Below are 144,179 nucleotides of genomic sequence, written 5' to 3'. Positions count from 1 at the left end.
GTGGATATCTTCTGGCAACTCCCCAAGAAAGCCTGATTAAATATGAGGCAGAGCCTATTCCCTTCCGTTAGTGCCAGTATTTCATTCATGAGCACAGAAGGGGTCCTGTCTCCCAAGCCATTCAAGTGAAGTAAACAGCCTCTTGCTCACTGCAGTGAACTGGAATTCATTGTCTATTTATTGTTCAAATAGCTGGCTCCTCCCCTGGCTCCACCCTCACCTACCCTAATATCAATCCTGATAAATCACACAAATGCTGGAGAAATTCAGCAGGTCAAACAGTGCCTTTATGTAGCAAAAGAGAAGATACATCACCAACGTTCCAGGCCTGAGCCCTTCATCAACGTGTGGGGGAACATGAGAGATGTCCGAACAAAAGAGGGGAGGGGGGCTGGTGAGAGTGTGAGATGATAGGTGGAGAGTGGGGGGTACACCACAAGAGGGGGGAGTAGTCTAGACTAGATGGATAGAGAAAGGAAGTAGGAACTGGAATGACTAGTTAAGTAGGGGGGGGAGGGGGAAAAGGGACGCTGATTAGTGGAATGCAGTGAACTCAATGTTCATGCCCTGGGGTTGGAGGGTGCCCAGATGAAAAATGAGGTGTTGTTCCTCCAATCTGCTGGTGGTCAGGGTGGGGTAGTGTGAAAGGCCATGGACAGACATGTGAGCTTGGAAGTGTGACTCAGAATTGAAATGGTTGGCTACAGGGAGGTCACTTTTGTTGAGGACGGAGAGGAGGTGCTGGGCAAAGCGATCTCCTAATCTGTGATCAGTTTCTCCGATGTGGAGAAGACCACAGAGGGTGCACCGGATGCAGAAAATGAGTTCTTTGGAGGTTCAGGTGAAGTGTTGCTTCACCTGAAAGGTCTGGGACCTCGGACCGTGGTGAGGGAGGAAGTGTGGGTGCAGGTATTACGCCTCCTACGACCACAGTGGAAGGTGCCGGGGGGAGGGGTGATGGGTAGGGAGGGAAGAGTGTACAAGGGAGTCACAGAGGGAGCAGTCCCTATGGAAGGCTGAGAGGGGAGAAGGAAAAATGTGTCTGGTGGTGGGGTCCTGTAGTAAGTGCTAGAAATTCTGGTGGATAATGTGTTGGATGTGGAGGCTGGTGGGGTGGTAGCTAAGGACAAGGGGGATTCTGTGTTTATAGTTTCCAGGGGCAGGGGGCTAGGACAGATGAGTGGGGAATGGAAGAGATGCAAGTGAAGGCTGTTAATAGTGGTAGAGGGGAAGCCAATATAAATCTTGGTTTTCCCACCTTACCTCAGATTCACTCGAGGACTATTGTGTCTACCGGCCATTGATTGTAAGCTATTAAAAGCGTGTTTGTACTCCACACTTGACTCCGAGTGCATTTAGTCGCATTACAATTTTAATAGCTTAGCTTTGAAATGGGATGGAAGCCCTATTGAAACCGGGCATGCTCCAGGTTGACCCTCTGTCCCCTGAGGCCCCGGAGGAATTCGTCTATTGACTGGAGTGCCTCCAGCCCTACCTGACGGCCACACAAGATATCTTCAACTTGGATAGATTACAGAGATCAGCACTTCTCTTCCGAGTCAACCCCAAAGGTACGCTGTCATTAGAAACTGTGCGACCTACGAGTTGGCCATAGAAAGCTTGAAGGCCGCTACACGAGATCCCAGAATGATGTGCCGCAAGGCATCGACTCTCTCAATCTCATCAGCGTTCAGGTGAGTCGGCTGGTCGACTATGTTCTTGAACTGTGGGCCCTGACCAGAAAATGGCACTACGAAGTGGCCACAGCCCGGGTGAGAGAGGAGGAACAAATCTGGGACACCATCATGGCAGAAGTGAAGTTGAGGTACGTGAGGCAGCGACTGCTGGAGTTGGGTAAGAAAGACGACAAGCATCCTGGAGCTGGTGAAAGCTCTCGAACAGGCCCAACTGGAAGCTGATGACCTCACAAGCGAAAGCGGCACCTTTTCAGAGGTCCATGTTAATGGGGCCATGCGTGACCAAAGATGCTACCTCTGTATTCAGGCACAGCATCCCCGTACCCAATACCCCGCGAAGGACTCTGTGTGCGCAGGATGCAGTAAGCGAGGGCACGGGGTAAAGGTCTGCCAGGCTAAAGGGAACCCAAAGAGTATGACCGTGTGTGCAACCCCCGAATCATCATTCGACCATGCCAGAGTCCTGCAGGACCGGCCTCCACCTCTGTGCTGTTCAATGCCAGTGTCTTTGTGCGCCTCGTGGACCCACCACAGAAAGTGAAGCATCAAGGGAAGCCACAGTAATTGCTGGGCCTCGATGTCAGTACCACCTAGTCTGTTGTCAGATCAAAATGGAGAGTGGCCATCTTGCCGCACCTTGTGGTCGACACCATCTTGTCTGCCCGCGGACCAAGAGGAGAGAGTCAACCTCAGCATGGAGAGTGACGGGGTTTCCAGAGCACTGGCATTGGTCGTCCTGGATCAGGCAATACCTCACGAATTGAATAACTCAACAATGAAGATGAAGATAAACGGACATTTGACTGATTGCTTAGTAGACAATGGTTCCACTGAGAGCTTTATAAACTCTGCAATGGCTCTGTTGTACAACTTAAGAATGTACCTGATGGACTATCATATTTTCCTAGCTTCGCACTCGCACTCTGCGACGATCCAGGGGTATTGTATAGTACATCTAACTGTAAAAGGGGGGAATTTTGTAATTTCCAATGGTATGTACTGAAGGATTTGTGTGCTCCTGTGTTGCTGAGCCTGGACTTCCTGAGTCACCTTAAAAGTGTGATCATGGAGTACTCTGGCCCTCTCCCTCCAATCACGGTGCAGAATGGAAGGTCCCAGAATCCGGACATCATATGCAGTCTCTCTCCCCCCTACTGTTTCCGAACCTGACTCCCAATTACAAACCAAGAGCTACAAAGAACAGGTGATACAGTGCTGGAGATCAGGAATTTATCAGAGCCAAGACACAGCTGCTGCTCTCACAAAACATCATTGAACCTAGCAACAGCCCACGGAGAGCCCAAGTGGTAGTCACAAAAGGGGAAGAAAGTCCAGGCTCGTGATTGACTATAGCCAAACAATTAATCGTTTCACACTCCTGGATGTGTACCCCACCCTGGATTTCGGACATGGTAAACGAAATTGCGCAGTACCGGATCTATTCGACCACCGACCTGAAAGTTGCATACCATCAGTTACCGATCCATTTCAAGGGCAGCCCTACACAGTATTTGAGGCAGACGGATGGCTCTATCAGTTTCAGAGGGTCTCTTTGGTATCACCAATAGGATCTCAGTCTTTCAGAGAACAGATGGACAAAATGGTCGACGAGTACAGGTTGAAACCCACCTTCCCTTATCTCGACAACGTCACCATTTGTGGACACTCTCTGGAAGACCATGACACCAACTTCCAGAGGTTTCTCCACCCAGCCAAGGCACTGAACTTCACGTACAACTCCAGTAAGTGCGTGTTCCAGATGAAATGTCTGGTGATCCTGGGCTATGTGGTGGAGAATGGCGTCATTGGCCCTGACCCCCGATCAAATGCGCCCCTTGTTAGACCTCCCAATCTCGAGGACCATAAAAGCCTTAAGAAGATAACTGGGCTTCTTCTCCTACTACACGCAGTGGGTCCCTCACTACGCAGATAAGGTCCGCCCCCTCTAAAAGTCCACCTTTTTCCATTGTCGGCCGAGGCCAAGGCAGCTTTCAACTACATTTGGAGCTACATCATAAAGGCCACTATGCATGCAGTGGATGAGAATGCACCCTTCCAGATGGAAAGCGATGCCTCTAACATAGCTCTGGCCGCTACCCTTAACCAGGCGGGCAGGCCAGTTGCCTTTTTCTCCTGCACTCTACGTGGCCATGAGCTTCAAAACCCATCTGTGGTGAAAGAAGTTCAAGCCATTGTAGAGGCCATTAAGCACTGGAGGCATTATCTGGCCGGCAGAAAATTTACACTGCTCACTGACCAGCGATCAGTGGCATTTATGTTTAATAATGCAAAAAGGGGCAGAATAAAGAATGATAAGATCACCAGGTGGAGGATCGAACTCTCCACCTATAATTACAACATAGCATACAGGGCAGGTACTCTCAATGAACCTCCAGATGCCCTGACAAGAGGAAGCTGTGCCTCTGCACACACCAGCCAGTTGCGGTCACTGCACGATGAGCTTTGCCACCCAGGCATCATCCGTATGGCTCATTTTGTCAAGGCACACAACCTGCCCTACTCCACTGAGGACATCACGGAAATGACCAGGTCCCACCAGGTCTCCACAGAGTGCAAGCCACACTTCTACCACTCTGACAAAGCGCACCTAATAAAGGCATCCCGCCCCGTTCGTACGACTCAGTGTCGATTTCAAGGCTCCCCTCCCATCCACCAATGGAAACATGTACTTTCTCAATGTTATTGACAAGTATCCACATTTTCTGTTCGCCATCCCCTGCCCAGACATGACCACCACCACGGTCATCAGGGCCTTGCATTCTATTTTCACCCTGTTCAGGTATCCCAGCTATATCCATAGCAATCTGGGCTTACCATTTATGATTGAAGCTACGCCAAAGGGCCTCAAGCAGGACAACTAACAATAATCCCCGGGGAAACGGACAAGTTGAAAAAGAGAACATGACTGTATGGAAGTCCGCAAAATTGGTTCTCTGGTCCAAAGGCCTTCCATACTCACGCTGGCAAGAAGTCCTACCCACGGTGCTCCACTCCATAAGATCGCTCCTCTGCATGGTGACCAATGCAACTCCTCACTACCTTATGTTTACATTCCAGAGGAAATCCATATCTGGGACTACTCTCCCAGCTTGGCTGGTGGCACTGGAGTCAGTCCTGCTGAGAAAGCATGTGTGGAAGAGCAAGACAGACTCCCTGATCGAGAGGGTGCACCTGCTGCATGCCAACCCAACTGTTATGTCCTCGGTTGTACCATCAGAGGTCTTAATAAACACTAAGAAAAGCATGCAAGTTTAAAAGAACAAATCTTTACTCACATCAGGTTACTGGTCATGTATTGATACACTACACACTGAGCATGCTCACCACTCAAGTAAGATGTGGCTCTTACAGCCAGTGTTCATGCTCCAGCATAAAATAGTCCCAAATTTCCTCTGTATATAACTTCCCTCCTTCTTAAAAAAAATTATTAAAAATTAAAAGATTTATTAAGATTTTAAATTTATTAAAAATAAACTGTTACTGCTTCTTTACCTGCACTTGCCATTAAGAATTAATTATTCTAATTACACAATTGCAGTCCCATATTCTTTTCAGCGGAATCGCACTGGTGGTAGGATGTTGCTTCTCCACCTCATAGACCTTGTTGCGTCTGTTTGGTTCGGTGGTGTTAGTACTCTCGTGGGTGGTGGTGTTGTTTGCTTCCGTTTTCCTGTTGCTTGTTGTTCAGTCATTATGGTGTTGATGGTTGGGGTTTCTACTCACATTCCTTCACAAGTTGTGGGAATTTTAGAAGCTGCTGGTGCTTCTGGCACTTTCTGTGTCAGGTCTGGGGTTGGACAGATGTGGGTCCTGTTTCGTCTCAGCTGCCTGCCAGATTCTGTTTCTATGATGTATGACCTTGGCGTCTCAGCTTCTCTAACAATCTTTGCTGGACTCCAAGTTTTTATCACTGGCTCTTGAACATGCACATGCTGCCCTTTGAAGAGTTCTGGTAGTGTTTGTGCATGTTTACTATAATGTTGACGACTTTCCTCTTGTATTTTAGTCAATTTTCTTCTTGTTTCCTCTTGGTCGTCTGGTAGATGGATTTTGCTTGGCAGGGTTGTCTTGTACTTCCTGCCATTCAGAAGCTCTAATGGGGATTTCATGTCGGCCCTCAAAGGCATGGCTTGCAGTGCAGAAGGGCGAGATAGGGATCTTCCTTTGTCTCTTGACACTTTGTGAGAGTGTGTTTAATTGTCTGTACTTGCCTCTCAATGAATCCGTGGCCTTTGGAGTAATGTGGTGATGAAGTAGTGATGGTGAACCTATATTCTGCAGCTATTTCTCTGAATTCACACAATGTGAATTGGGTTCCATTGTCATATATCACTTGTTTGGGTATCCCCTGTTCTACAAATGCACATGTGCTGCAGCAGTGATGGTTGGTGCTTTCAGGTCCTTCATTTTCCTGATGAAGGGGAATTTGGAGTAGAAGCAGACACAATCAGATACCATTCTTGGTTTTCTGTGAACAGGTCTGCTCCCATTGTGTGCCATGGCCTGGCAGGTATTTACACAGGTATCATCTCTTCCTTTTGTTGTGTATTTCTGGCATGCCGGACATGTAGCCACCATGTTTTCAAAGTCCTTATACAGGCCTACCCAGTAAACTGCTGACTTTGCTCTAAGTTTGCATTTCTCCATTCCCATGTAGCCTTGGTGTATTTTCTGGAGAATTTCTTTTTTCATTGTCTCTGGTATTATCAGCCAAGACTCTGCCAGCAGAACACTATTCTCCAAGGATATGTTGTCCCTGATAGACCAATAGGCTGTACCTGTTTTATCCTTTATGGCCATCCCTGTATCACGTGTTGGGAAAGCAGCTGCAGCTCCTCATCCTTTGCGGTTTCTTCTTTAATCACGTTTAGTTTGTAATTGGTGACCCTAACCAATGTACCTTGATCTCCATGTCTTTCATTTCATATTTTTCATTTGGGGTAAGACATGACAAAGCATCAGCAAGCACCATTTCCTTCCCTGGCCTATCCTTCAAGGTAAAGTTGTAACATTGGAGCCGGAGGAGTAGCCTCTGTGGTCTGGCTGGTGCCTTGCTTAGGTTCTTTTTCTGGATGTGTTCCAGTGGGCGGTGATCAAACTGTCTCCCATAGAGGAATTGTTGAAATTTTTCACATCCATATATGACTGCCAACAGCTCCCTTTCAATATTGGCCTATTGGGTCTCTGCTGTTGTCAGGGCTTTTGAGGCAAAGGATATTGGTTTTCCTTCCTGCACCAATGCTGCCCCAAGGCCTCTGTCCAAAATGGTTGGACTTTGTCACAAACCCAAACTGCATGTACAAATGTTCCAATATGTAGTCTACATCTAAAATCTAAATCCGAATTACTAAATCCATATCTTTTCAATTTCTCGGGAGTTAAATACAACTAATGTAAAAAGTTAGAATGAACTAAACTACATCTTACATTAAGTAATTTAGACATACTGTCTTGACACTTAACTTCCCAATACTCCTGAGGTAAATCTTCTTCCTATTTAATTCTATATTTACTTAAATTTGGTTTATTCATACTATCTTGTTACAAAGCATACATATCAGAAATAAAACCCTTTTTTAATGCTTGCAAAATCAAAAACTCAAACTTTGTTAATTCAGGTTGCTTCATTTCTCTTCCAAAATTATCTATTACCAAATCTTGGTCTTGATAGTACACAAATAAAGAATTAAATGGTATTCCAAATTTTTCCATAAGTCAGTTAAAACAAAGAACCTGTCCTACTTCAAAACAATCCTCAATCACCTTTATACCTTCAAAGTCCCAAATCTTTAAATGCATATTATTCATTAAAAAAGGAATTACCCTATTTTGATATTATGGAGTTTGGGTCAATATCTTACCCCTCGGATCTATAATAGAATTCCTTTTAGTCCAAGTCCCTAATAAACGTTTTAAAACAGGCATATCATATCCCTGAACCAAACAGGAATTCCACTTAAATATGAATTGATGAACCTGAAACTCAGAAATACAGGCCAACTCAACTTTAGCCCAGCTAGGAGGTTGTGTAGTATCTACATCCTATTAACAGGTTACTGGTCATGTATTGATACAATGTCGCACTGAGCATGCTCACCACTCAAGTGTGATGTGGCTCTTACAGGCGCCAGACTGTAAGAGCTGCAACACATTAGAGAGGTGAGCATGCTCAATGAGACACATTGTAAGAGCCACATCACACTTGATTATTCTACGAACATGCTGCATATAACTGACCAATTTCTTGTTTAACAGCTTTCCATCACTGCACAATAATAGCATAACATGAATAAGCCAAAGTGTAAAGAACAACACAGGCCATTCATGTTGCTAGTAATGCCACAACTCTCCACTCTTCAGTAGTGAATGTCTATGTTGAAATAAGGATAGCATTCTTCTCCATAGGGCATTGAAAGGCTCTCAATGCCCACAACTTTTGTATTAGAAAATTATAATGTTGTTCATTCACAGAATGTTAAATATCAGTGTAAATTTGTCACAAAATAATTTGTCTTTTCTTGAAGTGGAAGAACTTCATCAGCAAAACCATTTAAAACTTCAGCCAATGGGCAAAAATGCAAAAGATAATCCACCACTGCAAACAGCAAGGGGCAGCACGGTTGACGTAGCAGTTAGCACAACGCCTTTAGAGTGCCAGTGATCGGGACTAGGGTTCAAATCCCAGCTATCTGTGAAGTGTTTGCACATTCTCCCAGTGTCTGCATGGGTTTTCCCTGGGGGCTCCAATTTCCTCCCACCATTTGAAACATACTGGGGGTTGTAGGTTAATTGGATGTAAATTTGGCAGCACAGACTCGTGGGCCAAAATAGCCTGTTACTGTGCTATATGTCTAAATTTTAAAAATGTAAACTTTTGGATGCAATTCCCAATGATAAATATGACAAAAATGAAGAGAGTAATTGGTAGCTTTTATGAAGATGGGAATCTTGTGACTCTCTATAGACCAGGAGTACTCCTATGAAGCAATGAAAGGGTTAAAAGAAGTAACTGAGCCTCATCTGAAATTTCATTTAAAACAGTAAGAGAATATTGATGTTCTTGTAATGCTTATGGTAACATTGTGAGTGCTGCAAAATTCTGGTCCCAATCTCAGCTAAAACTGTGTAAAAATTGCAAAAAAGATTCCTTTGTCCCATGTTCCTGAGACTCCAACAAATCAATATTTATTTTAGCCTACCACTGAGAACTTAGTAACTCCTATCAAAAGGAGATTTTTTTTTTGTCATCTGGGCTTGAATATTGGTAAATTTACCAGTCTTCTTCATTTTTGTCATGCCTCCAGCTTTATTCATCCTCTTGTATCAACTTTTTAAAGGACAATATCCTTTGGCAGTTGCTGTGGTTCATTTGGAGCAAGATGAGAACCTAAAGGCCATTTTGAAATCTTTCTCAGGATAACATGTGTTACCAGAAATCCTAACATTAAACCTGCCCTGTAAAGTTTATTGTGGAACTGTAAGGTTCCTACTTTATCTTAGATCAGTGGTTTTCAAACTTTTTCCTTCCACTCACATACCACTTTAAATAATCCCTATGCCATAAATGCTCTGTGATTAGTAAGGGATTACTTAAGGTGGTATGTGAGTGGGAAAGAAAAGTTGAGAACCACTGCTCTAGACCCAATTTTTATGGAAATATTTTGCTTGAGAAAAAAATGTCATTAGTCCATTTCCTTTGGAGTTATGAAACCATGCACATATCGAGTCAATTAGGTAAAGGTAAATAAATAAAGGTTATTGTCACATAATACTACATATAAAATGTAAAATTCTTTGACTTTTGTCTACTATAATGCAGACAGTCACCACTTTGTCCAGCACCCCTCACAGAAACCTACAGCATCTGCTGTTCCTAGGTGATCTCCCCTCTACATACTGATCAGTTCTGAGCCTGCTTAGCTTCTGAGATCAGAAAATCACATTATTAAAAAAAAGTGATTGTTAAACGTTTTCTTTCCGCTCACACACCACCTTAAGTAATCCCTTTCTAATCACAGAACACTTATGGCACAGGGATTGTGAATGGAAAGAAAATGTTTGACAACCACTGTCTTAGATTTTTTTAAATTTACTGTCTTGTGTTGTGCCTCTCTGACAATGCAATAAAACTCCAACATTTCTATATTTTCTTATATTTCTATGTTGAGCAAATGCATAATGTTTAGCACAACATAATGTACATAAAATACATTAACTGCAGAAAAGTTCTCCATCCATTAAAATCCACCTCTCTACAACCATTTTAAATGCAACTGCCAACTTAAGCTTTTTGTGTATTTATTTTATATTCATATTTTAGGCCAAGTAGTTCTTAAGAAATTTGAAAATGTTTGAAAATCTTCTATGAATTAATATTAGTGTTCATCTATCTAGCATATTAATTACTTAATTTAGACCCTCTTGCAGTTTGAATGAATTAAATAACTTTATATTATTTAATTTGTTTTAATTAATTTGAACTATAGAACATTACAGCACAAAAACAGGCCCTTCAGCCCTGCCAGTCTGTAGAAAACTTCTTTTTGCCTAGTCTCACTGACTTGCACCAGTCCATACCCCTCCCATCCATGCACCTGTCCAAATTCTTCCTAAATGTTAAAATTTAGCCCACATTCACCACTTCAGTTTGTAGCTCATTCTACACTTCCACTCCTCTCTTTGTGAAGAAGTTCCCCCATAATGTTCCCCTCAACTTTTCCCCTTTCACACTTAACCTATGTCCTCTGATTATTATCTCACTTACCTACAGTGGGAAAAGCCTGTCTACATTTACTCTGTCTATACCCTTATAATTTTAAATACCTCCATCAAATCTCTCCTCATTTTTCTATATTCCAGGAAATAAAATCCTAACCTGTTCAACCTTTCCCTGAAACTCAGTTCTTGAAGTCCAGGCAATATCTTAGCAAATCTTCTCTGCACTCTTTCTATCTTATTGATAACTTTCCTGTAGTAAGATGACCAAAACTGCAACAATACTCCAAATTTGGCCTCACCAATGTCCTATACAATTTTACCATAACATCCAAACTCCTATACTCAATACAGGTCTCCCCTGCTTTATGAAAGTAGAGCATTCCTATGAAACCTTTTGTAAAGGGAAGATCCATTCACTACTATTGAAGGCTGTTTTCATAAAAGTGAAAACCCACTCAAATTTCTTTTGGATAGTGAACATAAGTTTCTTCATAGAAGTGAATTTACATAAAGTGAGTATTCGTAAATATTTATGAAGAATATGCCAATATCCACCTGTGACGCCACTTTCATGGAATGATGTATCTGTATTCCCAGATCTACTGCACTCAACACCTCACACTTGTCTATATTAAATTCCATCTGCCATTTTCAGTATTTTTCCAGCTGGTCCAGTCCCTCTGCAAGCTTTGAAAGCCATCTTCGCTGTCCACAACACCTCTAATCTTTGTGTCGACTGCAAACTTGCTGATTTAATTTACTTAATTATCATCCCATTAATGAGATCTTTTGCCAAAAAAATGTTTTTTTTTCTTCCGTGACAAAATACAGATTAATCACTTTTCTGGATGGCATTCACTGGTTTATGGTCTGATGTTTAGAATTAGTTCCAAGAATAAAGACATGAATGAAAATGCAATTTGAAACACACTGTATGCACTTGAAAAAAAATGAAGATTTACACAAATAATTAAATTGAAGATAGAGCTGATAAATCTATAAATATTGGAGAAAATAAGTTTTTGTCAGAAGATTTTGAAAAAGATTTGTGATTCATTACAAGCATGATGATAAATAAAAAAATATATCTTGATACATAGCAATCACCAAAATTGATCCATTTTCTTTGTTATAACAAGAATGAAAAAGGGAAGAATACTGAAATGTTCAACAAATCGTACAAGGGACACCCAACATGAGTTTGTGAGGGGAAAGTCGTGTTTGACAAATCTTGTTGAATTGTTTGAAGAGGTGACCAGAAAGGTTGATGAAGGTAGAGGAGTTGACATGGTCTATTTGGATTTCAGTAAAGCTTTCGATAAAGTTCCACATGAAAGAATAGTGAGGAAGGTTCAGTCACTAGGATTAATATAGAGATGGGTTCAACAGTGGCTAGAAGATAGGCACCAGAGAGTCATGGTGGATAATTGTCTGTCAGGATGGAGGCCAGTGACGAGCGTTGTTATTTACATTAATGATTTGGATGATGGAGTGGTAAATTGGGTGAATAAATATGCAGATGATTCAAAAATAGGAGGAGTTGTGCATAATGAGGAGGGTTTTCATGGACTGCAGAAGGATTTGGACTGCTTGGAAGAGTGGGCTGAAAGGTGGCTGATGGAGTTTAATGTAAATAAGTATGAGGTACTTCATTTTGGAAGACTAACAAAAATAGAATGTATGCAGTGAAGGGGAGGGCATTGAGGAATGCAGAGGAACAGAGGAATCTTGGAATAATGGTTCATCGTTCCTTGAATTAGGGGATATGGGGAGAAGGCAGGTAGGTGGAGTTAGGTCATAAATTAGATCAGCCATGATCTTATTGAATGGCGGAGCAGGCTCGATGGGCCATTTTTGGCCTACTCCTGTTCCTACTTCCTATGTTCCTATGAAGGTGAATTCCCATGTAGTGGTGAAGAAGACTTTTGGTATGCTGGCCTATGATATTCTATCATAGCATAGAATATAGGAACTGGGAGGTGATGTTGAGACTGTTTAAGGTATTGGTGAGGCCTAGTTTGGAATATCGTGTGGAGTTCTGGTCTCCAAATTATAGGAAGGATATACATAATGTAGGGTGCAAAGAAGGTTTACTAAAATGCTGCCTGGATTGCAGTATCTAGAATACGGAGAAAGATTGAGTAGACTGGAAAGTTGAGAGGGGATTTGATAGAGATATTTAAAATTATGAAGGGAATAGATAGAGTAGATGTGAATAGGCTCTTTCCCCTGAGGGTAGGGGAGATTGGAACAAGGGATCATAAGTTAAAGGTTAAGGGGCAAAGCTTTGAAGTAATATAGGAGGATGCTTCTTCATTCAGAGAGTGGTGGCTAAGTGGAATGACCTTCTGGAAGAGGTGGTTGTAGCAGGGTCATTTAAGAAGAGGTTAGATGAGTACATGGATGTGAGGGTGTTGGAGGGTTATGGGCAGGGAGTAGGTAGGTGGACTATTTGGAGTTTCACGTAAATCGCTGCAGGCTAGAAGGCCCGATGTGGCCGGTTTCCGTACTGTAATGGTTATATGATGCAGACATCTTTCTCCAGCTCTAGCACTATTGTTTGGAAAAGTTCTCAACACACCATGTGTAAGGATCAAAATACACCAAAATATGAAGTACCTCTTGAATTAACTTCCTTTCAATTTGAAATTCAATAAATACCTATTTTTTTTTCAAAATATCATTCTGAGCAGAGCCAAATATATATTTTTAAAAATCACGCCTCAAGAATAATGAGTATCAACAGCCTACGGAAAATGTTACCAGGTTAATTTCTAATGCACTGAGTAATTTTAATACAGCATTTAGACCTGTTTGCACCCAAATCTCACTCACATTTCAATTGATACGAAATCAATGAGCTTAACAGTTCCCTGTCTTCTATATCTCAGTATTCATATATTTTGTTTTGCCACCTTTTAATCTATTCATCAAAATTTAAAATTCCTTTTTAACTTTCCATTTTGATCATTAATATAGTTGTCATTTCAATAACATCATAGTAATATTTCCCTACAATTAAATTTTATTTTGGCCTGCTAAGTTTCTAACATGTGAGTAAAATACATATCACTGATGTGCTAATGGAATTAACTCAAAAATATATAATAATCTAAGTCCCACCTAGTCTAACACTTAACTTGATTCCCTCAGAAATATAAGACATGATGGCATCCATCATCATGAAGTCCTTCAAAATGTTGGTCATGTTTCACATTAACTCCAGCCTCCAAGAGAGCCCAATCCACCACAACTCACCTACTACCACAGCAGGACCATGGCAGATGCTGTCTCCATGTACTCTGCCCTGGGATATCTTGATAACAAGGACAGCTATATCAGACTCCTGATTATTGACTGTAGCTTGACATTCAACAACATTATTCCTTCCAAACATATCCCCAAACTCTGAGACCTCAATCTCAGCACTCCACTCTGCAACTGGACCATCAACTATCCTGATCTGTGGACTGTAGGCAGTGAAGATTGTTGACAATACTTTCTCCATTAACAATGTCACCTCACCAAGCTATACCCTTGCCCCTTGCTATACTCCAGATATGCTCATGGCTGTGTGGCTAAATACTCCTCTAACTCCATTGATGTTTGCAGAAGAAATCAGTGTTGTAGGCTGTTACTCAAGCAATAACAAGACACAGTACAGGAAGGTAACATAGTGCTTGGATAACAACCACTATCTCAATGTCAGCAAAACAAAGGAGCTTCTCATTGACTTTAAGAAGTGGAGGAGCATGCAGTCCTGTATATATCAACAGTACTGAGCTGGAGATGGAGGAGACCTTGCTAGTAAATATCACCAATAGCATGTCCTAGTGCAACTATGTCGACACTGTGACAAAACGCACATCAGTGGCTCTAGTTTCTCAGAAGCTAAGGCGTTATCAATCTTTCCAGCTCCACCACAGCTTGGTACGGAAATTACTCTGCCCAAGATGGCAAGACACTTGAAAGATGTGAATACAGCTCAAACCATCAAGCACACCAACCTTCCCCTCATCTACTCCATCTATGCTTCCCGCTGTCTCAGGGATCTGCTAACATATTAAAGGACCTATCTCATCCTGGACAAACTCTTCCCTCCCCACTTCCAACAGGAAAGGGATACATGAGCTTGAAAACACGAACCTTCAGATTCAAGGACAATTTCTTCACTGATATTATCAGAATCTTAAATTGACCTATCAAAATAGCTGTGGACGAGTGTGTCCCCATCAAATTGTTCAGGCTTTTCCTCAACCAGAACAATGAAATCCAGAACCTGCTGAGAGCCAGATCACAGGCATTGAAGTCCAGAGATCTAGATCAGTACAGCAGGAGCAGGTATGACCTGCGAAAACTATCTCCCGGGCGAAGTGGAGATTCCAGATGAAAATGGAAACAACAAGGGACACTCAACAGCTGTGGTAGGGCCTAACTGCCATAATCTGCTACAAAAGCAAATCCGGTAAAGTAGCAGATGGCAAAGCTTCACTCACAGAGGAACTTAATGCCTTCTATGCCCAATTTGACAATAGTTACAGTGAAGAACCACCCCTTAGCACCCCCATATCCCCTAATAATCCCATCCTGTTCATTCCTGAGGATGATGTGCATGCTGCCTTCAGGAAAGTGAATCTGAGGAAAGCATCTGGCCCAGATGGAGTACGGGCCAAGTATTAAAAATCTGTGCTGACCAACTTACCAAAGTATTCATGAATATCTTCAATATCTCACTCTAGCAGAATATGGACCCATCAGTTTCAAACAGGCGTCAATCATACCAGTGCCCAAGTAGAGTGTAGTAACCTGCCTTAATGACCATCAATAGCACTTACATCAACAGTGATGAAGTGTTTTGAAAGGCTGGTGTTAAAGCACATCAGCTCCTGTCAGAGCAGTGGCATGGATATGTTGCAATTCGCCTACCATAGCAACAGGTCTTCAGTGGATGCCATCTCACTGGCTATACACAAAGCCCTGGAACATGTGGGCAGTAAAATGCATTCATTAGGATACTCTTTATCAACTACAGTTCACCATTTAACACCATCATTCCCTCAAAACTGATCAGCAAACTCAAGACCTGGGACTCAACACCCATCAGTATAATTGGATTCCTCACCTCCAGACCACAATCAGTGAGGAATGGTAAGAACATCTCCTCCACAATCTCCATCAGTACCAGGAGCCCCTTGCTCTACTCACTTTACACCTATGACTGTGTGGCTCGGTATGACAATAACACCACCTATAAATTCGCTGATGATACCACAGTAGTGGATTGTATAAAAAGATGATGAGTCAGCATAAAGGAGGGAGAGTGAAAACTTAGCTGAATGATGCACCAACAAAAACCTTGCACTCAATGTGCAAAACTAAGAAGCCGATTGTTAACTTCAGGAAGGGAAAGCCAGAGGTATACAATCCAGTGATCATTGGGGGCTCAAAGGTGGAGAGGGTGAGCAAATTTAAGTTCTTTGGCGTCCTATCTCAAAGGATTTTTCCTGGACTGAACACCCTAATAGTATCATGAAGAAACCATATCAGCACCTCTACTTCCTCTGGAGTTTGCAGAGGTTTGAAACCCTGGCAAATTTCTCCAGATATCTGGTGAAAATTGTGTTGGCTGGCTGTATCACAGTTTGGTATGGGGACACTGATACCCCTGAGCGTAAATCCTTGCAAAATGTAATGGACACAAGCCAGGACATCACAAACAAAACCCTCCTCACTCTCCTTTTCTTTTTAACTTTATTTTTTTGAGTTTAAAATATATACAAAGTCATCTAATATAACACAGCAGGTCATATCATATGCATATCACATATTAAACATATAATGTAAATCAAAAACCTCTCCAAAATTATTTATTTAACTTGTTTCTTTAAGACATCAAATTCTAGAAATACAATATTAACAGTTTATCCCTTTCTCATAATATATCCCAGTATGCTTCTGGATAGAAGATAGAGAAGACAAAATTAACAATCCCCTTATGTAAACAAAGGGTAAATTCTATTTTAATTAATGATATATGATAAACCACATTTAAACCCATGTTTAACTAATTAATCTAAAAAAAAGGTAAAAAGATAAAACTCTGACTAATCAAACCCCTCACTCTAAACAAAGTTAACTTGTAAAATTGCAAAGATATGGATTAAATAGCAACCTTTATACACCAGACATTCTCCAGAGCATCCAGACTTAAATCTTCCAATTGTAATAGCAATCCATGAATGGGCCCCACATCTTGTCAAATTGAAACTCTATCTTTAATGTTGTATCTAATTCTCTCTAAGCCTAAATAGGACATCACATCATGAATAGATGGAGACTCGCCTTCCTTTTCATTAAAATTGCTCGTTAAACTTTCTTTTCTTCTTTGGCTTGGCTTCGCGGACGAAGATTTATGAAGGGGTATGTCCACGTCTGCTGCAGGCTCGTTGGTGACTGACAAGTCCAATGCGGGACCGGCAGGCACGGTTGCAGCAGTTGCAAGGGAAAATTGGTGGTTTGGGGTTGGGTGTTGGGTTTTTCCTCCTTTGTCTTTTGTCAGTGAGATGGGCTCTACGGTCTTCTTCAAAGGAGATTGCTGCCCGCCGAACTGTGAGGTGCCAAGATGCACAGTTGGAGGCGATATCAGCCCACTGGCGGTGGTCAATGTGGCAGGCACCAAGAGATTTCTTTAAGCAGTCCTTGTACCTCTTCTTTGGTGCACCTCTGTCTCGGTGGCCAGTGGAGAGCTCGCCATAGAACACGATCTTGGGAAGGCGATGGTCCTCCATTCTGGAGACATGACCCACCCAGCGCAGTTGGGTCTTCAGCAGCATGGATTCGATGCTTGCGGACTCTGCCAGCTCGAGTACTTCGATGTTGGTGATGAAGTCATTCCAATGAATGTTGAGGATGGAGCAGAGATAGCGCTGATGGAAGCATTCTAGGAGCCGTAGGTGATGCCAGTAGAGGACCCATGATTCGGAGCCGAACAGGAGCATGGGTATGACAACGGCTCTGTACATACTGATCTTTGTGTGTTTCTTCAGGTGGTTGTTTTTCCAGACTCTTTTGTGTAGTCTTCCAAAGGCACTATTTGCCTTGGCGAGTCTGTTGTCTATCTCTTTGTCGATACTTGCATCAGATGAAATGGTGCAGCCGAGGTAGGTAAACTGGTTGACCGTTTTGAGTTCTGTGTGCCCGATGGAGATGTGGGGGGGCTGGTAGTCATGGTGGGGAGCTGGCTGATGGAGGACCTCAGTTTTCTTCAGGCTGACTTCCAGGCCAAACACTTTGGCAGTTTCCGCAAAACAGGACGTCATGCGCTGGAGAGCTGGCTCTGAATGGGCAACTAAAGCGCATCGTCTGCAAAGAGTAGTTCACGGACAAGTTGCTCTTGTGTCTTGGTGTGAGCTTGCAGGCGCCTCAGATTGAAGAGACTGCCATCCGTGCGGTACCGGATGTAAACAGCGTCTTCATTGTTGAGGTCTTTCATGGCTTGTTTCAGCATCATGCTGAAGAAGATAGTAAAGAGGGTTGGTGCGAGGATGCAGCCTTGCTTCACGCCGTTGTCAATGGAGAATGGTTCGGAGAGCTCATTGCTGTATCTGACCCGACCTTGTTGGTTTTCGTGCAGTTGGATAACCATGTTGAGGAACTTGGGGGGGCATCCGAGGCGCTCTAGTATTTGCCAAAGCCCTTTCCTGCTCATGGTGTCAAAAGCTTTGGTGAGATCAACAAAGGTGATGTAGAGTCCTTTGTTTTGTTCTCTGCACTTTTCTTGGAGCTGTCTGAGGGCAAAGACCATGTCAGTAGTTTCTTTTGAGTTGAAGTCAAGAGTATATCTTCTACTCAAGAAAAATCAAACAAAGCAATGAGAGGGCATGGTTCTAATCTGATCTTTAAAATCATTGATAAGGTCTGAAATATACCTTTCCAAAGTTTTTCTCAATGAGGGCATTCCCAAAACATATGAATCAATAAGGCTTCAAAAATTTTACACTAATTGCATAGTGGATCAACATCCACATAAAAATGAGATAATTTGTCTTTGGATATGTGTATGCCATGCACTAGCTTAAATTGTAACAAACAATGTTAACTCTCCCCATTATCAAGAATATCTACAGGGAACGCTGCCACCAGAGAGCAGCAGTAATCATCAAGGATCCACACCACCCAAAACACATTCTGTTCTCGTTGCTGCCATCAGGAAAGAGGTAAAGGTGCCACAAAACTTGCACCACGAGTTCAGGAACAGCTGCTACCACTCCACCATCAGACTCCTCAACAACAAACTCAATCAGGGACTCTTTTAAGGACTCTTTCTCGTGCATTTTATTGATTTTTAAAATTCTCTCTGTATTGCAGTTTGTTTACATTTGTTATCTGTTTACAGTTCTTTAGTTGTTTACATGTGTACACCATGTACAGTCTTTTTGCACTACCAGTAAATGGTAATTCTGCCTCGCCCACAGAAAAACAAAGAATCTCAGGGTTGTATGTGATGTAATTTATGTACTTTGACAATAAATCTGAAATCTGAAAACTGAAAAGAAGATACACTGTTTTATCTGTTCTTGCGGCCTGCACTTTGTAACACTATACCCTAATTCTTTGATTTACCCTGCATCTGCAGTTTTGTTTTATTTCTGCACTATCTGCTGTATTAAAGTATGGGTTCACTTGCCCTAATTTTGTTGGGTATAAGCCCGCCCTCTGCTGGACATCATGATGCCCACAACATGATGTCACCCTTCCATATATATAACATTGTGTGTCAGTAGCCAGGTTAGTCTAATAGAAATAAAGGATGAGAAAGCATCACGTCTCCGAGTGCATATACAAGTAGTGACGAGGAATGGAACGAGCCCTACACATACTCCATGCACTAACCGTGAGAAGGAAAGCAACCAAAGAAAGGTAGAAAACAACTACCTAACAACCCCAACAAATTTCTGCCAAAAGATCGAGGTGAAAGTGTGTCAAGATGACTGAGGGAAAGTTTTGGGAATTCAACAAAATAGAAGAAAGTTGGGATAACTACTACTGTGTAGCCCACAATATTGTGGAAGGTCCAATAAACCACAAACGTGCCCTCTTCCTCAGTAAAATGGATAGCAAAACATTCGACCTCCTTAAGACCTTGCTTGCCCCGGAGGATCCAGGGGCAAAGACATTCAATGAATTATGCACAGCTCTAAGGAACCATTTAAGCCTCAAACCACCAGTTACAGCAGAAAGGCAACAATTCTATGAAAGGAGACAAGGACCAGGAGAAACAGTAAGTGAATACCTGGCATCATCGAGCAAACTGGTGGAGCACTGTCATTTCAAGCAGTTTCTAAATCAGGCACTGCAAGACAGATTAGTGATGGGCCTGGCAAATCGCCAAGCAAGGCAAAAATTATTAGGAATGGATCAAGATGTTATGTTATAGATTGCATACAGAACTGCCTGCAGCTCTGAAATGGCAGATAAAAACTTGGATGTGGGTCAACCAGACGCACTGGTCGGGAGGTCTTCCCCCGCCAACTATGCTTTTGTTGTGGGAAATACAACCACTGACCAGAAAACTGTTTCTTCAAAAATTCTAAATGCAACCATTGCAAAACAGAAAGACATAAAAAAGCTAAATGTCTCCTTCTAAAGCGCAGGTGGCCTGCAAATAAACAGGCAGCTAAAGTCAAAACAATGGAGAGAGAGAGAGAGAGAGAGAGAGAGAGAGGATCTAGCAACGATGATAACAGCCCAACAGCTGACCTTCAAGCTCCTGAAATTTCAGCTCCTGAGATATTTCACATCCAAGGAATAAATGGAGGAAACACAGCAATCTTTATACAGCTAAAAATAAATGGACATCCCCTGAAGATGAAGTTAGACACAGGGGCAGAGGTATCTCCAATGCCGTTATATGTAAAGGAACGCTTGCCATCGGTAAAAACAACTGAAATAACTCTAAGGTCTGTTACAGGAGACAGAATCAAAGTGTTTGGAAAAAGTACGGTCCAAGTACAATACAAACAACAGCACAAAAACACTTTCTCTCTACATCGTAGATACCCAGGGACCAGCACTCTTTGGAAGAAACTGGCTACAACACATTCCCCTAGACTGGCAGGAAATTGGTTCAATACTAAATGTAAACCACACAGACACCTCTCAGCCAGAACTCATCCAAATCCTCAACAACCACGCAGTGGTTTTCCAACAAGACTTGGGGGAAATCAGTTCAAGCCAAACTGCAATTAAAAGACAATGCAGAACCAAAATTCTTCAAAGCCAGAATAGTCCCATTTGCTATGAAAGGAAAAATTGAGGCAGAATTAAACAGACTAAAGCATGAAGGCATATTAGAACCAATATGATACAGCAATTGGGAAGAACCCATCATACCCATACAAAAAGCAAACGGTGAAATTCGCATTGGTGGTGATTACAAAATCACCATCAATCCGTCATTTGAACCCCCAATGCCCAAGGCAAAAGAATTGTTCCAAGCACTAAATGGAGGGAAAAAATTCACAAAACTAGATTTGTCACAAGTTCATCAACAGATAGAATTGGACAAAAACAATCAAGAGAATATGTGAAAATCAATACACATCTGGGACTATTCATCTATACACACATGCCTTACGAATTTTTCAAGCAACAATGGACAAATTACTACATGGACTCTCATTTGGGGGATACCTAGATGATATCACCATCATGGGCCGAAACGACAGAGGAACCTTGAAAAGATTTTAACCAGACTACAACAGGCGATTACAAAAGGACAAATGTGGCTTCATGCGCCCCTCAGTAACGTACCTTGGGTTTACAATCGACAACGAGGGGGTGCAAATGAATCCAGCAGGAACAGAAGCCATTCGCAAGGCCCCAACCCAACCATCAAATCAGAATTACAGCTCTACCTAGGACTTGTTAATCACTACCGAAAGCATATCCCTAATAGGTCTACTCTATGTAGCCCGCTGAACCAATTACATGGTATTACATGATCAAACATGGTATTGGAACACAGAAACTAAAAACTAAAGGAAATACTAACATCAACAAATGAGGTGCTGATCCACTACGACCCTAGTAAAGAAGTTACTCTCGCTGTGGATGCTTCACCAGTAGAACTAAGAGCGGTACTATCCCAAATCACAGAACATTAACCACAAGTGAATGCAATTATGCCCAACTAGAAAAAAAAAGACAGGCAATAATTTTTTAGGTGTGTAAAAAAAAATTCCACCAATATCTTTACAGAAAAAAATTCACCCTGATCACAGAAAACAAGAGTCTTCGTTTAATCCTGGGGCCACACAAAGGTATACCAGTTTTAGCTGTGTCCAGATTTCAAAGATGGGCTATGCTACTAGCGCCGTACAACTACGGTATAAAACATAAACCAGGAACATTCAACAGCCATGCAGATGCCTTATCACACATACCACTACCCGAGACAGAACAATGAGAAGAAATTATGAAATGGACAGCAGAGGCAGCTGACATCAACCAAGAACAACTTCAACAACTGCCCGTCACAGCCCAGATGATGGCAAAAGAAACCCAAAAAGAGTCAACATTAAGCAAGACCCTTAATGGGTGGCCTGAATTTGAAGTCATCCCAGAAGATCTAAAACCTTACTACACACACCACCATGAACTCTCAGTCGAAAAAAGGACGTTTACTCAAATTATCAAGCTTTTCATTGTATCTCCATGCACATGACAACAAATTCAAACACAAGAGCAAAATCATTTATTTCTTAGCTGCCACCAGATGGGAGTCTGCGTTCTCCTTTAGAAGCAACCTCCAGAAAAAGTAAACTTGGAAGTACATTTTATGATTTATTGGACAGTATCATTTTGTGTTGGTATCCGATCTCTGTAATATGTTTCGTTTCTCGCTGTAACATATTTATCAGTTTTCCACGCCGCTGTCCTTTTAGTTATTTTTCCGCTTATTCTACCTCGAATGTAACCGTTTATTTGTCAATTGCACTCATTGGAAATACTGAATTTATTTTTTAAGCCCCAAAAGCTGCAACAGAAATTGAAATAAACATGGATGGGATGTTTTCACTCGGGGCACAAGTACAATAATTGTGAAGGAGAAACGAGAGAGCGAGAGTAGATCCAGGGGCACGAAGCTCTTCCCCGCGCTAACCTTGTGGTTTGTTCATTCGGATACACACACGCACGTCCCTCCGCTTTGTGAACCTGCACCCTGGCTGGGAAGAACGATGACCTGGGAGCTCGTGCCGCTTGTCAGAAAGTTTTAGCGCTGGAGGTGGCCCCAGCTCACGGGGTTTCTTTGTATTTTATTATTCACTGCTTGGATGAACCTCTCGGTCAAGCCAGCCAAAGGTTGTCGTAGTAAATCGCCCACACGCTGCGCTGGAGCAGTGTGCTGTTCTTGGCTGTCAGAGGCCAGGAGCGGTGCAAACAGAGGCCGTTTTAGAACTGCAAATGCGGGTTGGAGCTTTTTTTGAACAAGCTTCCGATAACTCGCCACTCAGATACACGGTCGGATAGTTTTCATTCTCGTATAATTCCAAGAAACCTATTTATGTCAAAAAGTTTTAAGATTATTTGATATGTAATAGGAACTTGGCTCAATGAAAAATGCCACACACAGTGCAAATTGATTTGGTGTTTATATTTCATAGCAACTGCAGATGAGGAAATCTATCGCTTATTTGAAAAAGCATTTGACATGCAATTGCTCTGCTCCATTCCATGCAACCCCTCAGCATGATGACTGGTCCCGCCTTTCCCTATAAAGCCAGCAAGCAGTTGTATCACCTGATCACCTGACGGCTCCGCAGTTGCAGCGACGCTCTCGGGTAACTGTTCTTAAAGGGTTTGTTATTCATTCTCCTGTTGTCATTTCGGGGATTGTGAACCTGAAGAGGGAGCAAACACCACTGCCACACCAGATCTTCCTCAAACCACTGCAAGTCACACACTCAACACTGCTCTTCCAGCCACTGATTTTTTTTTAAAAACTGCCAAACTCGAACAGAGAATTTTAAAGAGCTGTGAAGGTCCGCTGTTCTTTAAAGGTAATACACTAGAATCTTTTTTTGGCGCTGAAATAAATTAAAACGTTAATATTACACGTTGTAATTCCACGTGTATCGGCGTTTTAGTTTTATATTGATTCATTTTTATTTGAACTCTCTGGTAACTTTCTGAATGTTGCTTAAAATGTGGTCATGGATATCCAGGCTTTAAAATGCATGAGAATGAAGAAGATAACAAAAGATGAATAGGAAAATGAAGCGTTTACACTGAGGGAATTTTGAAATCAATTTATATTAATGGCCTTCACGAATACATGAAGGTGTCTAATATAAATAGAGCAATATTCACAATTTAGAAATGTGCCCAAGAATCTACAGTATAAACTATGAATGCCTTCTATCCTCCCTATTCTCTGTTGCTTGTCAAGACTTGTAAAAATGCTGCTAGATGAAAGTTGAACTCATTCCAAAATATGTTTGGGGGGAAAAAAAACTTTCTGTTTGTCACGTATATCTCTAATGACAAATAAAGACTCATTAAACTCACTACAGCACTTTTACTCTGTTAGTCATAATAATTTATTGTTGTTCCTTAGATACAAGATGTTGCAATGGTGTATGCTGGTCACATTTATTTTGCACAGTACATCCTCGCAAGAACCTGGTGAAACCATCACCTATATGGTAAGATTTCTCCAAGAACTTTGCTGATGGTGAAGGGCTATTACATTTAAAGCAACAATGATTATTCCTTGGCAAAGCATAAATGTGTAACATGATCAAACATAATTCATCTGCAAAGGTATATCTACAAAAATCTCCAGTTTTAACACATTTGATCATTGTTCCTTACTAAAAGCATTACTGGGTTAGTAAATTCTCTTAATCCCGAGGGTTTTGTTTTACTGCTGTTACCTACCATTGTTACTTACTAATGAATGCAAATATGATATTGAACTTTAAAACTCCACTTGTCCTATTTCCATAGCAATGTACAGATGGTTATCAATGGGATCCTGAAAAGCAACAGTGCAGAGGTGAGATAATATATTTGGGATTTATTATTTATTTCTACTTCAGCTTTGATCAACTTTCCTTGTCCATTTTCCTGTGTAATTTTTACATTGGATAGTGTAATGATCTCAAAATAATTGTGAAATAGAATCTTGGTCCTATATATGAGCATTGCAAATTATTTAAAAATCTGCTAATAAAATCAATAGTTGGATTTGCAGAAACTTAACATGGGTATTGGAAACAAAATCAATATTTTATTCAGTGCGAATATTTATGAAAGTAAATGATATTTGTGTTTACAAACAAAGGCTTGAATAATGCTCCTCCTTGCTAATGTGCAATTTGGTTACCACCTTGAAGCAAAAAGAAAACTTTTTTTTCTTTTCCAATATTATTATTTCTGTCCCAGATCTGAAGTTGAACCATGCTACTTCCTTGTTCCTTTCACTGTTTATTTCTTCATTCTTTAATCTACTTTGTTAGAGAGACTGTTAGTTATGTCATTTGTCTAGCACTTCGATATCAAAGGGGGTGCATAGAAAAAAAAATGAACCTGAGGAGTTGCTTTTTTTTCTGTTGACCCACCACTGCAGAATCTTGTTCCATACTGTCCAAGTGCTAAGTACAATAACAATTAAAAAAAAAAACAACACAGGTATTTGACTTTCTGCCATTCATTCCATCATTACAGAACCCACAGAGAAAAGCAGAACTCAGGTCAAGAATTTCAGCAATAACTGGGGCAGAGAGAGATGGTTTATTATGGAGATGGGGTCCTTGAAAGCTGGGTTGGCATTCATTGGGGATTCGGTTGTCTGCTAAAGATTTCAGGTTTGCATTGGGACAGGGAGATCACAACATAAGGAGGTGGAGCTGAAAAGATTGCCAGTGTAAAGGCTGTTTTGTTTTAAGTTAAAATCTAAGACTCTCTTGACATGTATCTGGTCAAGCAGGTTTCCTTTAACTTAGTCTGAAACAGGACTCTAATGTCTTGCAAATACCAGGTTCTGCATGAGTGGTCAGCTTGAGCTGCACTCAAACTATACGTGTGAAAGTCGCACAAATATTATCGCTCATAGCAGCGAGTCTAAGCTCTAGGGTACTAATTCCAATTTCCACGAAACTGTGGGCATACATTTTTAAAATTATACATTTCTCAGTCTAAGATGCCTCTTTCCAGTGTCAAGCTCTGAGAAGTGAGTGGAGAATTGTGCTGGAAATGGATTACACCTGTGATGACTTTCTGTGATTCTATACATCAAAATCCACCTTTTTATTAACTTTATAAAATGCATAATTTTGTGTTGCAATTTTTTTTTCAGATATTGATGAATGTGAGACAATTCCAGGTGCATGTAAAGGAGAAATGCAATGCATAAACCATTATGGAGGATACTTGTGTCTACCTAATTCAGCTATCATAATCAAGAATAATAGTGTTGAAAGTAGGAATGTACCCACAACCACTCTTGCTCCTACTCACGTCCCTGTTCCTACTCTACCTCCCATCCTGCAACGGCGATGTCCGCATGGTTTTGCCCTAAATGATCAACGCCAGTGTAAAGGTAAGACGATGGTGAAGCAATTTGACGACTATTAGATATTTATTGAATAAGAATAGTGACGTTTGTCACATTTTTGGCCCGAAATGTGAAGTTAATAAAACATCGAACACAAGTTTTATCAGGTAAACTTCTCAGTGTCTTTATTTTCCAGTTTCCTTTGTTCTCCTGCTTGTGCTCTTATCTCTCTCATACCACGTGACTTCCGGTACATCTCATACATATTCATTATCATGACATCCCTCCTTTAATCAGAAATAAACTTTACCTTCACTTACCAATATCCCTCGGAAACCTACAAACATCGTAACTAATGGTAATACTATAACTCAACTACATAAAATTTACTTCCTACCGCACTCATACATGGACTTTCTGATATAAGATTAAAATACTGTCCCAAAGTTCTTATTAAAACTATGGCACAAAGTCTTCGTATCGTTTGGGCAGTTTCCGGTTTCGTTTCGGCCTGCCTGCGATATTGTCGTCGCTTCTCGGTTGTTCACTCTCAGCGTCGGAAATACTGCTCGCCATGGCTTCGGGTGTTTCTGGCGCTCTAGTCACTTCATCAGGAGTGCTGGTAACTGCCTCTGGAACATCATCAGGTCTCTCAGTTTCAGCATCTCGTATTGGCCTTACAACTTCTTCGCTCGATGTATCTCTGGACTGGTACCTTTTTACACCTGATACATTTCTCTTATACAGGACTCCAGTCGGAGACTTGACTGTCACCATACTGCCACTTCTGGATACGACAGTATAGGGTTGATGGTAATAAGGTGTGTCTAGCTTACCACCAGTTTCATGCCTCACTAGAACATTATCTCCTGGCATGATGTCTGAGTACTTGGCTCCACGTTTCGAATCAGTGTACAGCTTTGCTGCACCTTTCTATTCAGCATCGTGGTCCCTCATCTCCTGGTCGTCTCGGATTTCCTTTATTTCTGGCATTTTTGTGCGGATTTTTCTCCCAAAAAATGCTTCTGCAGGACTTTTTCCAGTGGTTGCATGAGGCGTTGTTCGATAAACAGCCACATAAGATAGCAATGCTTCTCGCCAATTTTGTCCTTCAGCTTGTGCAATCCTCAATCGTTTTTCAATGGACTGATTTTGTCTCTCTACTTCTCCGTTGGCTTGCGGCCATTTCGGAGTTACTTTATGATGGTGGATACCTGTGGTCCTCATGTATTCCGCAAATGTCTCTGAAATGAATTGTGGGCCATTGTCAGAGTATAATGTAACAGGTAATCCATATCTTGCGAATATCTCTGCTAATGCTTGTATTGTTTTTTCAGTGGTTGTGGACTTCAACACCACGTACTCATAGTATCTGCTGTAGTAATCTATCACCACCATAATTGATTCACCCATCGGTAAAGGTCCAAGAAAATCAACAGCTACGTCGATCCATGGTCCTGTCGGGAGTTGCGTACTCCGGATCGGTTCTGGTGGATTACTCCTACTTGTGATTTGACATCCATGACAAGTTTTAACAAATTTCTCTGCGCCTTTATCACAACCTGGCCACCATACCTTGGTCCTGAGGTTTTGCTTGGTACCAACAATACCTAGGTGTCCTTCATGCGCTAAGGATACGATCTTCGGTCTCAATCTTTGCGGTATCACCAATCTGCAACCTCTTAATGCACACTGTCCGATGCAACAAAGTTCGTCTCTAATGGGAACGTAAGCCTTGTGAGTACACTTGTCCCATTGTCCACTCTGTATGCATTCTCTTACTTCCATGAGTTCTGGATCATGTTCGGATTCTCTCTCGACTTCCTTCGTAGTCACAGCTTTCGGTGTCGACTGAATAGCTACGAAGCGTACAAAGCTCTCTGTTTCTGTTCCCAATTCTGACTTGGATTGTGGACCACCATCCTTCACCAATCTGGACAGCGGATCTGCAATGTTTGCTCTCCCTGCAATGTGGATTACTTTATATTTGTAGGGTTGTAGTCTGAGTACCCATCTCTCTATTCTGGCACATGGTTTGCACCTGGGTGCATAGATCACCTCTAATGGCTTATGATCTGTGATGAGTTCAAATTCAATGCCGTATAAATATGCATGGAACCTCTCACAGGCCCATAAAAGTCCGAGTGCTTCTTTCTCTTTCTGAGAGTATCTTCTTTCCACATCTGATAACGATCTGCTGGCATAGGCAATGATTCTTGGTCCTCCATCATGCATCTGGACCAACACGGCTCCTAAACCAATGGGGCTGGCATCCGCTATGACTTTGGTTGATGCCACCGGATCGTAATACCCAAGAGTTTTTGCATCTGTCAGGCTTTGCTTCAGTGCTGTGAATGCTTTCTTCTGCTCAGATCCAAAATGAAATGTACACCTTTCCTGGTTAGTTTCCTTAGTGGTTCTGCCACTGTAGCGAAATTAGGAATGAACTTTGCACAAAAATTGACCAATCCCAGGAAACTCCTCACCTCTGTTGTGTTCTGAGGTGCACGTGCCTCTGCAATAGCTTTCACCTTGGCCTCTGCGGGGTTTAGTCCTTCCCGTGAAAGTCTGTGTCCCATGAAGTCCATTTCTGACACACCGAACTGGCACTTGTTTCCATTCACGGTAAGGCCTGCCTCCTGTAGTCTAGATAGTACACGCCTCAACCGTTTGTCATGCTCTTCCTTCGTTGGTGCATGGACTATGATGTCGTCAGAAATGTTGGCAACTCCAGGAATGCCTTGAATCACTCGATGGATTTCATACTGGTAGATCTCCAAAGCTGCATTAATTTCAAATGATAGTCTCTTGTAACGATACAATCCACAGTGAGTCACAAATGTTGTTACATCTCGGGAACCTGGATCCAGCTCTAATTGATGATAGCCCCATTTCAGATCAATTTTTGAGAATACCTTGCTGGTAGTTAGTTCTTGAAGTATTTCCTCCACTGTTGGTACAGGCTGTCATTCTCTAATTATAGCTTCATTGGCCATTCTCATGTCAACACATAGTCTTATGTCACCCTTTGGTTTGGGCACAATCACTACGGGACTGACCCATTGTGTCGAATGTTCCACCGGTTCAATAATGTCTTGTTCGATCAATTCTTTAATTTTGGCTTCGACTTTCCCACGAAGTCCAAACGGAGTTCGGCGCATTGGTTGTGCCTTGGGTTTGACCGTTTCATCTACCGCTAGCTTCAATTGTCGACCTTTCAGCTTTCCTACTCCTTGGAAGACTTCGGGGAATTCTTGCTTCATATCCTCGTATGACTGAATTGAATTGACACAAGCTCCAATATGAAGTATTGCCAGGTCTTGCGCTGTGCTTCTACTCAGCAATGGTTCTCCCCTCTCTTCTATGACCATAAACTCTGCTTCAGTGTACTTATCTCCAGGTTCAACAGTTGCAGTAAAACATCCAATGGTCTGCAATGGCTACAGATGATCTTTTTCCTTTTCAACTTCTCCCATAAATGTCGATCAATCACATTACTGTCACTGCCTGAGTCTACAATGACCTGCACTGTCACTCCACCAATGATCACTGGGACCTTCTCATGATGTATATCATTCAACGTAAATTGGTAACAACTCTGTCCCTCCTGGGTATCATCATCGTCACCGTCTATCTGGCGAATGGTGTCTTTTTTTCCAGGATACTTTCCTTTCCCCCAGACTTTGCCTTTGGAAGTTGTACTCTTCCTCTTCTGGTCTGCATTGGACTTACTTTTGCACTTCTTTGCAAAGTGGTCCTTACCTCCACACTTTCTACAAACTTTGCCTTTGGCCGGGCAATATGGGTCTTTTCCAAAGTGACCTCGGTTTCCACATCGATAACACTCCACGTCCTGTGTCGACGTATATCTTGGCTGGTTATGGCGATGTGAGAGCCTCTTAATTTGCTGGCTTGAGTTGTCTTTCAGGGTCATGGTATGAAATTGCCCTTCAACAGCCTCTAATGCAGCAGCAATGGCTAAAGCATCGGTGAGTTCCAACTCACTCCCTCTTTCCAGTAGACGTCTTCTGAGTTTATCTGATCTACAGTGCTGTACGACTTGATCCAATAATTGGTTGTCCATATCAGCTGGCATGTAATTCCATCCAACAGCTAGCTAGCGTAGTCTCGTCACGTACTGAGCAATTGTCTGGCCATCTTCTTGTCTCGTTCTCCGAAACAAATGGCGTTGAAATGTAGCATTCGGTGTCACTACATAGTGTGCATTTAATGCATCTACCGCTTTCCGGTACTCATCCTTCCAGTATTCAAAAGTGTCTTAAATGTTTCCCGAACTGTGGGTCCCGCAGTGAAAAGAAGTAACGCCCTCCTCTGCGCTTTTTGTTTAACCGTACCGGTATCTAGAAATAGGCCACGACTGTCGGCGTAGGATTCAAATTCTTCCAGCCATGCCTCCCACTTCACACTTACAGTGCTTGCATCACCCGTTGGGTCAAAATGAGCAATTCCACTATGTGTAAGAAAGTTACCGTCTGCCCCAGCCATGAGGAAATATTCCAGCCCCAAAAGTACTGAGTCAAAGAGAAAATTCTTATCAACTTGAAGTTCTCTGTAATCCTCTGTAATCTTCTTTAGTCTTTAATTTTCTTCAAGCTTCTTTCATCCTCGTCGCCAATGTCACATTTGTGGCCCGAAATGTGAAGTTAATAAAACATCGAACACTAGTTTTATCAGGTAAACTTGTCAGTGTCTTTATTTTCCTGTTTCCTTTGTTCTCCTCCTTGTGCTCTTATCTCTCTCTCATACCACGTGACTTCCGGTACATCTCATACATATTCATTATCATGACAACGTTGTACCCAATATATTTGAGTATTGGATTATTATTATTCCCATGTAATGAGTTCTGCTAAGAAATTTGTAATATAATTGTATTTAAATTGATTTCATATTTCCACAGAAATTGAACTGGCATGCTTTCACTTCACATTTTGGTTTAAACTAATTTGGGGAAACTTGTCACTGCTTCTAGCCAATTTCAGAATTCGTTAGCAATTGGTACTCTTCTGGAATCCAGCAGGATGCAAAAAATTAATAGGGAAGTCAGGCAATCTACTGTCCCTTTCCTTGTTTTGAGAATTTTTGAACCTTGCAGATGCTATAGCCTTTTATATTGTGGATTGCACTTCCATACATGACTGTGACGAGCACTATTTTGGTGGTTTCCAATGATCAGGTTTAATCATTCGTACTGCAAGTGCAACTCTGAGTCACCATTTATAGGATATAAATTAAGAATTTGATGGATGTGGGTTGCTTGCTTAAAAGGTCCATTCAGGCAAAGCCATTCACTAGGTGGGATTAATCCATTACCAAGCATCAGCAAAATACACTGTCAGTACCTATGCCAAGGTTTTACCACAATCCTTGAACATTAAAAGGAGGAACGTGGGCATTCACTGAAAGTTCACTTGACATGGAAATATACTCCCAGTCCTTTTTCTTTTAGGTTTAATTACTGAAGCATTCTATAAATTTAGGTTGCTGGAATAGCCTTAACACAAGTTATGCAATGATTCAGGAAGGTAGTATGCAGTTTCCACCTTCTCAAGACCTATCAAGGATGGATAATAAAAGCTGGCCTTGCTTACAGTATTTATTTTTTAAAAGTTCATTTTATTAAGGAGTGCATTTTTTTGTTATTCTATGACAGTAATATGACATGGGTTTGAACCTAATCTCCATGCATCTGATTTCTATCTTGAGCATTGAACAATCCATTTGTATTCTCGACCAATGTAACATTAATGGAGGCTTGCTTGCTGGTCTCATGCCCTCTTGGACAATGGACTGAGGAAATTCAGGGGGAAAAAAAATGGGGTTTGTTTTCCAAACCAAATAGACTAGACAAAGTCAAACATGAACTCTGCTCCAAATAATTAGATGAAGACTTCAAAGCAGCAGATCACAGGGGGGGAAAAATCAGCTGAGCCTTACTTGATGATAAGATTGAGATGTTGGGCAAGTCGACAGAAAAAGAGTGAAATTGACCAAAGGAAGCTGTTCACCAGGGTTGTACAAGGCTTTATACTGATCTTCTCCTATTTGGCATGGGGTATACTTGTATATTCAACCTCTTCTGGCCAAGCTTTCTTCAACTTTCTGAAGAGTTTTTCTGCCTATCAACAGTCTGATGTATTTGCAAGGGAATGTTGACAGTGTACCTTGGAGCAAGAGGTTTGTGTGGAAGCATTGAATTTAGCAATAAGAGCCTAACAATGTGCTGCAGAATTGTACCAAATGGCAAAATAAATCGCTCTATATCTAACCTCTGAGTTGCTGGTGATCCCTTTAAATAGTTTTGGCCTGGTGAGATCTATTTACCACCTGCCCAGCCATAAAGGATTAGGCATTGCAAAGGTTGATTGGGAGAAGCTATCTGCAGGTAAATAGATATCTGGCAAGGAGAAGGGCCAGCATATTCCAGTGGAGTGAAGAACAAAGTTGTCAGGATTAGGAAACTCTGGTTGACCAAGGATCAAGTGGCTCTCATCAAGAAAAAGGGAGGCATATATCAGGTATTGAGAGCTGTAATCAAGCAGGTCCCTTAGGGGATGTAAGGGTACAGGAGTACACTTAAGGAAATTAGAACAGAAAAGGGAACACTGGGTATTCCTGACAGACAAGGTAAAGGAGAATATCAAAATATTATTTCAGAGGAAAATGGAGGGAGGGAGAGGAGGTCACCTTCAGGATTAGTAAGGTCATCTGCATTTTGAGCTGCAGGAAAATGATGAGGTATACTCAACTATAATTACTGTGGAGAAGGTCATGGACACAAAAATGTTCAGGAAAGAACACTGTGTTCTCCTGAAACATATTGCCATTGTGGAAAAAGGAGGAGCTGGAGGATTTGAAGCACATGAAGTCCCTGGGTTCTAACTCAGTGTATCCAAGTTCTCTGTGGGAATCAAAGGAAGACCTTTCTTGGGCCCTGGGAAAGGGTACAAGTGGAAGATGCTACAAGTGGAAGATGGCTAATGTTTTGCCTTTAAATTTAAATTTAGACATTCAGCATGGTAACAGGCCATTTCGGTCCACAAGTCCTTGCTGCCCAATTTACACCCCATTAACCTCCACCCCCAGTATGTTTTTGAATGGTGGGAGGAAACTAGAGCGCCCAGAGAAAACCTTTGCAGACATGGAGAGGACGTACAAACTTCTTAAAGACAGCATGGGACTTGAACCCCATCCAGTTACTATTGCTGGCGTGGTAAAGGCAACGTGCCAACTGCTACTCCAACTATGCCACTTTATTTTAAAAGGACTGGCAGGACAAGCTAGGTAGCTACAGGCAGGTGAGCCTGTCATCAGCAAGGGAAATATGATATCCAGGGAGTACTGAGTGGTACTGGAGGGTTGATTGTCAGATTGGAGGCCTGTGACCAGCTGTGTGCCAGAGATGGGTATTTGATTTTCATTGTTTATTAAGTATATAAACTATTTAGATTACAACATCAGTGGCGTGATTAGTAAGTGTGCAGATGACACCACAATTGATCGTGTGGTGGACAGCAAAGAATATTGCCTAAGATTACAACAGGATCTTGATCAATTGGGGAAATGAGCTTATGGAATTTAACTCTGACCAGTGCAAAGTAATGTATTTTGATAAGTTAAACAAAGGTACAACATGCACTGTAAATGGTAGGAATGTGGAGACCGTTGTACGACCAAGGGATCAAGGAGAATAGATGCATTTTTTTTTCTGAAGTAATGACACAGTTAGACAAGGTGATGAAGGCGGCATTTGGCATGCTGTGTGGGGGTGGGAAGAAAGGTGCTCAGGACACTGCATACAAGAGTTGGGGCATCACTTCACACCTGTACAAAATGTTGGTTAGGCCACATTTGGAATATTGTGGGCAGTTCTGGTTATCCTGCTGTAGGAAAAATATCAAGCTGGAAAGAATACAAGAAAAAAAATTGCAAGGATAATACTAGGACTAGAGCATTTGAGTTACAACGAGAGCTTGGACATTTTTCTCCCTAGTGCATAGGAGGATGAGGGGTTACCTTGTAGAGATTTAGAAAACTATGATGAGCATAGATAAGGTTGTAGCGCATCAAATGACTCAAAGACTTGTTGACTCAAACCAAGGCTTTTATTAACAAAAGACGAGTGTATTGCATCGAGGAAGACTAGTCCAGACTGATCTGGGTCTGGTTAGGTGTAGCCCTTTATGACCTGCCAATAGGTGTGGCTATGGCTCTCAGCCAATCACTATCGCTATATGCAAATATATACAGTGGTGATAGGATCCCATACTATCACATTCACCCCTTCTGACCCTGGGATGTTTTTTAAAAAGGGGGAGGGGTATAGCATGCAGGGGTTACTGGCTGTCGCGGTTGGGTGGCCTGATTGTCTGATGTGATTGCCATGGTGCCTGGATCATGGTTGGAGTCCCTGAGTGTGGGTGCAGTTTCTGTATGCTGGTCCGGTCTACTGCCGTGAGGTGCTGCTGGTCCCGCTGTCCCAGCATGTTACCTAGGGGAGGATTGGAGGGAGGTTGGGGGTTGAACGTGACATGTCAGATCCGGCTTGGGCCAGGTCCCTTACTGAGACGGTGTCTTCCTGCCTATCTGGGTATTCGTAGTACGGGTTCGCATGTAACAGGATTACCCACTTGACTAGGGGGTCATTTTTCGAGTACCAGACATGACTTTTCAGCAGGTCAGGTCCAGAGACCATCAGCCAAGCCAGTGTGGCTGTTCCCGATTCCGACTTCATGTGGGGTAGAGTTGGTGGCCGTGCATAATCGAGACCTGATGGAGAATAGGGAGTTTGGGAGGATAGATGTCCTGCCAGCGATTGGTGGGGAGGCCTTTAGACCAGAGGGAAAACTTAATCGCTTTCCAGATAACAGCATTCTCTCTTTCAACCTGCCAGTTACTGGGTGGGTCGTAGCTAGAGGTCCTGCTCAAAGCAATACCGCGCTCCAGGGGGTACTGCCTCAGCTCCGCACACACAAACGAGGACCCCCAGTCACTGTGGATGTAACTGGGGTACCCAAAAATTGTGAAGATGTTCTGCAGTGTGTTTGACTGGAGATTGTCATGTCCGGGCAGGGGATAGCAAACGGGAAGCAGGAGCACTCGTTGACCACTGTAAGAATGTAGGTGTTACGGTTCGTCGATGGTAGGGGCCCCTTGAAGTCCACACTGAGATCTTCGAAGGGCTGGGTGGCTTTAATGATGTGGGTCTTATACTGGGCAGGCTCAGGGTTATGGAGCAGATCTCCTTGACTGTATAGGGCAGGTTGTGGGCCTTTATGAAGTGTGTAAACCTGGTGACACCCCGGGTGATAGAGCTCCTCATGGAGTCTCTTCAGCCTGTCCAGTTGTATGTTGGCGCATGTCCCACGGGAAAGGGCGTCAGGTGGGTCATTGAGTTTGCCAGGCTGGTACAGAATGTTGTAGTTGAAGGTAGAGAGTTCTATTCTCCACCTGGCAATTTTGTTGTTTTTGATCTTACCCCGCTGGTTGTTGCTAAACATAAATGAGTCCTCACGTTGGTCAGTCAGCAGTGTAAAGCATCTGCCAGTGAGGTAGTGTCTCCAATGACATATGGCATCTACAATGGCCTGGGGCTCCTTCTCGACGGAGGAGTGTCGGCTTTCTGGGCCCTGGAGGGCCCTAGAAAAGGTGACTGGCCTACCAGCCTGGTTTAAGGTGGCTGCCAGTGCAAAGTCGGAGGTATCGCTCTCTACCTGGAAGGGTATTGATTCGTCTACAGCATGCAGAGTGGCTGCAGCAATGTCTGACTTAATGCGGTCGAAGGCCGCTCTGTTGACAAGGGGAAGGAGGTGGACTTGATGAGTGGCTGTGCCTTGTCAGCGTACTGTGGGACCCATTGGGCCTAATGGGAAAAAACCCCAGGCAGCGTTTGAGTGTCTTCTGGGTTTGGGGCAGTGGAAGGTCCATGAGAGGACGCATGCGATCGGGATCTGGCTTTACCACCCCATTTTCCACCAACTTAGAAGTGCAAGGAGAGTGGTCCGGAAGACACACTTCTTGAATTTATAGGTTAGATTCAGCAGTTTGGAAGAATTTCTCAGGGTTGGCATTGTGGTCCTGCGAGTCGTGGCCACAGATGGTGACATTGTCCAGATACTGGAATATAGCTGTTAGGCTGTTCTGGTCTACCATCCGGTCCATCTCTCGCTGGAAGATTGCGACACCATTTGTGACACCAAAGGAAACCATGACGAATTGGTACAAACACCCATTCACTTCAAAGGCCGTGAAAGGTTGGTCCTCTGGGTGGATCTGGAGCTGGTGGTAGGCTGAACAAAGGTTGATGGTGGAAAACACATGGCATTGGGCGATCTGATTCATCACATTCGTGATTCGCAGAAGAGGTTATGTGTCCAAGAGCATGAAGTGGTTGACCGTTTAGCTGTAGTCAACCACCATCCGCAGCTTCTCCCTATTCTTCACAACTACCACCTGTGCCCTCCAGGGACTTGCGCTGGGCTCGATGATGCCCTCATCCAGCAGTCTGCACACCTCACTTTTAATGAATTTCCTATCCTTGAAGCTGTACTGCCGACTTTTAGTGGCAATTGGTTTCCAGCCAGGGGTGAGGTTGGCGAAGAGTGCTGGAGGAGCAACCTGGAAAGTGGAGAGACTATAGGTGGAGCATCAGAGCGTGGGGACTGGCATGGGCTGTCATTGGCAGGAGGCCTCCGGAGTGGAGTGGTGGCAGACAAAGAGTGGGGACTCCCATAATGCAGTGACACTGATTTAAAATGACATTGAAAATCCAACCCCAACAATACAGGAGCGCACAGATGAGATGGGACTAGCAACTTAAACTCTGTAAATTTGATACTTTGAACTTTCAATATCACCACACAATACCCTTGATGCCTGTTGAGTGGGCTCTTGAGGCCAGTGAAATCTTCAGGTGGACTGCCAGCACACATCGTTGGACCAGGTCTGGGTGAATGAAGCTCTCCATTGAACCTGAATCAAAAAGACAGTTAGCATATTGGCTGTTCATATTGATGGCTTCCATGGCCTTACCTGGGGGGTGCAGTTGGCTTTGGTTCAATGTCACAGATGCAGCAAACTATGAGGGGAGCAGAGGTGCTGCCTGTGTTGGTGACTGTGGAGGCTGGTGTGATGACTTCACTCGATACTGGGAGGGCCGTCAAATGGAGCCTTGTGCTGCTGGAGCAGGGGCAAAGTGTTGTGGTGCCTTTTCCTGTTACGCGCTACGCTTGAGTGGTGACGTCATTGGAGTGGGTGGGCCGTCGGGGTCTGTCGACACAGGGACCCTGTCAGAGTCAGTGACGAGCTGCAGAGGTGGTGGCACTCGTGTCGGTGGGCTGATGGGGTCTGCTGGCGCAGGGACCTGGTTGGAGTCAGCGGCGAGCTGTGGAGGTGGCGGCAGTCGTGGTGCAGGTGGTCCATCAGGGCCTGCAGCCACGAAGGTTCAGTTGGGTGGACGGCCAAGTTGAAGAGCAGCGGGTGCCGGCGGCAGCCTAAGTGCCGATGGTAGCTGCGTGCTGTCAGAGAGCAGCGTCACAGCGGTGAGGGTGGAGTGAGCGGGACCTTCTGCTCACGGTTCTTCTGTTGTGACGTCAAGCATTGCCGCATGATCAGTTCCTCGCTCTCATTGGATGAGATTTCCGAGGACGAATAGTTTGAATGAAGGCGGATGGGCCTCACACGAGACACTGTGCTTTGCGGTGGCCATTTTAGATGAGCAGACTTTAGCGAAGTGGCCGTTCTTTTGGCACTTATGGCATTGGGCCTTCCTCGCAGGGCATGGGAATCGGCTGTGTTTCTCCATCCCGCAGAAGTAACACTTTGGGGCCACGTCGGGTAGTGTGGCGGCAGCAGTGAGGCCATCGACAGGGTGTGGGAGGCCAGAATAAAAGCAGGCGTTTTACTCACATCGTAACGGTGGGCTCAGCCCTGTGTTTAGGTGTCCATGCTTAGGGCTGCAGCCTCCATCGTTTCAGCGTTTTTTTTTTTTGGTTTTTTTTTTTTACACACAGTCTCCCCCATGCTCCAATAGTCATTGCCTCACTTCATTGGGTCAGATTCCAGCCACATAAGCGTCCCGTATGAGGTCATCAGTGATCCTGGCCACAGTTTTGTCAGTGCATGCATGTGCTCTACCCAGTAACCTTGGTGCCTGGAGATAGGCTCTGTAAGACTCACCTGGCTGCTGTCTCCTGGTCACCAGCATGTGCCTGGCATACACTTTATTCACAGGCTGCTTGTAGAGTCCTTTCAGTACATTCATGGCAGCTGTGTAGGAAGTCACGTCCTGGATGTTTTTGTAGACCCTTGTGGACACCGTGGACATTAGAACTAACAGCTTAATGGTGTCTTCCTCCACAATGGGGTCTGAACGCTGCAGATATGCCTCGAAACATCTCACCTAGTGCCTGAAATCATTCTGGGCAGTAGCTGACTGTGGGTCAATGCTGAGGCATTCTGGTCGCAGCATTTGCTCCATCCGTTGAAACTTTGTTAATAAAATTGTAGCGTGTCGAATGACTAAAAGACTTGTTGACTCAGCCAAGGCTTATTAACAAAAGACTGGAGCGTAGGACATCGAGGTCGACCAGTCCAGACTAACCTGGGTCTGGTTAGGTGCAGCCCTTTATGACCTGCCAGTAGGTGTGGCTATGAATCTCAGCCAACCATTATTGCTTTATGCAAATATATACAGTGGTGATAGGATCCCATTCAAAAGACCATCGTCTTTTTCCAAGGATAGGGGAACCATAGATGTAAGGTGAGAAGGGAATGATTTCCAAAAGGGCCTGAAGGGTGATTTTTCTTTTTTTGTAGAAGGTCATGTGAATGTGAAATGGCTGCCAGAAGAAATTGTAGAGTTGGATACCATTATGACAGTTAAAGGGCATTTGGTCAAGCACACAGAAGGGGACATTTTGAGGGATTTGGGCCAACTACCCTCCTAAAGCATGAGACTAACTCAAATAGGCATCTTGTCCAGCATAGCTGTTTTAGTGCTGTATAATCCTTTGATCCATAATCAGCATTTGGTTCTGTATTTCTTCATTGGTGGTCGTTTCTAAAACTGGAAGCTGATAGTGAATATTTGTTTTTCTATATATTTATTTAAGCTTTGAAATCAGTTGTGTCAGTTGACATAAGATGTCAAGGTCAAAATCTACCTGAAAACGCATGGGGAACCTATTTGAACCACTGAGTTGAGGATAAAGCAAAAAATGCTGGAAGTACTCAGCAGGTCACCTCTTATTATTTGGAAGAGAAACTGAGTCAGCATTTCAGGTCCAAGACCATTTATAGGAAGCTTGTAAAGTTCTGAATTTAGATTTAATGTCAGAGTACATACATGATATCACATACAACCCTGAGATTCTTTTTCTTTGTCTTATCTAAGTTTAGAAAAAAATTAAATATTGTGGCGGAGTTGCGGGCAAGTCTGCGGCAGATCTAACTGTGAGACCTCCGGGTGCAGGGCAAGCCCACAGTCTGGCAGCTGATGTCATAAAGGTCCTGTGAGTCTCGCGCGTCATCTGGTTCCGAGGGATTTAAACACATGTGAGAGTTCCATTTAAAGTCACTTTCAACTCTGTGGTTCTTTTACTCGCTGCGTGCCTAATGCGGCTACAATATGCTATTAAAGATTCTAAAATTAACTTTCAAAAGATGTGGGGCCCATTTATGGACTATTACCATAATCTCAAGAGTTAGGGAAGCCAGAAGGCTGTGTTGTCGAGTTCCAGGTTGATGTCATTTGATTTCCACGCACTATTTCCTAACCTTTCTTGATGGTGGGGATTTTGAGCTATGTTGGGGGGGGGGGGGGGGTCTTTTCTCTCTTTTCCTTTTTTTACTTTAGGTTTTTTTTAAATTGGATAGTACAACAGATGATGGCTTTGCTCAACAGTGAATAATACAACTTTTCATGAAATATTCTTGCAGAAGGAAAAACAATTGTAAACCTTTTCCTTTATTTTTATTTAACAAAGACATTTATAATTCATTTAAAAAGAATTAACTTTATTTTTTTTATTTTTCTTTTTGGTTGAGTTTTTTCTTTGGTAATAATGTAATAAAATATATCAGTGTACATTGGTCCTTTGAATTATGTTCATATTTGAAATCTTTTTCCTGTATTTTTAAATATATTGCACATTGTATAATTGTATTGTTCAATTGTTTATATATTAAATACCCTTAAAAATATTTTAAGATATTTTAATATTTTTCCTTCAGGCAAGGCAGAATTGCCACTTTTTGATAATGCAAAAAGAATGTACACAGCATAAACAAATAAAGAACTGTAAACTGTGCAATACAGAGATAATTTTTAAAAATCAATGAAGTGCCCAAGTAAGAGTCCTTAAATGAGTCCCTGATTGAGTTTGTTGTTGAGGAGTCTAATGGTGGAGGGGTAGCAGCTGTTCCTGAACCTGGTGGGGCAAGTCTTGTGGCACCTGCACCTCTTTCCTGATGGCAGCAGTGAGAACAGAGCGTGGGCTGGGTGGTGTGGATCGTTGATGATCGCTGCTGCTCTCCAACAGCAGCATTTCCTATAGGTGTTCTTGATGGTGGGGAGGGTTTTGCCTGGGATGATATGGGCTGTGTCCACTCACATTTGCAGGGCTTCATACTGAGGGGTATTGTTGACCCCCAAACCAGACAGTCATGTAGCCTGTTAGCTCACTTTCCACCACACATCTGTAGAATTTTGTGAGGGTTTCTGGTGTCATTACCAAACCTCAGCAAACTCTTGAGAAAGTAGAGATGCTCACATGCTTCACTATGCCATTAGTGTTGGGTCCAGGATAGATTCTCTGAGATAGTGACTCCTAGGAACTTAAATTTGCTCACCCTCTCCACTTCTGATTACCCCCAATGATCACTGGATTGTATATCTCTGACTTTCCCTTCCTGAAGTCCACAATCAGCTCCTTAGTTTTGTTGTCATTGAGTGCAAGATTGTTATTGGTGCAACATTCAGCCAAGTCTTCAATCTCCTTTTTGTATGCTAACCAATTGCCTTTCTTTATACAACCCACTACTCTGATATTGTCGGCAAATTTGTAGTGATGTTGTTGTCATACTGAACCACACAGTTGTAGGAGTAAAATGAGTAGAGCAGGGGTCCAAGAATGCAGCTCTGTAGTGCTCCAGTACTGATGGAGATGGTGGAAGAGATGTTCTTATCAATCCTCACTGAATGTGGTCTGGAGGTGAGAAAATCTATGGTCCAATTACATAGTGGGGTGTTAACTCCCAGGTCTTCTAGTTTGTTGATCAATTTTGAGGGGATGATGGTGTAAAATGGTGAACTATAGTCAATAAAGAGCATCCTGATGAAAGAATCTTTACTGTCTGGGTATTTCATGTCACCACTCAGACTGGAGCTGATGTGCTTCAACACCAGCCTTTCAAAACACTTCACTGTTAATATGTGCAACTGGTCAATAGTCATTAAGACACTCTTCTTGGACACTGATATGATTGACACCCATTTGAATCAGGTGGTTACCACACCTTGCTGGAGTGAGATAGCGAAGATATCCATGAATACATTGGTAAGTTTGTCAGTACACATTTTTTTAATACTCTCCCAGGTACTCCGTTTGGGTCAGATGCTTTCATCAGATTCACTCTCCTGAAGGCAGCATCCATATCATCCTCAGATATGGACAGGACATGGGGGTGAGAAGGAGTGGTTCTTCACTATAACTAATGTCAAATCAGGGGTAGAGGGCATATAGTTCCTTTAGGAGTGAAGCTTTGTTGTCTGCTTCTTCACTGGATTTGTTTAAGCCCTGCCGCAGCTGTAGGGTGTCTCTTGTTGTTTCCACTTGCATCTGAAATCTCCACTTTGCCCAGGAGATGGCTTTTTGCAGGTCGTACCTGTTACTTCTGTATTGATCTGAATCCCTGGACTTCTATGCCTGTGATCTGGCTCTCAGCAGGTTCTGGATTTCATTGTTCACCCAGGCGTTTCTAGTTGGGGAAAAGCCTGAACAATTTGGTGGGGACCCACTCATCCACAGCTGTTTTGATAAATGCTGTGACAGCCCTGATATAACTGTTCAGATTCTCAGCTGAGTCCTTGGACACAGCCCAATCTGCTGGCTTGAAGAAGTCCTGAACCATTCTTCAGCCTCCTGTGATACCTAGCTGTCCTGATCTCTGGAGCCTCTCTTCATAGGTTCTGCCTATATGAAGGCAGGAGCACAGCAGATGATCTGATTTGCCAAAATACAGTCTTATGAAATAACGGTAGGCCTTCCTTATCTTGGTGCAGCAGTGATCGAGTATACTGGGACCACTGGTACAGCAGGTTACATGCTGATGGTAGTTGAGCAGGGTTTTCTTGACAGAGTCTTGGTTAAACTTGCCGTCTAAGAATTGTTGTGCATAGAGTTGGGCTGTCTCTTGTTTACTGACCACATTGTGCTGCTCCATAAGTGCCTATTTGTAATCCACATCGGTAGGGATATAAACTCTGAGAATCACTGATGAGAACTCTCAGGGTAGATAGAAGGGCCTGTATTTAATTGAGATATGCTCTAAGGCAGTAGAGCAGAAGGTTGACTTAACTCCAACGTCCGTGCACCACCCAGTATTAATAACAAAGCACAACCTCTCCCCTCTCCCTTTTCCAGAATCCCTGTTCCGATCCAGTCTATGAATGGTAAAGCTGTCTGGTCAGATAGTGGTGTCTGGTGTGCCTCTGTTAGACACGTCTTGGTGCAGCAAAAAACTGAGATTTGTCATGCCTATCTCTGATAAAGCAGCTTTGGCCTCATGTCATCAATTTTATTCTGCAGTGACAGGACATTTGCTATTAATATGGGATATGGATGGTAGGGGAGGTTTCAGTCTTGTTTGAAACCCAGCCCCAGCTCCACATTTCCGACCTCGACCTTAGTGGTGGCCTGTCCCTTTAAGCCTCTGCCTTCCAGCTGGCTTACTCCTGACTCAGCCATTATCAGGGAGATTTGTAGATCATTAACTGTGTTCAGCAGCTGGTCGATCATGAAAAAACTGCAAGCAGTTGATTGTAACGAAAGCAGCTGGGAAGGTGACTATTTTAAGAGTACAGTTATGTGCTGCATAATGTCCGTTTGGGCACGTCTGAGTCCATATATGTCAGTGGTTATAATACAGTCCAGAAATCCAGATTGGACAACGGGACATAGCAAACATAACCAGACGTAGCAAACTCAACAGCTTTCTGCACATAACACATATATTTCATGTCTCTTGTGTACAAAGTGATTGCACTGCTAGATGTATAATGATACAGTACATATACAACCTATAATACATGTCTTGATAGTCTTAGTAAACACCTGTATTTCTGTCTTGTGTATGTTCTGCACTTCCTATCATTATTTTAATGTGAACTTTCCCTATTTATCATAGAACAGTGTACGCTTCGACTCGTCGGCAGCAGCCTCCAATCTCCTGTATTCTGCGTCTGAGTGTTGTAGTGTTACCTCTGTTTAATTTTCTTTCAGAAAATATTGCAGGTCAATACAAATACACTACAGTATCTAATATAGTTTTGCTAAGTATATAATATGGTGTTTGCACAGCGTCCAAATCGCATAACGTCCAATTTCACAGAACATATCATGGACGTTAAGCGACACATGACTGTATTTAACAGGGGCTCTGCAGCCCAGAGAAAGTAGTGGTGGGTCACCAGCGCCATTTCTTCTCCCAAAGTCAAAGGCAATGTCTCTAATAGGGTAAAACTGAAGTGACTATGTAGATTTGGTATAAAAGTGTTTATCTATGAATGAGGACAGTTAGAGGGTGAGAATATGGACAGAATGCAGAGCAGAAGAACAAATCCATGATCGGGAACATCCTCCTCTTCCATAGAGGGGGGGAAAAAATACAAGTGAGCTATATGCAGACTAAAAAAAGTTATCTGAATTTGCAAAATTCCCCTCCCCCCACACCCTTTGCAGGTTTCAATTTTAATTTGTCTTTTTTTTTCTGTTGTAATGTAGGGTCCCTGACCTGAAATATTGACTCTGTCTCTCTTCATACAGATGTGCCTGACTTCTTGAGGATTTCCAACATAATTTTGTTAAAGCACTGGCTTAATTTTATTGAATCATTGTGTAAATGTAGTCCCATCTATAAATGTGCTTGTGGAAATGTTGCAATCCAAACCTGATTTCTTTAACTGGCTGAGATTGTTATTGTCAGTGCTTTGGACATTAACCCATTTGGCCTGTCTTAACTATCTTCTATTAAATGGAACTACATCAACACCATTTGATGCATCACAAAATAAAATTAGAATAGGGACTATACCCATTTTTAAAATCCACTATAGTAATTTTTTGTGCTTTAATTAATCTCCATCTCTATCTTTTAGCAACAATTGATGTGGGGAAATATAAATTTTGCTAGATTTGACAAGAATTTATAATATTCAACAATCCCAGCTATGAGTGCAGCTCGGTTACATTGGTCAGGGTGTGAGCATTCATAATGGCTTTTACCTTCTCTTGAACTGGGTGTAGCCTTTGGTATCTGTGCAGAGAGGAGCAGTGTACTTAATTCGCAATAAACTTCACTAATTTCTTTTTAAATGTGAGCATACTTTTTCCATTCTGCTGGACTTGTCACCCACACCCAGCAGGTTTCATCTCTGGCCGTTCCTGTGACTAGGATATTATCCAAGGAAACAGTGACCTTGGAAATGTTCAGTGCAACCCCTTCTGTGATTCGCTGAAAGAGAGCAAATGTAGAAATTCCAAAGGGAAGTTGCTTGTATGTAAACAAGCTCTGTGTGTTGGCTGTCAAGCACTTCCTACACTGGTCCTGTACACTATCTGTTGACATGTATGACTGATATTCAGACAAAACTGCAATTTTGGGAGATGATACTGATTTAGGAGTAAGATTGATTAGTCTGCTTGTAATCTCTCCAAACCTGAGTGCTACCAATTCAGAGTAATTTTGATTTCCTTATAAAGAGAGCATGGCTTGAACTGTAGTAGACTGCAGGATCAACATTAATATTTGTTTAGGTCCACTTCAGTGTACTCAAATATTCTTGTTTTTTTTTTTAAAAACCACATCTCCTGAAATGTTCCAGCTTCTTCCATTATGATGTGATGAATATTCTTCCACTCCATGGAAATTTCTTTCAGCAAGCATTTTCTCATCCGTTTTGGTATAGAGCCTACAACTCGCTTGTGATTAAAATTTCAACCCATCTGTGATATTTATCAGCAACTGCTATAACTTCCATGCTTTCAGCTGTATATGTTGTAAGATTTTACTCTACCTTTTTAACTTCAGGAATAATGATTTCTGGCCATCCACCATGTTCCTTTGGATCAGCTGTGTCATGCTGCTCCTGTATGAAGCTCAAGTGTCACGTCTCTCCGTCATACATGGCAACAATCAATTATTCTTCTTTTGTTGTCAGCCTGCTTTCTCATTAAACATTGTGAACACTTCCTTGGTATCACACCTTTCTTTACATGATGAGGATGATGGAAATGAGAATATTTGTGCCTTTCTTAATTTCATCTTGTCTGTATAACATGAACATTTCTACTGCTATATGTAAACCTTAATACTACTTGGCCTGCAGAATATTTTCAGCATTTTGTGGTTTTTATTTCAGATTTCCAGAATCCGCAATTTAAAAAAAATATATATTTTTTACAAACTCCTTTATTAATAGGGTACTACATCTTCAGTTGTTTTCTAGTGTTGTGCAGGAGCGCACTCCACAAATTCTGCAATATTCCTCCTATGTCTGGATTGGAGAGTTAAGTAATGCAATAAAATCTACTATGATGGCCACTTTTCTTTCATTATTATTTTAAAGCACATGATTTTGTTCTGGATATATTTTCCAAAGCAAAATCACCTTTGGTCCTACTTTGGGAATAATTATACTTTTAAAAACACTGGACAACAATTTGTTCCACCCAAGAGGTTTGCTTTCTGGAAAAAAAACTGGGGATAATGATAGACAAAAGTGTAACACCAAAGTCTGCAGACACTGTGGTTGAAGTAAAAACAATGCTGGAGAAACTCAGCAGATCAGAGTGTACTTTATCTAGCAAAGATACAATTTGAGCCCTTCAAAGCATAGCTTTAGTTTCTACAGCATTGTGTTTTTATTATGATAGACAACTTCACTGAACACGAAGATAATTTCAGATTTGCCGTATCACATAAGAAGTTGGAGAAACATTAACTTTTATTGAATTTAATATGTTTAATTGCATAATGATGCGGACTCATTAGTTCAACTAACCTAAAAATGTTTTGCTGCTTATTTTTGGTTTGTACTTAGCATCTGATGCTTCTCATGTCAGTGTCAAACAACAGTCAGTAGGCATTGATGGATTCCATTTGTCCTGATGTTCATTACTGACTGCACCAAGATTTTAAGAAGTCCAAGTGGGAATGCAGAAAATTAATTTTCAATGACATGTTGCATTTCATGGTTTTGTATGCCTGAAGCATGTTGTCAATCATCTGAATGTAGTTTAGTGCTCTGCAGTTGCCAAGAAAATTCTCAACATCTTGAAATGCCTTTCAAGCATGCGCAGGCCTCAGACAACTGATGCACTATCAATTACCACAAAAGACTGAGGTTGTGAAACTGACAGACTTTTATTGTCTATAAACTGGAGCACCAACTAACCTCATTAACTGATCATGGCAGGACTACTGAGGAGCATGCAAGGGTAATGGATAGGATCTGTCTCGGGAGGAATGTCTAGCCAGCAATAGCCAATCATAGTACAACAACAATATTTGCATAGTGCCTGCATTGAGTACATGACCAAGCATGCTTGGACTGACCAAAACTGCTTGTTTTGTGGGCAATATTCTAGTAGTCTTAAAATATGACAGGAAATCACAAATCAGGTTGTATTTTTTTTTTAAAAATGGTATGTGATAGGAAAATTTTTAAGGTGATTTTCATGATCAGCAGCCCAAAATTCATAAAATACAGCCAAAAGTGTTCAGAAAGCAAAATATTTGTTGTCCGGTGTAATTTGTTCTATCTTAACATTAAAAAAGTGCAAAAGATATTTTTTGTCCTTCAGACAGCTTATTCATTTTAGTTTTCAAATCTGTTGAGGGTACAGGTCTGCAAATAGACCCAATGCAGAAATGAACTAATTCACAAAACAGTGATGTCTTCAAATCACTGGATTGAAAGAGATCTATATGCATTCAGTTTATAATTACATATACATTTGTGTGCATGAATCAGAATTTATGATTGAGATGTGGGGCAGCAGTCATACCTTTTGAGGGTGGTGTATTTGACCCCTTGCTGTGAAGTAGAAGTCCAATACTCAACCAGTAAAGTTATGGAAGTTTCACTGAACAAAGTGAACTTACAATAATTTGTAGGGACCAAAGATGGAATAAACAAGTTTTGCAGTAGTAATTGTTCAATTGATGTCAATTTATTTAAATCAGGAAATTCACTTATTAACATCATGAGGCAACACATTTGTTCATTTGTCTTATTGCACTGAGATAAGTTGCATAGATTGAGTAATGCGAGTCTGATCATGACTTTGATATATTCACCATTCTTTGAAATGAGTATTATCTCTCGTATCAGATTTTAGTTCACTAACTGTTTATTTTATTTAACTTCAAAAGGGTTCAAGAAGTGAACTTGTACAGTTCATGAGGAAGTAGTGGCAATAAATGCTTAGATTGTTATATGATTTGAAACAGTACAATTTGAATTTCATGAAAGTGCAACACTGAGGAAGCTATCAATAGCAGACCAAAATTAATCAACTTTGTGGAAAAACCTGCAAGGACGTAAATCTGATGGATTAAGTGGCCTTTTTCTGAACTATGATTCCTTGTGAAAGGGCAAGTGGAAGAAAGTGTTGATCACTGGGGAAATCTTTGATTTAATGGGGAAAAAGTCATACGATCAACTGTCAACTGTGGTATAATTGAAGTGATTTGGGAAAAAAATTTGGATAATTTACAGCATTTTTTAGTGAGAGGCCATTTGATGTTAATTTTTTTTTTAATCCAGTTCCAGATGGACTTTTTTTTTTAAATCAAGACAATGACAAACATTTTACCAGAGTGATTCACAAACATCACTCTGGAAATATTTCACAAAGCAAATAAAATCCCCACTGGAATGGCCATGCCAAAAGTAGACTAGGTCAGGACATTTGAGGAATAAATAAATGGTGAGTTAATGCTAAATTTAGTAAGTGCTAATGTACAGATATTAAAATGATCATATAGGAAAAAGAGTGAGATGAGAAAATTCCCAAATAGAAACTTAAAAATCAAATGGTCTTCAATAAAAACAGATGATACAAAAATGTGAAGCAGGTTAGGATAGATCTCTGAACAGATAGTGTTAACTTCTCCTGTCCGTGACTTTTTAATCAAAAACAAATAAATTAAAGGTTGCATTAGAAAATGTTTTTCTTTGAATGATGACACAATGCATTACCCAGCAAATGTGCTGCAGAACTCCTCTTCTGATAACAGATGCATTGTATAGCATAGTAAAAGGAATTTGGTTTTGATAATTATCGTAATTGGAAATGGAAAATGAATGTGAGCCAACTGGTATCAATTTTGTTGTGACTAAGACTGAAATCACCATCAAACATGGAATCATTCTGGACAGTATTGTTTAGTTGTGCAAGGAAACACAGTACTAGAAATAATTGAGTATGAAATACAAGTAGCTAACACTAAACTTCAGGTATGATCCAGTCAATAGTCTGGCTCATATAGGGGAAAAATATGGAATTTACAGCTATTTAAATTGTAGAAAATGAAGTTGTAGCTTTTTAAAAATAAAAATTTAAAAAAACATATGCTTTTAATTTTCATTTTATCACAGTAATGTCAAAATAACAATGAGAGTACTATTATCAGATCCCTGGAAGTCTTGCTGGGACTATGTTAGGGATTTGTATTCATATGAGTAGAACTAAATTACTGACCGTGATCATGTAACACCAGCTCACTTTATTAATTTAATACTTCAAATCATTGGGTTGAACAACTAATCAAACATGAGAAAAAACACACAAATGCTGGAGAAACTCAGCAGGTCCAAACAGTGCCATTATGAAGCAAAGGTAAAGATTCATCACCAATGTTTCAGGCCTGAGCCCTTCATCAAGGTGTGGGGGGAACATGAGAGATGTCTGAACAAAAGGGGGAGGAGGGGTTTGGTGAGAGTGGGAGGTAATAGGTGGGGGGGGGGGGGGGAGGACTGCAGGGGGTAATAGTCTATGCTCGGTGGAGAGAGAAAGGAAGTAGGAACTGGAATGACTAATGAAGGGGGTGGGGGGTGGGTGAGGAGAGAAAAGGCAAGCAGATTAGTGGAATACAATTAACTCAATGTTCATGCCCTGCAGTTGGAGATTGCCCAGACGAAAAATGAGGTGGTGTTCCTCCAATCTGCAGGTGGTCAGGGTGGGGTAGTGTAAAAGGCCATGGACTGACATGTGAGCTTGAGTGTGACTCAGAATTGAAATGGTTGGCTATAGGGAGGTCACTTTTATTGCAGACGGAGAGGAAGTGCTGGGCAAAGCGATCTCCTAATCTGCGACCAGTCTCTCCAATGTAGAGAAGGCCACAGAGGGTGCACCGGATGCAGTAAATGAGTACTTTGGAGGTTCAGGTGAAGTGTAGCTTCATCTGAAAGGTCTGTTTGGGACCTCAGACCGTGGTGAGGGAGGAGGTGTGGGTGCAGTTATTACAACACCTACGACCACAGTGGAAGGTGCTGCGGGGCGAAGGATGGGGAGGGAAGAGTGCACAAGGGAATCACAAAGGAAGCAGTCCCTATGGAAGGCTGAGAGGGGAGGAGAAGGAAAAATGTGTCTGGGGTGGGGTCCTGAAGTAAGTGCTGGAAATTCCGACAGATAATGTGTTGGATGCAGAGGCTGGTTATGTAGTAGGTGAGGATGAGGGGGATTCTATGTTTATTATTTTGAGGGGTGGGGGGGCTAGGACAGATGAGCAGGGAATGGAGGAGATGCGGGTGAACGCCGAGTTAATAGTGGGGGAGGGGAAGCCACGTTGGTGGAAGAAGGCAGACATTTCAAAGGCTCTGGACGGAAGACCTCATCTTGGGAGCAGATGCGGCAGAGACAAAGAAATTGAGAGAAGGGGATGGGGTTCTTGCAGGAGACAGGGTGTGAGGGTGAGTAGTCCAGTAGTTGTGGGAGTTAGAGGGTTTGTAATGTCAGTGGAGAGTCTGGCTCCTGAGATGGAGACAAAGATCCAGAGAAGGGAAAGTGTCATCGGACATGGACGAGGTGAGTTTGAGGTCCAGGTAGAAATTGGCTGCAAAATTGATGAAATTGACAAGCTCATCATGGGTGCTTGAGGCAGCCCTGATGTAGTCGTCAATATACCGGAGGAAGAGTTGGCGGTGGGGGGGGGGGGGGGGGGGTGAGACTTTGTAGGTTTGTAGCATGTTTTGCTCCACAAAACCCACAAACACACAGGCATAGCTGGGACCCATGCAGGGGTCATTTACTGCATCTGGTGCACCATCTGTGGCCTTCTCTACATTGGACAACACCTCTCCATCCGCAACAAAAGTGACTTCCCTGTAGCCAACCATTTCAATTCTAAGTCACATTCCCAAGCTCACATATCTGTCCATGGCCCTTCACACTACCCCGCCCTGACCACCTGCAAACTGGAGGAAACGCACCTCATTTTCCGTCTGGGCACCTTCCAACCCTAGGGCATGAACATTGGGTTCACTACATTCCACTAATCATCTTGCTTTCCCCCCCACTTGATCCTCCCACTTAACTAGTCATTCCAGTTCCTACTTCCTTTCTCTCTCCAACTAGCTTAGACTTCTCTTCTTCCCCCCCCCCCCCACCACCTTCCTGCAGTTCCCCCCCCCCACTCCACCTATCATCTCCCATCCTCTCCAAACCATCCCCCCCACCTTTTGTTTGGACATCTCTCATGTTCCCCCACATCTTGATGAAGGGCTCAGGCCCGAAACATTGGTGATAAATCTTCGCGTTTGCTACATAAAGGCACTGTTTGATCTGCTGAGTTTCTCCAGCATTTGTGTGTTTTTTCACAACTACAGTGTCAACAGAATCCTGTGTTTTACCCCAAGTAATCAAGGATGGTAAGGTTTACACTACAATAAAATAAAGCAATACAAAAGGGTGTATTGATTCAAGGATATTCAAGGAGTGTGGGGGAAAAAACAGTCATAGCACAAAACATCCAAAACAGCAGAAATAATAAAAGGAAGTGTGGATTCATCACCCAATTATATTTATTCCTAAGTTATATGTTGTATTTTTATGTTACTGAAGTGATGCTCAACTACAGAGCTGATTCAATTAACTAATCGACTGCCTTCTGTTCCTATTAAAATGTATTCAAATGTGAAATAATTTCCAGATTTTAATTTGTTTTATATATTTTTTAAATTAACATTCATTTGATTAATAGATAATTTCATGCAGATGCGAGTGGTTTATTTTTCCAAACCAGCAGGTCGAGTTCTCTAGCTGAGTGTTTTTGAACATTTTTATGCAGGGCCATTGCGTGATGAAACTTGGACTCGAAGGGCCTTTTAATGTTGACATCATTGAAAAATCTGGAGTTATTTTATGTGGAGATTAATGAAAGTTCCCATGTGTGTTACACAGCCAGAACTTGTTTGTATGACCACATTTATCAGAGCCAAATTAGCCAGATAAACAAGGTCACTGGAGTATGAGTCACATGTACAGTAATAATTACATATTTCAGCAGAGCACGTGTTAAAGTAAGTTGAATTTTTATGGAATAAAAATAAAATGCTGGAGAAACTCACCAGGTCAAACAGCAAACATTATTCAGCAAAGAGACGAACCAATGTTTTGGGCTTGAGCCCTTCAAGGTACAAGTAAAATGTAGGCAGGTGCCTGAATAAAATGGCGGAGAGAAGGGCAGGGAAGGATCATAGGCCTATAGGCAAGAGGTAATCGGTGGGTAAGGGAGGGACTTTACACTGCAAAAATTACATGGTTTAAAATCTGAAATTCCGAACTTATGTTTTAGGTGTGGTATAGAGGTTGGAACATTTATACATTCAACCTGGCTATGCATGAAAGTAAGATCCTTTTAGTACGACTTGGCAGAAATTTTTACAAAAATTATAAAGTGGATTTTCTATTGGAACCAGAACAGTATTTATTGAGCAATCTTATGGTTATTGGCACAAAATTATCAAAATATCAAATACAGTTCATGAGGATTGCACGCCAGTAGATGTATTACTATTACATGGAAGTCCACTTTTTTTTCCTCTCTCTCCTCCCTCCTACTTGTTACTCATTGGATTATGGAAATGCAAAGTTGTGCCCCCCACCAAACTTGGAAAATATGAAAATCTTAGAAAGGAATATGATGCGTTTGTTAAAATATGGCAACCTTTTGCATCATATTGGCTTAAGGGTGTAATTAACTTCCCTGAAAAGGTTTAAATAATATAGTGAGGTTAATAGCATTGAACTCCTGAAGATCAAGATGTGAACTAATTAATGAAGACATGCTCAAACACCCCTTTTTTGGACAATTTTTTTTAATGTTAGCATTGTGGTGGTGGTGGGGGGGGGGTGGTGGGGGAGATTTAGGCAAACATATGAGACTAATTTTAAAATACTATTTGTATGTAATAATGTTCTACGAGTATTGGAAAAATTAAAAATATTCAAAAACAAAAGGAGGGAGGGCGAAACAGAAGATCGGGAGGGGTAGCTCTGTGAATAGAGAAGGAAGGGAGTGGAGACCGAAGGATAGGGAGAATGAGAAGTGGTCCAGCAGAAACCAGAGAAGTCAAAGTTAATACCATCTAGTTGGTAACTACCCAGATGGAATATTAGGTGTCGTTCCTTCAATTTACAGGTGGCCTTGGTTTCGCAGTGCCTGAGGCCTTGGACAGACATGTCAGTGTGTTTTAAGTAAATCACGAAAATCTGTAGACACCGTGGTTGAGGTAAAAACAATGCTGGAGAAGCTCAGCAGGTCAAAAAGTGTCCTTTATGTAGCAAAGGTCAAGATACACAATTGATGTTTTGGGCTTGAGCCCTTCATCAAGGAATGGGCAGGTATCTGAACAAAAAGGGAGGGGGGGTTGGAAAAAGGCAAGAGATGATAGGTGGGGGGAGGAGGGATGGGTAGATAAGGAGGAAGAGAGGGGAGAACTGGAAAGACCAGAAAGGGGGAGGGCAAAGAGAAGGTGGGTAAGTTTAGGAGAAAGCAGCAGAGAAGTCAATGTTCAGGACATCTGGCTGAGAATGCCCAGACAGAAAATAAGGTGATGTTCCTCCAATCTGTAGTTCTCAGGGAGGGACAGATATGTGAGCTTGGGAGCGTGACTCTGAATTGAAATGGTTGGCTACTGGGAGGCACTGTTGTTGCGGACAGAGAGGAGGTGCTGAGTAAAGCGATCTCCCAATCTGCGACCAGTCTCTCTGATGTAGAGAAGGCCACAAAGAGAGCACTGAATGCAGTAAACAAGTCCTGTGGATATACCAGTGAAGTGTTGCTTCACTTGAAAGGCATGTTCAGGGCCCTGGACCATGGTGAGGGAGGAGGTGTGAGCGCAAGTATTGCACTTCCTGCAGCCACAGTGGAAGGTTCCAGAGGTGGGGGTGGGGGGGAGTGCACAAGGGAATAATGGAGGGAGCAGTCCCTATAGAAGGCTGAAAGGGGAGGAGAAGGAAAAATGTGTCTGGTGGTGGGATCCTGTAGTAAGTGCTGGAAATTCTGGTGGATAATGTGTTGGATGCAGAGGGTGGTAGGAGATTATGAAAGGGATTCTGTTTGTTGCATCTGTGGGCACTAGGGGCCAGGGCAGATGAGTGGGAAATGGAGGAAATGTGGGTGAGGGCTTGGTTGATAGTTGTGGAGGGGAAGCCACATTTGTGGAAGAAGTCAAGATGTTTCATAAGATCTGGATTGGAAGACCAAATCTTGGGAACAGACGCACAGAGATGAAGAAATTGAGAGAAGGGGATGAAATCCTTGCAGGGGATAGGGCGTGAGGATGTGTAGTCAAGGTAGTTGTGAGAGTTGGAGGGTTTGTAGTCTATGTCGGTGGAATATGTTGAGATGGAGACAGAGATCCAGGTAAGGGAGAGTGTAATCTAAGATGGACTAAGTCAGTTTGAGGTCACGTGGAAGTTAGCTGTGAGGTGGATGAAGTTGACAAGCTCATCACCGGTTCATGAGGCAGCCTTGATGTAGTTTATATACTGTAGGAAGAGTTGAGGGGTCTTGCCTGTATAGGCTTGTAGCATGGATTGCTCCATAAAGCCCACAAACATGCAGGTGTAGCTGGGACCCATGCAGGTACCCATAGCAACTCCATTAATTTGGAGAAAGTGTAATGAGTTAAAAGAGAAGTTATTTGGAGTGAGGACAAGTTTGGTGTGTTTTATTCCATTTTACTGGAATCTTTATGGAGTTGGATAAGATTGAGGCACATTACCTTATAATTGTATATTTTCTATTTGGGACTCCAACAGAATTAAGTACTTAATTTTCTTCCATTTTTGAGAATTTTCATCAAGCATTTTTTTGTATCCTTCATGCATTCCACCTGATATTGGGAGCAACAGAATGTATTCTCTTGCACACTGAGCAAAATATTGAACAATACAGGAAGAAACCCTTTTGACCCACTGTCTGCACTGAACATGATGCCAAACTAAACTAAAAAATCTGCTGCTTGAACATGCTACATTTGATAAGTTTCTGCACAGAAGACTCGCGTACAAACTTAAAAAGCATGGTATTAGGAGGTATGGTATTAAGGTGGATAGAGAATTGGTTGATGGACAGGAAGCAAAGAGTAGGTATAAATGGGTTCTTTTCGGAATGGCAGCCAGTGACTAGTGGGGGTGGTAACTTCTTAAGGGGGGCCATTCTTTCTGGGTCGGGGCGGATTTTGCCCTTGTGGACAATGTAGCCCAAACTGGGTAGCTCTGTTACATTAAACACACATTTGCCCTCGTTAAATGTAAGGTTGAGTTCTTTAGCTGTTGCTAAAAATTTCTTTTAAGTTGTTGTCGTGCTCAGCCTGTTTTCTCACAGATAGTGACATTATCCAGATAGGGAAACATACCCTGTAACTCATACGTCCTAACAATCCATTTCCCTTAGAAACACACACACCATTAGTGACCCCAAAAGTTACCCTTTTAAACTGGTATAAACCCCCCCCCCCACCCCCATCAGCCTCAAAAGCCCTATAGGGCCGTTCCCTTTCTGAGTTTTAAGAGTGCTTTATGATGTTTTCTAGTTTGTAGCCCTGCTATTGAATTGGGAGAATTTATTTAAGTCCAAATGTATCTATGGACCCCATGAATCATTTGTCAACAAGAAAATAAAAAACAATTCTGAGTCCAGAGGCTGACTTTCATGTCGTACTTTGAAGGCTACCAAGCCACTCAGAAACAATTTCCTCCTTGTGAAACAAAAGAAAAATTATTGTAGGAGCTTATCCAATTTGCACCAAAATAATGGCAAATCTCTGGTGTGGATCGCTATTTTGATGTAGCGTTCCAGGAAATTGTGATGTGAGCTGCTTATGCCTTGCCGTAATTTGCTGGAACGTTTGCACTGCTCCACAGAGACCTTGATCAAAAAAGTTATCAGCTAATTTTCTGACGTTCTAGTCCTGTAAAGTCAATAGCAAGTTTAAGTTTGTTGAACTAAGGCAAAAAATTACGTCATTGCAGAATAGAACCATGGTGGTTAAATTCCATAATCACTCTTTGTTTATCATTCATGACTGAGTGTAGACAGCAGCTGGAAATAGATGATGACTGGGAAGCACATTCTGTTCAGAAGCCACTCCAAAAACAGAAAGTCTTCTTCATGCCAAATGATATACTTCTGCAATAGTATCAGTTCATTAATTTAATGCTGTCACACCTAGATATTCTGTGCTATCTCCTATGTCCTATTTACATGGGTTTTGTCAAAGAGTTTGTAGGAGGAGGTCTGTTCTTAAGCGTGTGATTAATCCATCCTAAAATGACTACATTGCTGGATGTCAGGCCAGTATTTGGGAGAAATAAGAATCTTCTTCTTTGGCAGAATCTCAGGATTGAGAATGCCTTGCCTCCACTATGATATGGGAGTTCTGTGATGTCTAATGAGGGCAACATACGAACTGTTGATTCTTCCACAAATGGGACATGTGGTAGCAGATTGGGTGTTTGTGTGCTGGTGAGTTCCTCTTGACTCTTCTGCAAAGTTTCTAAATGCACTGAATGCATAGCCTCATGGTTCACATTACTTTTTTTTCTTTCACCACTTTAATTGGTTGTGGGCCAGTGGTTCCCAGGAGTCGATGGGATATTTGTATTATCATCGTGGAAGCCTCAAACCTATCCTTGAATCTTTACTTGTATCTGCTTAATAATCTCCTCCCATGGCAAACCACAGAATAGAGTGTCTGCTTCTGGAGACTAGTGCAAAGCATGCAAAATTTTGTGACCTGCCTCCCATTGCTGACTGATCGTGATTAGGATCTTGAACCTGGCACTGATGGGCAGGGAAAAGTTTGCATACTCTTTTTTGGTTATCCTTCCAGTGGTTTTGAGGATACAAATATTAGCAAAACATTTCTCAGTGCCTTGAGATGTATGTTCTGGGAAGTTCTGGTCTCAAGTATTTGAGACAGGAGGAATTACTGCTGCAGCAAAAGTAAGAATAACCAAGTTTTTACTTTCAAAGTTTACGTAAAAACAAACCAAAGAATGAATAGCATTACATACTGTATTGAAATGCACATTTTCATCAATTAGCATATATAGGTTGAGGATAATTAGATACCTTTTGTTCAGCTTTGAGAGTGAAGGAAGAATTCAAATAATAGCTTTCTAACCACATAATGATGAATAACTATCTAGTTTCACTTTAATTTTATTGTACCTTTAACTCTGTCTCATCCAATACCCATGTACAGTTTTATCTCCTGCCAGGCAAGAATCTTGAAAAATGTCAACTCATCCAAAATCCTTCCTTCTCCAGCTACTTTTCTTTGTTTCTTGATCCTCCAATGCCTCTTATTTAAAATTCTCATCGTGTTAATGTCCCTTTAGTTTGCCTCTTCCTATCTCTGTGGTTTTTTTTTTCAAATCTTTGATTTACCTGTGTCTTCAGGTGCATGATCATTAACATTCTGCAATACAAATTCTATACCTATCCACCTTGCTATTTTCTTTCCCTCATTTAAAAATAATATACTTTTGGCCAAGCATTCAGGATAGTCTTTCTTAAGCTATACAGATAATTTTATCTAAATGTATCTCTGTGAAGCACTATTTTGAAGTAGCAATGTAAATGCAAGTTGTTAATGTTCACAAACCTACAGACCCCTGACATTCAAATAAGTCAGAGCATTAACTAAAAATTATTAACAGAAAAATAGTAGAATTGACTTCACTTTAAGAAGCAGATTAGCAAGGCATGTGTTTGGCCCTCGTTTGCATGTTAGATACCCCTGAGCCAAGCAATAGCTCATACAGAAGTTGCCAAAGAATATATAACACAGAAACTGGAAATATAAAATATCCACAAGGGGCCAGACTGGATGCATGCTAAATTCATCAATAACTAAAGCAGGAAATTAATGATGCTTTGTTTGATATATTTTGGAGGTCCTTAAGGGAAAGAGTGGTACCTGAGGACTAGAGGACAGCAAAGTAATTCATTTATTCAAAAAGAAAAATAATGTGGTAATTATAAACCATTTAACCTACTGTCTACATTTGAAAAAATGTGTAAGAGCATTTTGTGGCTGTGTATATTTAAAGTGCATGATGTGGGGAGCAACATGAAGCACTAGATAATAAAAGACAAAAATTGAACAGCTTTCATTTTCATAGCAACTCTTATAACCAGAGAGACTGATCTGTTTAACACAATTAGATACCCTTGAGGTGGGCCATAGTTGTATTATATATAAGAGGATAATAGCATCATTCAGGGGAATGTGGTTTACATAAAACCTACGAAGGGCAATTCACTGTGTACTAATCTGGCAGGGAGGGTAATATCACCAATATTAGAACAAATGAGTGCAACACCAAAATAAAAATAACTGAATTCCCAGTCATTGTCTTGTATACCCTTGACCTTGCTCAGAAGTGTGAAAGGCTGCAACAAGATCTTCTGTCAGAATATCATGAGTGTAATTAAGTAGATATGATTTATCTTAATCTTGAATAGACATTCAAATCATTCCTCACCTGGAACTAATAATTCTTATTGGTTTCATACCTAAATAGTTAGCAAATGAAGTGGCAGGTATTTTACAAAGTGGAATAGCTCTAAGATTTGTACTTTAAGCACATGTAGAGGAAAATGTCCAGAAAGACCTCATTATAGTTTGGTGATAAATAAACCATGAGTGGATCATGAGATAGAGGAACAGAAGTACGTCATTTGGCCCATTTAGTTACATTCACCATCCAACATGAGCTAATCCATTCTTCTGTCTTGTCCCCATAACCTTTGATGCCCTGACTATTCAGATACCTATCAATCTCTGCCTTAAATACCTGGCCTTCACAGCCACCCATGGTAATAAATTCCAGAGGTTCACTGCTCTCTGGTTAAATAAATTCTTCCACATCTCTGCTTTAAATATGCCCACTTGTCCTTGACTCCATAACCATGGGAAACAACTTGGCTATATCCACTCTGTCCAGGCCTTTCAACTTTCTAAACACTTCCATGAGGTCTCCCTTCATTCTTTAGAATTCTAATGAGTCAAACATTCCTCATGTGCTCATCCCTTCATTCCAGGAATCATTCTTGTGAATCTTCTCTGAACTTTCTCTGATCCCAGTTCATCCTTCCTTAAATACAGAGCCCAAAACTTTATCCCAATCTCTGAGTGAAGCCTTACCAGTACCTTATAAAGCCTCAACACGACATTCCTGTTCCTGTTCTTGTATCCTATTCCCTTATCACCTCCAACTGTATCATCAAGTTTGCAGATGACACAATAGTCGTCAGCCTTATCAACAACAGTGATGAGTCGCACTATAGAGAAGAGAGGAAAATCTCATGACATGGTGTGAGAGTACCAACTTCAGTCTCAATGATGACAAGATAAAGGAGATGATCATGGAGTTCAGGGGGTCCAGAAATGACCATCCTCCTCTACACATCAACTACTTGTAGTGGAGAGAATGGAGAGCATCAAGTTCCTGGGAGCTCACTTAACTAGTGACCTATCATGGACACACAACATCTCCTTCCTTGTCAGGAATGTGCATCAGCAACTGCCCTTCCTGAGAAGACTTAAGCGGGCAAGGCTACCAGATACTATGATGTCAATCTTCTAAAGGATTGTGGAGCACTATCGGTCAGAAGCAAACACACAAAACCAAAAGACTGTACAATAGGCTTTATTCGACATAAACTTCCACAGAGCCAACTGTGAGGGGAGCTGCTGTAAATTCCGAGAGTGTCTTCGAAGGGACGGCTCAGGCTTGTATCCAAGAGGGTGAATGACATCTGATCGGGTGGGGCTTGGTCTATTCAGGTCAGCTGATTGACAGCTGGCCAGGTGTTGTCCTCATGCTCTTCTGCAGGTACAGAGGTTGGCCCCTGCAGTAGGCCAGTGGTGTCTCTCTTTTCTCTCTTTCTCTCTCTTTGGCTTGGCTTCGCAGACAAAGATTTATGGAGGGGTAATGTCCACGTCAGCTGCAGGCTCGATTGTGGCTGACAAGTCCGATGTGGGACAGGCAGACACGGTTGCAGCAGTTGCAAGGGAAAATTGGTTGGTTGGGGTTGGGTGTTGGGTTTTTCCTCCTTTGACTTTTGTCAGTGAGGTGGGCTCTGCAGTCTTCTTCAAAGGAGGTTGCTGCCCGCCGAACTGAGGTTCCAAGATGCACGGTTTGAGGCGATATCAGCCCACTGGCGGTGGTCAATGTGGCAGGCACCAAGAGATTTCTTTAGACAGTCCTTGTACCTCTTCTTTGGTGCACCTCTGTCTCGGTGGCCAGTGGAGACCTCGCCATATAACACGATCTTGGGAAGGCGATGGTCCTCCATTCTGGAGACGTGACCTACCCAGCGCAGTTGGATCTTCAGCAGCGTGGATTCGATGCTGTCGGCCTCTGCCATCTCGAGTACTTCGATGTTGGAGATGAAGTCGGTCCAATGAATGTTGAGGATGGACCACCACAAGGATCTCTATCAGAGGTGTCCTGGCTGGCTGCATCATGATGTGGTACAGTTGCTGCAGAGAAATGGATTGGACATCAATTCACAGGACCATAAAAGACTCAATGGAGTCTCCCACCTCCACTCCCATCAACGTGATATACCGGGATCATTGTCTGAAAAAGGTGCACAAAATCATTGAGGGTCCCTTCCACCCCGCATGCAGCATCTTTCAGCTGCTCCCAACAGGAAAAAGATCCAGGAGTGTCAGATCCAGCACCACCAGAAATAAATAATTTCTTACCATGATCATTGAGAATGCTGAATGACTAAAGGAACTATTCAATTTAACCATTCAAGACTCTCATATTAATAAAACATTATTTATTTATTTGTATTTGTAAATCCTAGAGGTTAACAAAAGTGCATGGCCGTACACTTCCCAACATTGTATTGATTTGCCATATTTTTGTCAATTCTCGTAATCTATCTACACTTTCTATCTATCATTAGGCTAAACTGTGATTCTGGGTTTTGAAGGGTAGGACTAAACACTTTAATATCTATTATAATTGAACTAAGTAATCTTGGTAAACATCCTGTACTCATCAGCGATATAGTGCTCTCCATTTCCTCATCACTATCTTTCTTTCCACCTATCTTTGTATCATCTGCAAGCTTAGCCACAAAGGCATTCATTTTGCAATCCAAATCATTAACATTTGACGTGAAAAGAAGTGAACCCAACACCAACACCTGCTGAACACCATTGGTAACCAATAGCCAACCAGAATAAGATCTCTTTATTCCCACTCTCTGAGGTGTAGGGCTTTGAGACCTTGCCGATGGGGGATGGGGGTGAGGCCAAAGATAAATTAGAGGAACAATGCCTCATATTCCAGGTAATTATTCAGTAATTAGTCAAAAGAAAATTGATTCAACTTGAATGGGATTTTGAAACAAATGGTGGTGAATTGAGATTTGGCAGATTGCTTTTTGTATGTTTATAAACTTAAGATGATTCACATTAGAAGCAGTAACAACAGATGTCTGTGTAATGAAAAAATCCTCATTTTAAATAGGACATTAACACTGCAGGAGAGGACTTTGTCTGAAAATGATGACGCATGTAGTGAAGATGCTTGCCTTTATTGGTCAGAGCATTGACTCAAAGTATTGGGATGTGCTGTTACAACTATGCAAGACATTGGAGAGACCACATTTGGAATCCTAGCGAAAGGAAGGATGTCATTAAGCTGAAGAAGGTGCAAAGAATATGGATAAGGATGTAACCGTGATTGGGGATCTTGAGTATTGGAGGCAAATAGTTAACTTTATTGAGAATTATAATATGAGATGAAAAGATAAGGTGAATGGTCACAGTTTTTTTTCACAGGATTGCTAAGTCTAAAACTAGAGGTCATCAGTATAAGGTGAGAGGGGAAGGGTTAAAGAGGACTTGAGGGTGGAATGGGTTGACTACAATTGCAACTTTTAAAGGACATTTGAAAAGGGTTAGATTGATATGGACTAAATATAGACTTTAGGACTAGATAGGTAGGTAACTTGTCTGGAATGAATGAATTGGACAGAAGAGCCTGCTTCCATGTGGTATCATGCTATGATTCTGATTGAGGACCACTTTTTGAAGAAGTACTATGATAACAACTTCAAATTCTTAAAAATAGAATAAATCTGCATTAATCATTTTCATGTATAGAGTCTTGAATCTAGAAAAATGGCCCAAAATGGATAACAAGAGCACTGTTAATGTTACCAAAAAAAAACTATCATGGAGAAAAAAAGTGGGTTTTTAGGAATATCTAATGAGGAGGAGAGGGAATTAATAAGCTCAAGAGGTTAGTTGGGTAATGCCAGAGGCCAGAATATATAGCTGAAGCACATTTGCAAAAGTGAAGTGATTAACAAAAAGGTTCCAGGGTTCAAAAAGCATAGCAACCTTACAGGACTGGAGATCACAGACAGGGAAAACTGGACCTCATCGAAAACTCAACAGAAAATGGACAATTTATTGGGAAAGGAATGAAAAGAGTATGTGGTTCTCTGAAAATAAATGAGCTCAGAGAGAACAGAGAATACAGAAAATAAACCAAATTGGGTGGTTTAGCTTTGGGGGAAGCCACCATTATGTCAACTTTCTGTACGAGCTCTATCAATAGTGTCCTGGCTGGCTGCATCACAGTGTGGTACGGTTGGATCAGAAGTCAATCCATAGGACCATAAGAGTGGCAGAGAGGAGTCTCCCTCCCTTCTATTGATGTGATCTACTGAGATCATTGTCTGAAGAGGGCACATGAAATCATTGAGGATCCCTTCCACCCTGTGCACAGCATCTTTCAGTAGCTCCCATCAGGAAAGAGATAAAGGAGAACCAACAGGCTGAGGAACTGATTCTTCCCACGGGTGGGAAGAACGCTGAACAACCAAAGGAACTGCTCACACTAACTATCCAAGATTCTCATATTCATGAAACAATATTTAGTTGTTTATTTGTATGAATACTTGTCCTGCATATGTATTGTTTGTCTGTACACGTATTATGTCTGGTTGTGCGTCTGCATGTTTTGCACAGAGGACCAGAGAACACGGTTTTGTTGGGTTGTACTTGTACAGTGAGATGACAATAAACTTGGCTTGACTTGGAGATGGTTGAATGGGTGGTCTTTAAGTTACATGCACTTCGAAGCACTATATCTCTGATGAGTACAGGATGTTTACCAAGATTACTTAGTTCATGATCAATTATAATAGATATTAAAGTGTTTAGTCCTACCTTTCAAAATCCAGAATCACAGCTTAGCCTATAATGGTAATACATTATTTTGATCAAAGTTTTTTTTCTGTTAGATGCAGGATTAACAGCTCGTACCTAAATACCCATCAAGTCTGGAGATGTGAACTTGAATTTAATCTTCCAAGAGAAAAAAAAATAAGATGCAGTGTTGGTATAAATTGTTGGTTGTATAATTTTGTAAAAATATTATAATGTAGCAGATTTGAGTTGGATCAAAAAGAGACAATTCTTTGTAATTTATTATTCATGCATTGGCATGCCATTGATAAGAGTTTGATTCTATTCTTTTATCTCTTCTATACCAAAGAATCATCATGAGACAAAGAAACAGTTATTTAGTCTTCCAGGCACAAATTAATAGAACTCTAAATAGCTCATATTTTAAAAAACAAATACCTCACAAGTTCATACAGGACATCAGTCATAACACAAGAAGTTTCATTGTGACTTAATATCAAGATTCTAAATGAAAAGCCAATTGATAATGCAATGAAAATTTTTATCATTATACCTACCACAATAGATTGTACCTGTCAAATTTTGAAAGGCTATTTGATGACATACCAAATCTCCTCAGACATAAGAAAGCGTTTGTGTGCCTTCTTCATTCTTGCCTTGATATGCTATCTCTAGGAGAGGTCTTCTGAAATATGGACTCCATAAACAATGCAAACTATGATCATAACTAGTGGGTCCGTGGTGATTTCATTCTCAGTGATGCACTGACTTTTTCATCAATTCTGCAGCTTACCTTCAACAGGTGTTCCAGGCTTTGCAATGTTTATTTACAAACCTAATGAGAAATTATTCAATCTTTGTTGCTTCCACTCCAGGACTAATGTCATCACAATCTCAGTCACTAAACTGTGGGTGACAGGCAACTCTTTTGAATAGTAAGTGGGTTCCACAAACCCACCAACTCCCAGTTGCCTCAAAGTGACCTCTTCACACCCTGTCCCCTGTTAGGATTCTATTACTTCTACACAATTCCTCTGTCTCCATTGCATCTGCAGGATAAAATCTTCCATGCAAGATCATCCAAGATGTCCTCTTTCTTCAAAAGAAGTGGCTTCCCTTCCACTACCATCAATTCAGCCATCACCCGCACATCCTTCATTTCTCACGCATCTGCCCTGCCTCCAGATGGAATGACATTTCCCTTTCTCCTCATCTACCACAAGCCCATCCCACATGCCACATCCAATATATCATCCTCCATAATTTCCACCACCTATAACATGATCCTACTACCAGACACATCTCTCTTTCTCCTCCCTTTTCTGCCTTCTACAGGAACAGCTCCATCTGTGACTCCCTCGTGATTCCTGATTCCAACATGTCTATAACCACAGAAAATGTTACACTTGCGCCCTCACCTCCTCCCTCATCCCCATTTGGAGCCCAAAACAGACCTTCCAAGTGAAGTAACTCCTTACTTGTGAATCTACAGGGGCCAGTTACTGCATTGTGGTCTCCCCTACGTCAAAGAGACTGGATGCAGATTGGGATATTGTTTAAAACCTTCATTCTGACTGCTGCAATAGCAGGGATCTCCCAGTGACAACCAACTTCAACTCCTGGATCCATTCCAATGCTGACATCTGTCCATGGTCTCATTCACTGCCCAACTGAGGCCACCCAAAAATTGGAGGAACAACACCACTTATTCCATCTGGACACCCTCCAACCAGATGGCATTAATTGACTTATCTAGTTTCCATGACCCCCTCCAACCCCCGGCCCCACCACCCATTTCTTCCATTCCCTATCCCTTTGTCTTGTTTCCTTCAGCTCTGCATTCACAGAGCTACGCCCTTCCCCCCATTCAATTCTCAGATTTTCTCTCCTGCCTTCCTATCTTTGTCCACCTATGCCTGTTGGCCTATGCTCCTCCTTCTCCTACACTTTTATTCAGGTGCCTGTCTGCTTTTAGTTAACACTTGATGAAGGGCTCAGATCCAAAATGATTATATATATTTGCCTCCTATGAATGATGTGGGACCCACTGTTTCTCCAGCAATTTTATGCATTTAACATTTGCATTAACATGGGTTCAGCAACAAAGCTTAAAGTGGCTTATTTGTCATCTGAAGTATTTAACAGGACGGGCCTTATGCTTAGTATGTGCAAAAATTTCTTCACCAATCTCTCTCTCTACCTTCCAACTATAGTGGAAAACTTGGACAACTTTGTATAAGGAATAATTACCGTTTCAAAGAAAAAAAAATTAAGCATAGTACATCCTGTTGTCGGGCATGATGGTGAAGGCTGAAACATTGGTGGCATTTAAGAGACTCTTAGACGGACACATGGATGAAAGCAAAATAGAGAGTTATGGGGTAGGTAGAGTTTAGTGCTTTTTTTAAGAAAGGAATATATGAGTCTGCACAACATTGGGGCTGAAGGGCCTGTTCTGTACTGTATTGTTCTATCTCCAGTATTGTGTGTGTGTGTTAAATTTCAAAAGAAAGTTTAAGTCAATTATCAAACCTTTCTGCCTCTTGTAAAAGACAGATTTTGGTAATTGGTCTGTTCAGAAAACCAATTTTAGTCTTGATCTGAACCTGACGTACGTGCTCTATTGTCCTGGATGGTATCACAATCTTCCCAATCCACCAGGAATTTCAAGGCACTGAATGGTCTATGATATTCATTCCATTTTTCGGACTTGAAATTTCTTCAGCAAACAACTTCTTCTGCAAAAGTGAATTATCTCCATCTCAGCATCAGTCATCTCTTTAACTGTGAGATGTCCCTTTTCTTGAGTCTCAAGATCAGCTGTCTTCTTTTGTGGTAGATCTCCTTAATGGATGTTACCTGATTGAAATTGATCAGGAACATTGCTTGTTTGTTTATTCTTTCTATGATTCAGAAACCATCTTTTAAATCTGAGCATCCATGTTGTTGTCTTTTACAAATGATTCCAAGTTGAGAATTAATGGATTAAGCAAGGAACTGTATCCATTTGTTCAGACATTATCTGAACAGCATTTGCAGATTTACTCCTGATTTCAGGGTCTTCTGGTAAAATTTATTTTAATTTATCAGGATTGTGAGGCCACTCCTTTTGAGGCCGCAAAAGAAACTGAGGCTCGTTTTCCCTCATTTCTTTCTTCAAAAAAAACATTCAAACCTCGAAGCCGGATCAGCAGGATTGTTTAAACTGCATTAACATATCACCACTGTATTGGATGTGAGACTTTATCAGTTTCAGTGATTCTGTTAGCCACGAAAGTTCAAAAACTTGTAATTTTATTGTGAATATATCTGAGCACAGAAGTGCTATCAGTCCAAAATATGGAGTCTGTTAGTTTCATCTGCAACTCTCTTTTCAACGTTGTGTCCATTCTGCTCGCCAAGGTAGCAGCCGAAAACTCCTTTCATAGTGACTGGTTTCAATGGAGCCACTCTGGCCTTTCCCATTGCAAAACCACGATGTGCTTGATCCTTTATTATGCAGTAACAGGTAACTAACAATTCCATAAACGTCTTCACGTGCATCAGCAAAGTGATGCAATTCGGCAGATGTTACAGTTCAAAAATTTGTGGGCTTGAAGCATCTGTCAATCTTGAAGTCTTCTAGCTTACGAAGATCCTGATTCCAACACGTCCATTCCAGTACAATGGAATCTGGTATTTCATCATCCCAACCAATCCCCTTCCTACACAAATCTTGCAGGGTCTTCTTGGCAGTTAGGACAACTGGTGCCAATATTCCTAGAGGATCATGTATTGAACTGACTGTTGATAGAAATATCCCTTCTTGTGAGTGTTCAGTCTTTCAAAATTATTTTGAACTTAAAGATGTCACATTGAACACACCATTATACACCTAACACCCTCTCAACAGGAAGGTTGTCATGGACTAAGTCCAAATCCTTAATTTCTTTTGCCTTCTCTCTTTCAGGCATGGCTGTCAATACCTAGCGACTGTTACTTGTCCATTTTGTAAGTAGAAAGCCTCCTTTGTGGCAGATCACTCTTAACTCATGAGAAAGAGCTATTGCTTCTTTAACTGTTGCTGCAGAAGTGAGACAGTCATCCACATAAAAGTTATTCCTGATGGAATAGTTTTAGTGCTAAATTTTTCCATATTGTCCTCAGGACCCATCCTAAAGGCAAAATTTGCACAACTTGATGATGAAGTCACTCTAAATAGATGGTCTGTCATTCTGTATTCCATCATGTTCTGACTGTAGTCTCCATCAGGCCACTAAAGGAAATCCAATTTCCAACTTTCTATTGTCTTAAATTCTGTCTTTTATTGACTAAAATTTGTAGCAACTATTTTCCTTTATAATCACTTACAGAAATTAGAATGTCGTTGTTATCTATGACTCATTCAAGCAAATCTCTACTAAAGTTGAGTTAAGTTTTCCACAGTTTATTAAACATTATATTATTATAAGCCATTAAAACTTTGTTAGACAATTCTAAAACTATGATTAAATGGTCAATAAAAGTTGTCGGAACTCTTCTAATGTTTGCATTTTTGTAAAACAAAGAAAATCAAACTGAACATTTATTTCAAACATGCAGAGAAAACTTGCTCTAACCTTGAAGCAAAGACGATACTAGGAAATACCATGAAATATGTCAACATCTACTGGCTAGTTGCAGAATTTGCTTTCAACTTGCATTTTAACCCTTACAGATATTTCTAATCAACTAAAATCAATGTCATACTGCATAATTGCCCTTACCAAAAGTGATCTGCAGGGACATTTAATTCAAAATAAATAGGGAGACCTATAACCTGTTTGATTTTAAAATAAATTATGTGGAGGATCATGTTAAAATGGGCAGCATGGTTAGCATAGCAGTTGGTGCAATGCTGTTCCAGCGCCATTGACTCGGGTTTGTATCTGGGGCTGTCTGTTAGGAGTTTGTACATTCTCCACAAGACTGCATGAATTTCCTCCGGATACTCCAGTGTTCTCTCATCCTTCAAAATTTACAGGGGTGGTAGGTTAATTGGTTGGCATGGGCTTGCGGTGAGAAGGGCCTGTTACCATGCTGTATGTCTAAATATAAAAGTTAAAAATATAGAATTGTATTTTTTTCTTTCTAAACAAGTTGAAAAATATGTTGAGGTATTAGGAACTAATTATACTCATTTATAGCACATTAAATAATGGGAACAATTTTGCTTTTTCTTCCAAATTTGGAGTTGTGCCAATTCATTGTTGATTAATCCAATTGTCTGTATTATTTTCTACCAACTTCTGACAGATCAGATGTAAATGGGTTTACTTGATGTGCCTAAAAGCTACGCTGGAAGAATGTAATGGTCAGGGAATTGAATTAACAGCCCACAGCTTCTGAACTCAAATCTATCCTGTTACACCATTAACTTAAAAATAATATGATATAATAAACCTCTGATTTATTGGCTATCACCAGAAAGAGCAATCTTGAAAGCTTCAGTTCTTTCATAAAAACAATTGATTCAGGAGGGAACCTGCCAGCCCAAACAATGCGGCCCAAACATGACTCCTGTCCAAACTATTGGAACAATTTGGAACATTAGAGTTAGAAAGTAAGTACTACCCATGATTGAGGAATAATGAGAAAACAATGCCAGATGTTCTTGCAAAATTGAGTGTAGTTTACTTAAGAGGCAGGGAAATGTGTGGGTAAATTCACAGGATGAATTCTATCCCTCTTTTATGTTTTGTGAAGAAATAAAACAGTTAACTAACCAAATGAATGGATTGAAACAGGAGAATTGGTTAAGAAAAAATTTGATTCTGAATAGTTGACCATGTATTCAGTCAGAAATAACAAATTCTGTATTTTGAAATATTTGGTGTTAAATCTGTTCTTTTTTTGGAGAAGGCATTCCATGAATCATCATGTATTTTTCTAAAAGTGTTTACAACTGTATATGTAACCGTTTATCAGTTTCAAACCTTTCTATCATGTACACCAGTGGTTCCCAAACTCTTTTTGGGCTGCCACCCCCTTGGCTCCCACATCCACACCCACACCCAGATACCTCTTTCTTGGTATTAGGTCTACTGAAAATTTAAAACAACAACTAATCTAACACTATAAACAAATGTATGTATTTCACAAATAAACATCCCAGCCTGTCACCGTCCCAAACAGTCCTGTCCCGGGCAGTCACTGTGCCCAGCTGTCACCATCCCAGGCAATCATCCCTACCCCCTCCTCACCTAACAGATAGCACACGATGAGCATTGCGGGCTAAGTTTGCCGGAAACATTCGGACCATCCCCTTTTTCTTCATCGCCCCCTTGGATCTTTCCCCCATCCCCGGGGGGGGGGGGGGGGGGGGGCGGCACCACACACTTTGGAATTGACTGGTGTATACTAAAAAAATGTGGATCTAGATTTGAATTTTCAATTTCATAATATCCTTGCCACTATGTGAATCCACTTATCACAGAGAAGAATAATTGGAAACAATTGTCTTCATAATTGTAATTGCTCCTATTTCATTGTTAGTTGATCAAGAATGTGACCGAAGTAAAAGATGATGAATAAAAAAAACAATCTGCCATACAAATGTTTATATGTTCCTGAAGCTAAAGAAAGATTCCATAGCAGCTAACAATAATGGATCTCCACCACTATTATTGAAATTTCACATCACTTTACAAGAAGAGATCAGATTAATTAGAGCAAGCAGTAACTCTAGCCAGACATGATAAATTCCTAGGGATCTACACTGCATGCTTTCCCCATTGCCACCTTCAGCAACATCCTGCTTATTGTCATAAAATAAAAGCTAAATGAAAGACCACCAGTGGTGAAAGAAAACTCTCTCTGGCCTCTGAATACAAGAATGTGAATGTTGAAAAGATGTCAAAACAAGCAGATGAGTGGTGACAATGATGTCACAACTTTGAAAAGCATATTGCACACTATGGGCTTTTGATTTTTTAAGAGATAACAGCGGTTGAATTGGATTGTCTGTGTATAAAATTTACAGACTTGAATTCAGTTTCAATAAGTGTGAGAGAAGAAATGTAAGTCATATTGGATAAGAAATGTAATAGAAACAGAGACAGAAATGAAAACAAAAGCTTGAAGGGAATATTAATAATTATTATAACACTTAAGTGGCAGATAGATTTATTTGTCATTTCCTCAACTGATGCAAAAAACAGCTAAGAGCCAAAAAAATGAATTCTTAAAAGTAGTGAAGAAATGTTGCTGGCAGAAGATTGAAATCCAGAGCCAGGGCTGATGGAGAGAGATAAAAACTTGTAAAGTAAGACCAGAAAATCTCAGCTGTGAAATTGAAAAGGTGAGAGGGGATGCCAGAAATAGGAGACCCCACAAAGAGACTGATGGAAAAATTAAAAGTATAAGAGATCTTTATCTTATAACTGACAAATCTGGACCTGCATTAGTGCAGCAAAAAAAAATAATTTAACTGTTTGATCTTTTGGCTTTATTAGAACCATAGATTCATAGAACATTAAAGTGCAGAAACTGGCCCCTTCTGCCCCTCTACTCTATGATCACCCATGAGGGTGATCATACCTTTCCCGTTCCTCAGCTCCAACCATATAGCCTCAGTAGATGAGCCCTCTGGTCTGTCCTGCCTGACCACAGCTGTGATATTTTCCCTGACAAGCAATGCCACTCCTCCCCCTTTCATGCCATCTGATTTATTGTGTCTAAAGTAACAGAAGCCCAGTACAATGAGCTGCCAATCCTGCCCCTCCTGCAACCAAATTTTACTAATGGCCACCATGTCCACATGCCAATCCATACTCCAAGCTCGTCTACAATACTCCTTGCATTGAAATAGATCCACCTGAGAACTATCCACCACATATAACCCGTTTACTTCTAACAGTGCATGCAATTTTCACATCATCTTTTCCCTCCTCCACCCCTCTAACTGCTCTCATACTCTGGTTCCCATCCCCCTGCAAATCTAATTTAAACCCACCGGAGCAGCACTTGCAAACCTTCCCACAAGGATTTAGTCCCCCTCCAGTTCAAACACAAACCATCCCCTCAGAATAGGTCCCACCTTCCCTGGAAGAGAGCCCAATAATCTAGAAACTTGAAGCTCTCCCTCCTGCACCATGTCTTTAGCCACATGTTAAGCTGCTTTATCCTCCTATTTCTAACCTTACCAGTACTTGGCAATCCTGAGGTCACAACCCTGGAAGTCTTGTCCTTCAAACAACCGCCTAACTCTCTGAACTCTCTTTGCAGAACCTCCTTACTCTTCCTACCTACATCATTGGTCCCCATATTGACAACTACATCTGGCTGCTCACCCTCCCTCCTGAGAATGCTGTGAACTCAATCTGAGATATCTTGAACACTGGCACCAGGGAGGCAACATGCCATCCAAGATACTTGATCTCTTCCACAGAACTTCTCATCTGTCCCCCCTTCTATGGAATCCCCTATCACTACAGCTCACCTCTTCTCCTCCTTTCCCTTCTTAGCCCCAGGGTCAGACTCCATGCCAGGGACCTAATCACTGTGGCTTGTCCATGGTAGCCCTCGACCCCCCTCCCCAGTATCCCAAATCCAAAATGGTATTCTTACATATGAACCTTGCCTTTTTTCCCTGTGACAACATTGCCCTCTCACAAAATTTTCTTGCTTGAATTCATAACCTGTTCTTTTTCTGCTTTCTCTGCTATTTAATTCATCCCTCCATTAAACCTTTGGAATGGAGTAAAAATGCACCCTATTCCATAAGAAGGTTATGGATCAATCCACAGTCACACACAAATTTTGATATTTTATTGGTGTGTATTATTGACATTTATTTCAATGCTGCCCACTTAGCATCACCACCTGATGGAAATTTCTGTCCTAATATATTTTCAGGGAAAATAATCATGACCGTTTTTAAATATGATCATTTTATCATCCAAAGCATATCATATAATAATTGCAAGGTTGAAGAGAACTTAAACATAAATTCAGAATAGAAAGCTTTATATTTTAACTGAAGATCCCAAATGAGTAAAGCAACCACAAGTCCACAACGGTGTATGTCATTCTTAATATTTAATGAAAAAACTGCCATGCAGTTTGGGATTACTTGCATGTTTAGAATTTTATTTGTAGATTGTGCCAACCAAAACTAATGTTTCTGAGCTACCAGTACTATGATGACAGAGCACAGAGGAATTTGGCATTGGAAGTATGTCATAAAATAATAAGCTTGTTTGGGTAGAGTTCACTTAATCATAGCAACTGCATCAGGGTAAAAATGTCTTGCTTCCACTGTCTGTGGCAAAAATCGTATGTAATCATGATAGAATTAAGGTTGTAGGTGTAATGCACCTTTTCCACACTCACATATGCACACTTCAGCCAAAGTCACAACATTAAGGATGAATGGAAACCAAGTTTTATTTCTGCTGAGAAATTATTTTTGTTTAGTTTGTGCTGTTTTAAATATTAGGACCCCCCCCCCAACAAAAATCTCTATATACAAAAACCAATAATGCCCTTTCCAAATTGGTAAAACCAACTTACATTTTTAAATGTAACCACAAAATATTTCAAGTATTTATCTGCCAATAAATACCATAGTACCATAGTTGTATAATTATTAAGGTTGGACTGAAAGCCTACAAACTTTAACTGGTTGTAATTGCAAAAAGCTAGATGGGACACATGGAAGGAAATATTTACTCATAATAATTAAATAGATATTTTATGAATACATGAGACAGATAAAGCAGTGCCCCTGCTTTGTATAATGCATCATACTAATGTTTAAAATGAAGGATATGCCAATTTGGCAAATAAATGCATTTCAAATTGTGCATGAATGCCAACTAATTGTCATTGGTCTCAGCCTCAATGCTTCTTTGTCACTTTGTCTGTAATGTTTACTGCAATGCTGTAGCATAGTTCATGAAAGACCACTCATTTACAATGGATTAAACCAGTTGGGGATGCTATCTGACAGAAAATAAAAGATTCACTGACAGAGTGGCAAGGATAAGTGCTTGATGGAGAAGTCATGACATATGGAGACTCTGCCTTCTAGGGGTTGGTGCCTAAATAGTCTTCGTAATCCTAGAAAACAGACTACTGAGGAAACACATAATACCCCTTGAACGTGGGGAACAAGAACAACATAACATAACATAACAATTACAGCACGGAAACAGGCCATTAGACCCTTCTAGTCCGCACCGAACCAAACACCCCTTTCTAGTCCCACCTCCCTGCACAATGCCCATAACCCTCCATCTTCTTCTCATCCATATACCTGTCCAACCTTTTCTTAAATAATACAATTGACTCCGCCGCCACTATTTCTCCCGGAAGATCATTCCACACGGCTACCACTCTCTGAGTAAAGAAGTTCCCCCTCATGTTACCTCTAAACCTCTGCCCCTTAATTCTTAACTCATGTCCTCTTGTTTTAATCTTTCCTCCTCTTAACGGAAATAGTCTATCCACATCCATTCTGTCTATCCCTTTCATAATCTTAAATACTTCTATCAAATCCCCTCTCAACCTTCTACGCTCCAAAGAATAAAGACCCAATCTGTCCAATCTCTCCCCATGCTCCAGATGCTTAAACCCAGGCAACATTCTGGTAAACCTTCTCTGCACTCTCTCCACTCTGTTTATATCCTTCCTATAATTAGGCGACCAGAACTGCACACAGAACTCCAAATTAGGCCGCACCAACGTCTTATACAATCTCAACATTACCTCCCAACTCCTATATTCCATGCAATGATTGATAAAGGCCAGCATACTAAAAGCATTCTTCACCACCCTATTCACGTGAGTTTCTACCTTCAGGAAACGATGTACCGTTACTCCTAAATCTTTCTGCTCTTCTGTATTCCTCAATGCTCTCCCATTTACCACGTATGTCCTATTCCGATTCTTCTTACCAAAATGAAGCACCTCACACTTATCAGCATTAAATTCCATCTGCCATTTTTCAGCCCACTTTTCTAAGCAGCCCAAATCCCTCTGCAATCCTTGAAAACCTTCTTCATTATCCACTATTCCACCTTTCTTAGTATCGTCTGCATATTTACTAATCCAATTCACCACCCCATCATCTAGATCATTAATGTATATAACCAACAACAATGGGCCCAATACAGATCCTTGAGGCACACCACTGGTCACCGGCCTCCAACCTGACAGACAATTATCCACTACCACCCTTTGGCCTCTCCCTTTCAGCCAATGTTCAATCCATTTGACTATCTTAAAATTTATACCTAAAGACTGCACCTTCCTAACTAACCTTCCATGTGGTACCTTATCGAAGGCCTTACTGAAGTCCATATAGACAACATCCACTGCGCTACCCTCATCCACATTCCTAGTCACCTTTTCAAAAAATTCAATCAGATTGGTCAAACATGACCTTCCTCCCACAAATCCATGTTGAGTGCTCCTGATCAGACCCTGTCTATCCAGATGTTTATAAGTACTATCTCTAAGAATTTTCTCCATTAATTTACCTACCACGGACGTCAAACTTACAGGCCGATAGTTGCCAGGCTTCCTCCTTGAACCCTTTTTAAATAACGGAACCACATGCGCAATGCGCCAATCCTCCGGCACTATCCCCATATCTAATGACATTTGGAAAATTACCGCCAGAGCCTCTGCTATTTCCTCCTTCACTTCTCTCAATGTCCTGGGGAAGATCCCGTCTGGTCCCGGAGACTTATCCACCTTTATATTCTTCAAAAGCCTTAAAACTACACCTTTTGTAATCTCTATATTCCCCATATTTACCCAATTTGCTTTTTTTATCTCACATCTCCCAATATCCTTCTCCTTAGTGAATACCGAAGAAAAGAAACTGTTCAATATCTCCCCCATTTCTCTAGGCTCCACACACAGTTTTCCGCTCTGATTTTCTAAGGGACCAATTTTGTCTCTAGCTTTCCTCTTACCATTAACATATTTGTAGAACTCTTTTGGATTAGTTTTCACCCTGCTTGCCATAGTTTTCTCGTACCTTCTTTTAGCTTTCCTAATTCCTCTCTTAAGATTCCTCTTACATTCAATGTATCTTTCAAACATCTCCTTAACTCCATGCTTCTTATATCTAATGTACGCCTCCCTTTTTCTTCGAACCAAGTTTCCAATATTCCTTGAAACCATGGCTGGTTTTCATCTGCAGGGCCCAGATATTGGGTGGTTACTGCTTGCACTGAATGGAATCATGATGTTGCCCAGCAGATGCTGTATCATGAATTTGATGAGTTAAGCCAAATGCCACAATTTAACAAATTATTTAGAAAGTTGTGTTGTTTGTAGACATGCCTTCAACAGAGAAATAAAGTGGTATAACAATAGTACCATTTCCAAGAGTGTGTTCCATTAGATCATTCTCATTTTCTTCAGTGGTAGAATAATACTTATTTTCAGGCAGAACCTCCAGTTTGAGGATAACTTTCTTCTAGTCCATTTCTTTGGATCCTGAGGTGGAATTTGAGAATAACAGAGATTCACAGATTCTGCCACAGGCTGGGCAGATGAAACTAAATGTGATGGTGGGGAGGGGGGGAGGCTTTTTGGCATGTTGTGGACTCCTGCTATTTGGGATTTCCTCCACTCACTCCCATCCAAGAGACTCAGTGTCATCCCATCTGTCCCTTTCTCCATTGTAATGTATCATAAATCAGATATATATATAAAATACATGCACACATGAGGATGCTCTTTATTGACTACAGTTTGGCATTTAACACCATCATCCCCTCAAAACTGATCAGCAAACTCCAAAAGCTGGGACTCAACACCCCACTGTGTAATTGGACCATGGATTCCTCTCCTCCAGACCACAATCAGTGAGGATTGGTAAGAACATCTCCTCCACAATCTCCATCAGTACTGGAGCACCAAAGGGCTGCATTTTTAGGCCCCTGCTTAACTCACTTTACACCTATGACTATGTGGCTCAGTATGACAACAATACCATCTACAAATTCGCTGACAATACCTCAGTTGTATAGAAAGGGGTGATGAGTCAACATACAGGAGGGAGATTGAAAATTTGGCTGAATGATGCACCAACAACCACCTTGCACTCAATATCGCTAAAACCAAGCAGCTGATTGTTGACTTCAAGAAGTGAAAACCAGAGGTGTTCGATCCAGTGATCATTTGGGTGAAGAGGGTGAGCAAATTTTTCTTGGGAATCACTATCTCAAATGATCTTTCCTTGACCCAACACACTAATGACATCAGAGATAGCAGCAATCATCAAGGATCCACATCATTTCACACACGCTCTGTTCTCATTACTACCATCGGGCAAGAGGTACCACCAGGTTCAAGAACAGCTGCTACCCCTCCACCATCAGACTCCTCAACAACAAACTCAATTAGAGACTCATTTAAGGACTCTTGCACTTTAGTGTTTCTTTTTCTTTCTGTATTACACAGTTAGTTTGTTTATATTTATTTACATGTATCTGCTGTGTACAGTTTTTTTTGCATTACCAATATGCCAAAATGTTTGGCCTGGAAGTCAGCCTGAAGAAAACTGAGGTCCTCCATCAGCCAGCTCCCCACCATGACTACCAGCCCCCCCACATCTCCATCGGGCACACAAAACTCAAAACGGTCAACCAGTTTACCTATCTCGGCTGCACCATTTCATCAGATGCAAGGATCGACAATGAGATAGACAACAGACTCGCCAAGGCAAATAGCGCCTTTGGAAGACTACACAAAAGAGTCTGGAAAAACAACCAACTGAAAAACCTCACAAAGATAAGCGTATACAGAGCCGTTGTCATACCCACACTCCTGTTCGGCTCCGAATCATGGGTCCTCTACCGGCACCACCTACGGCTCCTAGAACGCTTCCACCAGCGTTGTCTCCGCTCCATCCTCAACATCCATTGGAGCGCTTACACCCCTAACGTCGAGGTACTCGAGATGGCAGAGGTCGACAGCATCGAGTCCACGCTGCTGAAGATCCAGCTGCGCTGGATGGGTCACGTCTCCAGAATGGAGGACCATCGCCTTCCCAAGATCGTGTTATATGGCGAGCTCTCCACTGGCCACCGTGACAGAGGTGCACCAAAGAAAAGGTACAAGGACTGCCTAAAGAAATCTCTTGGTGCCTGCCACATTGACCACCGCCAGTGGGCTGATATCGCCTCAAACCGTGCATCTTGGCACCTCACAGTTTGGCGGGCAGCAACCTCCTTTGAAGAAGACCGCAGAGCCCACCTCACTGACAAAAGGCAAAGGAGGAAAAACCCAACACCCAACCCCAACCAACCAATTTTCCCTTGCAACCGCTGCAATCGTGTCTGCCTGTCCCGCATCGGACTTGTCAGCCACAAACGAGCCTGCAGCTGACGTGGACTTTTTACCCCCTCCATAAATCTTCGTCCGCGAAGCCAAGCCAAAGAAGAATAAATAATAATTCAGCCTTACAGGAAAAAAATCTCAGGGTTGTACATGATGTACGTACTCTGACAATAAATCTGAAATATTTGAACAGATAGTGAAGTTGTTCGACTTTTCTGGCTAACAGATCACATTCAGTGAAGATGGGTAACAAGATCTCCTCCACAATCACACTCAATATTGGCACTCCTCAAGGATGTGTTCTCAATCCTCTACTTCACTCCCTACGCCCACAACAGTACATCTTATACTGTTTTAACTCCATCTTCAATTTCCCAATGACACCACAGTAGTGAGCCGAATATCAAATAATTCAATAAACAGATTGAAAGTCGAGTAGCATGGTGCCCCCTTCTCTCTCTATCTCTCCTCTCTCTCTCAACCTCAATAAAATGAAGAAAATCATCATTGCCTTCAGGAGAGGAGGTAGAGTCCACACTCCTGTCTACATTAATGCTGGTGACATTGAAAGAGAGAATGGCTTCCAGTTCTTAGGAATAACTATCTCCACTGACTTGACCCAGGATAAGCACATTGGGTGTAATGATTAGTACAACACCTTTACAACACTAGCGATTGGGACCAAGGTTGGAACCACTTGCTGTCTGTAAGGAATTTGTACATTCTCCCCGTGTCTGCATGGGTTTTCCCCAGGGGCTCCTGTTTTCTCCCACCATTTGAAACATTCTGGGGGTGGAGTTTAATTGGATGTAAATTGGCCAGCACAGACTCGTGGGCTGAAATGCCTGTTACCATGCTGTATGTATGTCTAAATGCAACAGTCAAATAAGAGTACCAATGTCTCTAAGAAGATGAAGGATGTTCAGCATGTCCTTTTTGCCCCTCAACAACCTCTAGAGGGGCACCATTGAAATCAGACTTACTGGATGCATCACAGCGAGATATGAGAGCTGCTCAGCTCAAGATCAGAATAAGCTACAGAAGGTTGTGAATACAGGTCAGAACAAAACACAAACTTTCCTCCCATACATGGACTCTATCTACATCTCCCACTGCCTGGAAAAGCAGCCAGCATACTGAAAGATCTATCTCATCTCACACACAAGCCTTTTTCCCTTCTCCCATTGTGATGAAGACTTCAGAGTGAAAACATGCGCCAACCGGCTTAATGATGATTTCTCTCCAGCCTCCCATCCTGCTCCTGATTGATCCCCATAGCAAAGCTATTATGTTGTCCTTTCAATACTAATTGATCTTCCTTTTCATTATAATCCTATACTCTGCGAATTGTTCTCTTTAAATGGCTCTATGAATGTTAGAGATAACCTATTAGTCAGTTTGTAGTAGAACCTTTTTTACAGTGCTAGGTATGTTGTGACAAATAAACTATTTTGAAGGCGACTGAGAACAGCCTTGAAGTATTTTCTTCATCTTGCCTGACATCTCGTGTCACAGAAGGGCTTTGAGTAGAATACATGTGTAGAGCCAGGAAAGTGAATGGTAAGGCCTCTCTACCAGACCGAGTTGAGTGATCATTGCTATTCCACTGATCATAAGCCTGGTGCGTACTGGATTTGATTTCTTGATATTTGAACACTCATACCCCCAGGTGCCTGAAGGCTGTGCAGAGGCACAGAAGGCAGTGGTGAATTTCAATGACAACATCTGCTTTCATTGCTACCACTGGTGCAGATATGGGAGAGCAAGGAGCAGAGACACAGCGCTGTTCTATAGGGTCCTACTAACGAGTGCTTGTGACACGAGCTTAGTACAGATTTTAAACAGCCTGCTAGAGGAGCTGACAGTGATTTTTCGTTATTAAATCCTGTGACCACGGAGGCCAGTGCCCAAGGTGACGATGCCTGTGCTGCACTTTGTACCACGAGAGATTGCAGATTCCAGAGTGCCACAAACCAGTGAAAGGCGCTAGATGTGGGTACACTCCCACCCACCCCCATTGAGGAGAAGCCTGGGAGACAACCCTACAGTGAAGGTAACCTTTATAGCAGACCAGCAAGAGGCTCAGCAGATGAACGTCCCACACTGCTGCAGGCTGTTGACAACTTGCAGTTGAAGGACCATTATAGGTTTTGGCCTGCTGGAGACTGGTTCATGGGATCAGTTATTGGATCTGGATTTGAGCTGGTGTTGAGGTCAAGAAAGGTTCCCAAAAGGTCTCGGGGGCTGATCGAATCAGAGGTTTGGATCTGGAGCTTCAATTGCCAGTGGTTCTCCAGGAATCTGTGAGCACTGCAGAAGCACTGCAGGTGAATCCATGAACACTCAACGTCCTTGAAGGGACTCTCTTTTGCTTCTCTTTCTCTTATTGTTAGGTGCACTAGGCAATGCTCATACATGATAATAAAAGGGATTTTTGAACTTCGAACTTTTGAAGTTTGAAGATATGGGACGTGAGCAGTTTTCATTGGGCAGCAGGGTTAGGGTAGCAGTTATTAGAGCACCAGCAACCCAAGTTTGATTTCTGACACTGTAAGAAGTTTCTTCTCATGATCTTCCTGGTTTTTCTCCAGGTGCCCCAGTTTCCTCCCACCCTCCAAAAGTGTACTGAGTTGTAGGTTAATTAGGTCTAATTGGGTGGCATGGATTTTCAATGACCAGAACACCTTCTACCATGTGCATTTTTGTAAATATTTATATACATCTTCTCATGCTGTTTGGTGGAAGAATGAATGATGCCTTGGAGCTCAGTTTCCAATAGTATACATGTGTAAGCACCAACTACATACAAAATATTAATGCTGAAGTCAGCATATCTTGACCCACCTGTCCCTTTCAGCCTGTAGATTAATTGCGCTGCAGCAGAAAAGTGGGAAGCTTGTTAAAGATGAGATGCAGTGTTGGGAAGAGGATGTGTGTGATGGTACAACCTTGCACTGGGATTGTTTCTACATGACAATCCCCAATCTGTGTGTATTATCTCTCTTCTTTCTCTTTTGAACCTGTAGACCATTCCATTGATTTGACATTGGTTACATGTATCTTGTTTTACTTACATCCATTAGAACAGTCTTCCTATAGTCCTGCTGAACTGAACAGTACAAGAAATGCACGTGGCCCAGATATTCCATTTTGCAGATTATAAACAAATTTGCTCGACCTTAACTTTGCTCATTTTTTTTTCACTATTTCATTCCACTGATTAGGCATAGATAAAGGGTAACCTGAACAATGGGAATTGCAGTCAATGTTCTCACAGTACTTTGGTTGACAGTTATATTTGTGTCTTGACAGACTGTTTCTCTTGATTAATTTTTCTGCAAACAGACTCAGGCAGATCATAATTTTGGCTAACGTTCAGATTTACTAAAAGAAACTTATATTTGTTACTACTTGATTAGAAATTAAAGTTGGAAAATGGTCCAAAGCATGTTGAGACCTAAGCAATTAGTAGAAAGGTTTACAATATGTATGTGGAGTTATACCTATATCAAACTACTTTTCATTGATTACACCATCATCCCCTCAGTACTAGTCAGCAAGATTAAAAATCTGAGCCTCTGTACCTCTCTCTGCAACTGAATCCTTGACTTCCCCATCGGAAGATCACAGTCAATGCGGGCCATTAACAACATCTCCTTGCCGCTGACAATCATGACTTTGTGGCCAAGCACAATTCATATGTCATCTACAAATTTGCCAATGACTCAATAGTGGTCAACAGAATCAGATAGCAATGAGGAGATGCACACGAGTGAGATAGTTGAGTGGTGTCACAACAAAAAGTTTTCAGTCAACATTAGTAAAACTAAGGAATTGATTGTGGACTTCAGGAAGGGGAAGCCAGAACATAAACTAGAGGGGTCAGCAGTGGAGAGGGTAAGAAAATTCAAATTCCTAGGTGTCAATGTGATGCGCTATTGAGCAGAAAAGCAGACACAAAACATAAAGTCTGTTCTACAGGCTTTATTCTACATAAACCCACAGAGCTGGCTTTGAGGGTGCTGTGCTGGCTCTGAGACTGACCTCGAGGGGCCAGATCCGGAGGGTGATTGGCAGCCAACCAGGTGGGGCTTGGTCCTTTCAAGTCAGCTGATTGACAGCCAGTCAGGTGTTGCCTTGTCCTCCAGTGTTCTTCTGCAGGTACACAGGTTGCCCCCTGCAGTAGCCTAGTGGTGTCTCACCACATTCACCCCCATGTTCTACAAAAGCCACAAACATATATACATTATTTAAAAGTTTAGACAGTCCGGCGGCCGTCGGATTCTCTGCGACCTTCGCAGGATTGGCTCCTAGTCAAAGGTCTGCGAGGGTTAGTGGGGCTAGTCAGGAGGGGTGGGGGGGCAGAAGCGGCTGGCGTGGTGTAGCGTGGTGGGCAGCTGAAGTTGAAGTGTGTGTGAGGCATTGGATGGGTGGGGGAATCAGGTTCACCCCCACGGTTGGAGTGAGTCTGGGGTGCCCAAGGTGGTCTTGGGTGTCCCACAGCTGTCTGGGATCAGGGTAGTGTGTCAGGTCGGTGTGGTCCTGGGATGAAGAATGCTGTTGTGCTGTAGTGGGTGCTCCTGCTGGTGTCAGGTCCCTGGTTGAGACAGTGTCCTCCCTCCTGCTGCTGAACCTAATGTAGGCGTAGTTATGGTTTGCGTTCTTGACCAGGGGTTTGGCCTTGTGGGCCTGCATATATCTTTGCAGGAGCACCGGTCCCGGGGACGTGAGCCATGGTTGGAGTGATGTTCCCGTCACTGAGGAACGAAAACAAGCGTTCGTGAGAGGTCTCATTGGTAGCTGTGCACAGCAGAGACCTGATGGCATGGAGCACCTCAGGGAGGGCGTCCTGCCAGTACTCTATGAACCACCCCTTAGACTTAATGGCCAGGAGGACTGCCTTCCAGATGACCCCATTTTCGTGCTCCACCTGTCCTTCACCTCTTGGGTTCTTACTAGTCATGCGACTAGTTACAATGCCCCTTGCTGACAGGTACTGGCGCAGTTCCTCACTCATGAAGCTAGACCCCCGGTCACTGTGGATGAATGCAGGGGTAGCCGAACATGGTGAAGATCTGTGTCAGTGCCCTGATGACGGTGGCCGTGGAGGTGTCCGGGCATGGGATGGCGAAAGGGAAGTAGATGTACTTGTCTATGACCGCAAGGAAATAGACATTCCAATTTATAGAAGGCTGGAGACCCTTGAAGTCTATGCTGAGGCACTCAAAGGGCTGAGTGGCCTTTACAACGAGGGCCTGGAGTGGGCGGAAGAAGTGGGGCTTGCATTCCGCACAGACCTGGCATACTTCAGTCATGATCCTGACATCCCTGATGGTGTACAGGAGGTTTCAGGACTTGATAAAGTAGTATAAGCAGGTGACACCCCAGTGGCAGAAGGACTCATGTAGAGCCTGCAGCTGGTCATCGTGGAGCGATGCGCAGGTCTGGGAGAGGGAGTCGCTAAACTTCCCTGGATGGTAGTGGATGTTGTAGCTGTACGTTGCCAGTTTGACTCTCCAACATCTCCAAGATCTTATTGTTCTTGATTTTGCCTTTGGTGTTGAACATAAAAGCCACTGCACGCTGGTTGGTTAGGAGGGTGAACCTCCTGCTGGCCACGTAGTGGCGCCAGTGGCAGACCACTTCCACAATCGCCTGGACCTCCTTTTCAATGGCAGTGTACCCTAGCTCAGAACCGTGGAGAGTCCTGGAGAGGAAGGCAACAGGGCGCCCCTCTTGGTTAAGGGTAGCGGCGAGAACCACATCAGAGGCATTGCTCTCCACCTGGTAGGGGGAGTCCTCATCCATGGCATGCGTCGTGGTATCTGCAATGTCCTACCTGATGCACGTGAAGGCTGCCTGCGCCTCGGGTGGAAAAGAAAATGTTGTGGCCTGGGCGAGTGGGAGGACCATGTCCGAGAAGCAAGGAACCCACTGTGAGTAATAGGAGAAAAGGCCAAGGCATCTGTGGGGGGCCTTGAGCATGGGGGGAAGGGGCAGCTCCATTAATGGGCGCATCCATTCTGGATCCAGGCCGATGACATCATGTGCCAAAATGTACCCCAGGATGGCGAGGCGGGTTGTGCTGAACATACACTTCTCTTTATTGTAAGTGAGGTTCAGCTCCTTGGCTGTGCAGAGAAATTTATCCAGGTTTGCATTGTGGTCCGGCTGGTCATGGCCATAGATGGTGATATTATCCAGGTACGGGAAAGTTGCCTTTAGCTTGTACCAGTCTACCATACAATCCATCTCCTGCTGGAAGATGGAGACTCCGTTTGTGACCCCAAATGGAACGGCGGAACTGGTAGAGGTGTCCATCCACCTCGAAGGTGGTGTAAGACTTATTCTGCGTGTGGCTGGGACTGGGTAGGAGGGGGGCTATTCATAGAGGGCCGCTGAGCTGCTGGCAAGCTTTGAAAGGCATACTTTAGCGAAATGGCCTTTCTTGCCACATCTTGAGCAGTACTGATTTCTGACCAGGCAGTCTTGGCGCGATTGTCGATCTGACCCACACTGGGACCCACAGTACTTACAAGGGCGTGGGACGCCCGCAACAGCGATATTCTTGTCCACCATCTGGTTTTGGGCCACAGCTGTAGTCTGTCCTGACCATGTGGAGACCTGGGGAAGCCTGGAGTTGAAGGCTTTGGTGTGCAGGACTTCTGCCTCTAGGGATCAGACTACCTCCCCTGTTTTGGCCAGGAAGTAGATATTATCCTCCAGCAGCTTCTGCCTGATGGCTCTTGAGCATAGACCCTGGAAGCAGGCAACTTTGATCAACCTTTCGACCTCCCTTTTGTTCATCCCGGGCTCTGCCAGGCATGGTCGGCCTACCTCACCTAGGGCTCCCAAGTAGGACTCAACCATCTCTCCGGGCTGCTGGGCATGAATACTCAGAAGGTACCTTGCGAAGACCACGTTTGTGGGAGGTTTATATATAGTTTCTAGGGTGTTCATTGCTTCAGAGTACTCAGTGCAGTCTTTGAGGGCCTGGAAAGCTCGGGGACCCAGCTTCAAGCAGAGTAAGATGAGCCCTTTTTCTGTCAGAGTCGAGGATGTCATCGGCATGTGCCTCGATGATCACTTCAACTGTGTGCCTCCAGGTTTTGAAGCGTGCCTGTGCTTCCGGATAATGTGGGTTGACTTAAAGGTTTCCAGCGCTCAGGAGCTTCTCCATTACAGCTTCAATTTTATGTAGAATAAATTGTGATGTGCTGTTAAGCGGAAAAATAGACACAAAATATAAAATCTGTTCAACAGGCTTTATTCCTCATAAACTTCCACAGAGCTGGCTGTGAGAGTGCTGTGTTGGTTCTGAGACTGACCTCGAGGGGCCGGATCCAGCTTATATCCCGGAGAGTGATTGGCAGCCGACCGGGTGGGCTTGGTCCATTCAGGTTGGCTGATTGACAGCCGGCCAGATGTTGCCTTGTCCTCCAGTGCTCTTCTGCAGGTACACAGTTTGCCCCCTGCAGTCGGCTAGTGGTGTATCATCACAGTCAACATTTCTGAAGATCTATCCTGGGCCATCATGTTGATGCAATTATGAAGAAGGCACATTAGTGGCTATATTTAATTTGTCCTCAAGGACTCTTGCAAATTTCTACAGTGTACTGTGGAGAGCATTCTGACTGGTTGCATCACTGTCTGGTGTGGAGGTGGCAATACACAGGTCAGGAACAGGCTACAGTGGGTTGTAAACTCTGCCCCCGCCATCATGTCATTGCTCTTCAGTCTATTAAGGGCATCTTTAAGAGACAGTGCCTCAAAAAAGCAGTTTCTATTATCAAGGACCCTCACCTTTTCTTACTGATACCATTAGGAAGGAGATACAGAAGCCTGAAGATACACACTCAATGTTAGAAAAACAGCTTCTTCCCCTCTGCCATCAGATTTCAGAACAGACAATGAACCTATGGACACTATTTTTTTAATCTTAAATACAAGAATTGTAATTTATAGTAATTTTGCACCTTGCTCTGCTCAGTATTGCTGCCACAGAATAACAAATTTCATAACACGTTCATGACAATAAACCCAATTCCTGATCCTGATTTGTAAATAAAAATGACACTCATTTCTAACTTTTCCTTTTCCTGTTCATTTTTTCTGATATCTATTAAACTAACTAGACAAACCTTATTTTAAGTGGTATCATTAATGAACTCTGAATTGAAAATTGCAACCAGTTCATCGTCTTTCTGAAATACTTCTTCACACTGAGTGGTGAGAGTATGGAACGAGCTTCCAGCTGAAGTGGTAAATGCGGGCTCAATGTTAACATTTAAGAAGAATTTGGACAGGTACAAGGATGGGAGAGGTATGGAGGTCTATGTGCTGGATCCAATCAGTGGGACTAGGAAAAGAGGTGGTTCGACACGGACCAGAGGGGCTGAGGTGGCCTGTTTCTGTGTTGTAATTGTTCTGTGGTTCTGTGAATGAAGGAATGGTCTTCTAATTGTCCTTGTGGAAAATTCCACCTCAGTTAATGTGTGAAAGGAAAGAGGCAATTACCCTGCTAAAAGTTCTTTTCTTGACATAGCATGAGGCAACTGAGATTCAATCAACATGAGGTTGATTGAAAGCAGAACCAACCTTATCCATATATCAAACCTTGAAAGCAATGATTTTGTATATTTAATCAATTATGCATTTCTTTTTTTTTTATTTAGAATAACTAACATCTTTGTTGCTAGAAATTTGGTCTTTTTGTGGTTTTCATCACAGGTATTCATAAACTAGAGTGTTCCTACGGAACTTTTCGTAAGTTGAAATGGCTTAAAGTGAAGAAGTGATTACTATTGATTTCTATGGGAAAATTTTTGAATGTTCCCAGACCCAAAAAATAACCCACCAAATCATACGAAATAACACATAAAACCTAAAATAACACGAACATATAGTGAAACCAGGAATGATATGATAAATACACAGCCTATATACAGTAGAAATAATGTACATACAGTGTAGTTTCACTTATCAGAATCAGGAAGGCAGTGTATTTTGACAGCTCCGCCGGCCACCCTGTGACTACCCCACCGGTCACCTTGTGACGGCCCCTTTCCTGTGTGAGAAAATGATAAGCAACAGTAAGGAAAATATTGGATGGATAGTCTGATCTGAGTACAGACACAATTCATCCTCAATTCATAAGCCATTGATTTAAGCAACTCTTCTTGTATTTGTTATTCAGTGCAGCTCTCAGTATTTAATCCACCATTAACAGAGAACTACTTGTTCTGATTCTGAAATCTGACTTCAGAAGACCTGAGGTTTAGTCATGTAAACCTATTTGTTAAAGATGGAGAAGAAGTGATTTTTTTTTAAACAAAGCCTTTTGCACATATGCCTAGTCCATATGGATAATATCCTGCAAAATCGGTTTGACTGTCTCATCTATGCACATACAATTTCTTGTACACTTACTTTATGCTAGTGCCCTTCCAATTAAGCAAGCTATCTGCCACCTAGAAATTTATTTGGTTAATAAAATGAATATTTGAAGAGGTTTCTAAGTACTTTGTTTAAAAATAGATGGAAATAAAGTGAATAGAGAGGTGTACAAAAAAAAGGACAGTGCTTCCAGAAACAGTAAAATAAAAGATTTCCATAATGTTGGGTGGATTTGAATTACAAGTCATGGAAAGTAGATCGTAATCTGAATGGGATTAATCAATCTGGAAGCAATTTGCTGAGGAAAGGGTTGTTGATGTTGATGTGAATTTGAGGAGATAACCGACAAACAAGTGGAGCAATAAAAAAATGGTCAGCATTTTTAAAGAATGTTCATTTTCACATCTTTCAAATGACAATGTTGTAAATGGCCTGCTTATTGAGAAATGTAAAAGAACAATAGACCTAAGGGAAGAACTGTACCCTTAGAATATTATGAATCAATGACATAATTTTGAGTTTTTGCTCTGCCAGCTCACCAATATCCATTTATTTCCTTTATAAATGTATTTCCAAATAGGCAACGTTACTACAAAGAGCAAGATAACAATTATGATTTTACCAGAAGCTTTCAGAGCTTTGAGATATAATTCAAGTTTTCAAGCACATATTTTGCATTGAATAAAAATAAATTTGCTATGTTCCACGCTGCTGCTTAAATTGTAAAACTTGTTTCAGTACTCTAACGTGAAAATGAATTTAACCATCTGGCCTTTGTTTCTGGCACACTGGAATTTTTTTTGACAAACGTGCATTGACCAGTTCTCATTGAAATTTTGGAAGTTTATAAAATGTTGCATTTTAGAGATTTGTGAACATTTTATTTCCCTAAATTACCTCCTGGGTCTGCAATTGATGGTATTCAAAGCTAATCCTGTCAAATACCATCTACTCAAGGTCCAATTGGATTTGTTAACTGGAACTCACACTTGCCCAGTATCCAGAGGATTTGTTTACCCAGACTGCAGGCTCCAGCTGTGGCATTTTTCCAAAATTACATAACTCTTGCTTTGTGTATATTATCCAAGGAAACTAAAAATAATTTTGTAGGAAGAAAAATGTAATAAAAGCACAAAATTGAAGAATACAGTTCATCAAAACCCAACTCATATGCAGCCACGTAAAATAAAAATAAATTCATATTAGGATACACCTTTTTATAAATTGCAATTTAATTTCATATTACATTAGTACACACCAGTACTAACAACTGTCACACATACATCCAAGATGCTGTTTTCAGATTTTGTCTTGGAAGTTAGACACTTCTCCATGGAGAAAAAGAGATTTTGGACAGCCAGTTCTTCCCCTGTACCCAAAGGTTAGTGCAACATTTTCATTGTTATAGAAATTGTTTAGAATTGTTTTTCTGTGCTAGTGGTAAAAGAAATGTTTAAAAATTAGTTTAGATATACAGCACGGTAACAGATCATTTTGGGCCACGAGTCTGTGCTGCCAAATCCATGCCACCCAAATAACACCTCATTAACCTACAACCCCAATATATTTTGAACAGTGGGAAGAAACCGGAACCCCTGGAGAAAACCCATGCAGACATGGGGAGAACGTACAAACTCCTTACAGTCAAGGCGGGACTCAAACCACGGTCTGGTGCCGATCGCTGGCGCTTTAAAGGTGTTTCACTAACCACTACACCAACTGTGTCACCCAAAAACATACTGAGGTGTAGGTTAATGGAGTGTAAATTGGATGGTACAGACTCTTAGGGCCAAATTGGTCTGTTACAGTGTTGTATGTCTAAATTTTTTTTAAATTAACATTTTTAGAGAAACAGATCAATAGCAGACCCATGAGGGAACTTAGTGAAAGGAAAATTTAGCAAATCTCTCAAATGCAACACTTTATAACAAGATGCCTATGTTAATTGAATATTTTCCAAGTAAATTGAGTGCTCTAACACTATATGGAAAGTGCATGATAGGACAATTCATTAATAGCTTCTGAACCATAGCTGTTGATTAACCAGAATTCAATGTGATCACTGAATATACAAACTGAAATTTCAATTTATTTCTATCTTCAAGTTCAAATTTATTTGTCATCCAATTTTACCAGCTCAAACTGATGAAACTGTGTTCTCCAGTCCATGATGCAAAAAAGTACGAAACATGCATGGAGTCATATGAATGATACATCTGCACACTACATATGTTCATGTATTAAAATAAATATTCTTAATAAATAGTAGAATCATGGAGTTATTTTAGCAGTCATTCAACAATGTAACTGCTCATGGATAGAAGCTGTTCCTCAGCCTGGTGGTTCTCGCTCTGATACTTCTGATTCCTTGTTACAACAGGAGTATCTGAAAGATGCTATGTGCAGAGTAGAGTCCCCTCTGATTTTGCAAGCCATATTTAAACAACTATCCTGGTAAATCCATCGATGGGGAGAGGGCCACCCCAGTGATCCTCTCTGCTAGTGTTATGGTCCTGTGGATTGTCCTCCAATCCGATGTTCTACAGCAAGCATACTACAGTGTGATGCAGTCAGACAGGACGCATTCGACAGAGCTCCAGTAAAACGCTGACAGAATGGTGGCTGGAAGCCTCAGCCTTCTAAGGAAGTGCAGTCACTGTTGCGCCTTCCTAACAAGTGAGAAGATGTTATGTGTCCAGGATAGATCACTTCTTAAGTGGACCCAGAGGAACTTGGTGCTCTCCACTCTCTCCCCTACCCAGTTTTAAATGTGTAGTTGAGGGTGGTTGACCCTGGTCCTCCAAGAAAAAAAAGTAGAAGTAAATAAAACTCCTGAAATGAATTTTTTTAATTTAAATTTAGACGTACAGCACAGTAACAAGCCATCTCGGACCATGAGTCCATGGTGCCCAACTTACACCCAATTAACCTCCACCCCCCCCCCCCCAATACATTTCAAACGGTGGGAAGACACCAAGTATAGACAGTGAAGGATTCAAACCCTAGTCCTCATCACTGACACTGTAGAGGTGTTGTGCTAACTGCTATGCCAACCATGCCGCCCTAGCAGTGTGATTAGAGGGCGTGTAGGGTGATCTTCCGATCTGCTTCAATGGTCTCATTCAGTTGGAACTCAAAGTTTAAACTTTCTTAATTGAAGGAAGTATCAGACATCAGAAGCTATATCTGAACCATGTCCAGAATGTTGACTTTTTTTGCCCAATGACATTGTAGTGAAAAACAAATTAATTTTCTTTCATACACCTTTGTGATCTAAGAAATAACAATTTATTTCCTTGTGGGAACTCTTTTCATTCTACAGCACAGACTGCTTCTTCTGTAGTATAGAAGTGCCCAGACCACCACATATGAAGGTTGATTTTCAACTTCTCACCTGGCATTAAAGTTGGCACTGGAAATCAAGTTGTTTCTATAATAGATGGCACATCCATAGCACCAGTATTATGCCTGGAGTGAATTGAAAATTGACAATATTTTCAGACTTCTCAGATAAGACTGGACTATCTTGATGTCTTGCAAAATGGTCTTGCTTTCCATTTGTTCACTCAGTTGACAGGTCTGAAGTAAATTTGAGAACTTCAATAGGTAGTTAAAAAAAGTATTCCCAGAATAGTTACCTTGAACTGTATCAGTTCATTATTTGAAAAGCAGATTAAATAATTTTCTATTTTGGAACAATCAAGAAGATTTTTGAAACTAAATTAATGCTTGACTGTGGAATGCCATTGGTTAATGTAGAATCGAACATTTAGGTGATATCCTCAACTTTCACAAGGTGTTGGGCATTTGGCCCTGCAAAACTGCTCCATCACAGCTGATATTTTACGTCAGTGCACTTTCCTGTACTGACTCCATATCCTAAGGCTTCTTGCGTATCTAAATATTCTTGGATAATTGAGGAGTCACTTCACCTACATTTATAATTTTTGAACTTTCATGATTTTAATGAATGCCTGGACTAGGAGTCATGTCAAGGAATTGACATACTACATATTATATACAGGATACAAGCACAGTTGTTCCAAACTGAATTTCCTCACATTCAGTTTTTTGTATCTACACTCTATGATCCTACATTTATAATCATTGCTCATTACTGCACTTAAATACCGTACATGCTCTGTTCTTCAGCTGAACATAAATGTGTATTGAGAAAATAACACTTCAAATAATTTCTTTACCTACACTCAGACATACAGCGTTTAAATGTGGCTCAAAAATAACCATGACTCAGTAATTTACTGAAATACCAGTCACCAAGTGACTTTTGGCAGGATGACCAGAATTAAACAGGGTGATTCAGTTAGTGGATTCATTTTTCAATAACTCACCAAGCTCAAATAATTCACTCCTTGTGTAACCTAGGGGCTGAAATTCCCTGAGCAACTGAGGTTGCTGGCACACATTGCTTGAGTGGTACAGCCCAAAACTTTTTGAACAACTTTCTCAGTGGGAAATATCTTCAAATAACTAGCAAGCCCAATGAGAAAAGAAAATTCTAGACAATAGATCAATATAAATTAAAAATTTAACTTCAGACTAATCTCATAAAGAGGAGAAATGTATAGTTCAGTCTATATCTGCCATCTAAATATACCTCAGCTACTAACAAGCTGTGGAAATGGAGAGAGTAAATGTAAATGGTGAAATAAAACTGGTTGATGAAGAAGCATTTTCACTCCACACATTTACAACAATAAAATTTAAATGCATCTCAAATGTAGATGAGTTTGGCAGAGCAGCACATTACAGAAATCTCCTGAGAGAGCAAAAGGGCAGCATTCAAATTCATCTGGTTGTATATATATAACCTGACAAAACAGCTCTCTCCAGACACACAAAAACACACAATACACAGTACATAATGAGCACACAAATAAAATAAATATATATAAATGTTTGGGATGATTTACATGGTTACACAGCCTGCAGAAAGAAGCTATTACCAAGCCTGGCAGTCCTGAATTGATGCTCCTGTACCTCCTTCTTGATGGTAGTAAGTTATAGGTATTGTGTGCTAGATGGAAAGGGTTTTTTGATAATTTCTGAGCCCTATATAGACAAAGCTCCCAATAAATATTGCCAATAGAGGAAAGGTGATCTTCTTGGCTGTTTTAATGATCTTTTGTATAGATTTCCAATCTGATGCTTTACATTTACCATACCACGTAGTGATGCAGTCAGGCAGGACACTCTCAAATGTGCTCTTGTAAAAGGTTGTCAAGATGGGGCCAGCAGCCTTCCCCTCGTCATCCTCCTTAGGAAATATTGGCGCTGCTGTGCCTTGCTGACTAATGAGGAGGTGAAATGATTCCAGGTTAGGTCATCCTTTATATGCACAGCAAGGAACTTTGTGCTCTTTACGCTCTCCACAACAGAACCGTTGATGTGCAGAGGAGAATGGTCGATCTTCATCCTCCTGAAATTCACAATCTCTTCCTTTGCTTTGTAGTCTTGTTATTCCAAACAGCAAATAGAATGTACAATACACTCCTAGAGATATCGAACAATGACTGGAAAACGTAACGAAAACTGCCAAGTGCCATGAAAACAAAATCAGCAACATGCTTTCCACTCACCAGGGTGACCAGGGTGATGGGGCTCTTTTATGATATTGGCTGCATTCTTGAGACAGTAGAGTTAGTGGATGGGAGGTTGGAGCCGATGATGGGCCTGACTGTGTTTGCTATCTTCAGTAGCCTAACTACAATCACAGCATTTGCAGACTTTTGTATTTTACACCTTCTGCAGCCTGTTGTATTCCAATATGGGTTTCTAATGTGAAATGGGTGACAGTGAATTGAATGATACTGAATTGTCTATCAATTGCCAGCCATTTATACATCTCAGACCCTTTTTCAGTCGAAAATCAAATGAGCTGATTTGCAATCACTGGTTTTGTTCAAAATCATCTCAAAAGGTTTTAATAAGCAGAATGATTTCAGGATTAATACTCATTTAAAGGCTAAATCCCAACCAGGTTTTCTTTGCCATGTCTCTAATTTGTACAAAGGTATCAGAAGTAACCTACAGTTTCTTCAGACAATTTTTATGTGTGTTACCTTTGTCAAGCCTAGGCAAACTTTCCTCATATTAATACTCTGGAAACCCTCTAGTTCTTACTCCAAGAGGATTTCTAAGTTTTACATTTCGATACAATATTACTTAGGGATAGTGATGGGAGAAAATAAAATTAAAATCAGGCAAGACAGAACATAATCATCTTCCCGTTTTGTTTCCAGACATGACCATTTTCAGATACCCCATCATAAACATTCTTGTGCTCAATGTTGCCTTTTAAAAATGTAGACATACAGGACTTTCAGCCCTCAAGCTCTTGCTGCCCAATTGACCTGCAACCTGGTACATTTTGAAGGGTAGGAGGAAACCAGAGCATCTGGAGGAAACCCACACAGACACAGGGAGAATGTACAAACTCCTTACAGACATAGCCAGCTTCAAACCCTGATCGCTTACGCTGTAACAGCATTGCGCTAACTGCTACACTAACCATACTTCCCTTTAATGCTGTACCAACCAAAATCCAGCACAAAATAGCCTGCTTAATTGATTTCCCATCCATCTCCCTAAATATTCCTCCTCTCCATTACCAGCACACCATATCATGACCTGTAAGAATATCGCTGAGTCTTTAATGCTGGGTTCAAATCTGGAAAATTTCTACAAGACATCATTAAAGCAGTACCTTCAACAGGTACAGTGCAGTTCGATTGGTGTAGCAGTTGGCGCAATGCCTTTACAGTGGAAGCGATCAAGACCGGGGTTCAAATCCCACACTATCAGTAAGGAATTTGTACATTCTCCCCCTGTCTTTGTGAATTTTCCCTGAGGGCTCAGGTTTCCTCCCACCATTTAAAAATTTACAGGGTGCTTAGGTCAATTGGGTGTAATTGGGTGGCACGGCTTGTGGGGTGAAATGGCCGGTTACCATTCTGTATGTCTAAATTTATTTAAAAATTTAAAAGGACCACAGTGGTTCAAAAGGGTTGAGCAATAAATGCTGGACATTTCAGTTACACCCACATCTTGAAAATGATTTTTAAAATCTATATAAGAGTACTTGAAGCTGAAGTGGACAAACTGGAAAAGACATAAGTCAGGTTTTGTGCCTTGTGGAATCAGGAACTTTGGACACATTCCAGAGCCCTTGAGAGTTTTAGCACAGATCACAATAAGCATTTGGCAATTAAAGCAGGATATGAACGATCTTAAATTCTGTGGCTTATTTCTTCCCCTCTTTTCCAGTTTCTGTTCTTGCACAACAATTACAATTCATTAGAACTGTTCATATTTTAGGGAAATCTGCAGAAATTATTTGCAGACATTTGCTCATTTAATTTGAGAATAAAAATGGTGCTTGTACTTTGGAGTCCTTCGGCTACATGGCTCATTACTCCTGGACAGCTGTTTGTTCCAGATAATTAGGGGTTGGGCTTCTGAAGTACACAAAAGAGGCCATAAAAATAAATGCATTTATCAACTAACATCAAAGTGGTGTCAATCATAAGTATCCAGCAGGAAAATTCTCAAACCCAGCGGTAGCATAGGAACTGGCATTTCAATTATGAGATTTTAGAGGAATGTATCTGGTTCCAACAAAGATAAAGAACATGACTTCAGCTAGAAAATTTTGTGGAATGGCAAATTCTATGGTGTTAGAGGAAATACTGTCTCAGTCAATCAAATCACCCATTTTCCAATGTGAGGAGAGTTTTGTTTTTTTTTTGACATCTGAACATTGTCCCAAACAGGTTCAAATGGCAATAAAAGTTTACAAAATGTTAATATTCCCTTTTAATCCCATGGAAGCCATTAATTCCAATCATCTGGCTTTTTGAACACCAAATATTAACATCTATGTCCACAGAAATTTGTTATATTTTCAATAGATCTTCATTCCCAACTCCTTGTGATAGTGCTATGAGAATTTTACACGTTCTATTTATTACAATAATTAGAGTAAACTGGTAACTACCATTTTGTTTCCATGTCACCATTTCACCAGTTCCAGGTATTCACTTAAAGGAAATTCATCATAAAACTAGAAATGTGAATTGAGCATGCCATTAGATTCCTTACAGTAAGGTTCCTGTTCAAGGATACATTTCCTGGAGCCAGCAATATATGTTTTGCACTGTCTCTCAAACTGAGGAAACAGCTTGGAAGGTCAACAGCTGTTTTTTTTTTGTTTCAAGGTAGAATTCACTGACGATGAAAGCAAGTTCACAAAGTTTAAGTTGATTTGTCACAAAACATCCAGTACAGTGAGAAGGGTTCTTCTGTGAAACGATTGACAGTTCAGCTCTATCAATTATACAGCTGCGCAAAGAGCACAATTACAGAGTATAGGATTGCAATGAAAGGAAACATCAGTTAGCATCAAGCAACAGCAGCAGTAATAGGTTCATTCAGGAGCCTGAAGTATGTGGGGTAGGAACTAGCTTTAAGCCTCAGAGCATGCTTTTTCACACCTATGCCTATTTCCAGATAGAAGGAGGGAGGAGAGTGTGTCAGGATGTGATATCTTGAGAAGGGCACTTCCCATAAAATGCCGTGAAGCATTCAGCAAGTGTCCTTTACTGGTGCCCCTTTAGAGGTTGTTGAGGGGAAAAGAGGACATGCCAAACCTTTGTCATCTCTATAAAAATAGAGGTGTTGGTGTTATTTTTTGACCATCATGTCAACATGCTTGTCCCAAGTTAGGTTACTGGAGAAAGTTATTCCATAGAACTTGAAGCTATCTGCTCTTTTGACTTTACCACTATAAAGAATGAAAGGGCTGTGACTCTGCCTCCTCTCTTGAAGTCAGTGGTCACTTCCTTCATCATATTGACATTGAGGAAGAGGTTGTTATCTTGGCACCAGGCCACTAAACATTCATTCTCTTTCCTGTATTCCATGGCACCATTATTTGATTGCCAGATCACAACAGTGGTGTCATTGGAAAATTTGAAAATGGAGTTGGTATGGAATTTTGCTGTAGAGTGAGAATAGTAGGGGACTGAGTGGATCCTTCAGAAATGCAAGTGTGTAGAGTTGGATCATAGCAGAGATGTTGTTAGCCAACTTTACTGATTTCAGTCTGTTAGACAGGAAGTCAAGGATCCAGTTGCAGAGGGGCTGAGGCCTTAATCCCAGAGTTTGGGAATGAGTTTCCTGATATGATATTGAAGATGTAGTTCAAAAGACATATGCAAATAAAGTGTGATTAAAACTGCTGGAGTCATATTCAATGTGGACAAAAAGAAAACATAGACATGGCAGACATGGGAAAAACATCCAAACTCCTTACAGACAGCTTCAGATTCGAACACTGGTCACTGGCGCTGTAGTAGCATTGTGCTAACCACTACACTAACCATGCAATTTGCAGAATTTTGTTGGAAGTGCTTGTCTGGGTCTTCCAGAAGGCAGTATTGTGTTATCCAAAACCCTGCACTCACACTTGCTTCAGGACAACTCACTTCCAACAACATATTATCTCCCAATCTCATCTTCTGTATTGACATGAGCTAAGGGTTGGCATTATTTGGACATTTTTAAAAACACGACATCCACCTAATGATGATGATACCTTCTTGTTATATTGGTGGTTAGTGATATGTTGCTGATGTCATCTGTAGTTGTCTTAAGGAAAAAAGAAAAGGCCCCTGGTAATCTTGAAGTCCTCAGCAGTTTTCCTATCCAAGGTCCAAGCTGTGACTGCACAAGGGACCCTAATTTGTATATTGCTCCTCCAACTTGAGAAATTTTCCTTTAATTTCTCCTGCCACTTCATCCTGCCCTCCTCCTTTGCCATCTCCAAATTCTCATTGTACCACCCATTGATTATAGCCATAAAAGAGCTATAGTTGCATTGCAGCAGGCAGAAAATAGGTGCACAGATGTTAAATGGTAGCTCAAACTGATAAACCAGCATGTAATCTGAAAATATAGACAGATCCCATTGAATGACATAGTGAAAGCATTATTCCTCTATAATAGTGCCATAGATTGCTAGGTAAATTTATCAAGAAGCAGGTCCTCCAACAAGTAAAATCCATTAATATGTATATAATAGAAAGTGATTACATAGTTCTTGCATGGAAACAGAGCAACGCAAATGCTATCCTACTTAGATGGGAAAATCCTGTTCCACCCATTAGTACTCAGTGATTATGTCATGTCATGTATTGTCTTCATTTAAAAAATGATCAAGTGTTCCGCATTATAAACTAAAACTAATTTTCATAAAATGTGGTGTCCTTTTATGGACTATTTTTGTATTCATTAAATCTATTTGTCTTGATCATTGAATGGATTCATTTATATACATGATTTTTCCTTTAGTTAGTAATGTTTTATAGATTCTGCGGAACTATACTACCTTTAGTTTTATGTTAAAACATCGCAGGTTTTTTCCGGTAGGGAATTAGAGTTCCTTTCTTTGGTTTCTTTTTTTTTTCATTTTTGTCATTCCGACAACATTGTATAAGGAAGGGGTATATTGTTATTGTTTTATTTTGGAAGTGTACTTACCGTATATTTTGACAATACAAGTCTGAGTCGTGAAACATTTAAAAACTCAAAAATTGGGAGTCAACATATGCTGGATATACTTTTGAGACCTTACATTCAGCTCAAAATCCAATGTGCACCAATCTGGCGTAAAGTCGACTGATAAAAAAAACAATTTGGCATATAATTCAACCCATGAAAAGCAGATTTTTGTATTATCTATTCTCGACCTTGAAAAAACAAAAAAAACCCCGACTGCCACAGATTTTCTTTGAGATTTTTATTGAAAGCAACAGCACAACTAGAACCCTTCAAAATCACCCTCGATATCATCATCTGAAGTAAAGATAGTGGGAAACACATCCAAACTCTCACTATTTAAACAGTCATCATATAGGTCCCAGTCTGTATTTGATGAGGTGGTTTCAGTTTCATCATCAGTTGTCCCACATTAAGTCATATTCTATGCCATCAACTGTACAAGAGATACCGCACTTTTTAAATGTTTTATCACAACCTTTACTTTAACTTTATCCCATGCTTGAACACAAAGTTACACAGCACATCAAGTGATGGGCACACATTGCCCACCTTTTGTAAATGACTTTTCTGCACTCGTCATCCATGTATTCCATTCCTCGCACACATGGTTTGAATGGCTTGTTCAAGTAGATAGCGAGAGGTTGCAATATAGACATCAAACTACCCAGGATAACCACCATGTAAGTGTTATGTAGTGCTAATCTACTTTTAGTCTTCTCAGTTAAGTGGATACGAAACATATCCCAAACCAGCAAACTCTGTTCTTTGCGTAAACCCCCTGGTGCCTGTTCCACACATTGTCTATCCATAGTTTTACACCATTTTCATCCATCCATTCCTTTTAATGAAAATATACAAAAATGCCTGCAGGAAATTTCATTTTCAGTTTATTTTTGCATTTGAAAGTTACCAGGGTTTTAATTTTGTCCCGACCGCCATGCACGATAACACCACGGTAAACTTGGTACTTTCATGGCCTGTACTTCTGGTTTGTACCGTTTTAACACATTTCCATTCCACTGTTCTATTGCCTATCATGTCAAAATTCATGGGGGTTTCTTCCATGTTTCCGATATTTGCCAATGCAAATTGGTGTTTCTGCTGGTCATGTAAAATAACCTGGTGAAAACTTACAACTTTGGTACTTACTGTGCAATTTTTGTTTTTTGTCGTAATATCAGCCTACTGTAGCCTTAAAATCTTTACTGAGGTCTGGGTGCAACTTTGCCCACTGCATTGCTGATGTTCTTGTTTTATTTTGGATGAATATGTAGTGATCTTGCCTCTGTTCGCGTATCTATTCTACAATGTGATTTTCCGACTCTGGCCAACGAATGATTCCTTTTCTCAATGAATATTGCTTTTTTGGTATTTTTTTTATAGTCTCTTCTTTCTTCCTCCAATCTCTTACCAACTTCTCATATACATCAAATTTTTTTGTTTTTTTTTGGCCATTTCTATCACTTTCAATTTAAATCTTGCTTCATACTTTCATTGCAATTTGTGTTGGTTCGATGGACCCTCCATGAAAGTAATCACCTCCAACCAACGTCCAGCAGATCAGTCCATGCAATCTTTGGGGGTCACCTTATACGCCAGTCAAGTGGCCAACTCAGGCATCCCGAAAATTGGGGTCAAATTATATGCTGGATATACCATAAAACCCTTAAAATGAGGCTGAAAAATGGGGGTCCACTTATATGCCAGTCGACTTTTACACTGAAATATACGATATATTCTTCATATTTGGTTATACATTGTGTTTTTGTTGTATAAAACTCATTAAAAAGATTGAAAGAGAGCAACGCAAATGAATGTGTGAAATTGGGCATCTAGGGCATTTAGTGCCCCGAACAAGTGGGTGTGGTGAAATTAAATTTTTAGGTTGATGTATGTTTGCAAGCTGAAATGGCAAAAATAGATTTTTTTTAAAAACCAGCACAGTTCTGCTTGATCATCCACAAGTATGTGTATTGTTTTCCTTTGAAACAGATATCAATGAATGTGCTTTAGGAAACCATAACTGTGGTCCTGATTTCATCTGTATAAACACAAGAGGATCATTTGGATGCCGCTGCAGACAGGGTTACCACAAACGTGGAGGTCATTGCTTGGGTACGTACAGTAAAAGTGCATGGAAATGAATGTTGCTTTGTTACATTCTAAAATAAAGTTTCTTGGAATAATTGTCTGACATCTTGGGGCTTCGCTCATAAGCCACCATTGAAAGCCATATTTTCTGTTCATGTTTGAATCAGAAAACTATAAACTTCAAAACTTTAAGGCATCTTTTTCAATCTTATCAAAAACAATAACAATTGTGAATGAAAGCAAATTCTTATATATGTATATATGTTACTAGCTTAAGAACATTTAAAAATAGCAGCAGTATGGTAATCATGTGCCAGGAAGACCAGTGTTCAAAATGTGGTCTCATCAATGTCCTTTATGCACACAGATATTGTCTGAATTAGAGGGCTTGAGTTAACTGAAATAGAGGGCTTGAGTTATAAGGGGAGATTGGATAGGCAGGGTCTCTTTTCCCTGGAACAAAGGAAGCAGGGAGTTGATATTACATCTCACCTGTGGTTCTAAGACTTGAGTTGCAACTAACTACCTCTAGGTAAACTGCTCCAATACAACTACAATATTGCAATTTTCTTGAAAATGTTGACAGTTGTCCAAGTATATACTGTATGACCACAAATGGGCATGCATTCAACTTTATTGCCCAAATTAGACTGTTTATAAAGTGATTAAATATGTAATGTGGTGCAATCAAGTGACATTTTCCAATAACCTGCTCACTCTTTTTGCATTGTGCCAGGAACACCTGGCTTTAGAACTTGTTGGGTGCTATCAGTAGCCCCAATAATGACTTGGACAAAGACTGAGGGGAACGATAGGCTTTATTGTACAAGAGACTGCAGGCCTGGGTCCAAGGCAAGGAATGAGCGGGAAGGAGAGGGGACTCAACCTTTATGGCCCAGGGTCACATGGGTAGGACTGAGGAGGCAAGGTAGAAGGAGGGAGGGCCAGCCAGCACATACAATCATATCACTACATTCACCCCACTTTAAAAAAAATGGAACCCACCGGAAAACAATCAACAACCAGGGGTGATACAACAACCATAGTAACAGCAACAATACAGTAACACAACAGCAGCAGTACAAACACAACAAACCAGGGGCGGAAAAAGCAGATGCCCCCGCCCCCACCCCCCCCATCAGCTAGAGGTTAAGCCGTTCAGGCAGCCTCCTCTGTCTGCCGGACCACCGTATGGCCGGCGTGTCCATACAGTGCTTCTCTGGAGAGGGGACCGACAGGGGAGGTCCACTGTAGAGACTGTCTGAAAAAGGGTGTCAGAGGTGGACTTCCGGAGTGCTGGGAGGTCCTCCGCTGCTGCATGTGGGAGAGATGACTGGACATCTGGCTGCAAGGCAGACAGCTCAGGCTCCAGGGTCGTGCCCTGATGCAGCACAATAGGGTCCATAGCGTGGTCAGTAGCTGGCAAGACGGTCTCAGAGTCTCCAGCCCTTGCCAGGTCTCGTATTGACACTGTGTTCTCGTGGCCATCCGGGTACCTCACAAATGTGTATTGAGGGTTTGCATGTATGAGGTGCACCGCTTCAACCAGTGGGTCCGTCTTATAGTTCCTGACATGCTTCCAAAGCAGAACCGGCCCTGTGGTGGTCAGCAAGGAAGGGATGGAGAAACCATTCACCAATCTCCTAGGAAAAGCAAAGAGACGTTTATGCGGGGTGGTGTTAGTAGCAGTGCATAGTGTGGAGGGCTTTGGGCAAGACGTCCTGCCTGCGGAATACTGCCAAATATTTAGATCTGAGGGCCAGGAGCATTGCCTTCCAGATGGTGCCATTCTCCCTTTCCACCTGGCCATTATTTCTAGGGTTATAGCTGGTAGACCTGCTGGTGGCTATGCCTCTGGCCAAAAAAGTACTGTCGCAGCTCATCACTCATGAATGAGGTCCCCCGGTCACTATGGATGTAGTCGGGGTACCTAAACAGAGTGAAGATACTGTTCAGGGGCTTGATGACCATAGCCGAGGTCATATTCGGACAGGAGATTGCAAAGGGGATCCTTGGGAATTCGTCCATCACCATCAGGAAGTAGGTGTTCATATTTGTGGTTGGGAGGGGGCCCTTGAAATTGACACTGATTCATTCGAAAGGGCGGGTGGCCTTGATGAGGTGTGCCTTTTCTGGCTGGTAGAACTGGGGCTTACACTCGGCGCAGATTTGGCAGCGTCTAGTCGTGGACCGGACATCCTCTACGGAATATGGGAGGTTTTGTGTTTTGATGAAATGATACAACCTTGTGACTCTGGGGTGACGTAGGTGGTCATGTAGGATCTGGAGACAGCCGAGATGCGCGCTGGTGCACATCCCTCGGGATAGAGCATCAGGGTGGGGGGGGTCATTGAGCTTACTCGGCCAGTACAAGATGTAGATGGACAATTCTATCCTCCACCTCAGAATCTTGTCGTTCTTGATTTTACCCCATTGTTTGGCACTGAACATGAAGGCCACTGCCCTCTGGTCAGTCAACAGAGTAAATCTTTTACCGGCCAGGTAGTGTCACCAGTGACGCACTGCCTCAACGATAGCTTGAGCCTCCTTCTCGACAGAGGAGTGCTGGAGTTTGGGACCTTGCAGGGTGTGGGGAAAAAATGCTACTGGCCTGCCTGCCTGGTTTAACATGGTGGCCAGAGTGGCATCGGAGGCATCGCTCTCCACCTGAAAGGGGACAGATTCATCCACGGCATGCATCATGGCTTAGCGATGTTTCCTCTAATTTGTTCAAAAGCAGCCTGGGCCTCCGCCGATAATGGGAAGGTGGTTATACGAATTAGGTGGTGGGCCTTATCGGCGTAGCTGGGCACCCATTGAGCATAATATGAAAACAGCCCCAAGCACCTCTTAAGCGCCTTCAGGGAGTTTTGGACAGGGAGCTCCATGAGGGGTCACATGTGGTCTGGGTCGGGAGCAATGACACCATGTGCCACGATGCATCCAAGAAGGGCCAGGCGCTCCATGTTGAATATGCATTTGTCCTTGTTGTACGTCAAGTTGAGGAACTTGGCCATACGCAAGAACTTTGCGAGGTTCGCGTCATGGTCCTGCTGGTCATAGCCGCAGATGGTGACATTGTCGAGGTAGGGGAACATCGCCGTCAGCCCGTGTTCCTCTACCATCCGGTCCATCACTCTCTGAAAGGCAGAAACACCATTATTAACCACAAAAGGCACCCGCAGGAAGTGAAAGAGCTTTCCGTCCACTTCAAAGGCTGTATATATTCGATCGGCTGTACAGAGGGGGAGTTGATGGTTGGCCAACTTGAGGTCAATGGTCGAAAAAATTCTGTACTCAGCGACCTTATTGACCAAGTCAGCTATACGGGGAAGTAGGTAAATGTCCAACTGGGTGAAGTGGTTGATGGTCTGACTATAATCATTTACCATCCGGGGCTTCCCTGCACCTCTGACCACGAGGACTTGCGCTCGCCAGGGACTGGTGCTAGGGGCTATGATCCCCTCCACCAGGAGTCGTTGAACCTCAGCCCGGATGAACTGTATGTCCTCTGAACTATAGTGTCTACTCTTGGTGGAAATTTGTTTACAATCCAGGGTAAGGTTCATGAACAGTAATGGGGGGACACCCATACCGGGGTGAGGATGCAGGACGGTGCCAGAGACTGAGTACTGAGCCCACAGGATGGTGCCAGTGCTGCGTGCTGGGGCCACAAGGTGGTGTCGGGGACTGGTGGCTGTGGACGGTCAGCCGTGGTTGGGGGCCCCCGAATGCCATCGTCATGCTCCTGAACTGACTCTGAAAGTCGAGGCCCAGGAGGATCAGCGTGCAAGGTGAGGCATAATTAACAATACAAAATCATTATAACACTTTCCCCTCACCATCAGCGACACTACATAATACCCCCGGATACTGGTCTGTTGATCCACTATTGAAAATACAGTTTGTTTTATGCCCATTCACCTCGATCCGCATCATGGAGTTTGAGATTGGGTGAGGGCTGGCTTGATTCAGAGTCACTGATGTCAGGATAGGCATCCCTTCATTGTCGGCGGCGGCAGGGAAGCCTTCCCAAGATGGCGACCTCCATGTTGACCACGCAATGTTCGATGAAGAAGAAGATGGAAGTGGAGTCATGGTGGTCAGAAGTGATGTCATTGGGGCTGTGGCCTGAGGTGCTTAGGTTGGAACAATGGCCGACAAGATGGCGCTCCTCTTACCACACACACAGTCAGCGCTGGAAGCTCCTCAGGAACGCACGCTGCACTGCTCCCGGACTGTGGTCGGGACCTGCAGACCTTGGTAAAGGCCCCTCTTCCCGCAGCCCGAACACGTAGCCCCCCTCGCGGGACAGAGGCATCACAAATGCTTGGGCTGCCCACGAAAGTTGCATCTCGACGATGCCGTCGGCATGATTTGCAGCCGTGGTCAGGTTGGTAGCACCCAATACAGACTCCCAGGCCAAAGGTCCTCGTGATGGAACATACAGAGATGGCCCACTTCTGCCTGCAATCGACACCAGGTGGTGCTGGGCCAAGTCTAAGGTTCTGATTAAGTCGATAGCCTTTTTGAGTGGGAGTGGGTCCTCCTCAAGGAGTCGTTGCCGGATGTAATCTGACCTCAGACCCGACACGCAGGCATCTCGAATCAGTTCTTCCACGCATATAGGGATATAGTGACCGTGGGTTCTCCCAAACAGTCTTTTCCTAGTGTGACCAGGGCCTGGACGAACACTTCAGTGGACTCACCAGGCTGTTGTTTTCTGGACGCCAGCAGGTAACAGGAGTATACCACATTCACTTTAGGCTTGTACAGCGCCTGTAGCTCAGCCATCGCCTTGTTGTAGGACGCACTGCCTTCAATGGTCAGGAAGGCCCTCTGGCCGACTCGTGCCTGAAGGATTTTTAACTGATTAAGAATGCGGGTTACTGTGGATGAAATAGTGTAATCTGAGAGTAGTGTACTCTGTACTTTTCTATTTTTTAATATGTATTGTAAGTACTGTATATTTTTTGAATATTTCATTTTCAAAGATTCATGTTCTTTTCTTTGGCTTGGCTTCGCGGACAAAGATTTATGGAGGGATATGTCCACGTCTGCTGCAGGCTCGTTGGTGACTGACAAGTCCGATGCAGAACAGGCAGGCATGGTTGCAGCGGTTGCAAGGGAAAATTGGTGGGTTGGGGTTGGGTCTTGGGTTTTTAATCCTTTGTCTTTTGTGAGTGAGGTGGGCTCTGTGGTCTTCTTCAAAGGAGGTTGCTGCCCTCCAAACTGTGAGGTGCCAAGATGCACGGTTTGAGGCGATATCAGCCCACTGGTGGTGGTCAATGTGGCAGGCACCAAGAGATTTCTTTAGGCAGTCCTTGTACCTCTTCTTTGGTGCACCTCTGACATGATGGCCAGTGGAGAGCTCGCCATAGAACACGATCTTGGGAAGGCGATGGTCCTCCATTCTGGAGACGTGACCCACCCAGCGCAGTTGGGTCTTCAGCAGCATGGATTCAATGCTTGTGGACTCTGCCAGTTAGAGTACTTCGATATTGGTGATGAAGTCATTCCAATGAATGTTGAGGATGGAGCGGAGACAGCGCTGATGGAAGCGTTCTAGGAGCCGTAGGTGATGCCGGTAGAGGACCCATGATTCAGTGCCGAACAGGAGCGTGGGTATGACAACGGCTCTGTACACGCTGATCTTTGTGTGTTTCTTCAGGTGGTTGTTTTTCCAGACTCTTTTGTGTAGTCTTCCAAAGGCGCTATTTCCCTCAGCGAGTCTGTTGTCTATCTCTTTGTCGATCCTTGCATCAGATGAAACAGTGCAGCCGAGGTAGATAAACTGGTTGACCGTTTTGAGTTCTGTGTGCCCAATGGAGATGTGGGGGCCCTGGTAGTCATGGTGGGGAGCTGGCTGATGGAGGACCTCAGTTTTCTTCAGGCTGACTTCCAGGCCAAACATTTTGGCAGTTTCCGCAAAACAGGACGTCATGCACTGGAGAGCTGTCTCTGAATGGGCAACTAAAGCGGCATCGTCTGCAAAGAGTAGTTCACGGACAAGTTGCTCTTGTGTCTTGGTGTGAGCTTGCAGGCGCCTCAGATTGAAGACACTGCCATCCATGCGGTACCGGATGTAAATATCGTCTTCATTGTTGAGGTCTTTATTGGCTTGTTTCAGCATCACGCTGAAGAAGATAGTAAAGAGGGTTGGTGCGAGGACGCAGCCTTGCTTCACGCCGTTGTCAATGGAGAAGGGTTCAGAGAGCTCATTGCTGTATCTGACCCGACCTTGTTGGTTTTCGTGCAGTTGGATAACCATGTTGAGGAACTTGGGGGGGCATCCGATGCGCTCTAGTATTTGCAAAAGCCCTTTCCTGCTCACAGTGTCAAAGGCTTTGGTGAGGTCAACAAAGCTGATGTAGAGTCCTTTGTTTTGTTCACTGCACTTTTCTTGGAGCTGTCTGAGGGCAAAGACCATGTCAGTAGTTCCTCTGTTTGCGCGAAAGCCACACTGTGATTCTGGGAGGACATTTTCGGCGACACTAGGTATTAGTCTATTAAGAAGAATCCTAGCGAAGATTTTGCCTGCAATGGAGAGCAGCGTGATTCCCCTGTAGTTTGAGCAGTCTGATTTCTCGACTTTGTTTTTGTACAGGGTGATGATGATGGCATCATGAAGGTCCTGAGGCAGCTTTCCTTGGTCCCAGCAGAGCATGAAAAACTCATGCAATTTGGTATGCAGAGCTTTGCCGCCAGCCTTCCAGACTTCTGGGGGGGATTCCATCCATACCTGCTGCTTTGCCACTTTTCAGCTGTTCAGTTGCCTTATATGTCTCTTCCCGGGTAAGGACCTCATCCAGCTCTAGCCTCAAGGGTTGTTGAGGGAGCTGGAGCAGAGCCGATTCTTGGACTGAGCGGTTGTCACTGAAAAGAGATTGGAAGTGTTCTGACCATCGATTGAGGATGGAGATCTTGTTGCTGAGGAGGACTTCACCATCTGAGCTGCGGAGAGGGCTTTGGACTTGACGTGAGGGGCCGTACACAGCCTTTAGTGTCTCATAAAAACCCCTGATGTCGCCAATGTCGGCGCTACGCTGGGTTCATTTGGCGAGGCTAGTCCACCACTCAGTTTGGATCTCCCGGAGTTTGCGCTGAAGGTGGCTGCATGCGAGATGGAAAGCTCGTTTTTTCTCTGGCCTGGAAGGCTTTGCAAGGTGAGCCTGGTGGGCAGATCGCTTCTTTGCCAGCAGCTCCTGGATTTCCTGGTTGTTTTCGTCAAACAGTCCTTGTTTTTCCTGGAAGAGAAGCCCAGTACCTCTTCAGTGGATTGCAGTATGGCCATTTTCAGCTGATCCCAGAGGGTTTCAGGAGACGTGTCCATGAGGCAGTTTGCATCCTCGAGCTTTGCTTGGAGGTTTGCCTGGAAGTTTCCTCTCACTATGTCTGACTGCAAGTTTCCAACATTGAACCTCTGGATCCATGACTTCCCTCAAAGTTGAAGAACCCTGGGTGTTAAATAAACTATAAAGGGTAAAAGATAAATAATAAAAATAAAACAAAAAATTAAAACCCGCGTATTATAGGCTGCAACCCCAATTCACTCTCCTTTATTTACTCTGGCGGGATGGTTTGTTTCTTATTTCATTGCTCAGGGTGGGGTGGGTGTGGATATAGATCATATCTGTGCTCCTATGTGTCTGTATTTATGTACTCTGTATTTTTTATGTTAAATTTCAATTTTAATAAAAATATTGAAAAAAAGAATAAGTAAGTTTCCAACACTGTTGCGTGGTAGTACACCATTTAGTATTGCTACTGCAAAATGAATTCACCAGATTTCATCTGACCTCAGGTTTGGGGAGCTTATAAGTTCTCCAAAAGGATTCAGCAAGGTGGCACAGGTAAGGACAGGTTTTTCAAACTTTTCTTTCTATTTCATAAATAGTGGGAATGACAGCCAGGGCAGGAATGTGCTCCTCTTGCAGAATATGGATAGTTAGGGAAGCCAACTATATCTCTCACGACCTCATCTGTGAGAAGTGAATCCAACTGCAGCTCTTTACAAACCATATTAAGGAAATGGAGCTAGATTTGGATGAATACTGGATCATTTTAGAAACTGAGGGGGTGATAGACAGGAATTACTGAGTCACAATCTCATGTAGGAAGCAAGAGGAAGGTAGCTGGGTGACAGTCAAGAGAGGGAAAGGAAATAGGCAGTGCAAAGGTTAAACACATTAGGACTTTATTCCCTGGATTGTAAGAATGAGGGGAGATTTGATAGAGGAATACAAAATTATGAGGTGTATAGACAGAGTAAATGCAAGCAGGCTTTTTCCACTGAGGTTAGGTGAGATACAAACCAATGGGCATAGGTTAAAGGTGAAAAGGGAGACGTTTAGGTTGAACATTAGGCGGAATTCTTCACACAGAGGATGGTAGGAGTGTGAAACAAACTGCCAATTGAAATGATGAATGCAAGCTCAATTTTAACATTTAAGAAAAACTTAAACAGGTACATGGATGGGAAGGGTATGGAGGGCTATGGAATGAGTAGAGGTCAGTGGAACTTAGCAGAATAATGGTTTGGCACAAACGAGCATGCAGCTGACGTGGACTTTTTACCCCCTCCATAAATCTTCGTCCGCGAAGCCAAGCCAAAGAAAAGACAGACTAGAATGGCTGAAAGGCATGTTTTCTATGTTGTAATGACCAAGCAAGTTTCAGCTGGGTGCTCTGCATTCCTCGCACATTCTAAAAGTTTTACAAGATATCTGAAGACAGTTAACAATGCTTGGAACCCTAAAACTTGCCTCTCCATATTTCAATCACATCATTTTACGGCAAATTTCAAGTAACTAAAAATTAGTCCCTAAAATTGGGCCTTGTTGAAATTACAACATTGCTCTTTTTCTATCCTATTATAATTACAATTACAATTGCTAATTCAATATTGAGCACAACTAAAGGAGAAAAGAATTTTGACCTGTATTCATCTACTTAAGCAATAAAAGACTAAAATTAATTTAGTTAAATAAAAAATCTACAAATGCTGGGGTGAAGTGCAATTCCTGATGAAGACCCCAGGTTCAAAAATTTAGTTACCCATTAATTCCTATGTACAGTGTGACCTCATGAGTTTCTTTAGCATATTTGAGTATTGCATTTGGCTCCAGCATCTGCAGGTGTCTTGCATAACTAAATTAATTTCAACTTTTGATTGGACAAACCAGTTCAACAAATAATGGAGTAATATCTATAAAATGTATAGGTTAATGTAATGACTAAAGTGCTTTGGCTCAAATCCACATAGATGGATGTAGGACAGGGAGGGTAGAATAAAAAAACGGTGAGAAATGATGGGAAAAGAGGGGAGAAGGTTAAAAAAGATGCGATGGAGATGGGCAAATAGAGAGAATGGAATTTACATCTCTTCCCACCCTGTCTCCTATAAGGATTCTATTCCTTTTCCTAAATTCTTCAGTCTCTACCGAATGTGCTCGCAAGATGAGGTCTTCTATCCTGGAAAATCTAAGAAATCTTCCTTCAATAAACATGGCTTCTCCTCTACTTCCATTAAATCAGCCCTCACCCACATTTTCTCTAGATCCTACACAACTGCCCTGACCCCTTTTGTCCTGAGACAAAATTCTTCTTGTCTGTATCCAACATATTACCCTCTGAAATTTTCAGCACAAGACACATCATTTCTCTCCCCCCCCCCCCCCCACCAATTCTTCACTTTCTGTAGAGAGCACTCCTTCTGGGACGCCCTCGTTTACTCATCCCTTCCCATTAATTGTCTCCATGACCACAAGAAATACTACACTTGTACCTACACCTCCTCCCTCACCTCTATTCAGGACCCTATATAGTCCTTCCAAGAAAAACAATACTTCACTTGTGAATCTGTAGGTCACTGCATCCAGAGATCCCAATCTGGCTTCCTCTATATCGAGGAGATGGATGCAGATTGGGAGATCATTTCGTTGAGCACCTTTGCTCTATCCGATGCAACAGCAAGGACTTCCCAGTGACCAATCATTTTAATTCCAAACACCATTTTCACATCGACATATCTGTCTGTGGCCTCAAGTACTTCCAAACCGAGCCACCTGCAAAATGGAGCAACAAACCTTACATTCCATATTGGTATTCTCCAACTGGACAGCATTAACATCAACTTCTCCAATTTTTTTAACCCTTCCCCCATGTTTCTCTCTTTCCCTACCTTCTGTCTTTTCAGCCCCCCACTCTCTTCCCCTCCTTTAGTGCTACCAGATCGTAGCCCTCTTCCTATCAACTCACCTTTTTTTCCTCTTCTACCCTTCCACCTGTATCCACTTATTACCCTTTATCGGTGCTCCTCCCCTTCCCCTTCCCATGGATGTTGCATGATCTGCTGAATTTCTCACATATTTCTGTATTGCATGAAAATTAATTGATCACTCTGAGACAAATTTATGCAAAGCCATGTTTTGGAAAAATTTACTTAGTTTGCAACCTACATTTTATTCAAAAATATTTAATGAAAATTATTTCAGGAATTTAATACAAATAGTTTCAATCCTATATTATATAGAAATTTAAAAAATCATCAAATTTATATGCAGAATCGCTGAAAATAAATAATTTAAAACCAAAAAAGTAAATACTATCCAAACACATAATTTATTGCTTTTTAAATACTGTTAAAAAATTGTTTCCAAGCAAGTTAGATTTATCATTACATCATCTGGACATTCTGGCTCACTGAAAATGAACCCAGTTGGACGAGTTGGCTTAAATCAAAAGAATTGCATTCTACGTATTTCATATGTTAAGTAACAAAATGAAAGTTGCCAGTAAAACATGGTTAGCTATAAAAGTGAAGTGCATTTTCCAGAAGTAGTTTTCCAAGTATAAATCACCTCTTTATTTGTACTGTAATTTCAATCCACAAAGTAGTTGGCTAAGAGTGGACTATAAAGTTCAGTTCTAATTATGTCTAATAAACCAGAATAGGAGCATATTATATTAAAAAATTGAGACCTTAGTGCTGTTAACCTATATTTCAAGTTAGCTGTTACTTAAGTTGTTGATAGGTTTTCTAAGAGCATAAAATTTGGCTCCAATATTATGAAGAGTCAGGGAGTGAACATAATTTTCGAGGGTAGTTTTGCCATGGGACAAGTTTTCTTCAGGTTCTGCCAAGTTTAATGGTAGGACTTAAATTAACATTTTTGAAATCTGTTTCCCAGTCTCCCGCCTACGAGATTATGATCTTAACTGTATGCCAGGCATTACCACCAGGCAATAAACAAGGGAAAAGAAGGCATAGATGCCGGGTTGGGGGAGGTTGTAAGAGAGAATGTAAAGTGTGGGTGGCCGTGGAAATTGGGGGAGGAGGGGCCATTACTGGAATGCCTGGGAGAGATCGTACACAGGAAGAAAAGTGGATGGGCTGTAGCAGATATGCGTTAGGGTGGAGGTTCTGATCACTAAGGGTGTGTTCTTGGTTTGATGGAAGATTGCAGATGTTACTCCTCCTGGACCACAGCCACTTACATGTTCTATCCAACTTTCCTGGTTTTCTTTAGCTGCAGGGCTTTTTGTGAAAGAGACTTAAGCCACAGATCCCTTGTTTAAATGAATGGCCCTAAGTGGGAATAAGTGCGCTGCCAGTCCATTTGAGCTATTCTAATGGCTCTTCAGCTGCATCATCCTTCTACAAACGTCAGTAGCACCACCATCTAGATATTCAGTCTAGACAGGTATCTGTACAGATTTATGAAAAGATCACATCCTACAAGTCTGAAGATAGCTTTGCTTAAGTTCATGTAAAACAATTATCTTTGCAAATTAGTTAATTACCAGTTCCATTTGAGTTTTATTCCATACAGTGGTAAACAGATTGTGCTTATGTTTGAACAAAAAAAGAATAAAATAGGTGATTCCTAAAATCTTTCTATATTGTCAAGAAAATTATATTGTTCAGTACTGAGCCCTTGATCCAGAATAAATGGAAAACCTGCTACAGCATATCCAAGTCATGTTAATGCACTCATAATCAAGAGATTTAAACTAATAGTCTTTATTATGGAAATGCTCATTCAGAAATCATTGAACTAAACAGTTCAAAAATTTAGATTCCTTTATTTTAAATAACAGTACTTGCAATCAAAAATCTGGATCATAAATGATTGGGAGCTTATCCTTTAAACTTTCAAAGCAGTGGTTTTCATCCTTTTTCTTTCCACTCATATACCACCTTAAGCAATCCCTTACTAATCACAGAAAACCTATAGCATAAGGATTACTTGAAGTGGTATGTGAGTAGAAAGAAAAAGTTTGAAAACCACTGTTTTATAGCAAGTTCTACTTTGGAATCTGTCATGTTACCAGTTTTTTTTTCAGAACTAAATGAATGAAAACTTATTACCAAAATATTTTTGCAACAAATTCCAAGTTGAATGAGGCCACTCCAGTAATTTGACTGAGCACTTCAGCCAGGAATCACACTTGCAATAATAATGTAGTTTCATCAAAAAAGCACTGAATATTTTCTCATTTCCCATGCATTTGTTCCTTTTAATGTGTTTCACAGGAAATTAGGTCACATCATTGTAAAGTCTAACCATCATTGAGTACTCTGAGAACAATTTTATTTTACTAGCTCTATTGCTTGGACTGGAAATCCTGCTCAAGTAGATTTTCTTCTTTATCCCTTTTCCTTTAGGACCCAGTCTTGATATAAATTCCACCTCCCCACCCCACCCACAAATTCCAACCCTGTCTTTCACTTACTTGCTGAGTCTGGCTTCCACTCTGAAATGTCTGACAAAAACACTGATCATTCTTGTCTCCACAATCACATCCTAATTCTGTGACCAAGCCTCCAAGATCGGCACCCATCACTTCCTGATCTTTCTAAATTTATGGCTATATTTCCAATCTGCCAATATTCAGCAACCCAATTTCCTGATCCTCTTATCACAACCGAAGGCCAAAGTCCAAAACCTGATCACCCTCCTGACCTTCATCTGATCTGTCTCCTATCGAATCCAAAAAAAATTTAACCCAGGCCCAACTATTATCCCACTGTCCCTCCCCCAACTGAGTTACAAATACCAAAGACCATGCTGCCAAATGACTCTCTGTCACTGTCCCCAACACCACATCCAAAATTAATTTCACATCTTGAACAATAGAAGCTAATGAATTTTGTTGCAATGGTCCATGTTCAAATGACTGTTGCCACACTGAACAAACATTTTTTAATTCACCCCCTAAAGCTATAGTTAATTTCTTGGCACTTGTGTCCTTGCCTGCTCTTTCCTATTTTCATCCCACCGATCTTTTTTAAAAAATAATTTCTGGAATGTCAACATTTATTACCATTCATTAAATGCCTTTGTGAAGGTGATGGGAATCCATCTTCATGAACCATTTGGTACTTCCGATGAAGCAACTCTCAGTATGGTTTAATAGGCAGTACCGTTCCAAAGGAAATACTTTCTTTCAAGTGAGGATGGTCTGTGACTTGGAGGGATATTGCAGATCCCTGCTGACCTGTCTATTTTTGGTGACAGAAGACATGGATTTGATGGGTGGTGTCAGAGAAGCCAAGGCAAGTAAACATAGGCATACTTAATGGTGCCATAATATACCAGTGATGAGGGGGAGTGAACATTACGGGTGATGGTTTAGAATTTGTCATGGAAAATCATGAGAAAATAATAAGACCATACGTGTTACAACAAAGAAGGCAGTGAAGTTTGGAAAATAATGCTGGCTTTACACATCCTGAGAATTAATATTTAAAAATTAAATTGTGAATGTGGACATAAATTCTCAGTATCACGAGGAAATTATTGATTTCAACATAGAGCTGTATACCAACACTGATGAAGCAAGTATTCTAGTAACCCGACAGCTGTAATTGTTTAGCACTAATATGGTTTGAGAAATAACTAAATTAAAATTGATATCAGACTTCAGTAAATTAGTAGGCAACAAGGAAAAGGACAGTATGAACCTCAATGTTACCAATAATAAAATATGATTTGAAACTGAAAAATACATCCTTTTTGTGATATTACATCATTGGGCTACAGCCCTTGCCACTAATCATTTTAGGTGTCTGGCAACAATTTTCTTAAACATAAATAGTTGTGTAATGTATTTTTCAATGATTATGCAGACATTGATGAATGTAACGTAGCCACCTACTGCCATCATGGATGTGTCAACACACCTGGTTCTTATTACTGTCAGTGCAACATTGGTTTTCAGCTGGCAAGCAATAATCGTACTTGCAGAGGTAAGCATCTGCTCTTACTTAAAGCATGTATACCTTTCATTAAGATATAAATCATCACCATGAGTGATTTCAGAATAAGGAAACATTTCCCTATCAGCAGTCATAATATTAGATAAAAGGAAGATACAATTAAAGAATATTTCATTTTAATTCTCCAGACACTCCCTTCATCACACAACCCTATAAAAGCACAATGCTAGCTGTAGATTCAGAATCGAACACCGTTAGTTTAAGCCTCCATCCTTTGAAATCTTATTTAATAACTCCAGCAGTTGAGAATCTTTCATTCTCTACAATGACATCATAAGACCTGGCAGCTGCTGTACAAATCCATGTGTAATTCTCTATCAGAGGTATTTTAGACTGCTATTTTATCGCGTGAGCAATACCCCTTTGCAATACTTTCCTATTTCCATGTGCCAGGCTGGCTTAAAGCCTCAGTTCATGGTAACTTTTGGTGTTCCATTAAATCCACAAAATATACTGATAAAAAAACAACTTGTCTTTTATCTGATAATAAATGTGATAATAAAGAACCTTTTAGTTATATCTCATGATGGTTTGGTGAATAAACACACAGCTGTCATGCCACTCAACCATAAGGTTTGGTCTGTCATGTGCCAAAATGACAATTTCATTTAATATCAGGACTTCTGGACCACAGTGGAAATAATTAAGTTTCTTACTGATTTTCTTTGACTTTTGTGCTTTTGTACAAATACCATCTAAGAGCTGGCCATGAATTGGTAATTTTACTTGCCAGGAATTAATGACAAGAAATTTCCTTGGAGTTATTTCTGTGTCGCCATCATACCTTCACTGGAAATGGACAAAAAAATCCATTTATGAACATTACAGTACCAGAGACCCAGGTTCAAATCCGGTGCTGTCTGTAATGAGTTTGTACGTTCTCTCTGTGTCTGCGTAGGTTTCCTCCAGGTATTCCAATTTTCTCCCACCTTTTAAAACGCATTGGAGTTGCAGGTAAATTGGGGTATTTGGGGAGAATGGGGTCTTTGGTTGGAAGGGCATGCTGTATGTCTAAATTTTAAATCTGTGAAAAAAATTAAGAGAATTTCTGCGTAATTCCTGTGAAGTGTGGTGAGTTGCACATAACACTCTGAGTAAGTTTCTTGACCATTGTTCAGACTCACATCAAAATATCATCCACATGGGAAAGGTATCAGACAACTACCAATATTCATGTACTTGAACAAAATATTTGGGGAGCCTACTGACTAACACATGGATTACAAAAATTCTGCCAGTCTCTACAGTTTGGCATTTCTGTTTGTAAACAAAATGTTAAGCTCAATTATTGACTATTATTCATCAGTATTAATATAATAAGTGTAATGCTTGGGTATCTATTTTCCAATTCTTAAACTGGAAATCTGGTTTTACAAGAATCAAAATTTCCAACAGTACATGGTAGGATTTGAAGATTGTTCCTCTGTCTTTTGAACTAGATAAGCCTAATCAGAACATCCCTGTCTGAACTGATGTTTTTATGATTGTTTTGTTTGGCATATCAAGTAATAAAGCAGTTCTTTAAAAAAATAAATAATATCTAGAGATCCAAAGATGATGTGTAAAATATGCAAAGCAAATCATCAAATATATTCAATTGGCAGGCAGATTTTGATGTACTTTTTTTCCAAAGGGTCATTTTATCAAGAAAGTATCGGAGTTATTTGTAAAAAAAAATTGTATGTCTCTAATTCTATAAAATGGTCGCAACTTTAGCTAGATCTAAGAACTACCTCGGAACTATAAAACACTAAGAAATATTCCTACAAGTCATTCTATCTCAACAATCTTGTTGAATAGATTATCTAATCAATATTTTCCAAAATTACAAGCTCGCCGATTAAAGAAAAATTTTTGATGAAATGTTAATCTGTAGCAAAGGGTTTTGAAGGGGCTGCCTTGGAAAAATGGCTTGGCAAAATTTTATTCAAAATTTTCTTGTATTTGCTAAAATTCTGTAATTTTAAGCATTCCGCTATTTTGTTTTGTAAGATCATTTTGCTGACATCCTGATTGATGATTCTAATTTTTCTTTCCCTTGAGATATTAATGAGTGTGAGACAGGTTCTCCATGTGATCATCAGTGTTTTAATATTCTGGGTACGTTCATCTGCCAGTGTGACCAAGGATATGAATTAAATCCAGACAAAGTTACATGCAGAGGTAACTACTGAATGTTCTTTCAAAATCTGTGTAACTCATGCCACTATTATAATCAATATGTAATCATTTGTCTTCTTCCTATGCCATTCAGACCTTGAAATGAGAATACCATTGTAGTCCACTAATTATGCATACTTTGTGTACACTTGAATTCTGAATGCTCAGCTCAATGCTGCTCCAGAAATTTTTAAAAAAACATAGATTATAGATGGAATTACTACCTAACTAGTTTAAAACTTCTTTTCACACCTTTTTTTATGTCACATACATGAAAGTTATAAAACTAATGTCTACATATTTTTGAAAAATTTAATCTTTTAAATTAAGACACAGCACAGCAACAGGCCCTTGCCGACCATGAGCCTGCGCTGCCCAAATACCCCAATTAACCTACAACCCCTGTACAATTTGAAGGGTGGTAGGAAACCGGAGCACACAGGCATGGGGAGGCTCCTTACAAACAGTGGCAGATTCAAACCCAGGTCGCTGACACTGTAATAAGTTGTGCTAAACGTTATGCTAATCATGACCCCCCCCCCCCCCCCACAATATTGTGGTATTCTTTTGTATGTAGCTTAAATTTCAATAAGCTTTGGGGGGGAAAAAAAACACCATCACATTTATATTAATGCCATTAAAGGATTTAATCAAAATCTTAACCTGACTTTGTGTTTCAGGTACTAATTGATCTGCAAAGTATTTTGGATATATGGATATATTTCTTTACAATTTTCATTTTAATTTTTAATCAATGGTATTTTGTGTTTATTTTCTGTGGTCCCCAATGACTAATGTTTTACATTTTTTAAATAATTTTAAAATCTGTAAGTAGGATGGGATATACCACCAGCATAGAAATTTTCTCTACATTCTGTCCATACAATAAATTTGTAAAATTCTTACAAACTTCCAAATATTACCAAATAACATTAATTTTACAACTAAAAGACTAAAAAATGCTTAGATAGAATTCTGTTAATTTTTAACGAAAGTCTTAAATGAAAAATGGAAACTGACAGAAAACTCATTCCATACTAGAATTAAAACCATCTGGTGGTATTGAGTAAGTGCGCAAGGGAAAATCCCTGAAAAGAAAAATTCTATCCTAAAGCCTTTTCATTTAAAGAGCTGGCACATGTTCTCAGAAAAATACATCAAGGTCTAACCTTGCATGCTATTCTGCAACTATTGAATGATCTTGGTATAGGCACTTTCATTCTACTTTAGCATTTGCCAATAGGTTTACAGAACTGAAATTAATCCCTTTGGATTTATTAATTTATTATTTGTTAATATCCATTCCTACAGATTATATTTTGCAAATGTTTTGATGAACTGCATTATTAAAATTATGAGAGGGATAGAAAGATTAAATGTTCAAATCATAATTGATTGAAAAACATTAAGTGGTCTCCTAGGTCTGAAAAGGTTATTACTCCTTTAGTTTTCCATATTGAAAATGCCTGATCAATCAATGATTCTTTAAAAAATAAATTAAGATGTATTTTACTAGGTAAAACAAAATTATTAAGCCCAAAAAATTATGAAACTGGAACTAAATCCTTATTGTATGCTCAAGAACTGGGTTGGGGTTAAGATCTTGTTTATTAATTTTGGATAATGCAAGGGGTAGAGGAGCTCCCAGCAATCAGGCCAACAAATACCCCCAACTGAATTCCTTTCCAAGTCTACCCATAAAGGTCATCCATGTACATCTGAATAATAAATCCAAAAGGTAATATATTGGATATTAATAACCCAATAATAAAATCAAAAATTAGGGAGGGCCATTTTCCATCTTTCTTTTGTTTCTGCAATAAAGGTTTGCTCATTTTATTATTCCAAATGTAAGAAGATATCTTAGTGTCTATCTTGTCAAAACAATATTTTAGGGATGAAGGAAGGTACTGCTTGAAAAGTATATAAAAACTTTGGTAAAATTATCATTTTAATTGCATTTATATGACCAACTAATGATAGCGCCATTGGAGACCATCTGGAAAGCATTTGTTTTATTTGTTCTATCGGGGGAGATAATGAGATTTATACGGATCCTTAAAATTTCTCATAATTTTAATACCCAAATAAGTAAATTGGCACAATTTTTTAGATATTTGCAAATTAGGGACTTTCTGCATACTTTACTTCCAAACTATCCTTCTGCTTATCCATCTAATATGATAGACACCCTTTTTCCACTTCAAAAAGGGTAATAGCTACAATGTATAATAAAGGTGCTTGGGAATTGGAATTCCAAAAATTGCTTCTGGTCGATCAATGGGATCATATTTTTTGACTAGCAAATACTTTATCAATTTGTGTCCGTCATTCCTTGATTCAGTTCGAGGTGGTACATCAGGCACATATATTTAAAGATAAGTTGGCCCATACTTTTCCCCATTATAAACCCTACTTGTGATAGGTGCAAAGTTTAGGTAGCCACTTTAACTTGTATGTTCTGTTCATGTTCAAAACTAGATAATTTCTGGAAAGGTGTCTTTGAAACCCTAACAAAAGTTCTAGGATTAGAATTACAACCAAATCTATTAACAGCTATTTTTGGAATCATACAAGCAGAGACTGGGCATATGCCTGTTTCCACACAGCCATCTTACTTAAATGGAAGGATCCTAACTCACCTACTTTACTTCAATGGCTGTATGCTGTTGTCATGTTTACATTTGGAGAAAATTAGGAGTTGGACAGTTGATGCTTCTTTTATATTTGAATAAGTTCCATATAGTTTCAAGTCATAATTTTATACTTGATTCTCACCTAGATCTTTATGGTAAATTTGTTTTGAATCATGAAACCCTTTGTTTTCGTACTTTACTCTCAGAATGGGCTGCCCAGTCCCTTTTCCTTATTTTTTTTGGATTAGTTAGAGGGGATTTTGTAATAAAAATTAATTTTTTCTCTCTCATTTTTCTTATGGTTTTGCAAGAAGAAGAAATTTATGGTTAATATATACTTGTTAAATACTAATATGTTCTTTTTCTTACGCACTTGTAAATACATGAATGTAATGAAACTCTCCTATATATGTTCAATATAACTCAATAAACAGATTGAAAAAGAAAGACAGAGTAAATGTAGACAAGCTTTTTTCCAGTGAAGGTAGGTGAGATATAAAACAGAGGACATGGGGCTAAGAGTGAAAGGGGAAAAGTTTAGGAGAATTTTAGGGGGAACTTCTTCACACAGAAAGTATTGGAGTGTGGTACAAGCTGCCAGCTGAGGTGGTGAATGGGGGCTCAATTTTAACATTTAAGAAGAATTTGGAAGGTACATGAATGGAAGATGCATGGATGGCTATGGACTCAGTGCAGGTCAGTGGGACTAGGCAAAAAAAAAATAGTTCGGCAGAGACTAGAAGGGCCAAAGAAGCATGTTTCTGTGTTGTAGTGTTCTATGGTTCGATGATATGATTGGAAAATAATGTTTTTTTTCTATTTTGTCATTTAATCAACTTTCACACAAGAGCTTCTTTAATAATATGTTGGAAAATGAATATTTTTTTCTTACACTGCAGATGTTAATGAGTGTGCCTATTCAAGCTACATGTGTCAGTACCTATGTGTAAATGAACCAGGACAATTTTCGTGTATCTGTCCGCAAGGATACAAACTTCTGGGTACCAGAATGTGCCAAGGTAGGGCTTCTCAAAGGAAATTTTGTAATTTTTTTTCTTGTGGAAATTCGTTGGATGCTGAAAAACTAAAATTACTTTGCACTAACTTGCTTCTATAGTACAGTATTATGAAAATTCAATGTACTGGTACTCAAGGATACAACAAATACAAATAAGAAAAATTAGCTCAAATAATTCCTGTGACAACCAATTAAGTGGTAAAATGTGGGTTCTTCCAATGCCCTATTGTCCTACTGCTAATTATTCAATATTTTGGTGTGATTTTATGTATTGTAAATTGTTACTTGTTTCTATTTTTTACAAAGCTACACTGAAGAACCACAAATGCAATCAACAAATGACATAGAATTTACATGGGCTTTCTCTCATCCTTCTTTATCTCACCCACTCATTCTATCCTGTTTTTCTTATTTGTCCTCAAATGTAATTTGCCTAACAAATTATGTGAGTGCATCCATTCTTCACTACATTCTGCAAAAGTAGGTTCTCCTGATTGTTCCAGTGAAATTTAATTACAATCAATTCAGGAATTAAATTTCACTTGTTTTATTTTTCTTGCCTCTCACTATGTATATTAATCAGATGTTAGAAACACAAGTAATATACCAAAAAAGTTCATCTGAGCACGAGCCTTAAATTGGGCAAGTTAGTGATATGCTCTTTTATACTTTGACAATGAAGATTTTGCTTCTTGAGCATTTTTGGATTGGAGCTGCTGTACATTGCTCACAAAACAAGCTGTTTTGCTCAGCCTGGGCAGTGCAGGTGCTATGCAAATGTTGTCTTGGGCTTGGGCATGCTTAGGATAGATGCAGACAAGCTAGAAATGCAGCTCACATATACAGATGCTGTGCATTACATTGATTATAGATTGAATATATGCTGATGCACATGTTCTTCAGGCAAAAGCACAGTGAATGTACTTAACCATTGCATTTATTGTCTTCAGGATGATTCAATACAGCAGAAATGTCTCTTCAATGTCATAATAGCTGCAATACATTCTATTACATTTGTGGCAAGTATACACTTAAGACTCAAAGATGCAGCATGACTGCACTTATTAAGAAAGCCTATGCGCTCTACTTCAGTTGTAAAATTGGTGACCAAGACAAACCCTTGGCTCTTCACATTTGTAATGCAGCATGTGCAGTCAACCTGTGAGCTTGTCTCAGTATCATTATGTGATTAAAAATGTTAGAATCAATAAAAGTTAATTTAATGTTTCTCTAATTTCCTTCCTGAAATAGCAAATCTGAAATTATCTTTATGTTCTGCTTGAAGTTGTCGATCATAATTCCATTTTTTTCAGGAAGTACTGGTAAACCTTTTGAAAAAAATGTGTTGTCCAGTGTTATTTGTATATTCTAATGCATGTTGTATGAGTTTTTTTTTCTCACAAAGTCACTGGAAATTGAGCTGTCAACAGCACAGTACTTGGCCATCTCAAGTTTTCTAGAAAATTTGATTTACTCTGAATCAACATATTCAATGAAACTTAAATATTAAGAATTTGGGTGACATGGCCAGTGCAGCGGGTTCAAATTGGTGCTGTCTGTAAGGATTCTGTATGTTCTCCCCATGTCTGCATGGGCTTTCCCCGGGTGCTCTGATTTCCCCCATCCTTCAAAAGGTACTAGGGTTGTAGGATAATTGGGGTATTTGGGTAGCATGGGCTCATGAGCTGGAAAAGCCTGTTACCATGCTGTATGTTAAAATTAAAAAAACAACAGGAAAGAATAGAAAGCCAGATGAATAAGAGTGAATCAATTCAATGTCAAATCAGATACATGAAGAGAAATAGAAATTGGATTAACGGAGAGGGAAAAAAAGTACAAGGAAAGTAAGAAATAAATCTAAAATAATTAAAATGCAGCAGCGTTTGTGAAAAAAAGTAAAAAGGTACCATTCCATTTTTTGGGCAATTTGATTGTGATAAGCTTATTTCCCAAAATACCAGAAAAAAATTATTTTACTATTTTTTTGAATATTATCACTTTATAACAAGTCAGAAAAGTTAACTCTATTGCTCTTCCCACATATGTTACTTGACTTATCGAGTATTGTCAATATTTTTGGTTTTTAGTTAACATTAACTGAAACAGCCTTTAGTTAAATGTCTATTCCAAAGGACAACATCTCCAATGGTATTATTATCGCTGACTCCACCACCATCTATATTCTATCATTGAACACAAATTCAACTGGAACAACCATGAGTGCTCCAGTTACAAGATTGTGTCAGAGGCCAGGTATTATGCAATGAGTGATGCACCTCCTGTCATCCTAAAGCTTTTCCACTTTCCTCATTCGACAAGTCAGGAATGAGTGTAGCTCCAATTCCCCTCTGGAAACACAACACCATATAGGACAAAGCAGCCCCTTAAAATGTTTACTTCTACCACCATCATACCATGGCTAATGATCAATGCAAATATTTGTCCAGTTTACTCTGACAGCATCTCCCAAACATGACTGGTTGCAGGTGCACTTCCAAGATCATTTCATATCTTAAAAATGTCAATATTCTTTTATCGCCACTGGGTGTAAGCTTGGAACCCTTTCCCAAAAGCAATGAGGAATTACCTTTATTAGAAGTACTGCAGTAGTTTTAGTTTTCAACACCTTAGGGGTAGACAATTAATATGGCTCTTGGCAGTGCAGCACAGATACTGAAAAAATAATAAATACAGTAAGTACAGCTTTACTTCTTTCCACTCAATAGTTTCAGTTTAAATTATGTTTTCAAGGAATAAGCCTTGAACTCAGATCCTTCAGGCTCAAAGGCAATTATCACTGAGCAAACCTGACACTTAATGGATTGATTATTTTGCCAAATGCTTCTGTTCTGTCAGAAAATGTGACCTCAAAATTCCTCTGGTCCACCATTTTAATTCCCTCTTTCATTCCTATTTTGACCTCTCTGTATCTGATCTCATTCCAATGAAACTTAACAGAAGCTTCAGAGGCAATCGTCCCAAAATTCCATCTGGTATGCTGCAACAGAGTTACACCAATAGGAAATTAGTTTTGCCTGCACAGCCAGAAGCACTTCTTATATCAGTCGACGAAAAACAGCCAAATCATAGACTACTTATTTATAGTTCCCCTTGACTCTTAATGCAACCATCATCCAAAACTGATTTTATAAATGTTGCACTCAAATTTCAAGCTTTCTGAGCTTTTCATGTGGGTCTCAGGCAATTGAATGCTCAGTAAATTTGTAGATTAGCTGCAGTGCAAGAAAGGAGTGGACTGAAATGTGTATATTTTGAACTTTTTTGTATTAAAATAGATTGTGCATGTATGTTCTGACCTTTCAATTTGTGAAAAATCATATAGGATAAAGTAATTTTATTTTGTAAAGATATGTTAATGACTCTTGAGATAGTCAGACCAGAGAGGATTGAAGTAATACCATCTTCAAGGTTAATCTTTTATTTGAAGGTGGACAACATCAAGATAATAGTAGACTGTTCTGTAATGAAGGAATACTTCAAAAGCAATAACCATTTGCATCTACGTAGTCCTTTTCAATCTTAGATGTATTAATCCAAAGTGCTCCTCAGAGGTGGGATGAAAATAATTTGTATTCCAATATTTTATAGCATAAGTCCCATGAGCCAAATAATTACAATCTCTCCTTTATTCTGCTGGCATTCTCCATTTAGCTTGTGGGCCTAATCATCACAGAGGAATGAGATTTGTCTCAAGCTAACTTACATTGATGAACCTCCACCTCAGGTTAGCTGACAAACTCTGGTCCTCCCCACAAATTCTTCCTTCCCCCGCTCCACACTGCAGGCATTCTTAACTATCCACTAATCAGCCTCTCAATCTATATAGCTGAAAAAGACAGGGTTAAATAATTAACATGTTTTGTTAATTTTAAAATCTTCCACACCTTACCCCTGTGTGTTGCAGGAGCAAGTGTAGGTTGTTAAGGACAAAGTGAAAGCCACAAAGATCACATGTGAATTGAGAGTTTGTATCAATATAGATCTGCAATTTTGGATTAAAACATTGTGATATTATAGCACATTCCTTGAGGACATACCTTCAGGAAAGCACAGTTAGTATTGTGGTTAGTGCAATGCTGTTATAGCACTAGCAATTAGGACGGGGATTCAAGTTCAGCCTTGTCTGCGGAGTTTCCTCCTGATGCTCCAGTTTCCTCCCACCGTTCAAAACATACCTGTGGTTGTAGGTCAACTGGGTGTAATTGGGCAGCATGGCGTCATGATCTAAAAAGGCCTGTTACCATTACTGAAAGCAAACACTAATTGTAAATTGGCATCTTTATTATACAGTAGATTTGCAATGTGTTGACCATTGCTATCTCTGTAACAATTGCTCCCTCAGAAGTGACTCTATGGGAACTGCTATTGCAACTTTAAACAACAATGTAATTCAGGATTAATCATTTTTTCCAACTTAATATTCTGCACGTTCTTTTTTTAATTCCCTCTCAACAGATATCAATGAATGTGAAACTGGAAATGTTTGTCAGCAACAAGAGAAATGTTGGAACTACAATGGTGGGTACAGATGTTATCCTCAAAATCCATGTCATGAGCCTTATACTCAGATGGGTGAGAAGTAAGTAATATAAAAAGTCTCCATTGTTCTGAAAACCATTTCAAATGGTCTTGTTCATTATACAGGAAGGAAATTATACATTTAAAAACAACGTACTTTAGTTGCTGTAAATCTGAAATAAAGACAGAAATTGCTGGAAATACTGAGAAACATAGATCAGGCCACTAAATTTTCATTACTGTTCTGATAAAAATCCACATAAACAAAAACATTCACCTAATAATTTCTAGCATTTTAAAATCTGATAAGTTATGAAATGCTGGAAATGTCACAGACATTTCATCATGTCCTCTGAAACAAATTTCCAGGTCTGTAATACAATACCTGCACTTACATAGATACAGTTTGGTCAACTAGTGCTGTGTCCTTAAATACAAAGAGCCTCTTAGAATTGTAGAATAAATCCGACTGTCTTTAATGTTTACGTATCTGTCCTCTTGAAACAATTTAAGTTGATGTTCTTCCTTCGCTATTGCACTTCAAACTGAAATTCCCTCACACCGACCCTGAAATAATTGCTCATACACTCTCTGATATTTGCTTTATCGGTGACAGCATCTATTTCCCAATCTCATTCCAACTTCTCCCAAGCCCATTCATCTTCGTTCCTCCTTTCCGCCACCCATCAATTTATCATTTCAAGTTTATCTTCCCTTTTCTTATCATTGCCATAATTTCCTTTATACTTTACTTTTCATTCTTTGATTTTCCTCACTGTACCACTCACTGCTTCTTCTGTAATAATATCTTGTTCCTGGCCTCAGTATCATCCATTTCTCATCCTTTCTCATTGCTACTTATTTGCCCAGCTTTACTTTCTCTTTCCTAAATCTAATTTAGTGCCATCTGTAATTGACTATAATTACATTTATTAGAAAGATACCAGTTGTTTCACATTCCAGGTAGAAATCCAGTTCTCATAGGATGCATTTTGGTTTTATTAGAAGAGAAAAAAAACATCTGTGGGAGGCAGCACTGGTTTGGACCATTATTGATGGGACTCAAGCAGAAGAAAACAGAGAACTGAGCCCTGATTCATACTGATTTTATAAGCAAGCTCTACCAGTGTGCTGCAAAAAAGGAAAACAGGCAAATTCCGTTTATTTCTCTTACAGATGCCACCTGACCTGCAAAGTGTTTCCAGCATTTTCTGTTTAGTTTCATATTTCTGACATCTGCTCTTTGTTTGATTTTATATCTGAGTACAGTTTATTTATTACCTGGACACATTGGCGGGCACAGATCCTTATTTCCTGACAAAAGGTACATCTCAAGCTCACATCTTGGTCTTCATTTAGACATGCATTTAAGGACCAAGTAATGAAACAATTAGTTTTACAGCATTATTGAAAGAACATTGTTAGTCATACTCTGACTGTGCATGCATAATATTTTAAATACCCTTCTTTTTTTCCTCACAGTCGATGTGTTTGTCTGGCAACTAATGCAGCCTGCCGCGACCAGCCTTATTCCTATGTGTACAAATATATGAATATTCGATCAGATAGATCTGTACCCTCTGATATCTTCCAAATTCAAGCAACAAGCATTTACCCCAATACTTTCAACACCTTCCAAATCAGTTCTGGGAATGAAGGAGAATTTTATCTGAGGGTGAGTAAGGCATAGAAGTTTATGATGGTTAAATGAAAAAATGGTCCTCAAAAACCTACATATACTCTATAATAGCTAATATGGATCCAGAAGGTTGTCCAACAATGATTAGTGAAATTGTGAGAACCTATATTACAGCACAGAAACAGGGCCCTTTGGCCCTTCTAGTCTGTGCTGAACCATGTTTTTTGCCTAATCCCACTGACCTGCACCCAGTCCATTGCCCTCCATATCTCTCCCATCCACGTACCTGTCCATATTCTTCTTGAATGTTAAAATAAGCCTGCCTTCACCTCTTCAGCTGGTAGCTCATTCCGCACTGCCACCACTCTTTGTGAAGAAGTTCCCCCTCATGTTCCCCTTTCCCCTTTCACCCTTAACCTATGTCCTCTGGTTTGTATTTCACCTACCATCAATGGAAAAAGCCTATCTGCATTTAATCTGTATATCCCCCTCATAATTTTAAATACCTCTATCAAATCACCCCTGATTCTTCTACTCTCCAGGGAATAAGTTTTAACCCGTTTAACCTTTCCCTGTAACTCAGTTCCTGAAGCCCTATAACTCAGTTCCTGAAGTCAGGGTATCATTCTAGTAAATCTTCTCTGCACTCTTTCATTCTTACTTGTAGTTAAGTTACCAAAACTGCACACAATACTCCAAATTTGGCTTCACCAATGCTTTATACAAATTTACTATAACATCCCAACTCCTTTATTCAGTACTTTGATTTATGAAGGCCAGTATGCCAAACCCGACCCACCTATAACACTTCACTTTCAGAGAATTATGTATCTGTATTACCATGTATGTCTTCTTGGTTTGTCCTTTCTTTTGCAACACCTCACACTTGTCTGCATTAAATTCCATCTGTCATTTTGCAGCCCACTTTTCCAGCTGGTCCAGATCCCTCTGGAAGCTTTTAAAACATTCCTCTATCCACAACTCCTCCAGTCTTTGTGTCATCTGCAAACTTGCTGATCCAATTTTCCTCATTATCATTCAAATCATTGATATAGATGACAACAATGGTCCCAGCACCAATCCCTGAGGCACACCACTAGTCACAGGCCTCCAGTCTGAATAGCAATCATCCACCACTACTCTCCGGCTTCTCCCATCCAGCCATTGTCGAATCCAATTCACTATTTCACCATGAATACCCAGTGTCTGAGCCTTTCTGACTAACCTCCCATGTGGGACTTTGTTAAAGGCCTTACTAATGTCCATGTATACAACATCCTCAACCTTTCAATCAATTTTCCTGGTAACCTCCTCGAAAAACTCCATAAAATTTGTTAAACATGATCTACCACACACAAAACCATGTTGACTATCCCTAATTAGTTCCTGGCTATCCAAATAATTTCATATCCAATCTCTTAGAACATATTACTATTGACATCAGACTCACTGGCTTATAATTTCCAGGGTTACTTTTGAACCAAAAATTAGAAGATTTGTTTACGTATGAGCATAGGCCTTTGGCATTTTCTTCATGCCTTAAATGCAGGAAAATTGAATTGAGGCAAACATTGATGGAAATTTAATGGGCTAAATGTGACATAACTCTTTCATACATCTCTGTAAAATCAAATGTTATTTAACTTCTGTTTAGTGGTATCTACCTCTTTATGGCACACATGCCTCCACCCTACAGGTGAAAACACCTTTGGACATTGTAGAGATATTCTAAGTTATCAAAGATTCCTTGCTGTACCCACTGTTTCATCCTTCTTAATGGGAAGGAGAGATGGAAAAAGCACTTGCAACAGGTGTAGAAACCAAAGACATTTATTGCCCCATTAAACTTTTCATTACTAGGTAACCTAACTTTTGCACAAGTAAGAAGATGTAATATTTACAAAATGTACCTCTATTTATTTGTGTTGTGCTCCCACAGCAAACAAGTAACGTGAGTGCAATGCTCGTTTTAGTGAAGCCATTGACAGGACCAAAGGAGTACATTGTGGATCTGGAGATGATAACAGTCAATAGTATAATGAACTACCAGACTGTGTCTGTACTGCAGTTGACAATAGTAGTAGGGCCTCATCCATTTTAATTTTTGCAGCAATGATTAAGAACAACCAAAGTAAAGCATTTCTTACCACAGCAATTAACATTCTGGTCTGAGTATGTCAGTTGCTTTATGATTCAATTTAACCTTCACTTTTGTATTTTTGTGTCTTTTTGTACAAAGTATTTTCAGTAATGAATTTACTAAAGTAAATATACATTAAAAAATAATATTTAAAGCGATCTAAAGCTCTATAAGGTTTATTATTCAGCCCAAAATTAAGCACTTAATATCATGATGTACAAAGTTGTTTCTTCTCAAATAAAATGTACTTCCTATATTAAATTGTTGCCTTTGAAATATTTTTACAACTCTAATCCCAATAGAAACAAATATTAACCTCTTCCATTTTCAAAAATAATTTTCATCGAAGGTGCTTCTTTTGTTGTAAATTGATTACTTGCACTGACATTCACTCCTGGAAGGATGAAGACAGTGAACTTCAGGTTGAAATTTCAAGTACTCTGTAAAGGTATGATTTATCTTAACAGATATAATAATGTAATGGTGCAACTTTCACAATCAATACTTTCTGATATTTACATACATGTTATCAATATTAGGCTATTTAGTGACTTGCAGCAACTTCCTTTGAAGAAGACCGCAGAGCCCACCTCACTGACAAAAGGCAAAGGAGGAAAAACCCAACACCCAACCCCAACCCACCAATTTTCCCCTGCAGCCGCTGCAACCGTGTCTGCCTGTCCCGCATCGGACTGGTCAGCCACAAACGAGCCTGCAGCTGACGTGGACATTACCCCTCCATAAATCTTCGTCCGCGAAGCCAAGCCAAAGACACTTGAAACTCTATATTGCCATGAAAATTTGTGGATCACTGAACTAATTCAAGTGTGGCAGAACATGAATTCCACTCCTTCAGTAACCTACACTACTAGACCTGTTGTTATATCCAGGGTGGGGAAGAATTAGCATTGATGACTATTTGGGAGGAGGGCAAAAGGAAAGCATCTACATTACCTCTGCTGCCTTCTTGATGCTGTCATTGTAGGAATTGCAGTCCTGTGTCTAAAAATGTTCAACGATTATAGTCAGTGACCAAAGTGGATTAGTCGATACAATAAGAAAACTGGTAGCGACTTTTGATTGTAAATATGATTGACAATTCCTCTTTTTCTATTTCAGCACAGGGTCTTTTCACTTTTTTGTTTTTAATGCAAAGGTAATGGTTTAGTCTTAACTATTATTCATCATTTGACTTATATTTGGCTTCAACCTAATGAATCCACACAGATCATCAACCACCCATTTACACTAATCCCACATTAATCCCTTTTTCATTCTTCCCATATTCCCATAACATCAGTTGATTAAATATGGCGGAATTGAAAAGATGGAAAATAGCAAGGGAGTGCCAAAAATTTCAGACGTGGTAGAAAAATCAATACTTTTTCACAGAAGTCAAGTGTGTTTGTTTAATTTGTAAGGAATCTGTTAACTTTAATAGCCTATCTATAGATTTACACACTGCAAGATGAATCATTAAGCTGGACACTTAGGCCATGAACTGTATTCACTGAAAGTTGTGGATGAATATTGGAGACTGCCTTGTCCTTGATTTTTTCTCCTGTCATTATTTTGCACCCAGCTTTTTAGTTTGCACTGTTTTTTGATTTGAGAGTTTTGTTGTATTCATTTAAATTAAAGAGCCTCATGTAATATGTGAGGACATCAATAAACTACTGTAATATCAACAGTTAAACTGTTCAGTAGAGTCATTTAATATTTTGATAGAAAATTAATTTTCAACAGCACAGGGTGTTCTGGTCTAAAAACACCATTTTCCTTACAGTGTAACTGGTTGAAAAGGGCTGGGCTTAATATTGTTTGGCATGTGACTCCTTATATTTTTTTGTATGTGACCCACAGCCAAAACAGTTTGCCCACGACTGCCTGAAAGGATGTTTATTCACTTTCTTTAATCACAACCCAGTCCTCATCGAGGGCTCAGTAGTGGAGAGGATCAAGAACTTTAAATTCCTGGGTATCAATATCTCTGAGGATCTGTCCTAGAGCCTCCAACTTGATGCAATCACAAAGAAGGCTTGCCAGCGGCTATACTCTATGAGTAGGAGGTTCATTATGTTACCAAAGACTCTCATAAACTTCTACAGGTGTACCATAGAGAGCATTCTGGCTGGTTGCATTAGGGCCTGGTATGGAGGCATCAATGCTCAGGACAAGAATAAACTCCAGAAGGTTGTTGACTCGGCCTGCGATATCACAGGCACCAGACTTCACTCCATCGAGGGCATCTACATGCGGCGGTGTCTTAAAAAAGCATCCTCTCTCCTCAAAGACCCCCACCACCCTCTTTACTCTGCTACCTTCGGGGAAAAGGTACAGGAGCCAAAAGACGAGCAGAAGAACGATTTCTTACAGGCTGCCATCAGATTCCTAAATAATCAATGAACCAAAGACACTGTCTTACTTTTCATGCACTATTGTTATTTTTATTTTATTTTTATAGTAATGTTGTAAGATGGTTATAATATGAATGTTTGCTCTATGACGCTGCGACAAAACACTGAATTTCATGACTTGTTCATGACAATAAACCCTGATTCTGATTCATGTTTAATTGCCATGTACATGTGCCACTTGGGTTCTAACCTTGTCCACTACCAATTCAGCATGCAAAAACTTTGATAAATGCCAATAGGCATTGACACGGTTCTTTTATGATTTGCACAAAACAAGATAGTTTTAACTGCTTTGGTTGCCACACAATGGGTGTTGCACAATCACCAAGTGCAGTTTCATTTGAACTTGCAGTTTCTCTGCTGCTCAACCCTCAGCATGAATGGTACCTGTCTAGACTTCCAATAAATTGGTTTGCTTTTTAGAAAATTACTTGAGTGAACATAGATCATAGAACACTATAGCACAGTACAGGCCTTGGGCCATTGATATTGTGCTGACCGATATATTCCCACCAAAATAAAGAAAAAACTAAACCCTTCCTACCCCATAACCCTCTATTTTTCTTTCATCCATGTGCCTGTCTAACAGTCTCTTAAACATCCCTGATGTTTCAGAGTCCTCCACCACACCTGGCAATCCATTCCAGGCTCCCACAACTCTTTGGTGTTAAAAATGTACCCCTGATGACTCCCATAAATTTTCCTCCCTTTGTACAGATGTCCTTTGGTGTTTGCTACTCCCACCCTAGGAAAAAGATGCTGACCATCTACCTTATCTCTGCCTATCAGAATCTTGTAAACCTTTATTAAGTCACACTCCAAAGAGAAAACCCCTAGCTCTGCTAACCTTGCCTCATTAGACTTATTTACCAATCCAGGCAACATCTAGTAAATCTCCTCTGCACTCTCTCCAGAGCTTCCATGTCCTTCCTATAATGAGGTGACCAGAACTAAACATAATACTCTAAGTGTGGTCTCACCAGAGAGTTGTAGAGTTGCAACATGACCTCTCAACTCTTGAACTCAATCCCCCAACTAATGAAGCCCAGCATCCCATAGGCCTTCTTAACTATTGTATCAACCTGCACGACAACCTTAAGAGATGTATGGATTTGGACCCCAAGGTCTTTCTGTTCTTCCGCACTGTTAAGTATCCATCCATTGACCCTGTACTCAGCCTTCAGGTTTTACCTTCCAAAATTCATCACCTCATACTTATCTGGATTAAACTCCATCTGCTGCTTCTCTGTCAAACTCCACATCCTGTCTACATACAACAACCTTCAACACTATCCACAACTCCTCCTATGTTCATATCATTTGCAAACTTACTGACCCATCCTTCTGCTAGTTAATTTGTGAAAATCACAAAGAGTAGGGGTCCCAAAACAGATCCCTATGGGACTCCAGTTGTCACTGACCATCAAGCAGAATATGTTCCATCCACTACTCTGTTTTCCACAGGCAAGTCAATTCTGAATCCATACAGCCAAGGTTCCATGGATCTAATGCCTCATGAATGGGTCTCTCATGAAAAACCTTGTGAAAAGAGTCCAGCATCTCTGGGAGATGTACTTTTATGCATTCCATCATCAGACACCTGAAGTTTTTCATAATGGTGGAGGTCAGTGCCACAGGGCAGTAGTCAATGAGTCCTGTCATTGTCACCCTCTTGGGTACTTGGACAATGGTGGTCAATAGTCAACTGCTTGGCCATGTTGAACTCAAAGTTTATGTATGTTCAAAATTTTAGAGTTGAAATAATGATAGTAAATTGTAGATATCTGTCTTGTGAAGGAGCCTGATGGAAGATTTTGTCAGTGAAAGATAATAAGTGTGCGAGGAGAAAAAGGCCTGATGTGACCAAGCCTTATTTCTGAGTTGACTCTTATATTTCATGCCTGGTGAGCTCAACAATTTTATTCAAATTGCTGCTAACATTCACCTTGACCTCAAAGTCACTTGGTCCATCTCCAGCAACACTCTCTCCTTTCTCGATATCTTTGTCTCTATCTCAGGTGTCAAACTTTCTTTTTTTTTTAAACTTTATTTAAGATTTTATAACATGAATAAAATAGAAAGTTACAGTAAAAAGATTAAACATAAGATAATAAAAATTACAATACTACATCGGCAGACTAAATAAACTAACCCCCCCCCCCCCAAATTAGTACACAACATTAATGACCTAGCTTAAAGTTAGTCTAACCCCCCCCCAAAATAAAGAGTGAAAGAGTGGAGTTAATAAAATGAACAATAATTATATAAAAAAACCCTTACACAAAAAAAAGATAAAACATAATAAATAAAGATACTAACATCAAAAAAAGAAAAAAAATATTTAAAAAAATTATCAATACTAAAATATCAAACTTAAAAACATATTTAAATCAAACTTAAATGCATATATTTAGCAAACAGAGTCCACTTCAACCTATAAAAAGACATCCTATCCTGAATTGAAAAAGATATCCTTTCCATAGTCAAACAGAACTTCATCTCCAAATGCCACCTATCTAAAGTTAATAAATTTCTATCTTTCCAAGTAAGAGCTATACATTTCTTGGCCACAGCTAAAGCTAAATAGATAAAAGAAATCTGATAATCTTGTAGGCCCAAATCAATTAATGATTGCATATTCCCTAATAAAAATATACCAGGATCTAATACAAGACAAATATTATATAAACTATTAAATATAGATTGAATACCCTTCCAAAACTGTTGCAATCGATCACAAAACCAAACAATATGCAAAAAAAGTATTAGCCGTCTGGTCACAACGAAAACAGCAATCTGACTTACTAAGACCAAACTTTTTTAGTTTCTCCGGTGTTAAATATAACTGATGTATAAAATTGTAATTAATCATCGCTAATCTAGCATTAACCAATTTCCTAATACTATTCTGACAAATTTCCATCCAAGCTTCTTCAGCTATTATAAAACCTAAATCTTTTTCCCATTTCAATTTATCCTTATCCCAATCTTTTTTACTATCAATTTCTTGTAAAATACAATACAAATCAGATATATATCCCTTTTGTGGTATTGAAAGTACATATTCCTCAAAATTAGAATCAGGCAATAAAATCATATGTCGACCACATATCTGTTTTACAAAAGATCTTAATTGATAATACACAAATACAGAGTTTCCACTAATACCGAATTTCCTTTGTAATTCATCAAAAGAACAAAAACGTCCCTCAGAAATACAATCGGATAATTTTTTTATTCCCTTCCTTTCCCACTGTTTCAAAGTAATATTGGAGACTGTAAAAGGAACAAGTTGATTGTTATATAATGGCAATCGTCCAGACCATTTATTTTTGAGCCCCAATTTATTAAGTTTACTTGTCCATAAATTTAATAAATGCTTCAATATTGGGACATCATAAGTTCGTAATAAATTTTTATTCCATCAAAACAAAAACTCATGAGAAAATTTTTCTGAAATAACCGCCATTTCTATCTTTGCCCAACTGGGCGGATCATCCATATTCATTAATGCTCTAAGAAATTTAAATTGAGCTGCTTCATAATAATGTTGAAAATTCGGTAATCTTAAACCTCCAAATTGAAAATTCCACATCAGCTTTCTCATCGCTACCCTCGGAAATTTTCCCTTCCATAAAAAGTCTCTAATTGCTCTATATAGATCCTTAAAAAAACTTTTATTTAAAAAATAAAGAATTGATTGAAACAAATATTGTATTCGGGGAAAAATATTCATTTTTATAGTATTAATCCTCCCTAATAGACCCAAAGGCAAATCCTTCCACCTAGTCAAATCTAATTTAATCCTTTTTATTAAAGGAAGATAATTAATTGAATATAAATCTTGAAATTCCGTATTAACATTAATTCCTAAATATTTAATTTGTGTGGTCCACTTCAAATTTGTGATATTTTTATACATTGAATAATCATTTTTACAAATTGTTAAAATTTCACTTTTGGTCCAATTTACTTTATAACCAGATAATTGACCATAAATTTCTAAACATTCTTGAATTGCTGGTAAAGAAATACCCGGATCCACCAAATATAATAAAACATCATCAGCAAATAGATTAATCTTATATTCCTCATTCAAAACTCTCATGCCTTTAACATTTTCATTTTGACGTATTAATTATGCCAAAGGCTCAATAACTATAGCAAATAAAGCAGGTGACAATGGGCATCCTTGTCTAGTAGACCTTGTTAAATTAAAAGATTCTGAAATCTGCCCATTGACAGCAATTCTGGCCTTCGGACTATTATATAAAGCCTTTATCAATCCAATAAAGGTGTCAAACTTTCTATAGACATTTTCTTCAAAACTAACAACTCCCACAACTACCTTGACTACACTTCTTCACACACAGTCCCCTGTAAGGATTCTATTCCTCTGTCTACAGCACATCTGCACCCAAGATGAGATCTTCCATTCCAGATCATGCAAGATGTCCTCCTACTTCAAAAATCATGGCTTCCCCTCTACCACCATCCCTTACCCAAATCTCCATTTCTTACACATCTGCCCTGGCCCCTCTGCCCCGAGACATAACAAGAATAGGATTCTCCTTGTCCTCACCTATCACCCCACCAGTCTCCGCATCCAACATATTATCTTCCACAATTTCCGTCACCTAAAACATGATCCCACCAACAAACACTCAACTTCACCTCAGTTGTCAGGAAGGTGCAACAGCGACTGCACCTCCTGAGAAGACTGAAGCGGGCAAGTCTACCTGCCACCATCATATCGACTTTGTACAGGAGCTCTATCGAGAGCGTCCTGGCCAATGCATAACAATGTGGTACAGTTGTTGCAGAAAAATGGATTGGAGGTTAATCCACAGGTCCATAAAAGTGGGCAGGGAGGATCATTGGAGACTCCCTTCCCCCCCACCCCCCCTCCCATTGATGTGATCTACTGGGATCATTGTTTAAAGAGAGCTCACAAAATCATTAAGGACCCCTTCCATCCTGCACACAACATCTTTCAGCTGTTCACTTTGGGGAAGAGGTACAAGAGTATCAAAGCCAGCACCACCAGCTTCTTCCTACAGGCAGTGAGAATGCAGAAAAACCGAAGGAACAGCTCACACTAAACATCTCTGACTCTTATTGTACAAAACAATACTTATTTATTTGTTTTTATAGATATAATACTTGTCCTGCATATGTATTATTTGTCTGCATGTGTGTTACGTCTGGTTGTGTGTCTGCATGTTTTACACTGAAGACTGAAGGATGCTGCTTCATTGGGTTATACTTCTGCAATCAGTTGACAATAAACTTGACTTGATCTTCCCCTCTCCGCCCCTCTGCACCTTTCTTGGGAACCACTCCCTCCGTGATTCCCTCATCCACTCATTGCCCCCTTGGCACTTTCCCCCGTGACCGAAGGAAGTGGCAAACTTACACCCACACCCCCTCCCTCACCTCTATTCGGGTCCCAAACAGTCCTTCCAAGTGAAGTAACACTTAATTTATTAATCTGAGGGAGTCATCTGTTACATCCAATGTTCCCGTTTTGGCCTTCTCTACATCGGAAAGTCTGTATGCAGACTGGGAGATTGCTTTGCTGAACACATTTGCTCTATCTGCATCAAATAGAGGGATCTCCCAGAGGCCAACCATTTCAATTCTGCGCCCCACTCCCAGGCCAACAGCTCCGTCCTCATGGACAGCCAAACTGGGGCCACCTGTAAATTGGAGGAGCCATACCACTTCCTGTTCTCCCTCTCTTTTCTATCTCTCTGTCTCCTTTCCTCCAGCTCCTCCACATCTTCCTGCTCCATTCTCAGAGCTTTATCCCCCTCTTGTGCCCTCCCCTCCCTTATCTACCTATCTCCTCTTGCCTATGAGACAGTGCTCCTACCCCTGCCACCCCTCCCCCCCCCAATTTTTTCAGACACCTGCCTACATTTTGCTTATTCCTTGATGAAGGGCTCAAGCCCAAAATCATTGGTTAGTATCTTTATCTTTGAATTATAATGTTCATGTTTCACTTTCTTATATTTCAAGAGTTATCCTTTACTCACTGAAACTCTGAAGGTTGTACCTTCTTCCTCTGACTGCCAGCTACTATATTTTCTTGTTTTTTGTGCATTCTTCAAGTTCCCAATGGATGGAAGTTCTTTCATTCATCCTTTATTATCTGTTTTTCACCTTCTGGAAGCAGCAAGCTTTTAAATCGTGAAGATTGAATTCAGCAAGCTATCAAGAAATTGTGGACTCTCACAGGACCATAATGAGTTCTTTATTTGTGCAACGAAATCAAGGCAAGAAAATTTTAACAGACTTTTCCATGAGATTTCTTGTGGTATTATGGATCGCATTGGATCTGTATACTTCGTCCAGAAAACTTACTGCAGTTTGCTATGATTTTGATGGATAAATCTGTTCATCGATAAATCATATGGATTTTGAGATCAAAATCTTAAGCTTTGGTATTGTAGATTATTAATGAATATGTTGTGACAACTTGCCCTGAGCACCTATTATTGCTCCATGTGGTGTTTGCATTACATGGATAAAATAAAATGCAAAATAGAGACTCTAGACATAAAACACCATCTATCAGAAGCTGCACTTACTCTTGGGACACCTGATATTTGAAAAATTATGTTGCCAAATCACATAGATTCCCTGATTTTATTGGAAAGGATATGAACTGAGGTGAACAACTGATTGTTTTACACATTAGTGAGAAACTGGTTGACTAATCTATAAATATCATCAGATGTTGTTAAGAAATGTAAGGTAATAATAATAGTTTGTATATTGCTGGTGGGAAAAATTACAGATACCAATGCTCTAGTTGAGAGTCTGTACTGTAGTTCTTCAACCAGCAGATAAAATATTATTCTGAAAACCTCATGACAGAGAGAAAACCTACATGAGCAACATCTGGTGTATGGAGCATGGATGTTTTTAGAGACAAGATGATTTGTAATTTCAGTCAACCTTGTTCCATATAATCAATAAAGAATTATTCTTCCAGGCAATTGGAGAACTTCTTGTGCAACCTAAATTGAGTTTGGTTGATGATGGGAAGGAATTATAATGTGAGGAATTGAATCTCTTGTTGCAAGATAATCTGAATCCAAATACATTTTATAATGACAATAATTTGATATCTGGTCTATCTATTTATTGTCAATCAAAAGTAATGAGTAATTGGGCATGACAGTGACTTTGAATATCAAGACAAGATAGAAGGTTTCCCTTTATTAGAATGAATATTGTTTTACATTTGTACGCTCTAAATGTGGTTGGCTATAAATCCCACTGCAGTAAGATTATCAAAAATCCATTTGGTTATTTATCTCTTCATTGATGTTTATATCTGTGCATTCTCTTATTCACTATTGTATCTTCAATTGGGTCTATGAGTACACTGAAAGCCCCAGTATCTTGCACCTATGGGGATTGGTAGATGCCAGAGATTTGAATTTTCTGGTTGCTTGAAATTGTGTGTTGAATGATTGGCAAACTAACTGCTGGGTGCACAAATTTTAAACTTACTTTTTTTTTACCTATTTATTTTCTGTAACTTTTTGCTGGTTGCTTGAATTCTGGATAGCAGTGATTTTACAGTATAATGTCTGAAAGTTTAAAGTTGCATCTTTTAAAATATTCTAGTCAGGCATTTCTGATTAACCTTCTTTTCTCTCTTATGGTTGAGGAAAATGCTCTCTGAAATGATGAAGCAAGTCATTTATTTGCACTATAACCATGATATTGAAACAAAAATGTGGACTATTCAGTGATATTCTAGGCTCTGAATTTGACAAAGGCAATTAGCATCCAGTCTAGTCAACTCGACAAGCATCTGGGAAGTGGACTACTCAGCCTGATATAGCTGTTTTCACATGATTATATCTCAGTCATAAAACCAACTAGACTAATCACATAAATACCTTGACTATAAGAGCAGGTCAGACCTAAACAACCCCAATGTCTTTCCATCATTTGTAAGGCGCATGTCAAATGTGCAAAAGAATTTTCTACAATTGTCTGGAGGAGCACACTTCCAGCAAATACTGTAGTGATAGTGATCATGGTTGTAGTGTCCTGTTTGATTATACTTGGTTGCCAGCAGGGAGCTGACACAGAGCAAGGAACAGAATGTTAGATCTGTAATGGAGGCTTGCAGCTTTATGGCATGGCTCATGGGCTGTTTACAACAACTTTAAAGTAAAGAACCTTTTCCTTCATCCATGTGTTGACTAAGAACTCACACATATGAATACAAGATGAAACATGGTGTCAGAAGTGGGATCAAGGAAATTAGAAGAAAATAATTTAAAAGGAAAATCTAAAGTCAGTAACTGATCTGTGAAGAGAAGCTAGCAAAGTTAAAAATGGAAGAATTATACCCACCAGCGAAACGTCAGTTGACAGGTAATGTGGCTGAAAATTGGAACTGATTTAAACAGCATTTTAGATTGTATTTAGTGGCAGTTGGAGTTGACAAGAAAAATGATGAAGTTAATGCATCAGTTTTTTTTTACATCATGGGTGATGAAGCCCTGGAAGTGTGTAATAACTTCACATTTGCTGCTGAAGGAGTCAAAATGAAAATGGAAAAAATAATGGAATAGTTTGAGTCATAATGCATACCTAAACATAATGTGATGTTTGAAAGGCACAGATTTTTCACATGTATACAGAAAATGGAAAGTATTGATCAGTATGTGACTGAATTGAGAAACAGAAGCAAAACATGAATTTGGTGGACTGACCGACTTGCTGATAAAAGACAGACTTGTGTGTGGCATTCCAGATAATAGTCTAAGGGAATGACTGCTAACAGAGCAACATTTAGACCTGGAAAAAGCCATAGAACTCTGAAGGGCTACAGAAACTGTAAAAACGCAGGCAAAAGAGCTGTTCAGTGAAACTAGCTGCAACGTGGATGCAGTGAGCAAGAACAGACATACACCGTTTAACAAAAAGTATGCCACAGTGGAAAGAGAAGCTTGGCCAGCGATCAAAAATGAAAGGGACAATCAAAAACTATGTTGTTGATGCAGTACACACCTACCAAAAGAGTGTCCAGCATATTGTAATAGATAAATATTGGGAGGAATTTGGTAAGATTAGAGTTGGTTACATACATACTCACATTTTAAAACAGATCTTATTTGAAATACTAAGAATTCATATTCAGTAACATTGCAGAAACTTTGGAGAATAATATGCACATTTCATAAGTAAGGACTAATTGAAATTACATCATGAAATGAATAGACCATTGTCTTGAAAGAGACAAACTGGCTGTTTGCAAGTACCTACAAATTGCTCACAGAAAAGTCCTTCCTGGATTTTGTTTACCTAAGAAACAGCTTGACCAAGAGGGATAACTCCTGTGGCTTGCTGAAGAAGGTGGGGTTTTTTGCAAGTGAGAGAGTCACATGAGCTTTCTGACAGTTGACAGTTTGGAGAGAGAGAGGGGGACAGAGAGAAGACAAGCTCAACAAGCTCTCTCAGCTAGTGTGTGTGTGACACTGAAAGCAGCGGAAGAGTGCAAGTCAGGAGAAACTGGCTGGAAACAGAATGCTCAAGAGTGGTGAATGGCTGAAAATGCTATATGTCTGATGTTTCTCTTGGAATAGGTAGAACAGAAAGGAACTCTGTGGTAGCCTGAAAGAAAGAGGTTACCATTGTAAGGTAAAACATCATGAGATGGGAATGTGTAGGGAGTTACCCTGTACAGGGCAGTAACAAGAAGGGGAGGTGTCCTTGTACTCCTGTTAGGTAAAACATCATGAGATGGGAATGTACAGGGCTGTAATAAGATGTGAATGCATCCTTGTACTTACAAGATAAGAGAGACATTGATGGATTGAGAGGCAGGAAGCTAGCAGGGAAAGGATAGCAACAGTTTTAGTCATTGGACAAGTAATGATATGATGATGTTCTAAGCACATATCCAAGGGTATAAAAAATCACCATTTTGCTGATAACGGCAGAATGCATTCTCCGACTAACATGTTTAGTCGCAAGTGTTACAATCCGGTAATAAAGAACAAAGAACCCTGATTTCGACTCAGCCTGGTGTTTGTCTCACTCATTCATGAACAAAGCAGACCTAACACCATCTGGAAAACCCTGATGAGGCAAATTTGATCAGCGAGACATTGAGGTGACTACTGGTGGCACCTCAGTTGTGGAAATCCTGAAACAACAAATATCTCTCTCTGGCAAACCTCCAAAAAACCTTCCTGAGCAGTAAACATTTACCTTTCGAGCACCAAAGCCTGGTGAACTTTATACATGTTAAATTCAGAGCACAGAATAAGGATTGCCTGCAACCAGAGAACTTGGAAGAAGGACAAGTGAGATTGAACTGTGAACTGTGAATTTACACACACATCATACACATGTGCTTAGAATTAGAAGGGGATTAATTTGGGTTAGTTAAGAACAGAGATAAGTTAAAATTTGATTCTGTTTTCATGTTCAAAGATAATTAAAAACAATTGCTTGTCTTGGTGAATGTCTATTGCTGCTGGGTTTCGGGGTCCTCTGGGCTGGTGACATTTTGTTAAAACATGGCAATATGTGCAACAAAAGCAGCCATTATCCACGTTGCTGTAGGAATCAAGTGCAACAAAGCAAGGTTCATGCAGTAGATGAAAAGGAGATAGAGGAATTCTATGTAGATGTTGTTACTGAAAAGAAAAAAGAAAACAGAAACTGGATGTTGAGATTAAAAGTGACATATACATTTAACTGACATATACATTTCAGTTACATTGGATACTGGAGCACAAATTAATGTAATATCAGAGACATTTTAAGAATATTAGACCTTGAACAAAGATATATGGAACAAAGTGAAGGTGACAGGATATTCAGGTACTGATATACCAGTGCAAGGAGAAAACATGATCAAAGTGAAACAAAAGGATAGAGAGCATATGCTAGCTTTCATCGTGGTACCAAAGGATGTACAGGCCATACTAGATTTAACAGCCTATGAGAAAGTGAACCTGGTAAAAAGAGTCCTCATGGTGGAAAGTAAAGGAGACACAGTCTATGATGAACTCATGAAAGAGTACAATGACCTATTTCAGGGTCTAGGCTGCCTTCCAGGAGAACACACGATCAGAGTGGATAAACATGTTCCACCGATAATACATCCATGCAGAAAAGTTCCATTTGAGCTTCAAAAGCAACTGAAGGCAGAATTTGACAAGATGGAAAGCCTAAATGTGATTCAGAAGATAGATGAGCCAATGGAATGGGTGAGTTCACTCATCGCTGTAGAGAAAAGAGAGAACACTTTAAGCTTCCAAAGTGTTAAGAAATCATGTCACTGTTTGCGAATGCAAAGTTTTTCAACAAGTTAGATGCATCATCAGGATTTTGGTAGTTGAAATTGGATGAAGCAAGTTCAAGACTGTGCACATTCAATAGTCCATTTGTCAGATACAGATTCCTAAGGTGACCACTCAGAATTGCCTCAGCTCTTTAAGTGTATCACAAAACTATCCATATAGTCTATGAGCACCTGGACATTGATACCTCAATGGATGACATCATAGTATGGGGAACCACAAGAATGGAGCATGATGAGAGACTAAGGAAAGTGCTGGAAGTGACAAGGAAAGCAACTTGAAGCTGAATAGAGAGAAATGCCAGCTCAAGGTGACAGAACTAACATTTGTAGGAGATATTATTGGCAGTGAGGGCATCAGACCAGATCCCAGAAAGGTTTCCGCCATTGGGAACATACCAAGGCCACAATGCAAAAAGGTCATACAGAGGTTTAATGGAATGGTGAACTATATGGGTAAATTCATATCCAACCTCTCAGAAAAGATGCTCCATTGAGACGAGTAACAGAAAAGAATATTGAATGGGAATGGAATCATGACTATGAAAAGTCATGGAGGGAACTAAAGAAACTGCTCACAGAGGAACTAGTTCTGAGGTTTTACGACCCAGCGAGACCCATCAAGATATTATCAGATGCATCACAGAGTGGGCTCAGTGCCGTTCTTCTGCAAAAATATTATGACTAGCAACCCATTGGATATGCATCACACTCACTGACAGACATGGAGACACCACACACTCAAATTTAAAAGGAGCTGCTCAGCACCACAAATGCCTGTGAAAGATTTCATCAGTTTGTGTCAGGACAAGCAATCAGTGTAGAGACTGACCATAAGCCCTTGATTGCATTGTTCCTAAAGCCATTAAATGAATGTCCACTTTGAATACAAAGAATGATTATGAGGCTGCAACGCTGTCCACTGAATGTAGCATACACTCCAGGTAAGCTAATGTACACAGCAGACACGCTGTCTAGAGCTGTTGACATGAGAGAACCTGCAAACATCAAAATGGATGAAGACATGAATGGCTTCATGGACATGATTACAAGTGCACTGCCCATATCAGATGCAAAAATGGAGCTGATAAAATCAGAGACAAACAAAGATGAAACACTGAGACAACTGAGAAAAAACACCTTGGATGGTTTGCCCAACATGAAGCAGGACTGCTCACTTGTTGTTTCAGAGTCCTGGAACTGCAGGGCTGAACTATCAGTTGTTGAATACATCATCTATAAAGGAAGCAAAGTCCTTATCCCAAAGAGTCTGAGAAAAAAAGATGCTTAAAAGGATCCACGGAGGACATATCAGAATCGAAAAGTGTAAGAAAAGAGCACAAGAGGTGATGTACTGGCCAAGAATCAACAATGATAAAACAAATGAAGTGTCAAACTGTGCAAGATGCCGGAAATATCAAGCAAGCAATCCTGCAGAACCATTAATCCTTACCAGCAAAGACCTTACCAGAAGGTAGGCGCTGACCTATTCGAATGTCAAGGGAAGGACTAACTTGTAGTCACAGACTATTACTCTCTGTATCCAGAGGTGTAAACTGAACACCACCACTGTAATAACAGGTATGAAAGCCATATTCTCCAGACATGGCATGGCAAGCGAAGTCTTCTAAGACAATGGACCCCAGTTTTGCCATTTAAAGTTCCGACAGTTTGCCAAAGAGTGGGGCTTTGTACACACCATGTCAACTCCACAGTCTAATGTTCTAGTTGAAAAATCAGTACAGACAGTGAAAAGACTGATGAACAAGGCAAAAGACAGTAGAATGGACTTCTACCAGAGCATGCTAGTATACCGCACAACATCTTTCGAGTATAGTATGTCACCAGCAGAACTCCTAAGATCAAGCCTACCCATTTAGGAGAACCTCCTAAAAACAAAAGGGGGAAGTGAGGAAGTTCAAAGAACAACAGAAGGAAAAGCAAAAGTATTTCTTTGACAGAGGAACAAAAAACCTACCGGAACTCTACACTGGTGACCAAGTAAGGCTAAAAGACAAAACAAACTTATGGATTCAGATGGGAACTGTCCTTAGTGAAGTCCAACCAAGATCATACACTATTCAGACAATTGAAGGGGCTGTTCTGCGAAGAAATTTCAAGATCTTCAAATGAGACCAGCCACAGTAGCTGGAAAGATGGATACTGTTGAACAACCTGAATGCACATCTGAAAAGACATCATCTGAGGCAACAACTCAGATTCAAGGACAATCAATCAGGAAATCATCAAGAATCCTCCTAAGGTACTCACAGAGCAAATTTAAAGACTCCTGTTATAGAATGAAGTAGTGCTATCTTATTCACTCTTCATGTTTTACTGTATGTAAATATGAACACACAAAACAAATTTTTAAAATGTTAACAATGTTGATAATAATGAAAATGTAAGTTAAAATTGTAGAGTTATACAAAGAAAACATACTTTTTGTTTTAAGAAAGGGAGATGTAATGATAGTGATCATGGTTGCAATGCAACTAGCAATGCCTTAAGGATTATAGCTCCCATTTGATTATACTTGGCTGCTAGCAGGGGGCTGACACAAAGCAAGATACAGTATGTTAGATCTGTAACAGAGGCTGGCAGCCTCATGGTC

General features: G+C 40.7%; 1 protein-coding gene across 6 annotated transcripts; it reads left to right on the top strand.

The window, feature by feature from the left end:
• Positions 1 to 23,214: 23,214 nt before the first annotated feature.
• LOC138760645 (EGF-containing fibulin-like extracellular matrix protein 1) lies at positions 23,215 to 128,005 on the top strand. Of its 6 annotated transcripts, none has more exons than XM_069931493.1 (12): positions 38,715 to 38,776; positions 63,097 to 63,190; positions 65,215 to 65,382; positions 66,951 to 66,991; positions 88,020 to 88,097; positions 99,290 to 99,412; positions 113,523 to 113,642; positions 115,716 to 115,835; positions 119,368 to 119,487; positions 123,963 to 124,086; positions 125,508 to 125,700; positions 127,604 to 128,002. In XM_069931493.1, exons 3-12 carry the CDS (start codon positions 65,378 to 65,380, stop codon positions 127,763 to 127,765), a joined length of 1,086 nt encoding a protein of 361 aa, XP_069787594.1. In that variant the 5' UTR covers positions 38,715 to 38,776; positions 63,097 to 63,190; positions 65,215 to 65,377; the 3' UTR covers positions 127,766 to 128,002. The 6 variants fall into 6 exon arrangements, with proteins under 6 accessions (XP_069787593.1, XP_069787592.1, XP_069787596.1 ...); XM_069931494.1 differs by having other exon boundaries at positions 63,097 to 63,194; XM_069931492.1 differs by lacking the exons at positions 38,715 to 38,776; positions 63,097 to 63,190; positions 65,215 to 65,382; positions 66,951 to 66,991; positions 88,020 to 88,097 and adding exons at positions 23,215 to 23,278; positions 24,055 to 24,142; positions 24,447 to 24,495; positions 25,798 to 26,040 and having other exon boundaries at positions 127,604 to 128,005.
• The last annotated feature ends 16,174 nt before the right edge of the window (positions 128,006 to 144,179 follow it).

The sequence above is a fragment of the Narcine bancroftii genome, chromosome 4 (genome assembly GCF_036971445.1).
Source record: "Narcine bancroftii isolate sNarBan1 chromosome 4, sNarBan1.hap1, whole genome shotgun sequence".
In the NCBI taxonomy this organism is placed as follows: Eukaryota; Metazoa; Chordata; class Chondrichthyes; order Torpediniformes; family Narcinidae; genus Narcine; species Narcine bancroftii.
This window is presented reverse-complemented; position numbering and strand designations above follow the sequence as displayed.

What these genes read in the sequence shown, in the direction of transcription:
- LOC138760645 (XM_069931492.1), top strand. Translation starts at nt 24,062, where the DNA reads ATGTTGCAATGGTGTATGCTGGTCACATTTATTTTGCACAGTACATCC. An exon ending in ACGTGGAGGTCATTGCTTGG is followed by an intron (nt 99,413 to 113,522) that starts GTACGTACAGTA and finishes ATGATTATGCAG; the next exon opens with ACATTGATGAATGTAACGTA. An exon ending in CAATAATCGTACTTGCAGAG is followed by an intron (nt 113,643 to 115,715) that starts GTAAGCATCTGC and finishes CTTTCCCTTGAG; the next exon opens with ATATTAATGAGTGTGAGACA.